Consider the following 120,008-nt stretch of genomic DNA (forward strand, 5'->3'; position numbering starts at 1 on the left):
TATTATTATCAAATTTTTTTCGGAAATGGGTCTTCTTTTATTTGGCTGATTTCTCGAGTTCCCCTCTTTTCCAGTTAACCCACATGGAAACAGGCGAACCTGATTTCTAGGGTTTTGCTGTGCCAAATTTGGAAAGAAAAAGAAGAAAAAAAAATAGTCAGTCTGCCTCTCTTCTCCTTTTGCTTCTTCCGAGTTCTTGCTAGTTGCTGGTATTGGTATCATCGGTAGCCGGTTTATTATTCTCTTTTATTACTCTATCTGTGAAATAAAAGAGTTGTGGTTTTCTTTCTCTATTTCCAGGAGCTGTGTGGTTCCTGAAATGGCGCGGGAGAAGATCAAAATAAAGAAGATCGACAACGTCACAGCGAGGCAGGTGACCTTCTCAAAGAGGAGGAGAGGGTTGTTCAAGAAAGCCCAAGAACTCTCCATTCTCTGCGACGCTGAAGTTGGTGTCATCATATTTTCTGCTACTGGAAAACTCTTTGAGTACGCCAGCTCTAGGTACCTTCCCCTCCCCCACAAAGGAAAAAACTATAATGTTTTCAATTAATTCTCCTCCTCTTTAGATGGATTGTTAGATCAAGATCTTGACATGCACGTTCCTCATGCATTACCCTCTCTCTCTCTCTCTCTGTTTTTAGACGTTTTAGATAGATGGTAGCGTTTTATGGTAATATTGGTTACATTAATTTATTGCTTTGGGAGTTCCTCCCTTTCCCTCCTCGAAGTTGGAAGGAGCTAATGAGATCCCGAGAAAAAGATCTTTGACTAATTAATGAAACAGGTTTTTGGGGAGCACCCGTATGATATGAAAGAGGGGACTGCAGTACACAAGTTACTATAAGTTATAACCACCACCATTTTTCTTTCCTTTTATCATTTTTTTTTGTAGTTTTTGTTCTTGTAACTTGATGGATCGGAACTTAAGAAGCTAGAACTAAAACACACCAATCAAGTTTCATGGTTTGTTGGGGTTGTTATCATAGATTTTCCGATCCGTTTTCTTTGTCCTTGAAGTCCTAACATATAATATTTCCTCGAAAACTATGTATTCATGGCATATGATTATAATATTTTATTTATAAGATCTTGAAATTCGAGATTAATGTCTTTCTTTTATCTTTGGTGGTTGTCTTCCGGAAGAAGGAAAACAAAATAAAACCATAAAGAACAAAAAATAAAGAAAATAAGAGGAAGAAGAAGATGCCAGTTTTGAACATTTGCTGAGAGTCTGAGTAGTGGGTGCCTCATTTGACAAATCCTCTTCTAATAATCATCCAGCGGTTTTCTTCTGCTAGTCTGCTTTGCCTTCTTCTTGCAGTTTGGTGACCCCTCTCTCTCTCTCTCTCTCTCTCTCTCTCTCTCTCTCTATATATATATATATATATATATATATATATATATATATATATATATATATATATATATATATCTTGATTACTGGTAGATTCACCATCTTTATCTTGCTGTATCAATGGAGAAGCAGAAAATCAAAGGATGAGCAAGGAATGAGTTTCCATGGTGCATGTGTGAGGCAGCTGTTTACATATTGCAACTGTGGCAATAGCCAGCTTTATTCTTCTTGCTAAATCTACTTTTTTTGCTACGTAATGCTGCGTTTGTCTGTGCCTTGGAATGAGCCATGGAACTAGGCCGTACAGTAAACACTGGCCTCATCTGTGAGCTCCATGGACCGTATGCTGTGCGGTTCGGAAGCTATGATTCTTCATACTGTTTTGTGCTTAATTCGTTCCCCGTCTTGGTTGCAAGCTAGGGTTAGGCAGGCTATCGTTTAATAAAAAACTAGGGTTTCTCAAGAGCCGTACCATCTCATTTTATCAAATACAGCTATACATTAAAGGTCAAAATAAAGACGGGAAACTTAGAATTTCTTTGAAAATCTGTGGTACGAAGATATTATGTGCTGCTCTTTGATTTTGTTTCCTTGTGTGAAATATCGTGCATCTCCAAATGCATAGTAAATGATCATGTGTGTACAAGATATTAGACATACACAGTATTTTTAGAGAATCCTTGTGTTGGGTACGGTGAAAGTGTGTAACAAGGCAATAAACATGGTCTGGCGTTAATTCGGATTAACCAAGTCCAATAATATGTGACTATTTCCATGGCTGAAAACGTCTTATATCTTCAGTTTTTGGTCCATTTTCAGAGAAGATTGTGACGGCAGTTTTTCCATATTGACCCAGATGATAATGTCATATGTGGGCAAATTTAGTTACTGCGCTTAATATGTAGAAAATTCTAGAGCATTCATGGGGGGTCAAAATAACTGCTGTTACAATAAAATGTATAAGAAATTGGCCTACTTTTAGCATTCTTCTCTGTATTCTATTTTAGTCGGTATACTGACGCTATCTGGTAAAGAAAACATGCAGAATCATGTGTGCCGTCATGCATCAGAATGTCTAAACAAACACCAGCCTAGGAATCAATGCAGTGTTGTATTTGGATATCAACACTTACTAAATACTTTGTTAAAGTGATTTTCTTCATCATAATCTGTATATACGGTTAGCAATGTCATTTTGTGTATGCAGTACCGGTTGATGAGATATCATATTCCTTTTCATTGGGCTCTCAATAACCATCCTTGTTGTAACAGATTTTCCCTGTTTGTCCTTTGGTTGGATTACTACTTTCCAATTAAACCGATGATATAAAACAAGAATTATTAGACAGATGTTTTTGGTTCTGTTTGTAATGGCGCAGACCAGGGATAGATCATTGTAATTGTCTTTATTGTTCTTGTTTTCCACTTTATCCCATCAAGTTTGCTAAATAGCTGTGACATTTATCATGTCTTTGATTTTTGTGTGGAACTTTTCAATCTTGCATATAGTTCCCAAACATGAACAGTTACAGTTCTTGTCTTGCCGATTCCTCCCGTAGGAATGACAAGCCAACATGTTTATACTATGTGCTTGTTTCTGGGACTTTTCCCGACCATCAGCTGAGGTGCAGGGGGAGACAGGCCAAACCAGAATAGCAGGTTACTGTTCATCGACCAAACAGTGTGGGGGAATTCAGTGGAGGCTGGACAGCGATGTGAATCAGCTTTGAGGGACCTTGGTGAACGTCTGCAAAGATGGGACTCTATTGCCAAGGCGGGGGAGCTTCCTAGCCTGCGCGAGAGTCTTGAAGGACTGTATCGTAACGAACACACTAGAACCTCTTGAGGTAAATGCTTTTGTTAGAGCAGTTCCAACGAATGTTCTTGCAAACTACGGTGTGGGGATCTCGTTATCCTTCCCATTCTTTTTCATCCTACATCCACATTTGGAAGGGGCGAGGAGAAGAGAGGCAATAGGGAGGAAGGCATAGATACTTTGCAATGGTGGTGGATGGAGAGAGGTCTGATCTCGCAATTTCCATCATGCATACAAGATTTTGCAGAAGATGGAAGAGCCAAAGAAGCGAAATGGTGATTGGGTCTGTGAACGGTGTAGGTTCTTCAACTTTCGGCAGCGATTGCACACTACAAGAAATCTATGGATTAGCAACGACATCAATCTGTTGCTAATTCGTCGCTAAACAGTTTAGTGATGGATTAGCGACAGATAACTTCCATCGCAAAATTCTAGTCGTTAATTAGCGATGGGAACTATTTGTCGCAAGTTTCGTTCCTAATTTGCGATGAATTAGCGAATGTCATGATTCGTCGCAAGGCCGTCGTTAATATGCGGAGATTTGGTTTGGCGACGGAATTAGCGACAGATCAAAATCCGTTGCAAAACATTGGCTGATTCACTTTTGTGATGGATAAATATTTGTTCCTAATATGTTGCTAAATTAGACATCGATACTAAATAGCGATGGATAATATCCGTCGGTAATCCGTCGCAAACAATAAAAATTTGAAAAAAAAAATTGTTTAAAACATAAATATCGAGAAAAAAATTCTACAATTTATATTTCTTGTACAATTTATATTTCTTGTGTATAAAAAACAAAGTACATATAAAAAGAAACCAAAACAATTTATCGATCCACTATAATCCTCGCCAAATTCTAATTATTTACAAGTGAACATTTACAAAGATTGTCTTCTGAAACAACAAGTTACAAAAAATTCACCACATGAATCTAATCATCACCAAGATTCTCGACGTCATCTTCTTCATTGTCTCGATCTGCCTTTTCAGCTCCTCTACGCTGATTATCTCCAGCATCCTACAAGAGAAAAGAAAGGTTAGTATTGATAAACAAAATATAATAAAATAAATTATATGCAATTCACCTAAGTTAAGGCAATCAAAGTAACATGAGTGAATTACACGTAATTTAGCTAGCAATAAAATGAAGGATATTAACAGAATTCAGATGTGTTCTATATGATTCAATCATGCATATACTAGCTTGAAATCTAACGACATGAAACAAATCACATGAAACTTTCATACCTGAGAGGCACCTGCAAACGAAGTTTCCCTGTCTCGAGAAAAGCTGCACAATTCATTACGGACAACGTTGTAAATAGTCACGCATTGTGTCCTTAACAAATTGGCAAGCACCATCCCAAGAATTAGGCAGATCAGTCGGATGCAGTCGGATGCTTGGAGCTGATGCTGACGGGAGAAGTTTGAGAGCGAGCCATGACTGGAGGAGGCAACGACTGCTGAGGTGTTCATATTACTATTAAACCTGAACACACGACCCTTTTTTAGTTCACTTGTTGCAGTCACCCATGCTGCAGGATCCCATGCTGCAGCAGGATCAAAAGGCGGATATTGAGTGGAGTATCGCCATATCGCTCTACCATCTATTGCTTGTATGACTCCTGCAAAGTAATGATTACAATGTGGATTAATAATTAAGAATGATAATGTTTATAATAACTTGTATATTATAATGTTTATTAATACAGTAAATACATATCATTGTCGTTCTCGCCTTCTCTGATACGAACTCTCTTGTGGTTTTACGTTTACGTGTTTCAACAAGCACATCCTTGTATGACACAATGCCTCCTTTTTCTGCTTCCTGCGAAGTTAAATGATAAAAAATTTATTTAACAGGTATGCAACAATACTTATACAATTGAAAATAACTTCATGCAAGACATTCAAACATTGTAATACATTCAAATCATTCAAGTATACATTCAAATCATAACTCTATACCTATCGAAGATACATAATCAAATCAAAATTAACTTCATGCAATACATTCAAACATTGCAATACATGCATATCATTCTAGTCATTGCAATACATTTCAATACATTCAAATCATAACTCTATACCTATCGAAGATACATAATCAAATCGAAATTAACTTCATGCAATACATTTAAATATTACAATCCATTCAAATCAGTCAAATCATTGCAATACATTTCAATACATTTACATCAAATAGAGGTATGAATTACAAGATGTATTTCACTAGCTCGAGAATTTTATCTCATCACTTGTTTTACTTTCATATTTTTTCTTCTCTTTATCTTTTTCTTTTTCGTTGGGTGCCCATCCACTTAGTATATCATTTGGATCACATTCTTCAATGCATGTGCCATCGAAAAAAGATTTTGATGCTTCGTACACAAGCTTGGAGGAAGGTTGTAAGGGGTTACAAATACTGGCCAACACGAGTATGGAGTTGATCTACCCCCAAATGGATTAAATTCATCTGTACATAAACCGAGCCTAACATTTCTCACTTTCATTGCGAATGTCTGATGAGTACGATTAAAGTGCTTTCAAGCTTTCACGTCAACAAGATGCGTGATTTTGTCTTCATCATGTCAAACTTTATTTGCATGTCATCTCATGTGTTTAGGTGTCTTCGAAGACATATACAATTGTTACACTCTAGGGGTGAGAGGGAAGTAGCGGCGCAACTTGTATGACATTTTTTTTGACCTCGTGCTACCATTGCCTCTTGTCTTTGGCTTGAACCGAGGATGCCCACATGATGGGCATGATCTGCTATTTTCCTAATATTTGAAATACAATATGCAGTGATTTAGACAAGCATCTATCTTTTGATACCCCATACCTAGGGCGTTTATCATAACCTACGCACGATAGAAATTTTGTGGCAATTTCTCATCTTTGGGCAACATACTCTTCATAATGGAGCATTAACGGTCAAAACATGTTTGACTCAAATTAAACTTAGACTTCAGATTCATTAGTTGAAGAATTGCAGACAAGATAGTGTGACTCTCACACTCATCCCAAAGTGGCTCATCATCATCTATAAGTAAATTATAAAATCTACTAGCTGTATCGTTTGGTGCTTCTTCCCCTACACAGTTGGTACATCACTATGACACCTAGCAGAACCCAGTTCTGGTCCTGTAACATTAAATATCAAATCTATATATGGATTATCGTGCATCACATCCACCCGTGCATCAAAATTGTTCATAAATTATTCACCATGAAATGTCCAATTCTGATAATTACTCACCAAACCCTTCCTATATAGGTGATGTCTAACTCCATATCGATTGTTCTTACACATCGTGAAGGGGCATGTAATCCGACCTGTGAGATCCACTGTATTGACACTTGCCATTGCAAATTCAATAAAACTGTCAACACCATTCATATATTTAAGCGATACCTCGTTATCAACTATCCTATCGTACATCCATTCACAGTTTGCAGTCATTTTGTCGTGAAGTTACGGATATTATCCTAACTTGTTAAAAGAGAATCATCAGAATGCTATGACGAAGAAAATATCAAATTTATCATGCATTCGTTGTAGATGTAATGATTTGATATATATATATATAATATCATACAATCACAAGAACTATGATGCATGCATTGATAACTTAATATTTTCATGTGCAAAACCATTCATTTCAAGCATGTTTGAATCATTGATAAATTATCATTCATTTTCAAGTGCAAACTTAATCATAATACGATACATTCATTTGAAGCATGTTTTCACGATACAATTTTATATGGAAGTCATAATCAAATTGAAAGTAACTTCATGATCAAACATGCACCTGCAGCAAACACACTCTAATATCCTGCTAACTACTACCATGACTAGCATGAAATCCGAACTTCAAAAATAAGAACACTTTTATTTTCATTCTTGCTCAGCATGACCTTCGAATTCCTTCAAAGCAGTCTTAGATATCCACAACTAAGTGAGTGCGTGAACAGAAAAGTGTTGCATTCAAAAAATTAAATAACCTGTGATGCACATGCATCACTTACTGACCACGGGTATTTACCCGATTTTCATTGCTTTTGTCACTTACTTACTACGGGTCGCGGGACACAAGTGAGATCCATTGAGAAATCTGCAAGAGACACTGTGTTAAAATGAAGTTTATTACCCCATAACTAGGAGGGTGATGCCCCTTGTCGGAAATGAGCCCGGACAGGGAGACACAACCCTTTGGTGAAAGTGAGACAACCCCTGTCGGCAGTAAGGTCAAGGCAGGGAGGTCTCGCCCCCTCTCGTATCAATCATGAGGCAGGGGGCCTCGCCCCCTGCAGAGGCAAAAAAGACAAGGGGCAATGGGGCTTCGCCCCCTGTCGAAATTATCAAGGACGAGGGGCGAAGACACCCCCTGCCAGGGAAAACAAAAGGGTAGGGGGATTCTCCCCCTGCCGATCATTCTTTGGCAGTGGACAGGGGGGGGGGCCCTGTCGGGAAAGTCAAGAGGACAGAGGGGCCCCTGTCGGCATTCGAAAGGATAGGGGCGATGCCCCTTGTCATGTCGAAGAAAAAGAGGACAGGGCCAGAGCCCTTTGTCCAGTCGAAGAGATCAAGGGCAAGGGGAGGGCCTGACAGAGGCGATTGGGGCCTTTGCCAGCCCCCGCCGACTACACAGGGGTGGGGAGGGCTCGACAGAGGCTGTCGGGCCTCTGTTGGCCCTCCGGCAACCATAGGGGGAAGGGGGCAGCTACACCATAGGGTAAAGGGGGAGGGTTACCTGCGGACGGGGCTCGCCGGAAAACCCAGAGGGGGAGCAACGAGAAAGAGAGAACGGGAAGGGAAATAGAGAGGAGGTCGCCAGGAGGTCAATGGGCGTCGGGGGGGCGACGGGAGGTCGCCGGTCGGGCAGGCGAGTGATGGGAGGTCGACGGGCGGCAGGCGGGCGACAGGAGGCAGACAAGCGGCAGGCGACCGATAAAACAGAAAGGGAAAAGGGGCTCGCATTAGGGATTTACGGGAAATTTAGCGACGAATTCGTGACAGGAAAATTTTATCGCAAACGCCGTCGCAAATGTGCGACGGAGTAGTGACAAATTTTTTTTTGCTGCTGAGCCGTCGCGAAGTTGCGACGGAGTTTGAGATGGAATTGTTCTGTTGCGAATCCATCGCTAATTAATGACGGATTCCCGACGAAATTGTTTTTGTTGTTAATTCCGCAAATAATTCGAATGTTAGCTACAGATAGTTTTTTATAGCTAATCTGTCGCAAGGAAAAAATCTATCGTAATTTTCCGTCGCTAATTAGAGTTTTTCTTGAAGCGGTAGTGTGGCCAGTTCAATCACCCATGGATCGACCTGGGTCTGATCCAGGTTGAAGATGGGAGTTTTGTTAGTGTGATGCAGGGGCAGCCATGTGATTGTGCTGGTTCGCCTTTTTATGATGAGGTTACGCTCTTGAAAGTCCTTAAAAAGTTGAAAAACGTAAGGTGTGTGGTGCCCCCAAAACGCTATGTACTGTCAGATATCTAACGTCTAGCCACATCGATCTAGCATGATGCAGCTTGAGAACGGGGAGAAAAGAGAGCACAAGGGAATCTCTTACATTTGTTTTTACTGAAAATATTGTCATGAAATTTTAGAGGGTTTGGGAGTGCATACAAGCAAAGGTTTCTTGCAAATTTAGGTAAGCAGCAAAAACTAGATGTGCTTTGTAACTCCTAGTAAAAAATGGAGGCAATGGTGATGGGTTTATAAATCAATTATGGTAGGGATCTTCCTTTGAATGTATTTCCTCTATCGGTAGGTCTGGTGTTGCTTTAATGGTGTGGAAGGATTATCTGAAATGCATGATTATTCATAAGAGGAGGTTCTCTATTTCATTGTTTTTCAAACTTTCAAACTCCAAGGGCAAATTCTCTCTCATCCAATCATAAGTGATGTTTATAGGACAAACTCAAAGGGTTGGGGGGCATGAACTTTGAAAATTGGTGTGTGGGAGGAGACTTAAATTGTCTTCTATATACATTTGGATCTAATAAAGAGAAGCAATATACTAGAAATACGAAGAAATTTGTAGATTTTTTTGAAAAATGGGACAATGAATTTACACATTTTGGTCCGTTTCTTTACCTGGTCGAGTAAGAGGATGAGCCCTTTTTTTAGGAAGCTCGACATGTTCATTGTCAAGTGAGAATAGTGAGAGGGCCTATATGATAGAAGAACAACAATAAAGCCCATTACCATTTCTAACCATGCCCCAATCATGCTCGAATGGGAGAACCGATGGCCCTTCAATCACAAGTTCAAATTGAAGCCATGGTGCCCAAGAGACCAACAACTTGTCAAAAATATAAGTCATTGGTGGGTTCAACCCCAAGTGGCCCCATGGGAAGCCCTTAGATTTGTGAAAAGAATGGATTATGTTAGGTGACACCTCATTGGGTGGTATAGGATTGAATGGGTAGTGTGCTTCCAATAAATTAAGTCATGGAAAGAATAGCTCAAAGCATTGCAAAAAGATATGGTAGTTGTGGAGCTTGGAGCCTTGAACCTGTCGGGGAAGAAGAAAGGCAAGCTAGACAAACAAGCCTAATCAATAATATTTCTAAATAGAGAACAAGTCATGAAATAAATTGGAAGCAAAGTTTCAAGGTTCACTGGTTGAAAAGTGGGGACAAAAACCTTAGGTTCTTTCACTTGTATGCTTTCTCGTGAAAGCGCAAAAATTTTCATCCATCCATGTCAATAAGGGAGTTCCCTTACGAGAGTGAGGACATAATTGGGTAGGTCACAACATATTTTCAGGAAAATTTCACATCCGTGTTAGTACCACATTTCTTTGACATGAGTGAGGATGATCTAATTTTTTTTATGGGAGTGCACATGCCTCATTAAATGGTCAGTTTATGGTGGATGAGATTAATCAAGCAATCTAGGAACTACAGAGTAATAAATCACCAGTGGTAGATGGGTTTCCGATTGAGTTCCTTAAAGTGACTTAGTCAACATGTAGTGCTAGTTTTTTGGCCGTCTTTGATGAGTTTTACAGTAATGCATGCTTATCGGGTAGATGGGGGAGTCCTACCTGGCAATGTTGTATGATTCTATATCGTACAATATGTATTGTAACTATGGGCTAACTTAATATGAGATATGAGTGTGTATTGTATCTGTATTGTTTGTGTCATACGGCAACCCTATAGTGTATCGTTTTGTATGATACATAGTGTATTGTATGATACGTGTCTGACACACTTTAAAAGGGTCAAAACTCGACTTTTTTAATTTTGAGTTTTAAAGACCTCCCTAAGGCCGATTCTTTCATTTGTGTAGAGGCCTTTAGAGGAGAACCCACATATCCTAAGAGGCATGAGAGCTAATTGGGTGCCGATTTTTGCTCAAGGAAGACGACTTTTGTGGATTTCTCACATAAGAGTGCATTTTCATTAATTTTCACTCAAAGGAGTTGGATAAGGTAACAAATCCATATTTTTTGCTTTCTGTTGATTTTTTTTTTTGGGGGGGGGGGGGGGGGGGACATTGCATCAGATGATCCGGGATGATGCAACACTCAAGTAGTGAAGTAGTTAGTGAAAACCAATTGAAAATTGAGTGCAACTATTGCCATTGTATTGTTTCGGGTGGTATCTCTCGGTTGAAGCATCATTTAGCCGTGACATGGCACAATGTTGTCTCCTGCATGTCAAGGGATACATCACATATAAGTGTTCGTAAACTTGGATTTTGTTTTTGTTTATGTAATATGAAAGTCTTGTGATATGTTCTTAATTGCAAGATATTTAATATTTTGCATTGTTCTTGTGAGATATGCATGAAATATTATCTATATTAATTGATGTTTGATGATGTCTTATGCATCTCTTAGGTATAAATGCTTCATATGTGATTTTATGGTTGTATTTTGTACAATTCAAAATTGTTTCACGTGTTATAATTTTTTAGAAATTTTGCTAGTTTTTTTTATTTTTCTCAGTTTTTATTTTTGGAAATTTTAAGAGTTTTTTTTACCAAAAACTATAACTTTTTATGATACATTTCTAACTTTGGTCCGGATTGATACGGGTAATGATAAGCTATTTACAACCTTGCTACCTAGTGCTGGTGCCTAAAGGGCATGGTTTAAATGACAGACAAGTTTAGACCTATATCACTTCTAGGTACCCCTCTAAAGGTCATCACAGGAGTACTGGCTACAGGTGATTCACCAAGTGATAGGCTGCTCGCAATTTGCATTTGTCCCTAAATCAAGGATTCATGAAGGATGTCTACTTTCCCACAAGGTTGTGCACTCAATGATTATGTCAAAAATAAAATGGTTCCTATTAAGATTGAACCTACAAAAGATTTCAATACTGTAAGTTGGAGTTTTCTTTCACATATCATGAGAAGAATGGGAATAGGTGAGAGGTGGTATCGGTGAATAACTTCAATATGAGATTCCTCAATCTCAGTTTGCATTAGTGATAGTCAAGGAACTTTTTTCAAGCTTGGCTTGCCTAAACACAAGCACAAGCTCCTTTCATTGGTAAATGAGCTGAACCCAGACATGCCCTATTCGGTTTGTTCAGCTCGTTTACCGGCCCTAATCGGTGTACATTCAGCCTTTTGTTTTTTGCATGTGCTTCCATTTGATCGCCATAAAGATAATTTCAAATTGCTGTAGAACATGATGTGATTTGTGTTGACGGCCGCAATGAATATTGAGAAATAAGAAGGTTTAACTTTTAATTCTTTTTTTCCTTTTTTCTGGTTTATAAATATGATCTTCAAAAGCTTTAATCGTTGGCATGTTTGGTTCCTGAAGCACTGAAGAGATCGCTGAGAGGTATAAGATGCATTCAAAGACCCTTCAAAAAGTGGAAAGCCGGCCTTCTCTAGAGTTGAATGTAAGATTTTGTGTTTTTTATCACCAGACTGCGCCTATCTTTTGATTATTAACTTATCTCCTTATTTTGATATCATGGTCAATTAAATTTGTTTCCTGTCTAATGCTAATAAATTGATGCTTCTGTGTTCATGGGAGGACATTCTTGAGGTTCTTTTTTTTTTTGCGTCCAGGATTCTTTGCCACATTGGACAATTATTGAAATTCTATTTTATTTACATTGCGAGTAAACCTTTGTTTTTAATGAACAGAATATGCCTGCACTATAGATAAACTAATGTGCACCTTTTATAATATGTGAATTTGCGTCCAGGATTCTTTGCACTGGTAGACTGTTATTAGAACTCATTTCCCTTTTGTTTATCTTGCAAGAAAACTTTTATTGTTTAATGACATAAATATGCCTGCTATATACCTAAAATAAATGTATACCTTTTATATTATTTGAATTTATGTCAGCATACTATCCTTGTCATGATCCATTTGACTGCCACACATACATTTTGGGTTATTTAAACGTGCGTTCCTTTAGAGGGCTGTAATGGTGCTGTCTTATCACCTTACTTTTGTCATTCTAAGAGGCTATTTCATTTTGCAAGATGATGGCAATTATTAGAGTGCCTGTGATCTATCTTCTTAAGGTTATTCCTATCTTTATTCAACAGAAAAACTGGAACAACAGATTTTCAAATATTTGCAGCTGCACTGATCCCACTCTCTTCATGAGTTTGGCGAGAGATGAACTCATGAATATGGAGCCATATCTACTTTTCGATTTGCGTTTCTGATATTTGGTATCATGGTATGATACGTGGCTGAAATATTGGCTGATTGACCATGTTATTGCTATTGTTTTTTACTAAAGGAAAATTGTTTCATTCCTTTGAAGAGTGAAACATAATAGAGATACCGAAGCAAGCGATGAGGTATCACCTGCTGAAAAAGAAGACAATACATGAAAACCTATGTCATATAGGTACGGGTGCAGATACGGGTGGGGGCAGCACTTTAAAAAAACTTGGGTGCAGGGAGGGTATACATATATTTTAGCAGTTTTAAGGTAATACTAATTAAATGAAAAAAAGTATCATATCATCAATTCATCATGCATAAATTCATGTAATAAATCAAATTAACAAATAACAGTCTACATTTGTTATTCCTCATCAATAAAAAATAATACTACAAATAAATCAATCAATAGAAAACACCACCACAAATAAATCAACCTAAATATGTTATAGCTAGGCTTGAATTCACCCGAGCACAACTCAGTTGGCCTGGCTTCAGCAGAACTGAACTCAGCCTTATTGGGTTCGGTTCTGTTGAACCCAAGTAGAATCGAACTCAGAGCAACTGGGTTCGGCTCTGATCTGGCCTGGGTTCAGCCCTTGCTCCAACGAGGGGAAGAGGAGGAGAAGGAAGAAGAGCAAAGAGAAGAGGAGGTTGCAGAGGGAAGAGAAGGAAGAAGAAGAAAGAGAAAAGGAGAAGGAAGAAGAAGACAAAAGAGAAGAGTAGGCTGAGAAAGAAGAGGAGAAACAGAGAGAGAGAGAGAGAGATGTACCTGGCTTCACCTCTGCTGCCGAAAGAGGAGGAAGAGAGAAGTCGGGGAGGAGGGGGTGGGTGGCGCGATTGTACCCTAAAGCCCCCCAACCCCCCAAACCCATTTTAAAAAAAATAGGACCAAAATAGACTCGATCAACATTGATCAGGTTTATTTTGGTCAAATATAACCCTGGGTGCAGGTTGACCGCATCCAAGGTCATTTAACCGCACCAAGTGCGATATATTTTTATTACTGCACCCGCCTCGCGTCCCATCAACCCGGGTGTGGCGACCCTTATAAAGAGTCCCTGGGACAGACGAAAACTAAAACAGTAAAACCAAAACCAAAACAGAGCAGCAAGGAGGAAAGCCCTATACAGTACTATTGGTGATAATGATAAGTTATTTTTTCAAAGCTCTGGTTTTCTAATGTATGTTTCAAATTCTAAAGAACGGTCAATACTCGAACACTCTACCATGTAAAATATAAAAGGTGTTTGTGGTATATCAATAATTCTGAATTTCCAACTACACAGAGAAATACTAGGGCTTTCTGTAGGAGTTGGTCATTGATGTAGGAATTTAAGAAAGTTGTTTAGTTGGGAACCGAGGAATTCGATTAGGTAATAATTAGAAAACAAGATAGTTACAACATTTAGGAATCATAATTCTTATAGAAAGGGAACTGTAAATGACCTATTTTAATTTAATTGGGAATTATAAATGGACTCATTTTTTAATTTTCAAAATGTGAAAAGGTGTAGTCTACTTTTCCTAAATATGGGTTTTTTAGGTAATTCAGTAAAGGAATAGGTCCAAGAAAAAGTATTCAAGATTTGTTTCATTATGGGAAGAACATATACACTGTCATTACTGATTTGCATAGAATTCACAGGTTAGAGGCGAACAACAGGGGGTTCTCATATAATATGACAATTTTGACTGTTTATTTCTACAACAACAAAACAACAACAACAACTACGCCTTCATCCCAAAACAATTGGGGTCAGCGATATGAACCAAAAAAGAAATTCATTTTGGGTCTTCCACATGAATCCTTTTCCTCCAATTATTTCTATCCAATGCCATGTCCTCGGTGAGGTTCAAAGCATTCATATCCTTTCCTATCATCTCCATCCAAGTCTTCCTAGGCCTACCCCGACCTCTTTTAACTAATATATTTTCCCATTTCTCCAACCTTCTAACTGGAGCATCATTAGGCCTTCGCCGAATATGTCCAAACCACCAAAAAAGAAATTCATTTTGACTGTTTATTTCTACATTCTAAAAAAAAAACGTAATGCACATATGAAATATGTGGAGCACATCTTGCTTCTTACTACATATGGACCTAAAAAGTCGTTTTTTACTTCTGCTTCTCACATTACTTCTCCACTATGCCTCTTTCTTTGCTAACCTTCAAACACACACAAGCGAAAACACTCGCACACATAATTCTTTCAAGATGTGACTATAAACATAATCTTCGTATTGTTAGTGAAGAATGTTCTCTAAATTAATGAGATTTTTATGTGTGGATTTCTTACTTAGTATTCTTCGGCATTAAAAAATGCGTCCATTTTATTGACATTGGCGAATTTTTAATTGTTGTTTGAGGATGTTATGGTTGATATTCAAAACTATATGCTGGTGGGATTAGGCAATACTTAAAAGCGAAGATTAATGACGTTACAGATTGAATCAAGAAGATATGAGAAACAAAGAAGCATGGTGATTCATAGATAGTGTAATTAAATGCAGTTTCATGTTCGCAAGGCATAATGAGAATAAGCAATATTTGTAGTAGAGTAGCATTCACCAGCAGCTTCTCTGCATGTCTTAATCTCTTTTACTTTATTTTATTGCTTCAACTATTGCAAGTCTAAGTTGCTGTTTAGTTCACCTCCAAGAACCCTTAGCTGAGATGCCTCGCCTTACAATTCAGTCATAAATTTGATCTCCCATGCAACGTTGTAAAAAAGCTTCTCTGCATGTCTTAATCTCTTTTACTTTATTTTATTGCTTCAACTATTGCAAGTCTAAGTTGCTGTTTAGTTCACCTCCAAGAACCCTTAGCTGAGATGCCTCGCCTTACAATTCAGTCATAAATTTGATCTCCCATGCAACGTTGTAAAAAATGTATTGGAAGGCCTATCAAAAGGTTTTTAAGATGTAGTTGTATCAGGTCATATCATATCTTAAAACATGGCACCAAAAGAATATGAGAAATTCGAAAAAATAAATAAAAATACTACAATTAATCATAAAATCCAACAAAAAAGAAAATAAATGTAGTCACTAAAACCATTAGAACATCAATTAATCCCACAAGGACTATTAAAACATATTAATTAACAAGTAACAACAAAGCAAGATTGTTACTCCATAGCTGCTTCAAATGCTCAAGAATAAGTCTCTAACTCTGAAAATATCACTAAAAATCTAGTTACTTATCAATCAAATAATAAAGAAAAAAATCATTCTATTCTACCTTGGTTTATCAATGATAATGAGAACAGCAATAAAGGAAATCATCCTCTTGTCTAATTCGTTGCTTCTCTCTAGCTCAAGGTCGGCATAATCATTCTCTTCCTCTTAGAGCTCAGCTTGCAAATCAGTTTCCAGCTAACTTTCAGTGAGTGTCATTGTTCTTGACAACCCACTCTTCTTGCAACTAATTTTCCAATGTATCAACAACCAATGTTAATCAGGTTATAACGGCTCCTAAGGTATCTCTTGATTCTTTTAGTTTTTGTCTGCAAAATGCAACTAATATATGTATCTTATGTTCATATTTTGATATTACAAAATTGGGTTCTTATGATAGTAAGATCTAACCTTTGTGTGCCTCATAGTATACGTGACAGACAAGATCACATGAATGGGAGTGTTCCAACCTGTTTCTTTTTTCAGAGTTTGTGTGCTTAAAAAGGCTCCATTTTCTCTTGCACCCACTAGCATTACATGTTTGGTTATAAAAAGGGGTCATAAGTTTATAATTTATCAGTAAAAATTCATTACATAAAAAAATATAATTGAATATAATAGGATGTTATTTCAAATGCATACCTAGTTGCAATGCGCTATGCAATTGAATTGCTCTTTTTTTCTTTTAAAATTATTCTTGTTTTGGTTATAAAGGACCTGCACATGAATGGCATTTTGCACATCTTAATATGGATTTAGATCATGAATGTTTCTCATTTCTCTATCTTTCCCATACGTGGGGTTGTAGAGTTCAAGTAATAGCCTGTATCATGAATATCTTGATGAAGTTCACTAGCCCATCTCTTGTTAATAGTTTTCCAAAGTGGCTCGTAATATCACTTCTTTTCCTTGAAATTATTTAGATTCTGTTCTTTTGTCTAATCTATTTCATATAAGTAGGCCATAATCAGCCTCTTATCACTCTTTACTTGTCTCAATACTTTCACAATTGGCAAAATTATCTTTAGAAACATATTACATTCCTAGCAAAACTCAAAAGGTTACTTTACTATCTCAGTCCCAATTTTTTTTCTTGTGTGCTGACAAGTAGTCCACAAATCTGAAGCGAACATCTGCTTCAATGCATCTTAATGCAATACATGGCTGCACATTTTTAATACTAAAAAAAAACATATCTTTGCACTTTTAGAGCATTTGTAGGAAACCTATTGATGTAAGATATATAAACTCAAAGTTATTAGTCAACCTCCTCATCAAATCTAGTATTTATTAACGATTGTGTATAAATTTTGTCAATTCCTTAAATGTCTCAGTAACATAAGAAATTCCATCTATTTTTCTATTGTCTTTCAGCATGAGATCAATACAGTACAATGCATATGAGCACCAATCAGAATTGTTATACTAATGTATCATTTTTTAATACCCTTGAAATTTGTTGCATTATTGGTAATGAACTAACATTCTAAGGTCCAACCTCTTTTATCATTGTGAAAATATCTTTGGCAACTCATCTGTTGTATTCGATCTATCTAATACAAAAATTGACTTCAAAAACGTCACCCTTTATGACGAGATGAAAAGGTTTATGAAATTCTGCATCCATTGTTATGTCTGTTTGCTTGAAAGTTATAGCAGAACATATATAAGGTTCATCTTAGGCGAAAAACGTTGCCAATCCTTCATTCTAGACTCGTAAATCCTCTTTTTTAAGGTTGATTCTCTCATTATCATTGCTACCAGTGACCCTCTCTCAAACACTCCCAGTTGGCTCAGTGCCCCCATATTTTCAGGTGGCACATATCTCATGGCTGCAACATATTTCAGCTTTCAATTTTTAATGCTTCTTTTTTGTTTTCTATTTTCTTCCTCTAAGTGTTATGTGACAGTTAATTTGTTTAATTTCCGCGTTATAGCTTTTGGGACTTTAGCATTTTGCCTTGTACCCACTAAGTAATGCTTCGTTCAAAAGAATTCCCTGTGCAACTCCCTCCCACAATATATGCATCGATTGACCAATTGATTATTCTCATGTATTGAGATACAATGCTCTCAGGCTAGGCCTCTTGAAGAAGTCATTTTCTGAAAACAAGAAATTGTGCAAAAACCATTCAAAGTACATTAAAAGCAATGTCCTTGCAGCAAAGCACCTCTCCAGGAGTGGATGAAGTTTGATCACTTCATAAAACCCACTTTTAGGGTTTGGATTTTGGATATCTTTTGCACAAGAATACTTTCCCTGATGTGGATAAGGGTAGGACTCTTACAAAAACACTAATTCGTGATTTTCAGTAAATATACAAACTTCTAGGCTGCTTTGATCCAAAAGTAAAAGAGATGGAGCGTTATGGAGGTTGTGTTAAGATGGTGGCTGAACACTACTTTTTAAGCCATGGCAGTTACTCATGATATGGCTTGTACCATAGCATACAGTACAATATATCGTACAATGCAGGTTTATATAGTTTAATAATTGTTTCTTCTGATACGAGGGGCAATATGAGTTGTTCTATGGATTGATATTGTGATACAGTATACCGGAAAAGATATTTATATTTACAACATTGCCTTTGTGGTTTGTCTTTGAATGTTTACACTCAATAAGAACATATGACCTCTGAGCATATTGATTTAGAATGTGGAGATACGGTTATGAATACATAGTTAAATTAGCCATAGGAAAGCTGTTCGAGTCCCTTGATCACTTTGTTCCTCATGCTCATGGTGGACATAACTGATAGTTCTAAAATTACGAGAACAACGTTGGTTAAACAGGAAGCTGATTTCCATGTTGGCTTAGAATGATCGCAGAAGCCTGATGTTTCAAAACTTGTTTCTATAATCTTGTCAGGTGCATGGGCTTTGTAACTTGTGTACTTATTCTCTCACAGTTCTCTTCTTTTCTTTCTCCAATTCTTGTTTCATGTTATACAGTCATGCTTTAGTTGCTTCTGTTGTTTATGTAAATATTTTATTTACGTAGTTCATTTTTATTTGCGCCCTGAGGCAGTTGTTTTCTTGTGCTTTGCTATGTATAACAAACACGGCATCCTCCTGGCTGCCAACTGACAGTTTTAGTTATGCTTCAAAGAGTTTGTCTGAAGAAAGATGAGCATGATTTTCCAACGTAGCATCCTAAGGGACTACTAAATGGTTCATAAACAATTGTACGTTGCGCCTGTAGGCAAAAAGGTTCTGGTTGCTATTTCTTAGCCCCAAAAACATGTGCCAAACCACCACTAGTTTTTTTATTCCTGTGGCTGTTGTATGCAAGATAGACATATGTGGCGGTTATGAAGATAACAGACAAAAAAGAATATAATAAATATAGCTTACCAAATAAATACTCTCATTAATTATACACAGATTATGACATTGTTATCTTATCACTGCTCTTCCTTTTGTTGCCATATTGTGAACATTGGTGATCCTTGGTCACCATGTTCTCTTGCTGTTTGCTGCTATTAATGTAATATCGTTTCTGTCAAAAAAGACATTGTTATCTTATTTGCATCTATATTGTGATCTTTCATTTTTTTGTGTATAGTGCATGCTGCTATCTTTTTAAATTATTTTCTGGTATTACAAGTGCTGAAAACTTATTGTTTCTCTCATTGGGTCCTTCAATGCGCCCATAATCTTCTGAGAGCAGTTTGTCCCACCTAGCTCCCTCTTTTTAATGAGATGAAATAGATTGATATTGCCGAAGGCTTGAGACAAAGGTGCATTAGGTATTTTCCTAGCAATTAGGTGAATTCTTTTGTGTAGCCTTGTTTCTTTAACTAAAAACCACAGAGACACATAACACTGCCCGGACCAATTTGCATGCATGACATTTGATAGAGATTGATGCATATTTGCACGTCAATGCGTTTACTAAATAATTTAATGGAGCATAGTTGCGCGTCAATGCTTTTACTAAATAAGTTAATGGTGAATAAGGTTAGATGGTTTCATCAATTTGTTGAACTTTTTGTTGATCATGACATAAACTGCTTCTAAAGCTTGGTGTAAACAAGGGAATTTTATTGGCAAGATCAACATAAGCATTGCTTTCACCGTGATTATCATGTTTGTTGTATTTATGGACTTAAAAAGATACCGCCAACAGAGTTTTCATGTTGTTTTAGTTAGAGAACAACCTTTCCAGGATAAGCAAGCAAGTGTCTGAAACAAGCCATCTATTAAGGTATGCTTACCACTTTAAAATAAAAGAAAGCCTGGGTGAAGAATGAAAATCTGTGGAAGGCACCGTTGGAATTGATATCTTGTGCATTCTGTGTTTCAGGCAAATGAGAGGAGAAGAACTTCAAGGGTTAAATCTGGATGAGTTAGTGCAACTAGAGAAAGCCCTTGAAAATGGATTGAGCCGCGTGTTGTCACAAAAGGTTCGAGACCTTATATTACTGCATCAAAGCTTATATGTTTTTATTGGAAATTTTCTCTTATTAAAGGTACAATCCATGTGTTATAGGGTGAGCGACTGATGAAAGAGATTGATGACCTTCAAAAAAAGGTAAGCACTGAACTTTTCGTGAAATCCTACTTCGATCTTTATTTCTTGGAAAGTGGTTATGTAAGCATTGCTACTAACTTTAAATGGCTATTGTTCTTTTATCCTTTTTGTTTTACCTCCAAGAAGCACAATAATTTTTTTCTGGAATATAAAAGGGCTGTACTACCCAAAAGTACATCTATGAAAATGCATGCGTAGAAAGTTATAGGTGGAAAGTAATTTGTGAAGTGGCGAGTCTCATTTTTAAATAGAAGGCTGGTATGCTTTCACGTGATTATGAAGAGCTTAAGCTCACATAATGAAGAGCTTAAGCTCACATAATGACATGAAATGGTGGTTGCAGTTTAATAAAAGATCACAGCAATTAGCGCTCTTCCTAGATTTACCAAGAAGAAAATCGTTTGCTCAATGTTGATTCATGTTCTGTATTTTGGTCTGGTCTATTGCTATTTGTTTTTACGTGTTCACATTGCGTTTATGGTTTTTCAAGTACGATACAACTTCAGTGTTGAGGCTTGAAAAGTTTCCTTAAATTACACAACTCTCTGGAAGTGTTATTTATTCTAATAACACGATCCCTTTAACCCAGTTCTACTCATCCCCTATCGTCATTGATACAGGTTGTTTGGATCAAATCTGACCTCATAGACGGATTCAGCATGGTCGATTTAATAGCAAGCAACCTTTAAATTGTTTTTTCTCAACGAAAAAATATGATTTTTTTCAAATCACAAGATTTTTATGTTTTTCAGCTGTTGGCTTTTGGATCATGAAAAAATGCTGTATACAAGTTGCATTCCAGCTATTCAAATGTTGATCTTCAGTAAATGTATGATGTAGGATCATATCTATGGAGCCTGGTTTAATCAAAATAACTAGCATCAATTAGATCCCTAGGAGGGTTACGATGATAGGGATGACTGGATCCCAATTGCAATCCCTTCACTGTAAACCTTATGTCAAGGGCAGAATGAATTGTTATTTCAAGTAGAGTAGTTCTTTTTGCATTTTTTAATGTATTGGGCTTATAAATCTGACTAGATTGAGATATTGCAAGGTCGTGTGAACATGCTCAGAACTAGACTTCTTGATGCACATGCCTTCGTAAGGCCAACTTTCACTGTTGGCTCTTCTATTGGCATAAACAATGTTCCTGACCATTTGCTACTTGCCTCACAAGCCGTTTTCTTCACAACCCCCCCCCCCCCCCCCCCCGGGTGAAGTCATCTCTGACCTTGCAGTGCCTGAGCTTAATGCGTGCGAACCATTATCTGAGTGTGAAGATCTACTGTTCTTAGGCTTAATTTTGACAGCACAGTGATGCAGAGTTGCATGACCTGTTCATGCAATTGATGAGCTCATACTGATGATGGAATTCTCTGAGTGCTAAATTATCAACATCTAAGTCACACACACTTATCAACATCTAAGTCACACACTCGGCTATAAGGTCAATGCACCCGCGTCGACACTCCCCGACACTGGTGTGGCTTCGGACACGGGTCGGACTCGGTCAACGCATCGGGGCCGAGTCCATCCACATTTTGGATTTGGTCAACTTTGACCGAGTCTATTTTTGTCTATTTTTTAGGGCAAAAGACTATAAAAACTAAAAAAATTTGATCTTTATATATATATATATATATATATATACATATATAGTGGTGTCCCCTAATGGGCACAACTTTGACCGAGTCTTATTATTGTTATTATATATATATATATATATATATATATATATATATATATATATATATATATATATTTAAAAATATATATACATATATATAACGGTGTCCCTGTGTCCAAAATTTTTGAAATTACTCCGCACCCGTGTCTCACTCATGTGAGAGAGATCAACATGCAACAAGAATTAATACTGTTGAAGACGCCCTATATGAGGAATCATCTTTAGATTCTAGGGTTGGCAGAAATTCAATATCTTCTACTGTTATTGACTCTAATCAACAAAGATGCATCGTCAGCCTTTCTTCTGTCCATGTTCTTCACCAAAGGAAATGAGGCTTTTCTTGAGACAATTGTTGCTTGTATAGCTGTTGAAATGCCTTTCCCCTAATCTGCAGCTTCTTTGCATCCCTGGGGCATCAAGCTTCAGCAGGTTCTACTTCGCTCCTCGTGTCACTTTTACCCTGTGACGCCATCTTTTCGTTGAATCTAGCAATAGGTAGACTGTTTGTTGGTATTTCTCTTATTTGCATTCAACTATGAAGGCGTCCTTGTCAAACAGAACCATACTCTAACTCTTGACCTTGTTGTATTTCTCCAATCTTTTGATCTCAAACTTCATATGCACATTTAGCTTTTCTATCATAAGATACATCTCAAGATGAACTGTCAGTAAATGCAGGTGCATAATAAAGTGCTTAGATGTGCTTAGTAGAACAGACACTCTAAGAAAGCATATGAATGAATCTGCTTGAGCGAGTAGGAATTGAATATTCCACTTTAAGAGAGTCCCTTGTTCGCCCCACGAATCTTTTCACCCTGCAGTGTATTACATTAAGTTTCACAAGGGTTAGGAATACCTGGGAACTGATCAACAACAATTTCTTGGGAGTAGCTGGAGGCTGATTCACAACTTACAAGGTGCCTGTATAATTTGTTCAACCTATGGCTCTCATCCCTTGTTCAATAAATTGATTAGGATCTCATTTCAGTCAAGTAACCACTTGATCATCGTTTGGAAACCGCAACATTGCCGCTCAATCTTCTTCAAGTCCATGTGCATCTTTCTCTGATTAAGATTTCTTTTCTGGTGTGCGTCATACATGGTCAACGGTCACTTGTAACATGTTTACTTGTGCCCATGACCATGCGATTAGATGCTGTATTGGTCGGTAATTGCAACGTTTCCATTACATCCAATTTCTCAATGAAGGAAAACCCCCCAGGATAGCTACATGCAACAAATGCCAATAGTGATTTTAATTGAACAACAATAACAAGTTGTAGAGATCTTATCAGAAGCAACCGGTAGCAGCAGTTGCGAGTTAATTTATGGCACTATGAAAAAGGATTCTACACAGTTATGATTATTGAACATATCCTGGTCTCATACTTGAACCTGAAATTCAACAAGCAGCTTTCTATACAACTGCAGAGGATACCATGACAAAAAGGACAGATCCCAGGAAACAAGCTAGATATTGTCTTCTGCTGTCGGGGCAAAATGATCTTCAGAGAGAACATTGTCAGAATCGACACACAACAAGCTGCATTTGGCCATCTCCGCAATCTGCTAGTCAACCAACAACCAGAAGGGTGTAACGGGAACTCTCTCTCTCTCTCTCTCTCTCTCTCTGGGGCTCATTAGATGGAGTGTCTGATATAATGTGAAAAGGGCATTTTCAGTAGTGAGGGGTGATTCCATGGATTGGTTAACCTCAATGGTTGCAATTTATTGGTCAATTTTATATCTGTACGTTTTGGATGTTTGAAAAGATTATTTGTGTCACCGTCAACAGAAGTTCAGTTGGGAGGGTGTTGGCCTTCTCTCTGAGTGAATTATGATTTTGCTCTTACAAAAATACATAGGACTTCCAGACGTATTTGACAGTTCTCTCCCTAGGTTCGCAGACGGCAGAAGAAATTTTATTGAAAAATTGTGGAGACGCATATGTATATTCTCACTGGATCCCTTGAACATTACCTCTTGCAATGAAAGTACTAAACAAGACCATTTATTAACATAAAGAGGCGTTATCACTATATTCGTGGTGATGTACCATGTACTTCTGTTGGATGTGTTTCCTTCTGTTTGATTCGAGAGGATCGGTTTTGTAGGTGTGCATATACACATCATGCTTTATATTTTATATTCAAAGGTGCGTCTTTGTGGGGTCTGTGATTTGTTGTGATTGGTTACAAATTCTAAGCTTGAGAGAAATCTCGTTGTGATTTCTAAATGTGGTTTGAAACAGGGAGCTCAGCTAATGGAAGAGAACACCCGTCTCCGGCAACGAGTGAGATTTACTCTGAACCTTTGAGAGAGAGATTTCGTCTTACCTCTTGATTGATTGATGGGTTCTTTCTGTTTTTTTTGCAGATTGCGGGGATGACCAACAACGGCAGAGACGTTGGCGAATCCGACAACGTTTTCTCTGAGGATCGTCTTTCCTCCGAGTCCATCACCAACCTTTCTTCCATCCCCCCTCCTCCTCAGGACTACGACAGCTCCGACACCTCCCTCAAGTTGGGGTTAGTCTCTCTGTCTCTCTCCATAAATTCAACACCCCTCAGAAATGGTGTGCTGTAAGTTTTTTTGCCTTGTCCATTACCCTTTGCGGTTGCCAAAAAACCAAACTTTTGCTTTACTATACGTTGATGTGACATGGTTTGACTATGTTCACTTGTTGACATTAGTTATTCTTGAAAGTTGATATGGTAATAGTTTGATATAGTAATTGCGAAATTATGATGGAGGGTAATTTCACATGGAATTCAGATTTTATTAGGTTCATTTTCTCATAAATCACTTAAGAATCTGAGACCGCCTTGCGTGTTCAGTAACTTTTGCATTTCAGCAATTCCCTGAATGTGTGTAAATTGCAGAATACTGGCTAGTGTTGATTGATACTGTCCGTACTATCTAGTGGAAAAATCCGGAGTGAGCTTTATTTGTTATATCTAACCACATAGACGTATTGTACATGGTTCTTTTTTTGCTAATTGCATTTTGAATCGAGTTGTTTGTATTGAAAGGTTTTCTTTTAAATGTACCATGGAGGCTCTGTGTGCAGGTCCAAAATATTTTACAAGATGTTAACACAGCACCTCTCTCATTAAATACATTACAAAGAACAAATATATAAGGTCCGAATGATGAAACTTAATTGTCCAATCATCATTGGTTATAGCCTTCCTGCAACCAAATAAAGGGTGCAACATCTATAACCAATGATGATCAATTGTCGATTGTTATCACGTAGATTTTGGACCTTTTTTTGGTTGGAACTATATATATATATATATATATATATATATATATATATATATATATATATATATATATATATATATATATATATATAGAGAGAGAGAGAGAGAGAGAGAGAGAGAGAGAGAGAGAGAGAGAGAGAGAGAGAGATTGTAATAGGTGCAAGCTGAATACAATCTATCCGACTACATGGATGTGTTCAACATGGTTTATTTTACTAGAGATGAACAAAAAAAATTAATACATTTTGAAACAATGTTTTTTAATTCTAACATTTATTTATTTATCTCAAATTATTGACTTTTTTGTTTTCTTGGATTCCAGGTTACCGTTTTCAAGTTAATGAGCTGGGAAAATTCCGAACTTTCGTTTATGTAAAATCCCTGGGGCCAACAGACTTCAGTACAACTTCAAACTCGATGCTTTGTTGAGTATTATCCTGTATGAAATAAAACGCAAGAGTTATGACCCATATATCATGTGCTCGTTCTGGCTCACTGTCAGTCTTATTTTTTTATCACCGGGATTGGATGTGTCTGGGATACCAACATTTCAGATCCACGACAGCTAAATACATGAGGATTAGAATAGAAATCTGATCCAATACTGCCAAAAATTGTAAGATCTCCATCCTAAATCCGACCCCGTTAGGTTTTGATGAAGATTCTGAGCAAATAACCCATCGGTCAAGTTTGTAGTGGTCCGTAATCCACCTCTTGTAGTGACATGCATTTTGTAACATATACTAGGTCTCCAACATCGGACTTGGTCAGTGCAAACCAATTCCAAATCTGGGTCTCACGAGACCCGATCCAATTAGTTGTTGATGTAGTGGTTTTTACTTTGTGGTGGTTCGCCCATCTCTTGTGATCGCTGCATGGCATGTTTGGAAACTAGCCGGTTGGATTTTGTTTAGTGGTTGGTAGGTATTATTGAGTCTGATGCGATTTGATTTGGATGAAAAGGTTAAACCTGAATATGGATCGGACAAGCTTAAATGATTAACTTGGATATAGGATTTTCATTTTTTGAGATTTAGATATCCCTCAAATTTGGATTGGGATAAAGCGCAATAAGAATGAAAAAAAAGGGTTCTGTATCAAGCTGGAAGGCCCTGGTTCGAATCCCTCTGCTAGATGGGGCTTAAGAGAAATCTGGTAGGGGTCTGCCTAACCCTAGCTTGCCTTTCAAAAAAAAAAATTGAAAAAAAGGCTCTCGTGAGGAGCTACATCTTTTAGTTACCTTATTGTGCAAAAAAAAATTGAGCATTTTAGAGACTTGCACTTGTTTTCAGCTGTCACAAAGATACACGGACATGAGGACACGTGACACGGGTTTGACTTGCAAGTTTAAAAGTTTTTTCGAAAAATAGGGCATGAGGGCATAGAATATTTTAATTTTTTAATACTATACAGCATAAAAATAGTGTTTTTTGTGGTGGTATATAGATTGGTTTATCTTGAGGAAGTTCATAGGTTCACAGTTTGAAGTACCCGATCTCAACTTTAAGTAGGATAACCTCACGAGACTACAATTGCATCATGACTAGGGGTGGCAATGGTGTCGGGTTGGCGGGTCGACCCGACGGGTTGGCGGGTCAGCATACCTCAACCCGAACCTGACCTGTTTATTAAACGGGTCGGCTGTGGCAAACACAAACCCGGCCCGTTTAATAAACGGGTAACCCGACACGACCCGCCAACCCATTTAATAAATGGGTTGGGTCGGGTAAACGGGTTCTCAGGTTGGCGGGTTGACCCGTCCGCCTAACCTGTTTATTAAACGGGTCAGCCGGGTTGGCGGGTTGGCATACCCCCAACCCAAACCCGACCCGTTTAATAAACGGGTTAGGCGGGTCAACCCGTTTATTAAACGGGTTGGCTTAAGCCCAACCCGAACCCACCTAAGAGACGGGTTGTGTCAGGTTTTGCCACCCCTAATCATGACTAGTTAGGCTTACAGGGGCTGCTGAAGAGAAGTTGAGGCCCTAGGCATATTTTATTGGAGGCTCATATTTCTCCATTTTTTTTTATTTGAGGTCCTCATCATATACTCTTACACTTGCTTTCTTCTTTATGAAAAGTGGAAAAAGATACCCATGATTTACCCTGGAAATGTTACTCCTCGTATTGTTAGTATTTGATTAAACAAGCTGGAGATTTGGCTTTCTATACGAGTATATGTTCATACCATAGTTACCAAAAGCACCTCCAAAGGGGGGAAGCGTGCTTCTGAAGTGGGAATCGTGGGGACAAACTTAGTTTTCATTTAGGGAACCGTGCTTGTCCACTTGCTTCCCTCTCTTATCCTTTTCATTTCTCCTTAGCTTCTCCCTCATTTTCCTCTTCTTTTTTGTTTTTACATATTTTTTATTATTATTTGTTTCACTTCTTCCTTGTTTCTCCTTCTCTGTCTCGTTTCCTTCACATTTTATTTTTTTGCTTTTCACACGCTTCCTAAACAAATTCTGCTCCATGCTTCATACTACTTTTAAACAGACAGACGTGTTCACTAGTATGTCCTAAATGTTTTTTGTGGGATACATATTTTTCATTTTTTATTTTACTAATTTATTATTTTGCTTTTTCTTAAATGTTTCTCATGCATTTTCCAGTTCATTTCCCGGTTCGTTTCTCAATATGATTGCACAAATATTTGTGCATTAAGCACCTGATCACCCTCCATCTTGGGGACAGGGCCTGTCAGGTGTGTGACCCAAGACCTGATGGAGGGTGGTGAGGTGCAAAAACCTCATTTCCCCTGTCTGTTCTCCTTTATGGCAACCTTGATAAAGACACATTACATGAATCCAATGTCATACGGACGAAGGTAATCAGTCTTTTTATCTGTTCACTATGCATCTACAGTAAGTGAACCTAAACCGGCATGGTGGGGGCCTTGCTTTTTAGCCTACCCTGAATCCACTCAGTTGATATTGGACATGACTGTTAAGATGGATACGACAGAAATCTGGTCCAAATCCAATCGGATACGATCTGTTTGCCCAATCCATTGAGCTGATTGGCTGCCCAACTACACCAGAGATTATTGGAATCTGACTCCAAACCCACTTTGGTGTCTCAAACATGCCCAGAGAGAGAGAGAGCATTGGAGGATCACAATGCCCCTTAGCATTTACTTTTCCTTGCTGAGCAAGATAATTGGTCATGAGTGACCAAAGATAGTAAACTACAAGTTTTTTCTCTCTCACATATCATGCAAGTTGGAGATGACCACCAAACTGGAAAGGTCGTCTTTTAGATAACAAGCTAACAACTATCTAATTTTACGGATCAAAACTTCAAAAACAGAAAGTTGGTTCCACTACAACGACAAACAACAACAACTACGCCTTCATCCTAAAACAATTGGGGTCGGCGATATGAACCAACAAATAAAATCATTTTGGGTCTTCCACATGAATCCTTCTCCTCCAATCATTTTTATTCAATGCCATGTCCTCGGTGAGGTTCAAAGCATTCATATCCTTTTCTATCATCTCCATCCAAGTCTTCCTAGGCCTACCCGACCTCTTTTAACTAATATATTTTCTCATTTCTCCATCCTTCTAACTGGAGCATCATTAGGGCTTCGCCGAATATGTCCAAACCACCGTAAATGATTCTCTCTCATCTTATTTTCAATGGGTGCAACACCTACCTTCTTACGTATCTCCTCGTTCCAAATCCTATCTTTTATTGTATTTGCACACATCCATTTAAGCATACGCATCTCAGCTACACTCATTTTTTGAATATATCTTTTAGCAGCTCAACATTCTGTACCATATAGTAAAGCAGGCCTAATAGTCGTCCTATAAAACTTTTCCTTCAATCGCAATGGCATTCTACGATCGCACAACACTCCAGTTGCACTTTTCCATTTCATCCACCCAACCTTTATCCTATGATTTACATTTCCATCAATTTCTCCATACTTTTGAATGATAGATCCCAAATATTTGAAACAGTCATCCACCGGTATTTCTTGCTCACCAAGCTTCACTACACTCCCATCATTACTTCGTTGCGTACTAAACCGCCATTTCATATATTTTGTCTTACTTTTACTCAACTTAAAACCTCTTGCTTCCAATGTCTGTCTCCATAATTCTAACTTAACATTGACCCCAGTTTTAGACTCATCAATCAAAACAATATCATCATCAAACAACATACACCACGACACATTTTTTAAAAAATATAATTTGAAATATTTTTTAAAAATAATTAAAAATAAGCCAAATCAGCTTTGATTTCGTATCGATTTCTGGCTGATACAACACAAATCAGATATGACAACTTTGCTTGAACCTGATGACAATTAGTAAGAAACAAATTGTGGTTATTGCATGACAGCATGGAGAGCCTCATCAGCCCCCAGTAATATTTCTACTATTTAAAGAACTGGCTGCACTGGTGGTGTAGCAATAGTTTTTCCTTAGGTGCACTAGTGCAAAGAGTGCCCGAACCCGATTTAAACTGGCTCCTCACATATATACCTAAGTTGGCATACAGAACAAAGAGTGCTCTAGTTGTGGAAGGGCAAAAACGTAAGCTCCGTGTATTAAACCAAGATAGGTAAGAAGTTATTACAAGTGAGTACCAGCTGCCTCATTGTCAGTAATTACAATTGAAAATGATTGATCTTAATCTACATAAACAAGACTGTTTTTTTTTTTTTTATTTCATTATGATAGATGCATCTTTCGGATCATGTCAAAAAGTTCTGTGTTATCATGAAAAGTTTCCACACTATATCATTTAGTAGTGACAAGTAATTGCTTAAAATTAGTGGTCAATTTCAAAATTGTTATGGGGAATAAATATGTGATGAATTTTGTAAAAATCTATATATAATCATAGGCAATTACTTACTATCTCAGACATATCAGTCCGTTTAATGTTAAAACCGTTGGGTTAAAGTTTGTTACTATTCTCACAGAAGATGTCAAATCTCTCCAATAAGCAATCATGTTTTCTGAAATGTATAGTTACCTTTTTTTAAGGCCAAGAAAATTTCTCTCATTTTTTTGAGAGTAATGAAAATTTTTAGTGAGAAATAAATATCAGAATAGACGATGAGAGTTCGTCGATCTTTGAGATAAAGGACTGATTAACAGAAGGTATCCAAAACATACATCAAAGCATTAGTTCAGATTTGATCTCCTGAGATTGAAAGGGGCCCAACCCATTCTTACCAATCCAAGATAAATCGAGATTGGGCAAGACCAGCTTCGTCGAGAGAAGAAGACATCTGCTTTTATAGCCAAGGTAATAGACACATGATTAACTCGCTTTCCCCGAAACGATATGTTATTTCTCTCCTCCCAGATACACTACCAAGCCCAAATGATCTACCATTTTCAGATTCTCCTTCACTTAGGAGAGTGCATAAAAGAATGTTGCTCTAAAGATTTAAGTCCCTAAAACAAGAAGGTTGTGCAACTAACTAAAGTTTAAAAATGGCAGAAACCATCCCATAAAAATCTCTTCAAAATGTGCATAAATCGTGCCTCTAACATTCATTGACATATAGGACATCAAATGATTCATAGGTAAGCAGTTAGTGGTTTTACCCGGCTTAGCCAAAAATGGACCTGCCCTAGAATCAACCCTTGCTTGAACCTTATTTATGAGAGAAGTCCACGTCTTGATTGGCTCGAGTTGATGATTCTTAGATCCAAATAATAGATGGGTAACGACGGCGTCCAAACATAATTTCAGCGAAGGCCTCCAGATTAGGGATGGCAGTGGACCGGGAGAAAACGGGCCCCGCCCCGCCTTGCCCCGTTTGGACCAGGGATGAAGGGCATGAAACAGGGATGGAGGCGGGGGTGAAGGTTAAATCCATCCCCGTGCGGGGATGGAGGCAAGGATGGACTTATGCTTTCTCCCGCCTCGCCCGTCCCGATTCCCGCCCCACCCCATCCCATCCCATCCCATCCCCAATCCTTCTAAGGGATGACAATAGACCGAGGGAAAATGGGGGCCCGCCCCACCCCACCCCATTCCATCCCATCCCATCCCATCCCATCCCCAATCCTTATAAGGGATGACAATAGACCGAGGGGAAATGGGGCCCGACCCGCCTCCACCCGTTTGGACTGAGGATGGAGGACATGAAACGGGGATGAAGGCGAGGGTAGAGGTTAAAATCCATCCCTGTGCGGGGTTGGAGGCGGGGATGGAGGTTTGGATTTTGAGACGGGGCGGGGGTGAAGACCTTGTCCCCCGCCCCCTGCCTCGGTCCACTGTCATCCCTACTCTTGATGTGCATCTATATTAACGAGTACCAATTTATGCTTTTCCTCATTAATTGATAAACCGGAGATTACTTGGAAGACTTTAAGGAATAGCCAAATACGAGCTATTTTAGATGGATTAACCTTCCCAAAAATTAAGATATCATCAGCAAATTGAATCATATTGAAATCACGCAAACCCTACAAAATGAATAAAGTTATGTGCCAAGAAAGTTTCACACTTGGTAAACTAAAATCATCATAATATTCTTTGTTATTTAAAAAAACTATATTTAAATTTTTTATTTTCATTTAAAAAACCTAAACTATTTTTGCAATCGCACGTTTCCACAATACTACTACTACTTTTGAAATGAGTTTTGATAATTTTCATCAGTTTTAAGGCTGCTAAAAACTATCTTCAAAGTTTCAATGTACTCTTGTAAAAGATGGCATGCATGTAATATCATATGCTTTTCCATGGGTTTTAAATTCTAAAATTTTAAAATTTTGATTAAGTACTTTATTGAATATGATAAATATTATAAAAAATATCCTTTAAAATAGGTGACATTAGCTGGGTCTAAGCATGGTTCAGGGCTCACTGACAAGACACAAACGAGATGATTAATAATTATAAAATTTTTCATTTTTAACTTTTAAATTCGAGCAAAATTTAAGTAAAATTGAGAGGCAAAAATCAAGTAAGTATATCGTTACATGCGTCTCATAATTATGAGAATATTGTTATTTCGCTTTTGTGAAATTGGGTTACGGTTGACCCGAAAATCATGTTTTTCAAAAATGACTAGCCTCTATTTTTTGTTAATTTTAGGATTTAGATCAAATCAAATCTGATCTATTTGAGCCACATTGATATAGATCTAGATCCAGTCCAAAACCCATATTAATTAAGATATGGTTTATGTTGGAATCCACATGAATTTTGAATATGGGTTTGAATTGTGAATCTGGATTTGGATCCAAAATCCAAATTTAATCAATTCAAAGTTTTAAAATCAATTTAAAGGTTAAGTTAAGAGAAAATCCTACTACGAGAGAACTTCTAGTGGTGGGAGCGATACTCTATGAAATATTTTTTAAAATTTAATTATTTAATTATTTAATATTAAATAATTAATAAAAAGTATAATTTATTATTTTTAATAAATTTATTTATTTAAATAAAACAACATTTTACATGAAGAATAACTCTACTTAGATAGGTGTTCTAGAGGGAGCGTCACCCTCTAGATAAGTTGGGGTCGTTACAATGCCAGAGAAAGCAAGTGTCACAAGTGCATTCAAATCGCAGACCCGACCAACTATGAACACATCAGGCGTGAAAAGATCTTAATCAAAACAGGTTAAGTTTACAAACCGGGTCAGGTATACCCGGATCCACTCACACCCAAATCCAACTAAGGGCACTATGGTAACTCAACAAAGTGTCCACAGACAAAATGTCATCTTTCCTATGACCTTGTAGGGACGGTTTGGTAAGAATATGAAACGTACTGTGGCTAACGTACACCTTGTCCTCAATCCCCAATCCATGTCGGGGATTTTTAATGAGTTCCCTCTCAACCATCAAAAAAAGGTTGGACCCTGACATTGTGGTTTGCCCTGCTCCGGTTCCCACTGCACTGCACTACTGTGCTGCCCACATTAGTTTCTTCCAATTTTTCTATTTTAGTTCTTTTAATACTATATTTATTGGTTTATCATTTTGTTAGATGATCTTCTTAGTTCTTATTACAGTTAATTATAGTAACAAATAGACTACAAAATCATTAATTAATAAATTAACTCCTCCCTCTGTGCCAGTGACACTAATAAAATTTTGAATCCCTGCGAAGGGAGAGTGGTGGCGAGGCAGTTTTTAAGAGAGAAGGAGAGACGAAGAGTCTAGAACAGTTTTTGGGAGAGAGAGAGAGATGGTGAAGCCGAGGTGCTTCCTGGACATTTTCATCGGGGGGGAGGTCGAAGGGAGGATCGTGGTGGAGTTGTATAGCGACGTGGTGCCGAAGACGGCGGAGAATTTCAGGGCGCTCTGTACAGGGGAGAAGGGTGTCGGCCCCGACACCGGCGTCCCTTTGCATTTTAAGGTCTTGTTCTTCTTCTCGACCATCTTCTTCTTTTGTTTTGCTCGTTTGATTTTCTTTCTTCTGCCTAAGTTTACGAGATGGTTGGTGGCCGTAATCGAATGGTGGTCGCGCGCAGAATTGGTGGAGGTTGCTTGGTTCTCACGTTCGGGTTCTTTTTCTTGGTTGTTCTTGATGCTTGCGCATCGTTTCTGCTAGTCTTATCGAATTCATTTCATCTTCTTGATTAGTTATGATGAGAGAGAGAGAGCATTGAAACCCTCCCATAGTAACCATCTTCGTTTTAATATCCTTAATGTTCTAAGGCATTCAATCTCTGTTACCTTTGCATTTTAAGGTCTTCTTCTTCTCGATCATCTTCTTTTGTTTTGCTCGTTTGATTTTCTTTCTTCTGCCGAAGTTTACGAGATAGTTGGTGGCGTTTTTCCTTGTTGGTGGCCGTAATCCAATGGTGGTCGCTCTCAGAATTGGTGGAGGTTGCTTGGTTCTCACTTTCGGGTTCTTTTTCTTGGTTGTTCTTGATGCTTGCGCATCGTTTCTGCTAGTCTTATCGCATTCCTTTCATCTTCTTGATTAGTTGTAATGAGAGAGAGAGACAGCATTGAAACCCTCCCATAGTAACCATCTTCGTTTTAACATCCTTAATGTTCTGAGGCATTCAATCTCTGTTACCCATCCTATTATATGAAATCTTCTATTTTTCGATTTATTGTTTGTTTTGTTTTTATCTTTTTCCTTTTCTTTTTATTACTATTCATTCTTAATCAATTTCTTTTTCGCGATTCTTTTGTTGTATTTTTTATCTTGGTTTTTTCGTTTGTTGTATTGTTTATTTTGTTTTCTTTTTGATTGGGCTAGGGTCAATACTTTACCACCATCTTCATTTTCTGATGCCTATGATATCGGATGGTCCCATCTTTTTATATCAGATGAATAACTTTTTTGTTGAATCTTTTTACGCTATTTAGACGGTTTCTTGTGCTTTGTTTGACGAATTTAACCTAAGATTGGATAATTGTCGATTCAGGGGAACCGTTTCCATCGGATTATCAAGGGGTTCATGTTTGAAGGTGGTGATATATCGGCGGAAAATGGTACTGGGGGTGAATCCATATACGGATTGAAGTTTGATGATGAAAATTTCGAGTTAAAACATGAGAGGAAAGGAATCCTTTCAATGGCTAATTCGGGTCCAAATACCAATGGCTCTCAATTTTTCATCACAACCACCAGAACATCTCATCTTGATGGGAAGCATGTCGTGTTTGGCAAAGTGGTTAAAGGTATGGGTGTGGTTAGGTCGATTGAGCACACTCCTACAGGCGAGCATGACCGCCCAGATGTAGATGTTGAGATTATTGATTGTGGGGAGATTCTTGAAGGACAGGATGATGGTATCGCCAATTTCTTCAAGGATGGTGACATGCATCCTGAGTGGCCAGCGGACCTTGATGAGAAGCCAGCGGAGATTGCTTGGTGGGTGGCTGCTGTTGAATCAGCTAAGGCTTTTGGAAATGAGCATTACAAGGTGAAGTTAACCAAGTGTGGAACTGTGCAGTTGTGGTTTCATACTAGTTAACTGTTTTCTTTAACATGGTGTCTAATGCAACTTCTCTACATTTGATTTAGCTTTCTTCTATTTGTTTTACTGATTAAAGCCTTACTGCAACAGAATCAGGACTATAAAATGGCTCTTAGAAAGTACAGGAAGGCTTTGCGGTACCTGGATGTATGCTGGGAACAAGGAGACATTGATGAATGTTTGTAATCTTCTCATTTACTGTGTTTTCTGTTCATTCCAATTCAGTCTCCCTTGTCATGTAGATATTTCTTAATCAAATCGTGCTATATAAAAATTTGCAGGTAAGAGCTCAAACTTGAGGAAGATGAAGTCACAAATCTTTACCAATAGCTCTGTAAGTTGCATTGTTGAAGTAGTGCTTTTGAAGTTTGATCAGTCTTCTTTGTGCGGAAGTGTCTTTGTTGCTAGTAGCATTTATTCCATTTTTATTTTCATGCTACTAGTTGATTAATTGGCTGCAGCAGGGCCCATAACTTATGCATGTTTGAGGTTTTCCTGCAGCAAACTGTTGCCATCTAGTTTGTTATTTGTGGTCACTGGTCAATGATGTTTCACTATATGATAGGTGGCCATGATGTAATGAAGCATTCCAAATGTTTTTTTGACTGTCCTTGCACATCTGTACACAGCATGAATATGAGTGGATATGTTCACCTTTCTAATGCAAGAAGTGAGAATTATATGTGACAGGAGTGTTCAAAATTCTTCTGTCTACTAAAAAAACATGAAACCGTTAAACAAAAGCTATTTCAATTGATGTCGTAACGGTGTCTAAGAGTGGCGACATAATGGTGTCTAAGAGTGGGGGATTCTTCTCTCATCTAGGATGTCACCTATCCCCTACTTTGTGGCCATCATGTAGGTTGCCTAGTCGTGTTTTTAACTCCATACATCATCTTCCAGCTTGCGGTCATCACCTCTATACTGAGCAGTAACCTTACAGTATTTCCAAGAGCCCTGTGCCATATAATCCTAAAAACTTTCTACTTTCTAGTCAGCTTCTTCTTTTGCTATTCTTATACAAATGCATTTCTTTGTGCCAATGTTGTTGAAAGCGCGCCTCGCCTCAAGGCGAGGTACCTTGAGCCTTGAGGTGCACTTAAAAGGTTCAAAGCCCCGAGGCGCACACCTCGGGGCTATGAGGCACATGGCTCATGTCGAGGCACGCCTCGGGCTGAGGTGTGCGCCTCATCTTTTTGGGTCAAATGGAGGTCAAAGGCCCCATTTGACCCTAAATGAGGGGAGCCTCAAGTACTTAGGTCACTCCCTTCTTTCCTTCTTGTCTCTCGCTCTCCCTCTCTAACTGTCTCTCGTCTCTCTGCCTCTCCCTCTCGTTCTCTCTCGTCTCTCTGCCTCTCCCTCTCACTGTCTCTCCTGCTCTCTCTCTCCCTCTCGGTGTCTCTCTCGCTCCTCTAGGTGTCTCTCTTCGTCTCTCCCTCTCGTCTCACTCTTCCTCTCTCCCTCTGTCTCTCCTCTCACTGTCTCTCTCTGTCTCTCTCTCTGCTGAAAGAAAAAAGAAAAAGAATGCCGACATGTACTCTCTCTCTCTCTCTTGATGTTAACCATTCTTTTTATAGCCTCATTATGTGTTAAATGTAGAGTTGGTTCTAGTTTTTTTTTTGCCACTTTTTTTTTTATGTTAGCCATTCTTTTTTTTTTTTCGGTTTCTGCCAACACAAGGAGTGTTGTTCTTATTCTCTGTACTCTCTTCTGTTTGGATAAGATTGCATTTTTTTTGTCCCTACATGCACATTTATATGAAGGCAATAATTTGTGAAGAGGAGTTTCCTGATTACGAGCATCATACTAGTGACAATATATGTCTCATGTTAAAGCGATTTTTATATTTATACCCTAGTCAACAAGGTTTTTCTCAATTTGTTTTAGAAAATTGTTTTCTCGTAAAGGTCTCAAGAAAATAATGAAAGTTATAAAATTTGAAAAAGAATACAAATACAAATAATAATAAAAATAAGAAATAATAGATTTTATACTATTTTTCTTGCAAAAATATTAAGTAAAACATTTTTCAAAATATAAAAAAACAAAAACAGAAAACAACTACTTAAAATATACAAAAAAGATGTTCATATTCTCTTCAATCTTTTTGTAGCATGGTTTAGGTTCTAGGTTCTGTTTAGTATTAAGACCGAAAATTTTATCCTGTTTCTTTTTTATCAGCTAGAATTTTAATTGCAATGCCATGCTACATGCTCATGGCCTTTTCAAGTTCAAAGTGTTACACAGATGTGATCTGATCACTTGTCTTAGTAATATATGTTGATTCTTATTGAGTATGAATATGAATTCATTGTATTATATAAAGCATTGATTCAATTCTTTTTAATTTTAATTTATTTTTTGTTATCTACATCCTTATTTGTGATTTTATATGTAATTGTAATTGATTGCTTGTTTTCATAACTCTTTGTTTATGCTTTATATGTAAATTGTAATTGATTCTTTGTTTCTAGAACTCTTTGAGTTTTTATAGTCTTTTCATATATGCATTTTTGCATTTGAACAATGGGAAGAGATGTAGAATGTGACCGTGGAACTAAAGTTCAAAATCTCACTAAAGATCCTAAACTCGTAGGACATGTAATTCACAATTACTGTAAAAAAGATATTACAAGTTGCATTTCAAGGCTGAAACATCACTTAGCTGACACAAGACATAGGGTAAGCGTATGCCAATATGCTCCACCTGAAGTAAAAAGGTTTTCTCAAAATCATCCAAGGGATCATAAGGAAAGAAAACAAGAGGAGGAACAAAGCAAGTTAGAAATTGGGATGAGTATTATTTTTGGTTCAACATCATCAACGATCAATAATGTGAATGCTAGTGGATCAAGTAGTATGACAAAAATAAGCACAGTTGGTCCCATGGACCAATTTGTAAACAAAAAAGCAAGACAAACTACAATTAATAATGCATTCAAAAGGGATGAGAGAAAATATGTATGTCGTGCCATTGAGAAATTTTTTATACCAATGCCCTATCATTTAATTTTTGCAACAGTCCATATTTTGGTATAATGTTAAAAGTTATTGCAAATTATGGGCAAGGGTTCAAACCACCTTCTTACCACGAGATCAGAATGTGGATTTTGAAGGATGAGACAAACTCTACTCATGAAATGTTAAAAGAGTTTAAAAAAGAATAACCCAAAGTTGGTTATAACATTATGCCAGATGGTTGGACAAATGAAAAATGAAGAAATTTAATTAATCTTCTTGTGAACAACTCATCAAGGACAATATTTTTGAAGTCTGTTGACATCAGTGATATGAAAAAAACTACTGAAAATTTGTGTAAGTTGTTTGAAGTTGTTAAAAAAGTTTACGAACAAAATGTGGTGCAATTTATTACAGGTAATGCACCAAATTATGTGGCAATTGAGAATATGTAAACAACAGGTAAAACATTTTTTTATACACCATGTGTGGCGCATTGCTTGGATATGATGTTAGAAGATATTGAAAATATATTAATTTTTAAAGATACAATAGAAAAGATAAAGAAAATTACAAGATATATCTATGTTAAGTTGTATGTATATATATATAAATATATATGTATTTCTAATGCTGTAATAGGTAGATACCTATTAGTAGGGGTGGCAATCGGGTCGGGTTGGCGGGTTGGCGTGTCAGCATACCTCAACCCGAACCCGACCCGTTTATTAAACGGGTCGGCTGTGGCAAACACGAACCCGACCCGTTTAATAAACGGGTAACCCGACACGACCCGCCAACCCATTTAATAAATGGGTTGGGTCGGGTAAACGGGTTTTCAGGTTCTCGGGTCAGGTTGGCGGGTTGACGGATCGGGTTGGCAGGTAGGCGGGTTGGCGGGTCGGGTTGACGGGTTGGTGGGTCGGGTTGACGGGTCGGGTTGGCGGGTTGACGGGTCGGGTTGGCGGGTTGGCGGGTTGACCCACCCGCCTAACCCGTTTATTAAACGGGTCAGCCGGGTTGGCGGGTTGGCATACCCCCAACCCGAACCCGACCTGTTTAATAAACGGGTTGCGCGGGTCGACCCGTTTATTAAACGGGTTGGCTTAAGCCCAACCCGAACCCGCCTAAGAGGCGGGTTGGCGGGTCGTGTCAGAAATTGCCACCCCTACCTATTAGGGGTATTTTGGTCATTTCAATCATTGTAATAGGTTGTGCCCTTTAGGAACACGTTAGTACTCTTACTTTATTTTGTTATTTTTGTTCTTTGTTTTTATAGGGACTATTTGGTCAAAGACTAAATATAGATGTTGGATTCTTTTTGGACTAGTCAACATAGAATTGACTAGTCAATAGAGCTGTTGGAATGTCCAATAGCTCTATTTGGGCTACTTCTTGTGTATAAATAGGAGTGAACCCCTCTCTTGTTCTTTAATGCTTCTCTTTCATGCTCAATAATATCAATATTTTTTATATTGTGTTCTTATCTTCAGTTCTTTAATGTCTTGAATGCACTTAGTGCTTGTATTGTGCCTTTGATCTCTTGTATTGTCCCTTAGTTGGACTTATGTATGTGCATGTGCACCTTAGAGACCATCATTTTGTATTTTCGCATATCTTATTGTTAAGAATAGTCCACCACTTAAAGTTTTAGTTATTCTTAAAGTTGTTTCTAGGTATTTTATATATAATAAGGGACCCATATGTAATTTTATCCTTGTTGGCTAATCTCTATTTAACTAGAGGAGATTAGACCTAATTAAGCTTTTGACGTTTTTCCCTCTCTCTCTCTCTTTCTTTCTCTCTCTGCCTCGGTTTCTATGTATTTCATTATTCTACATGGTATCAGAGCAATCGACGTTGGGAGCGTGATCTCGTGTTCTGCGCCAAAGCTCGAGTGAAGGATAGTAGATTGCGTGAAGAAAAAAAAGGTGTGATCGATCTCCTTTTGAAGAATAAGTGATACCGATCTGATAACAGAGCTGAGGTCTGACAAATGTCATGACTCAGATCTGTAATCTCATCTAAAGGTCACGGTGGATCTATATATCCATGTCGATCGGATCGAGTAGCGACAGGTATGGGTGCTGTGCAAAAGTCGTGAAACTGATTTTTTTTCGTTAGTTTAGATCTGATAACAGATCTGAGTGGGGTGAAGAATAACTATGTTGTTCAATCGTGGATCTGTCTGTCGAGATTTTTTTTTTTGAAGTAGTTTTTTTTTTGGAAAGTTCGGATCTGATCACAGATCTTGTGTTACCGTGAATCCTGCATCGTGTGGAGCAGTTGGTCTGAGATTTGTTCATATCAGATCATTGATTAAATTTCTTTTGTGTCTCGGACCTAGATCGATGTCGTGGAGTTTTTTTTTGTGAAACAAGATTTTCTTTTGGATCTGTTCTGGTTAGTTCATGTCTGATCTCAGATCTGGTGTCGTGATTCTGCACCGTCTCTGGTGTTGTCGTAAGTTCTACATCGTGTGGAGCAGACCGTATGGTCTCGAAGCATTTAGATTTGAATTTTTAGTGGATTGGAGAGTAAATCTGAACGATTTTTTTTTTGGAATCTACCATATTTACAAACTGTGATAAATTCTGTTTCACGTAGTTGTTTATTGCAGCAGTGTTTTTGGCAGTATCACTTGAGTTAGCGTCATTCATTATGGGTGAAGTTCTGAAATCCGATTCCAAGAATGAGACTATTGGAGAATATAAAGCCTTTGCAAATCCTTTCTCTTATGGTTCTTCTGTGAAATTAAATGAAACGAACTATGCCAGGTGGTCTAGAACGTTTATGATGTCGGTATATGGACATCGTAGAAAACATATTTTGTTGGAACCTGAACCAAATGATAAAGTAGGAAAATATATTACTTGGGACGAAGATAATGACATTGTTATGTCATGGATCATGAATAGCATCGAACCTCATATTGCAGATGGTCTAATTTATTATACCACAGCTAAACAAATGTGGAACAATCTTCGAGATACGTACTCTCAAGAGACTAATGTGAGTCGTATTCTCCAAGTTGAACATGAGATATATAATTTGCAGCAGGGTGATCAGACTTTGGCACAGTACTATGCCTCCGTTAAAGCTGCTTTTGAAAAACTTAATGCTCATAGGCCACTGTGTTGTTCAAAGCAAAAAGATCATCAAGAATAGACTATGGTTGCTCGGTTCCTCACAGACTTATCTTCAGACTTCTCAGTTGCTAAAGTTCAAATGTTGACCGGGTCTGATGTTCCTACCCTTGCTGATGCATACAATCGTTTGAGTAGACTTGCCATCTCTCTTTCACAATCTCAACCTATATCTCAGACATCTGCTCTAGCTGTTCCATCTAGTTATAGACGAGGAAATCCTCTGAATATTAGAGGACGAGGTCGTGGAAGAGGTATAGGAGGTAGAGGTAAACTCCAATGTACTTTTTGCGAAAAATCAAGACATTTAGAAGATCGTTGTTGGGATAAACATGGACGGCCTGCCTTTCCTACATCAAAGCCTAATGGTCCAAAAGCTAATGTTACAAAACTAGAGGTAGCGAATGACACCACTTCTCCAAGTGATTGTATCACCCTTAGTCGTGTAGAATATGATGAACTGGTCGCTCATCGTCCTTCAAGCTCCTCTTCTCCTCTAGCTGGTGTGGCCTACTCAACAGGAGACCATCTTCATCCCCATGATAGTAAGTGGATCATTGACTCTGGTGCATCTAGACATCTATGTGGAAACTCTAAAAAATTTTCAGATCTAAAAGGATATTACTGCACATCGGGGGGTCTCATTAGCAGATGGGAGTTCCTCTCCGGTTATTGGTCAGGGAAATGTTTCTATATCCTCTTCCTTGCAGTTGAAAAATTTCCTTCATGCTCCTTCATTTCCTCAAAGTTTACTCTCAGTGAGTTGTCTTACAAAAGAGCTAAACTGTAGAGTGATATTTGATCTTGTGTATTGTCATTTTCAGGATTTGCTGACGGGGAAGAAGATTGGTGGAGGCTATGAAGAAAATGGAGTCTACTATCTACATCACCCAGTGGAAAACATTTATGCCGCAGTCGATTATTCCTCCAGTCCTGTTCAGTGGCATCGTCGTCTCAGACATCCTTCATTGTTAAAGCTTCGTCGTGTCTTTCCTCAAATTCTGTCTACTACATCATTTCAGTGTGAAGCATGCCAGTATGGCAAGCATTATCGGAGTTCGTTTCCTTCTAGTCAGAGTCAGTCCAGTCATAAGGTCTTTGAACTTCTTCATGCGGATGTATGGGGTCCTAGTAAGATTCCTATCAGGACCCAGTGTCGATATTATGATTTTTCTAAGTTGTCTTGGGTGTTCTTCTTAATAAAAGAAAGATCTGAAGTTCCGAGTTGTTAGAAAGTGGCTTTGAATACATTAGGTTAAATAATGAACCCATACACATACACATGCACATGAAGAGCGAATAAACCCATTAAAGGGAACAACACAAACACATAATGTGCTAACACATAAACCCACACAAGGGGCAAAAATATGACATAAAATCATAAGTTGAATATTATTGAAGAAGAGGAAGAAGAGGGTAAAAACCCCTTACAATGGAGCAAGAGCTCCTCCAAATCTAAGGAAATACAAAGGGGAAATCCCCTATTTATAAGCACAAAAAGGAGCCACCTTGGGGGCTCCCAAAGGAGACGTTGGAGAGCCCCCAACGGTCACATTTGTGACCATTGGGGGCTCCCAACGTCTCTATTGGGAGACCCCCAATGGTTTATAAAAAATAAAAATAAAAAAATAAAAACAGAAAATTTAAAGGGAAAATTACAATGCATATTCCAATTGGAATATGCGTAAAATGTCAAATTACAAGAATACCCTTGAGGGTATTTTAGGAAGATAATATATATATATATATAGAGATACATATACATATATATATGTATGCGTATCTTTATATATATATATAAATATATATAGGTACATTTAAGGATTATATTTCAAAATATATGTGTACGACTATGTCACATGGGTGCGGGTGCGGGTGCGGGTGCGACACGGGTGCAGCGCAATTCCAAAAAATTTGGACACGGGGACTCGGCTATATATATATATATATATTAAAAAATATATATTATAAATATATATATTTTAAATATTATAATTATATATATAACAATAAATTAACACATAAAGATTGTAAATTTTAAAGCAAAAAAAAAGCAATTCTTAACAACACAAACTTACCAAAATATAACACATAAAGAAGCTTGTGAGTGTGATAAACAACAAAACTTATCATAAATCTGCCTCATCGTCTGAATTAGAAGGAAGAACAGGATCGAGGTAGTCCATGTTGAGAGTATGTAAATTATGTTCTCCCTCCAAGTCAAAATCTTCTGGATTTACATCCCAATTCTTGGATGGTCCACAACTGCATCAAAAAATTACTATATTAGTATCTAACTTAAAACTTTGAATACAAATATGAAATATTTAAATACAAACTTTGAATACAAAGAAAAAAAAGTACCTATACTCTTCTTTGGTGCGGCGAGAAATTAATTGTAGATTTGAGTGAACATATACCAAATCCTCTGCTCTTTTACTAGTGAGTTTGTTTCTTTTAATGTTGTGAATTTGAGCATATGTACTCCAATTTCTTTCACAACAAGATGATGTAGCAGGTTGGGATAACAACTTCATTGCAAGACGTTGCAGATTTGGTGTCTCTGATCCATATGTTGCCCACCAATTAAGGGGATCTTCCTCGTCCCTTGCCACAAGTGCTGCTAAAGAATCAAATCTTCCAGTAGAAAACTTGCCAAACTCACTATTTACAACCTTAAACATGTGAGGATCATTAAAAACTCTTCCCAAATATATCATTCTATTTCTTGATATCTCAGGATCTTCATTTGGAGAAACACGACCAACACCTGCTGTCAACCATTTTTTTGCATAGTATTTTGGATTGAGAGAGTGTGCCATGCAATGCAAGGGTGTATTGCTTTTATCCCATCTTCTCACTAAAACTGAATGTACATGATTGTAAAATTCTGAATCATCAAGTGCAATATCTTTCTTCTCATGTTTAAAAATGATACTTTGAACTTTTTCAATCATATTGTCCCACATTTCATAAATTCTATGAAGCATGGGTACATCTCTGTCAACTTCTCTCAGCATTTCCCAAATAGGCTCTGTAAATTCAACAAAATATGTAATTTTATCCCACCAAAAATCATCACAGATGCATTTTTTGATAGCTTGAGCCTTGACATCATCTTCAGTACGATAAAAATCCCAATCTTGATCAGCCACCATCATCATCAATGCATTCTTGAGTTGCTTAATTCTTTTTATCATAACAATTAGAGAAGCAAAACGAGTTTCAGCAACTTTCAGTAACTTGAGATCAGAATGCCTATTAAATATAGAAAGGGCATGATGATGGTTTACAACAAAATTTCTAATATTTCGAACATCATGCTCTATTTCCTCAATCCATAAGCACATTTCATGTGCATGTGCATCATCTTTTGATGGATTGCATATACTCTTAAGTGCCAAATTTAAACTGTGTGCTGCACAAGGAGTCCAAAAAATATGTGAATATGTATCTTCACTTGCCAAATTCATTCCTGCACGACTGCAAACTGGAGCATTGTCAGTAATGATTTGCACCACACTTTCTTCACCCACTTCTTTTATCACTTCAACAAATAATCTCTTTAAATATTCAACATCTTTATACTCTCCAGATGCATCAACAGTCTTCAAAAAGATTGGCCCATTTAGTGAATAAGCAATGAAGTTTATCAGTGGTCGCCTTTGTATATCAGTCCACCCATCAGAAACAATCGACACTCCATGTCGTTTCCATGCAAATTTTTGGGTCTCTAGCAAGTCTTCAATTCTATTTTTTTCCTCTGCAAGAAGGACTGTTCTTAGTTTTTCTGAACTAGGAGGCACGTAACCACTCAAATTGCAATTAGCCAAAGATGTAATCATATCTTTCCAATATGAACTTCTAGCTACATTAAAAGGAATTGAGCTTGAGTAAAAGAATCGACCAATCTTTTTATCAATTTCTGCTCTTGCCATGTTTTTGAATGACGCTTGTATTGTTTTATTGCTTTCCATCTTTCTTTTCTTTAAAAGATCTTCTTGTGTATCACTAGCAGTAGGAAAAGACAAATTAATCGAATCGCTTTTCATCTCTGCAATTTTCTTCTTTTCAGCTTCCTCTTGTTCTTTTTTTAATTGCTTTAACATGTCTTTGTCAACCCCAGAACATGCCCTAATTCCTTGACCACGAATATGCAAAAGATGTGCTTTCACACGCGTATAAGAACCTGTGAAAACAGTCTTACATAGATTACAATGAAACTGCACATTCCCACCACCACCACTACTAGCTTTTATCCCTTTTGTCACAAGTCTCCAAAGTGGTTGAGAAACATCTAATTCAGGGTTAGAACTTGAACCAAATGTATTGACACTACCGCTAGAACTCGCCATTATATCTGAAAAGTGAAAACTGAAAAGAAAATAATTAAATAAGTAAATAAAATAAAGTTAATAAAACAGGGAATATTGGAGGGGCCGAGCCCCTCTTCTGCGAGCAGAGGGTGCAGGGAGGGGGGGCGAGCCCCTCCTCTGCGAGCAGAGGGTGCAGGGAGGGGCCGAGCCCCTCCACTGCGAGCAGAGGGTGCAGGGAGGGGGGCCGAGCCCCTCTTCTGCGTGCAAAGGGTGCAGGGAGGGGGGCCGAGCCCCTCCTCTGCGAGCAGATGGTGCAGGGAGGGGCCGAGCCCCTCCCCTGCGAGCAGAGGGTGCAGGGAGGGGCCGAGCCCCTTCCCTGCGAGCAGAGGGTGCAGGGAGGGGCCGAGCCCCTCCCCTGCGAGCCGAGGGTGCAGGGAGGGGGGCCGAGCCCCTCCCCTGCGAGCAGATGGTGCAGGGAGGGGAGCCGAGCCCCTCCTCTGCGAGCAGATGGTGCAGGGAGGGGCCGAGCCCCTCCCCTGCGAGCAGAGGGTGCAGGGAGGGGCCGAGCCCCTCCCCTGCGAGCAGAGGATGCAGGGAGGGGGGCCGAGCCCCTCCCCTGCGAATCGAGGGTGCAGGGAGGGGGGCCGAGCCCCTCCCCTGCGAGCAGAGGCTGCAGGGAGGGGCCGAGCCCCTCCCCTGCGAGCCGAGGGTGCAGGGAGGGGGGCCGAGCCCCTCCCCTGCGAGCAGATGGTGCAGGGAGGGGGGCCGAGCCCCTCCTCTGCGAGCAGATGGTGCAGGGAGGGGCCGAGCCCCTCCCCTGCGAATCGAGGGTGCAGGGAGGGGGGCCGAGCCCCTCCCCTGCGAATCGAGGGTGCAGGGAGGGAGGCCGAGCCCCTCCCCTGCGAGCAGAGGGTGCAGGGAGGGGCCGAGCCCCTCCCCTGCGAGCCGAGGGTGCAGGGAGGGGGGCCGAGCCCCTCCCCTGCGAGCAGATGGTGCAGGGAGGGGGGCCGAGCCCCTCCTCTGCGAGCAGATGGTGCAGGGAGGGGCCGAGCCCCTCCCCTGCGAGCAGAGGGTGCAGGGAGGGGGGCCGAGCCCCTCCCCTGCGAATCGAGGATGCAGGGAGGGGGGCCGAGCCCCTCCCCTGCGAGCAGAGGGTGCAGGGAGGGGCCGAGCCCCTCCCCTGCGAGCAGAGGGTGCAGGAAGGGGGGCCGAGCCCCTCCTCTGCGAGCAGAGGGTGCAGGGAGGGAGGCTACGAGCAGGGTCGACATACCTGACGGAGGAGGAACCGGTGGCTGCCTGTCGCCGGAGTTCGGATCGCCGGCGTGGTTGCAGGAGAAAGCTGCAGGGGCTGAGGGGGAGAGGCAAAATCGAGAGGGTAAGCCCCTCTCCCTGTCGATAAACCCCTTTTAGGGTTCGGCTGCCAAAAAAAAATTGGATCTGGGTCGGGTTTGGACCCGACCCGACCCGGATCCAAAACAAAATTGAAAACTCGAACTGGACAATTTTGGACTCGGTCAAAGTTGACCGAGTCCAAAATGTGGTCGGACTCGGCCCGGACTCGTTGACCGAGTCCGACTCGGAGTTGACCGAGTCCGGGCCGAGTCCAAAGCCGCACCCGAGTCCGCACCCGAGTCCGGGCCGAGTCCAAAGCCGCACCCGAGTCCGCACCCGAGTCCGTGCGTGTCGACGCGGGTGCGGCAACCCTTTAGCCGAGTCCGTGTGACATAGGTGTACGAGTACACATATTTTAACACCCCCCCTCAATCTTTGCGGGGAAACGAAAAGATTGAAAAAAGGGGAAGACTCCAAGAGGCTTCGACAAAGATGTAATTGAAACTTGAAAATGCCTTCCTCCAATTGTCTTCTAAAGGGAACACATTTCCCGAACCATCCAGGGTACTTCTCTTTGTCCTATCTCCAAAATCCTGTGGAATAACAACAAAGAACAAGTAAAAAATATCTTTGCACTTTACTGAAATGGAACATTCCTAACAAGGTGCAAAATTTATGCATAATAGGATAATTACTCTAGAAAAGAAAACCAAAAATTAAAAAGAAACAAATATCATGTTAAAGAGTGAGCGAAAACGAATTGCAAGAATGCATAATGCATTCATAAGGGCCAACATTGGACACACACAACCCCATAATGGGGAATAACGAAAAAGTCTACTAAGGGACACCACAATAAGCCTACGAAGAGGCATAAGCTATATATGCTTTATTGAATGAGGGCCCAAAAGGCCATAACGAGCATATGCATATACTATCAAAATGAATTAACGCTTAAGAAATCATCAATGAACATGCTTCAAACATACTTTAGTCAAAATGAACACAAGAGTCCAAAAAGTTTTAAATGAACATGGATACTAATGTACAAAGGCATGTCGAATATTTTCTTCAATAAGAGAGGCTTTATAAAGGTATATTTAACATCCATAGATCAACAATAGAGTTTTTCATATCTTTAGGAAGAAGATCTATGTCAAACAAATGTCATAAATATGAAGCATGATTTGACTAAATATGTTAAAGCATCCACCCAAGATTCAAAAAAGAATATCATTTGAGACAAAAGACTTATTTTGCATATCAAATACAAAAGTCATCGAAGAACTGTAAGCACTTAATATATAGATTAAATCCTAAAATATCAATTTTAAAAACATATCATAGATATGATTCACTTGTATAAAAAAACACAATAAATTTTATAATTTTCAAAAATAGTTTATCCACTACAAGCAACTACCTCATTAGTCCTCAAAAACCCGTAAATCAAGTGTATAAGCTACTAGATCAAGAATATAAATATAATGCCATTAAAGGCCAAATGACACACAGTAAGGTGTGTAAAAATACCTCTTGTCTACATATAATAATACTTGAAATGAGTGCATCAACGACAAGAACAAGAGAATACACGCCAACATGGACAAAAAGCATCTCTTGTCTACGTAAAAATACACTCAAGATCAAGTATGTTCAGCTACTAGAACAAGAGTATTAAGCCAACCATGGGCTAAAAACACAATACATCTCTTGTCTACATAAAATGACACTTGAATTGAGTGAAACAAGTCAACCATGGGCATATAACTCAGCGATTAGAACAAGGACACAAATGCCAACATGGACTAAAGATCACACACCATGGTGTGAATCAACGTGCCTTGTTTACATATGATAACATTCAAGACAAGTGTGTTTAGCTACTAGAACAAGAGAAACAAAGCCACCAAAGGGCTATCAACACACAAAGGTGTAATAAAATTCTTGTCTACATATGATGACACTTAGATAAGAGTTATAAAAGAAGAAGACTTTTGAGGTAATAAAACTTGTAATGACAAACATATATATAAATCAAACCTTGAATCAATAGAACAATATTCTTCGAAAAGAATACCCATAAAAATAACATTTTGGAATAAACTATGTAAAAGTATCTTCAACCAGATACAACAACAGATAAAACAATATTCTTGAAAATAAATGTGTGAACATACGCACACCAAGAACATATGGAACACTTGTGCACAAAAGCACGAAATCACAAATGTGCAAATGCACTCATAATTTTTCATAAACAATAAAAGGTTGGGCAATAATTCCTAAAACCTTGATTTTAATATACCTTAAAACATTTTAAGGTTTCAAACATCATATATCCATCACATTTATATATAAATAAGAGCATCCATAAGATCAATGGCCAACATCAAACTCGTGACACACTCATATACCAAATCATTCTAGAGTCCCAAGGTGCCCATAACTCACCTCAACCACCATCTATAATATGGTAAGTGGACAATCTAAAATGACATAACAACGACTGACACACTCATAATTAGAGATCATATACCAAATCATTCTAGAGTCCCAAGGTGCCCATAACTCACCTCAACCACCATCTATAATATGGCAAGTGGACAATCTAAAATGACATAACACAAGGTGCCCATAACTCACATCAAAAATCTCTAATATAACAATAGGGCCATAAAAGAATTGATGCATCATATAACTTGTGATGGATAAGATAAGTACCATAAAAAAAAACTTTTTCAAAGAACATAATGACATAAAGAAATCATCTTGGGATAATTAAGAGAAGAAAATCAAGCTTTTAACAAAGAAATCACAAGAACCGTAATGGTTCACAAGGAGAGCTTTAACACAATACCCAAGAAAAGATATTCAAAAATACTTGAAAATTTATAGAATTGGGATTAAATCCCATACAACAAGTTTCAATATTCTTTGATTGAGATATGCGGAAACGTACAAAGTGCTATAAGCACTTACAATGTTTTATAATGATTCAACAAAAGAATCAATATCTAAATTCATTACACTTTCACCAAAAGAAATGTGCACAAAAGCTCCACAATGTAAAAATGTCTACGAAGAGACAATACGTATATGAGTACAAATACTTAAAAAAAGATGTGCACGAAGGCACTCTCACAACACTTGAGCAAAGAATACGCAAAAAGCGTAATAATATCAAACATGCATGTATTTAATAAAAGATGCAAATGCTTGAGACTCTCAAGCTTCAATTATGCAATTTTATGCTTGATAAATGCAATTTAAAAGAAGACCATATTATGGCCAATGTAGGCATCCTTAGAGATACAATCAAGAGGTTTTGAAATCTTATGTGAAAAATACAAACCAACAAGTTTGTAAAGTTGCATCAATAAATTTAATGAAATCTTTTATACCAAAAAGATGTAATAGATACACTATGCATTCTATATAGTGTGAGAAATTCTTTTAAAAGATCTTTTACAACGGTTCGAACAACCTATTTATCACAAACAATTTTTCAAAAAACCTTTAAATAAACCAAAATCATTGAAACATCTTTAGGAGTTCTCATAAATAATTATCATTAACGAGAACTACTTAGGATTCATAACGAGGATTTAGATGTGAGAGATTCTTATATAAGAATTATATCAAGATTTTTCCAAAAAATGCACTAAAATCCATAAACAAGAGAGGAACTCAAAACAAATTAGACTTTATATGAGATTAAAGAGTTTTTAAACAAAGATCATTAATCTAGCAAGAAATCGTATTTAAAAAGTTAACTTATAGGTTAATCACGAAATTCTTATGAAAAATCATAAATCTCACATAATTGAAAAACAATTTTGCAAAACATAAATTACTATTATATGTGATGAGAAATCGATAACTATATAACCAAGAATTATATATTTGAGCAATAAACAAATTTACCAAATTTAAAAGTAGATATTTTAAAATATACGAACACGCGAAATGTGAAAGGAAATGATTCAACTATCAAAAACACTGAATGTGCAAGAAAAATAGTTTCATAATGCATAATATGTTAAGAAAAGAGATACATACCGAAAGCTTATAAAAAAAAGAGAGTAACAACGAATACTTCACCATTTCTTGAGCACCACGCTTTCCGTTGCGCCAAGAGACAACCCAATCGTAACCGGGCTCTGATACCATGTTAGAAAGTGTCTTTGAATACATTAGGTTCAATAATGAACCCATACACATGCACATGAAGAGCGAATAAACCCATTAAAGGGAACAACACAAGCACATAATGTGCTAACACATAAACCCACACAAGGGGCAAAAATATGACATAAAGTCATAAGTTGAATATTATTGAAGAAGAGGAAGAAGAGGGTAAAAACCCCTTACAATGGAGCAAGAGCTCCTCCAAATCTAAGGAAATACAAAGGGGAAATCCCCTATTTATAAGCACAAAAAGGAGCCAGCTTGGGGGCTCCCAAAGGAGACCGTTGGGGGCTCCCAACGTCTCTATTGGGAGACCCCCAATGGTTTATAAAAAAAAATAAAATAAATAAAAACAGAAAATTTAAAGGAAAAATTACAATGATATTCCAATTGGAATATGCGTAAAATGTCAAATTACAAGAATACCCTTGAAGGTATTTTAGGAAGATAAAATATATATATTTATATATATAGGTACATTTAAGGATTATATTTCAAAATATATGTGTACGAGTACACATATTTTAACACCGAGTATCCTCAAATCTTTAGTTATTGAAATAAAAACTTAGTTTGAATATGCTGTCAAGATTATCCGCACTCATAATGCCATTGAGTTTAAAACCAAAGCATTGTTGCAATTTCATCGACACCATGGCATTCAACCTCAAACCACTTGTGCCTATACTTCCCAACAAAATGGGGTGGCTGAGCGAAAACACATGCACCTCCTTGATGTAGCACGTACCCTTATGATTCAATCCAATGTTCTTGCTTCATATTGGGGTGATGCGGTTATCACAACTTGTTATTTGATCAACCGCATGCCTTCATCATCCGTGGAAGACCAAATTCTTTTGCACATCTTGTATCCTAATATACCACTTTTCTCTTTCTCACCTAAGGTATTTGGGTGCGTTTGCTTTGTGCGCAGACTTGGACCTGACCGTGATAAATTAGCTGCTCAAGCCACTAAGTGTATGTTTATCGGCTATCCAAAAAATAAAAAGGGGTATCAATGTTATGATTCGATTTTCCGTCAGGAGTATGTTAGTGCGGATGTATCTTTCTTCGAGTCTATTCCATATTATTCCAGTGCTGGTGCTCAGATGCAAGTTGATCAAGATGACTCCTTTCCTCTTCCTGTTCCTCCTTTTCCTTTGGAATCCGTGCCCCAATTACCACGTCCACCTTTACCTACCTCACGATTTCATAATCCTCCATTGGTATATGTGCATAGAGCTCCACCTCCTCCAGTGCCTCCATCTTCTTCTTCTCCTGAAGTAAGTGCTCCTGATAGCAGTGACCACATGGTCTGAATTAATATTAATTAAAAGTACAATTAGATTGCAGCTTGTATTTTTTGGTAAAAATTGATCTTCTTACCTCTTATTAATTGTTTTACACCCACGAAAGTCTGGAGTTAAAGCTTGAGAAAGTTGGTCAGGACTTGGTCTTATGACTATCTTTCTCGAGTTTCAGGGGAGTACCATTCTCAAGTGAGAATCACAATCACAATTTGCGCTTTCTCATTTTTTGAAAAACTTGAAAAAGTGGTGGGATTGTGATTTGCATTCAGAGGATCTTGGGACAATCTGATTTTCACAGTGCATTGCAAATTGCCCTCAATCATGGTCATATTCATCAAGATCTTTATTAGAATTAGAGTTCATTGACACCATTTGAACTTAGTTTGCTTGAAGCTATTCTTATCCATATTACCAGATTCTAATGCAGTGGTGCCCACAAATCACCTTCCTCGTGAGAACAGATCAAAATTTTGGACCTTGAATCCACAAATCTCTTGAATACTAAAACCATTAACAGGACGAGTGGATGCCAAAAGATGCCTAGATTTTTTCTAGATTTCATAAAAATTCTCAATTCTAGGGATGTCAACAGGTCAGGTGTAACCCAACATTTCACCTGAATCCAAATCCAATTAGTCGGATTAGTAGCAAAAGGTTATACTCAGACATATGGTGTTGATTTCTTTGAGACATTTTCTCCCGTTGCACGGATGGGTACCATTCGTCTTGTTCTCTCTGTAGCTGTTCACCATGGATGGAGTCTGTGTCAACTAGATCTGAAAAATGCATTCCTACATGGGGATCTGTCTGAGATAATATACATGCAACAACCTCCTGCGTTCGAGGTTGAGGGAGAGTGTCAGAAGGTGTGCAGATTAAGAAAGGCGATATATGGTCTCAAGCAAAGTCCACGTGCATGGTTTCAAAAGTTGTTTGAGGTGATGTCAAAGTTTGGTTTTAATAGGTCAGCGTCAGGCCACACATTATTTATTAAGAAAACTAACTCAGGTCTAGTCGTTATGGTGGTATATGTGGATGACATCATCCTTATAGGAGATAACATGAAAGATATTGCAACTACAAACACTCATCTTCAAAAACATTTTGTTACAAAAGACCTTGGTCCACTTAGATACTTTCTGGGCATAGAAGTGGCTAGGAGCAGTGAGGGCGTGGTTTTGTCTCAACGGAAGTATGTTCTTGATTTATTAAAAGAGACAGGAATGTTGGGAGCTAAACCAACAAATATTCCCATGGATCACAAAGTTCATTTGTTGGAAGAGGGGTCAAAACTTGTTGATAGCAGGAGATATCGCTCACTGGTAGGGAAGTTACTATATGTGACAGTGACTAGACCTGATATTGCTTTGGCTGTAAGCAAGGTTAGCCAATTCATGGACACACCGACTGAGGTACACTGAAATGCTGCAATGATGATACTTAGATACCTAAAATCTTCCCCTGGAAAAGGGTTATTATTCAAGAAAGGGAGTACCCTGGAGATAGTTGCTTATTCTGATGCTGATTACGCTGGGTCTATAGAGGATAGGAAATTTACCATAGGATTCTGTGTATTTGTGGGAGGTAATTTAATTTCTTGGAGAAGCAAGAAGCAAACCGTGGTTGCTAGGTTGAGTGCCGAATCAGAATATAGGGCTATGGCCCAAACAATAGCTGAATTGATGTGGGTTCGAACTCTGCTGAGTGATCTTCAAGTGAAGGTTTCATCTCCTATGGTGATGATGTGTGTTAACAAGGCGGCTACATATATAACAAATAATCTTGTATTTCATGAGAGGACAAAACATATTGAAGTTGACTGTCACTATAAAAGAGATATGGTTCAAGCTGGACATATCTCTACCAAGCATGTGAACTCTGAGGACCAAGTTGCAGATATTTTTACAAAGCCTCTTGCCAGACCCAGTTTCTCAAAATGTTGTGGCAAGCTAAGTATGATTGATATCTATGCTCCAGCTTGAGGGGGAGTGTTAAGAATAGTCGACCACTTAAAGTTTTAGTTATTCTTAAAGTTGTTTCTAGGTATTTTATATATAATAAGGGACCCATATGTAATTTTATCCTTGTTGGCTAATCTCTATTTAACTAGAGAAGATTAAACCTAATTAAGCTTTTGAAGTTTTTCCCTCTCTCTCTCTCTCTTTCTTTCTCTCTCTCTCTCTCCCTCTTCATTTCTCTCTTTGCCTCGGTTTCTGCGTATTTCATTATTCTACACTTATTACATGGTACCAAAGCCAAAAAATCTTTGGTATTTTGCCTCTTTTGGGTTTTGGGATTCTTGGTTCGTGTTTCGTGAAGGATTCATGATCGATGTGTGGCTTGGGTTCATGAAAAATCTTGACCCAGTTTGTATCCTATATCTTTAAGTGTTTCTTGTATTATATATCTCATGCATTATGCATGAGAAAACTCTTTTTATTTTTGAAAAATTATTTGTTATTTTTTATTAAAAACTAAAACTTTTAAATATTTCTTTTTAAAATTATCGTTGGATTTATTTTTTATAAGGTTTATAATATTTGTTTGATCTTGTGAAATGATATATGTGTATGCTTTTATGAGATCTAGTTTGTGAAAGAAAACAAAGGTACTCCGAAGATGTTCACCAAATCAACAAAGTGAACACTCAAAGAGTTCCACCAAAGCACCAAAAGAGTATACACAAGCCACAAAATGGGCTCACACAAAACACCCACTAAAGGATTAAGCACAAGGAATAAAAAATATTATTTTATTCATCAACAGATACACAAGAAGCATATCATTACAAGGGAAATCATCCCCTATTTATAATACACAAGAGGGAGTCTCTAAGGAGACGCTGAAGCAAGTCCAACAACTCCATTTGGAGCCGTTGGGCCTGTCCCAACATCTATTTTGACTAGTCAACATTGTGTTGACTAGTCCAAAAGAAACTAGAAAAAAAGAAAAAGAAAATCCTAGTTCTAATCTACTTACATTGTAATATATATATATATATATATATATATACATTTTTAACAGTTTGAATCTTTTTTTTTTCAAAACTTGCTTTGTTTGATATATACGTATATAATATAGTATTCTTGAGCATGTATTGTTGGCATTTATATGCTTTATTTGAACAATTCATGATTATAAATATCAAATCATGTTCGTATTTATCATTGAACTTTGTTTTGTTTCTTTTTTGAAAAATTGTCATATATTCTAAAATAATTTGAAATGGTGTTGTGTGTCTTTTACAAGTATGATCTTATGAAATTGTGATTGACTGGAGTTTAATTTTTCTCTCTTTACTCTTGGTGTAGGCTTATGTGAAACTTAAAGTAGCTTTTGAAGTATTAAAAATTATTATGTAGCCTATGAATTAAATAATTTTTATATTGATATTTGATCCTTGTTCACTTGTAATTGCCTTACGTGATGAATGCGATTGTCTATTCATGTATAAGGTATTAAGCATGATTTCTTATGGGAGTCATTCACTTTAATAAATGTCTCTTGTTGGTCTTTTTGTGGTCCTTATGATTGTGTTTTTTCTTAGTCCATTGGCTCTTTAATGAACATTATCTTACATGTTTTGCATGAAATTTAAATATTAGTTTTTTTTATTGTATACTTGGTTTTTAATAAAATATTAAGTTGAGCATTATGAGAAACTTCTTTGTGTTTTTCCTTTGTGGGTGTTATAAGTGTTTTCTTTATGGTTTACTTTAGTACTTGTCCATTAATTAATAGACGTGCTTGTCCACTTAGATCTTTGGTGGACATGTGTGTCTTTGATTAAAGACTCTTGATTTATTGCATATGCATGAGTTTTTAATCTCTTTATGAGTATCCACAATTAGTTGTACTTGTGTATGCATTTGGTTTTCTATATGGTTCTTTGAGAATCTCTATATATGTTTTGACCCTCTTTAATGTTATATGCCATTGTTGTCTCATAGAATCTAGATTGAGCTATCTCTCTCTATAGCTTGCTTGTATTGACTATGCATATGATTGCATTATATTCATTCTAAGTTTTCATCTACCATTATTGGATTTGATTTGAAACTGTCTTTTCAAATCGGTTCTTATATATGAATTCACTTATTTGAAAATTGATTTTTATGAGTATTTATTGCCTTTTTATGGCATTTGGATTATCCATCAATGATATTTATATAATGCATCATTTGTTTTTGTTCTTGTTGTTATTGGGTCAGGGTTAGCCATTTCGGTGAGTTATGTGTGCACTTCATGTCATCTTATTAATCTAGATTCTCAAGTTTATGAATGACATGTTGTCATTTGCCTTGAGTCTGATTTATGTTTGATTGACCTTTGAACTCATTCTTATTGGAAATCCAAGTTAGTCATTGGGGTGAGTTGTGTGTGTACCTCATGTCATCTTGTCGGTATAGCCATGTGTCTAATTGGTAGATGATTGACCTCGGTTTCTATGAGTGTGTTTTACCACTCATTTGCTTGTGTGACCATTATTACAATATTGAATGCTTGATATTTTGTTTTTCTTGTGATGATAGTTTTTTAAAACCATGGTGTTTCAAAAGATTGATATTTTTATTCTTCTTGTTGACATTAGTTTGTTTTTCATTACAAGCTCTCTTACCTCTTGTGTTCCGTCCTGATTGTGCCTCGTATCTAAGTGTCATTATATGTAAACGAGATATTTATTCATACTTTTGTGTGCTTGTTTTGCTGATAAGTGGCATTGAGATTATACTCTTGTTCTAGTAGTTGATACAGTTATTTTGAGTGTCATTATATGTAGACAAGAGATGTTTATTCACACTTTTGTGTGTTTGTTTTGCCCATAAGTGACATTGGGATTGTACTCTTGTTTCAGTCATTGGTACACTTGTTTTATGTGTCATTTTATGTAGACAAGAGATATTGTTCTTCAATATGGTGAGTTATGTGCACCTAATGTACTCTTGATCTAGTCGCTGATACACTTGTTTTAAGTGTCATTATATATAAACAAAAGATGTTGGTTATTCACATTTTTTTGTGTTTGTATCATGCTCTTGTTCTAATAGCTGATACACTTGAATATTGAGGTTAAATATCTTATTTAAGTGTCATTTTATATAGACAAGAGATGTTGTTTTGTTAATGTGGTGAGTTATGTGCACCCACTAGTTATTCACACTTTTTGTGTGTTTGTTAAGCCCATAAGTGGCATTGTGATTGTGCTCTTGTTCTAGTAGTTGAATTTTGAAGTTTGGAGGTCTAGTAAGGTAATTGCTTGTGGTGGTCGAACTATTGTTGAGATTTGCAAATATCATTTATTGTGTTATGTGAGATTTTTAAATCTCTCTATAAAATTTCTAAACTTTTACTTGTTTTTTTTTTTATGAAAAAATGTTTATTGATAAAATTTCATGCATTTCATTGATGACATATATATATATGTTTTAATGATTGTTATTTGGTTCATTGTACTTAAACTCATTCTAGGTTGTGTGAGTGAATTCTGATGGGTTGTGATTTATGAGATTGCTCTCATTCATTATTATGTGCATTAAAAATATTACCTATTTATATGTTTCGTATTGATTATCTTGTTCACATTGTTCTATGCTTAAATTTAATTAACTCCTCTTTTCTTGATGGTTTTTTTTAAAGTGTTATACTTTATATGCATGTTGTTTTTAGTATAAATTAATAATTTATTTTATTTAAAGTATTTGTTAAAAAATTTGAGATATTATTAATACATGATTGTTTATCTCTTCTTGATAATTTATATGTTCTTTAGTCATTAAATTATCTTATGATCAATATTTATGTTTTCTTAAAAAACATGTTATTTTGGGTTTATGATTGTCTAAACTTGATTTCATATTTTTTTGTTTGTTTAAGGTATGCTCTTCTTATCTTTCTTAATGATTGTTTAAACATTATTGCTACTTTGTTTGAAAAAATCTACTTAAGTGTTATTCTTGTTCAAAATATATATATTTGTTTTGAAACTTCATAACTATTTGGTTAGAATATCTTCTTTTGTATAGTTGGGACCTTTGTTTTGTTCTCTCTACAGGTTCTTAAAGATACGATGGATTAAAAAATGACTATCTTCGATGCATCATGAAGATGGAGATAGCCGATGAACTAAGTAACAGGGACTCGTCAAAGCAGGTGCCGCACCCGCGTCGACGCGACGCGATGCGGGTGCGGCACCGGGTGCGGTCAACACGACCATGGGTGCGATCAACTCACCCAGGGTCATTTTCGTCCACATTTCAGACGTTAAAAAAAAACCCGATGAAAAGGAGTGATTAGGGCAAATTTTTTTTTTGCCCAAATCACTCCTCTCCTCTCCTCTCCCGCGCAGCTCAGCTCGAGCCCTCTCCTCCCGACGCCCCGAAGCCACCTCCTAAGCTCCTCCTCTCCCTCGTCGCAGGTACGTCCCTCTCACTCTTTGCTTGTGTCGGCAGGGGAGGGGCCGAGCCCCCCCACCTGCGCCCTCTCTTTCTCTTGTTGGGTCGGCAGGGGAGGGGCCAAGCCCCCCCTGCTCCCTCTGATTTCGGCAGGGGAGGTGTGGAGCCCCCCCTTCTCCCTCTGATTTCGGCAGGGGAGGGGCTGAGCCCCCCCTCTCGCTCTCTTGTTGGGTCGGCAGGGGAGTGGTCGAGCCCCCCCCCGCTCCCTTTGTTTTCGGCAGGGGAGGGGCCGAGCCCCCCCCCTTTCGCTCTCTTGTTGGGTCGGCAGGGGAGGGGCTGAGCCCCCCCTGCTCCCTCTGTTTTCGGCAAGGGAGGGGCCGAGGCCCCCCTCTCGCTCTCTTGTTGGGTCGGCAGGGGAGGGGCTGAGCCCCCCCTGCTCCCTTTGTTTTGGGCAGGGGAGGGGCTGAGCCCTTCCCTATTTTCGGCAGGGAAGGGGCCGAGCCCCCCCCCCCCCTCCCCTCCCCCCCCCCCCCCCTCGCTCTCTTGTTGGGTCGGCAGGGGAGGGGCTGAGCCCCCCTCCCCCCCTGCTCCCTCTGTTTTCGGCAGGGGAGGGGCTGAGTCCCTCCCTGTTTTTGGCAGGGGAGGGGCAGATCCCCCTTCATTGGTGATTTTATATCAAGATAATGTCAGTCTGTATAATTAATTTAAAATTTTGAATGTATTTTTTTTGTGTTTTCAGGATAAAAATGACGGATAAAGGGAAATGACTTGCATCATCCTCATCCCAACATGTGAGTTCTGCTGCTAGTTTTGCTGATAGTTGCAGTGTGATTGATGATGTGGGGCCACTATGGATACATGTAGATAAACTTGCAAAAACTGGAGAAGGAGGTGGTGGAAACAAGAGATTTCGATGATAGCTCTGCAAAAGAGATTTTGTTGGGTCTTGCACAAGAGTGAATGCTCATTTGTTGAAGATACCAAGACATGGCATTTCAACTTGCAGAAAAGTTGATGAGGCAATGCGAAGACAATACAAGAAAATACAAGAAGAATATGAGAAGAGAAAGGCAATGGCCGATTCTTGTGCAGTTAGTGTGCCATTTGCAAGCCACCAAGAAGATGCTGAAAAAAGAAGAAGAAAAGTCAATGTAGGAGGTAGAAGAACGATACAAGCATCATTCAATACATATGGAAGAGAAGAATTAGATAGAAAAGTTGAAAGATATTTTTATTCTGGTTCACTCCGATTTAATGCGGCTAGAAATCCTTATTGGAAGAATTTAGTAACATCCTTGGCAAATTGTAATTTGAGTGGTTATGTGCCTCTAAGTTCAGAAAAAATACGAACCACACTTCTTGCAGAAGAGAGGGCAAATGTGGAGGTTGCTGGAGATTAAAAAATATTCATGGGAGAAAAATGAAGTTTCTATTGTGTCTGATGGATGGACAAATATTCAAAGACGTCCATTAATCAATTTCATTGCTTGTTCGCTTAGTGACCCAATATTCTTGAAAGCAGTTGATGCATCTGGTGAATATAAAAATGCAGAGTATTTGAAGGAATTGTTTATAGAAGTGATAAAAGAAGTGGGTGATCAGAAAGTGGTACAAATCATTACAGACAACGCTCCAGTTTGTAAAAGTACAACGTTGAGTTTGGAGAGTGAGTACCCTCATATTTTTTGGACTCCCTGTATAGCACACAACTTAAATCTAGCCCTAAAGAGCATCTGCAACCCCAAAGAAGAAGAAAATTCACAAGCATATGCTTTATGTTCATGGATTGAAGATTTAGAAAGAAATGTCAAAAGCATTAGGAATTTTGTTGTTAACCACCATCGTGCTAATGTTATATTTAATAGGCATTCTGACTTGAAATTATTGAAGGTCGTTGAAACACATTTTGCATCCATCATTGTGATGGTGAAGATGATTGAAAGAGCGAAAAATGCTTTGATTAACATGGTGACTGCTGAAAATTGGACATTCTATCGTGCTGATGATGATATCAAGGCTCAAGAAATTAAAAAATTCATTCTTGATGAAGAGTTTTGGGACAGAGTGGTATACTTTCTTCAATTTACGCAACCTATTTGGGAAATGTTAAGAGAAGTTGATAAGGATGAGCCCATACTTCACAAAGTTTATGAAATGTGGGATAATATGATTGAAAAAATACAAGCTACAGTTTTCAAGCATGAAGAAAAAAATCCTGCATTGGATGATTCAGATTTTTTTAATCATATTCATTCAATTTTAGTCAGAAGATGGGATAAGAGCAACACTCCTTTGCATTGCATGACACATTCTTTTAATCCAAAATATTATGCAAATAAGTGGTGGGCTGGTGGTATTGGTCGTGTCCCTCCAAATTTAGACCCAGAGCTATCAAGACATAGAAATATGTGTATGACAAAACTTTTTCCAGAAGCATATCTTCTACATCAAGTCACACAAGAGTTTGAAAAAATTTTATCTTCGAGATTATATGGACCAACATTATTCGCGAGAGAAGAAGATAATATAGATCCTATCACATGGTGGTCAACATTTGGATCAGAAACACCTCTTCTTCAACGTCTTGCATTAAGATTGCTATCACAGCCTGCTAGTTCATCTTGTTGTGAAAGAAATTAGAGCACATATTCTCAAATCCACAACATGAAGAAAAACAAACTCACCAGCAAGCGTGCAGAGGATTTAGTATATGTTTATTCAAATCTTCGATTACTTTCGCGAACCAATGATGAATACAGTTACTAATTTGCTCTCTTAGTTATTTGATTATTTTTTAGTTTTTTATTTAAATATACTTGTATTGTATTTAACATTTTCAAATTGGGTTTGTAATACAAACAAGGAACATCCAAATTTTGGGATGTAAACCCAGAAGAGTATGACTTCGAGGGAGAGCATGATTTCAACATAACAAACATGGATTTAGCTGAGCCCAATATTCCTTCTAATGATGCATTTGATGATGAAGAAGAAAATTATTAACATCCATTACTTCATCAGGATATACTTTGGTATGTAATTTAGTTCTTTTATGCTTTACTTATTTGATTGATATTTAGGTTGATTTATGTAATTGCTTTACTTATTCGATTGATAATTTGATATTTAGGTTGATATACTGCATGCATGATGAATGATATTATGACAATGTTGACTGTTAAATGTTAAACTGTTAAAACTTCAAAATTATATATATATATATATATATATTTTTTTTTTTTACATTTTTGCCCCTGCCGCACCCCCGCACCCAGGTTTTTTGGAAGTTCCGCATCCCCGCACCCGCACCTGCACCCGCACCCATGTGACATAGCCGATGAAGACATTTGGGGATGATCACCAATGAAGATGTTTGAAGATTTGTATTTGCAAAATTCTCTGATATGTCACAAAGATTTTCATTGATGACACTTGAAGACTTGGATTCTTCCCATTGATTCTTTTTTGTATTTCCAAACTTTCGGTATATCACACCGTAAGTTTGAGGGGGTGTTAAGTTGTATGTGTATATATATATTTCTATATATCTATATATATATGCTTTGTATGTATTCATATATATATATGCATATATATATATATATATTTATTTATATTGATGTAATAGGTAAATACCCATTAGGAGTATTTTGGTTATTTAAGTTATTCTAATAGGTTGTGTCCATTAGTACTCTTTATTTTTTCTTTTTTGTTCTTGTTTGTTTTTATTAGTGGATTCAAATGAGCCTGCTACAAGATTTTTTTACGAGGTAATGGATAAACCAAAGGAGGAAATTGCTTCGAATCTTGATAATGTTGAAAGAAAATATAAACCTATTTGGGACATCATTGATAGACGATGAGACTTATAACTTCATAAGCCTTTTCATGCAACTGCCTATTATTTAAATCCATAATTTCATTATATTGGCAACTTCAACACAGATAGAGAAGTTATGAGTGATTTTTATGATTGTGTTGAAAAATTGATTTATGATGCAAATGTTTGGTTGAAAATTACAATACAAATCGTTGCATTTAAAAAGACATAGGGGTTGTTTAGTATAAAGGCAACCGTTACAACAAGAAAACTAAAAAGTCCTAGTAAGTTTGTAATTATATTGTTTTTTTAATTATAAAATTCTTAATATTTTTATCATTTTTTTATTATTTTATTCGAATGCAACTGATTGGCAAAGTTCATTTGGGCAGGAAAATCCTGAAATGATGAATTTTGTGGTTCGAATTATAAGTTTGATCTATAGTGCATCGGGCTGTGAGAGAAATTAGAGTACCTTCTCATTGATATGTGACTTTGTATTTTGTTTTTGAAATACATTTTTATAGGTTCAATTATTTTATAATTGATTATCAATGATTTGTAATTCTAGGTGCATTCAAAACAAAGAAATAGACTTAAACAAGAGAAGATGAATGTACTGATTTTTGTCATGTACAATATGAAGTTGAGAGAGGAAAAGATTCGGTATTATATGTCTAGATCATTAGACTCTGATGAGTGGATTGTGGAGAAAAAAGATTCGGTATTACCTAGTGATCTTAATTGATTAAAGGATTCATGGTTGGACTCGAAATTCAATATAAACGCTATTGAGCATGTGCCTATTGAAGAAGTCACTTCACATGATTCATAAAGTGGTTCTAGAGAGCTCTAGGTAATGCTATATTTTTTTACCTTTCAATGAATATAAATGTATTTTTTTAATTATATACAAAAAGTATTTAATATATGATTTTTATTAAAGAAAAAAGAAAAGAAAAAGAAGTGATTGAAGATGTGGATGAAGAAAATGTAGATGATGAAGAGACAGAATGAAGATGAAACAAAACCTATTTATATGGATTCCTCTGATGATGACATTGAATGCTTGGATATTGATGATGATGAGACACAAGAAGTGCCTATGCCCTAATTCATATCATAGGACTATAGACATTTATATGTTTTTTGGGTCCTTCATTTGTACTTGTGAATGTTGTAACACCCATTTTGGAGAGTTTTGGACAAATATATTTTGGTTGTTAATGCTAATATGCATTTTCTAATGATGACAAGATAGTGAGAAATTTGATTGTTAGAGATTTTGTTACTTAATTTTTATTGAATACTCATATTTTATTTCTTAGATATTTACATAGATCAAGTTGTTGCATCAATGTTAATTGTACATGTTAATTTTATATTTTTCGGTATTTATTTTTGATTTTCTATTTCTTATTGGTTGTTGTTTCATCAATAAAGCATTTTTTATTTATTTATATCTTTAGATATTTTTTATTTTTTTTTTAAGTTTTCAATACTTTTTTGAGGCTTACACTTCAGTTTTTGGTGGAGCGCCTTGCTACACATTGCTTTGTGCAGTTGTGCAAAACTTTGACATGGAAATATTCACGTAAAACTGCCTCATATTCCCAAACAATGAATGATAAAGCTTTGCTTGTTTTTAATAAATTATTACAATGCAATACCTTTAAAGTTTATCATTAGTGGTTTCCACTGTAAAATAAGTTTATACATTTATCTGCTTTACTTTAAACCTCGGCGTTCTGCTTGTTCCTTTCATGCTCATGAATTAATTTTACATGATCATTGATCTATCCTAAAAATCAATTTTGAATTCTATTTGTCCACACTGCTTGATGGAAACATGGCATAAACTTCATTGCAGGCTTGCAAGTTGAAACTGGGGGATCTAAACGGTGCTTTACTGGATGCTGATTTTGCAATGCGTAATGGAGAAGACAACGTGAAAGCCCTTTTTCGCCAGGGTCAGGTTAGTCTGTTATACTTTTAAAATGCACTAGCTCTATTGCCTGGACGTGGATACCACTTTTGTTAAAATAGCATATATATATAATCTGTTTTTGAAGTCGGTTATTTTTTTTCTTGTAATAAGCACTGTTCATTAGGAACAGTTTTTCATTTCTTATTTTTATATTTTTGTCATTAATTAAGTAAGCAGGGGCTCTATGGTCTTTGAACCTTAGAGTCATTGGGGGCTCAGCTCCCAATGGTCTCTCTCTTGTGTTTGTGTATAACTAGGGGGGTTTGTCTCCCTTGAATTGTTAATGCTTTTGCTAAGCATTTGTTCAATAAAGACATTTTTTATATTTTGTTGTAGCCATTGTTGGCTCTTGTATTGTTCTATGGTGGACTTGTGCATGTGCACTTTGTGTTTGTGATCTTGTAAGCTCTTAGTGACTCTTGTTTTGTATTTTCGCATATTTCATTACATGGTACCAAAGTCATAGTGCTCTTGGACTTTTGAAGTGTGACCATCACGTGATCGTGTTCGTAGGAAAATGCTCGTATGATCATGGTGATTATGGTGCCCAAGAGAACCTGTTTGTTTTCTAGATCTCTCTCTCTCTCTCTCCTAATCTTTCTCATGGAGTACGATTCCAAGATTGATCTATCTTTCAAATTAAATTGATCAAACTACATGATGTGGGCCTCGGTATGAATCTTAAATCTTTATATATGTGATTCTTTTTAGTTGTCTATCTTTAAAAGATATTTATAATATATATTTTTTCAAAATTTGTTTGAAATATTATGGTTATTTCTTGGGCATGTAAAATGTGTTTAAAAAGAAACAATTGGAATTAGAGTTTGTGAATATTTTTTAATGAAGTATTGTTTTATTGGTTCTTGTGTATTCTTGAATTGCCCTTGTGTTTGTGTTTTGACATTAACTCATAGGTAGTCTATTCTTGAGCTCTTTGTGGTAAGTTCTCAATTTTATTACTTTTTTTAATACAAAAATATATATTTTTATGCTCTCGTGTATACCCCTTAGTGGATTTATTTTGAGTATTTTAACACCTCTATGATTATTGGTGACTTTACGCACGTATCAAAACATGTTCTTTGAATTCTATGCATGTTTTTATGTGCCATTAATTATTGTGTAGCATGAATATTTGACTTTAAAATATTATTTTGTTTATGTTCTTGCGACCCCTTTGTGGGTTTGTGAGCGAATCTAATAGTGGGTTCCTTGTTGATGTTTGTCCACTTTTATATCAATTTGGTGGACTTTGTTGGTGACATTTGAAGGCTTCCATTGTCACGAACCAATATGATTCTATAGTGAGTCACTTATGGGATAAAAACACAACTTGATAAATGACCACTTATGGATCCAACACAAAGAAGATATAAAAAGAAGCCTCTTAAGGGCTGAGAACACACATAAAAGCATGCACTTTATTAGGGAATAACCCCTAGAAAAAAGTATACAATGAGAGAGGGGTCTCACCCTTTATATACAAAAAAGGAGGCCCTAGAGAGTCATTGGGACCTACCTAATGGCTAGAAATAGGATCCAATGACTCCTAGAAAGATTCTCAAAAAGCCTTTTAGGGTTGAGAATATTTACAATATAAAATATAAAAGAATAAAAGAATAAATAAAATAAAATAAAATAATACACTTATTGAGAATTATATGTGAAAAGACAAAAATGCCTTTGAGATGCATATGTACAAGAATATATATATGTTTACATTAACACTCCTCATACTTACGATGGGATCACCAAAAGTTTGTCCAACAAGAAATAAAACCTTGGGGAAGGCAAGGCTTTTGTGAAGAAGTTTGCGAGCTGATATTCTAGGGTCGCATATGGCAACAAAATAGTCTTCACCCAAAATTCTTTTCTAACATAATGACAGTCTATCTCAATATGTTTAGTGCATTAATAAAAAACATGATTTTCAACAATATAGATGGCACTCTTATTGTCACAACATAGCCGTGATGACTTTATCACAATTACAGAAGCTGAGTATTGAGTGATGGCAACTACTACATCTGAAATTATATGGTTGAGGTGTCTAGGGTCGCATATGGCAACAAAATAGTCTTCACCAAAAAATCTTTTCTAACATAATGACAGTCTATCTCAATATGTTTAGTGCATTAATAAAAAGTATGATTTTCAGCAATATAGATGGCACTCTTATTGTCACAACATAGCCGTGATGACTTTATCACCATTACTCCCATATCTTTGAGAAGACACCTCAACCATATAATTTCAGATGTAGTAGTTGCCATCACTCAATACTCAGCTTCTATAGAGGATAAAGATACTTTTTGTTGCTTTTTACACTTTCAAGATACCAAATAATCTCCTACAAAAATATAAAACCCAGTAGTTGAGCGCCTGTCATTAGGGTCTCCCCCAAATCAGATTCAGAGTATGCAATTAAATCAAAAGGAGAAAAGGAAGATAGAAATGATCTTTTAGAAGTACAATTTTTCAAATATCTAACAATACGCATAATGACACTTATATGCACAGTGGTAGGAGAATGTTGAAATTAACTGGCCGTGTGAACTGCATGTGATATGACTGGTATGGTAATAGTCAAATATGTCAATGCCCCAATCATTTGTCGATATGGAGTGGGATCATCTAGTGGGGTTCCATTGTCTATTTTCATCACTGAGTTTATTACTTCAGGTGTATTCACTCTTTTGTTATAAGTGATTCCAGACCTGTCAATAATTTTAGCTGCAAATTTAGATTGAGATAGCAAGTACCCTTTAAGAGAATATGCAACCTCAATCCATAAGAAAAATTTGAGAGAACTAAGGTTAGCCAGGCAAAGGATTTACCAATCAAGTGCTCTATAATGAAGCTCAAATGATTCATATGGTACAAACCTATCTGGAGCTCTATATGGTCTCTTCGAGTGCCTAATGGTTGAGGTTTCTTGTCCTTGTATGTTTGAATATTTTTCTAAGGCACTTAGTGTAATGAAATAGCATAAATGCAAATAAACGTCACTTATGGACTTACAAGAACACAACCAATCAAGGAAGAACACTTGATTGGTAAGCCAAACTACCCACACAAGGGTCAAAGTATACTTGTATTGCATGAAAATGCTCTTAAAAACATAGGGAATAAATGGGCTTTAAAGCCCTATTTATAATACAAGGAGGCTACAAGGGAGCACCCCAAACTAGTTGTGACCGTTGGGAGCTGCCCAATCACATCTTATCAAAAATAAAAAAGGTAAAACTAAAAGAAATACAAAAATACACAGTCAGCTCCTAATGGGCTGACACCTATTACAAGTGAAATGATCGGAATACCCCTAATGGGTATTCTAGTTTGCATATATATATATATATATATATATATATATATATATATCTGTATATACATACAAGTATATATATCTTAACACTCCCCTCAAACTCATGGTGTAACAACCGAGAGTTTGCCAAGTGAAACCTAGGTGAAATGAGCGCTTTAGTGAAGAAATCTGCTAGTTGCTACTCAGATTGAACGTAAGGCAACATGATGGTCTTCTTCAGAAATTCTTCACGAACATAGTGACAATCCATTTCAATGTGTTTGGTCCTATCATGGAATGTATGATTGCTTGCAATATATACGATGCTCTTGTTGTCACAACATAATCTTGAGGGTTCTGCAATGTGAACTCACAAATTCTCTAATAATTGTCTCAACCATACTAACTCAGATGTAGTTGTTGTCATGGCACAATACTCTACTTCAGTAGAAGAGAGGGACACCTTTTGCTGCTTCTTGCATTGCTAGGGGTAGCAATCGGGTCGGGTTGGCGGGTTGGCGTGTCAGCATACCTCAACCCGAACCCGACCCGTTTATTAAACGGGTCAGCTGTGGCAAACACGAACCCAACCCGTTTAATAAACGGGTAACCCGACACGACCCGCCAACCCATTTAATAAATGGGTTGGGTCGGATAAATGGGTTTTCAGGTTCGCGGGTCAGGTTGGCGGGTCGGTTTGGCGGGTTGACGGGTCGGGTTGGCAGACGGGTTGGCGGGTTGGCAGGTCGGGTTGGCGGGTTGACCCACCCGGCTAACCCGTTTATTAAACGGGTCAGCCGGGTTGGCATACCCCCAACCCGAACCCGACCTGTTTAATAAACGGGTTACGCGGGTCGACCCGTTTATTAAACGGGTTGGCTTAAGCCCAACCCGAACCCGCCTAAGAGGCGGGTTGGCGGGTCGTGTCAGAAATTGCCACCCCTATGCATCGCCATGAAATTAGAGAATCACCTACAAAAACACAGGAATCAGTGGTTGGGCGTCTATCATTCACATCCCCCTTAGTCAGAATCCGATTATGCAATAACTTCCTATGAGAAAGAGGATTAAAGAAATAATCTATAATTAATAGAATTTTTAATATACCTAATAATTTTCATTACAGCACTCATGTACTGTAGTGGGAACATGCTGAAATTGACTAACAGAATGAATAACATGAGAAATATCAGGACGAGTAATAGAGAAATAAGACAAAGCTCCAATCATTTGTCTATATGGAGTTGAATCCTTCAGAGGTTCTCCATCATCTTTCTTTATTTTCGCATTTATGACCTTTGGAGTATCAACTCATTTTTTATCTGAGAGTCCTAACCGTTCTATGATCTCTGCTGCAAAATTAGTCTGCAACAAAAAATAATCACGAGGTGAGTAAACCACTTCTATTCCAAGAAAATATCATAAAAAACCAAGATCTGTCATATCAAAGTTGTCTTTGAGCACATCTTTGATATGATTAACTCACTGCTTGTCACCTAATGTGATAATCATATCATCAACGTAAAAAAGTAATATTACCATTCCTACATTAGAAGACTTAACAACCAATGCAGTGTCAGCATAACAAGATTTAAAGTGAAGTTGTGTCATCACACTACTGAACCTATTATATCAAGCCTTGGAGCTTGTTTTAAACCTTACATTGTTTTTCGTAACCGAAGGATTTTTCCATGTGCTAGACTTAAACCTGATGGAGGATCCATGTAAACTTACTCATTGAGATTATCGTTCAAAAAAGTATTTTTTTGCATCAATTTGAAAGATTGACCATTTTTTAATTGATGCTATAGAAATAAGGGTTCTATATGGGTCATTCGAGCGACTGGAGCAAATGTCTCGTCATAGTCTATCCCATATTCTTGACTGTATCTCTTGGCTACTAGCCTAGCTTTATATCTTTCTAATATCCCATCCCATTTAGTTTTTATCTTGTAGACCTATCTACATCCTATAGTTTTCCTTCTTTTAGGTAATGTTTGAATTTCTCAAGTTTTTGTCTTTTCTAAAGTTTATAATTCATCATTCATCGCCTTAATCCATTCATGATTTTTAGTATCATGGTAAGATATTGGTTCTATATATGATGAGTGTATAGCCATTAGACACGATCTATACCTAGGTTCAAAAGAATCATGGGATACAAATCTACTTGGAGCCTTTGAAATTCTCATGCTCTTTTAATACTAGGAGAATCTATATCTTGATTTTGGTAATATCTTTCTAAAGCACATGGTGGATGGTTTTCGGTACGTCAAGTATAGGTTTAAATTTCATTATGAGATAGGTCTATACTATCAAGACCCTCATTCACATTCTCATGTGCATCATGAGTGCCCTCGTTGTTACTCTCATGCACATCATGAATGTTTTCACATCTTTCATGTTCATTGACAAGGTCGAAAAAAAATGAAGTCACAATTCTCTTGGATTTTCTCTTTACAACAACAACAACAACAACAACTACTACGCCTTCATCCCAAAACAATTGGGGTCAGCGATATGAACCAAAAAAGAAATTCATTTTGGGTCTTCCACATGAATCCTTTTCCTCCAATCATTTCTATCCAATGCCATGTCCTTGGATTTTCTCTTTACCAAACCTATTTTCGTTTTCAAGAAAAGTAACATTTCTTGAAACATATAATTTATTCTTTTAGTGTCAACTTCTATATCCCTTTTGATTTTCGGCATAACCTAAAAAAACATAAGGAATTGCTTTTGGAGAAAGTTTGTCGTTTTTTTTGGTAAGGACAAAATATTTACAACCAAAGACTTTCAACCTTTTATAATCGGGAGATGTTTTAAATAATTTTTCAATAAGAGAAATATTTTCAATGTTTTTTGAAGGCATTCTATTTATCAAATAAACCGTTGTAAGAGCGGCTCCGACCCAAAACATTTTTAAAACATTTCTTGATATAAGAAGTGTTCTAGTGGTCTTAACAATATGTCTATGCTTCCTTTTGACTAGTCCATTTTGTTGAGGAGTATAAGGACAAGATTTTTTATGGATAATCCCATGCAAGTCAAGATAAATTTTAAACTCTTTTGACACAAATTCTCTCCCGGAATCGGTTCTAAAGATTTGAATATTGGTTCTAAATTGAGTCTATGTATAACAATGAAATTTTTTAAAATAATCAAATACTTCGGATTTGTGTTTAAGAAAAAATATCCAAGAGTATCTACTATAATCATCCACAAACACAATGTAATAAGATATTCTTCCTTTGGAAACAACCAGAGCCAATCCCCATACATCCGAATGTATCAACTCAAATGGATTTTTAGATATAAAATGTCTTGATCCAATTGGTAAAGATTTCATTTTACCATGGATGCAATCTTCACAAACAAAATCTCTTTCTTTATAACTTGTAAGAAAAAGAAACAAGCGTCATTTGGACATACTAGGATGTCCTAGTCTTTTGTATCAATTTTCTATATCTTTCTTTTCCATAAAATTACAAAAGGTATGTTTTGATAATTCAAGATTGTCCATAGCACAGAGATCTCATTTTCTATGGCCTCGCCCAATCGGCTTCCCAAACTAGAGATCCTTTATTAAACAATTATTAGATGAAAACAAAACTTTATATCCATGATCTGCAATTTGAGAAACGGATAAAAGGTTTAAATTCAATTTTGGTACTACTCTAATATTTGGTATAAAGAAGGTTTGTTGTTTTTGAAAAACCCAAAAACTTTTAATTTTTAAGAAAGTTCCATCGGTATTTGAAACATAAGAGTTATTTGGGTTAGTATGACATTCGGATAATATAGACTCATTTGGAGTCATATGGAAGGAGGCACTGTAGTCAAGGATCCAAAAAGTCTTACCAGGGTCACCACCTGTGGATACGACCGCTCCTGAGAAGGAAGAAGCTTAATTTTTGAACATTGGTTGTAGTGTTTCCATCAGTTGTGCCAAAGATAATGAGCCGATGCATTTGGAGTCATCTATGCCATTTTTTCAATTGATGATCCCACCGAAGCAACCCTTTTATATCTCTTTGATCTTCTTTTCTTTTTTGGGGGCAAAAAGGCTAGATATGTCCCGGTTCATAGCAATAATAACATATGGTTTTGCCGTCCTTGTATTCGTGATCACTTCTTTTATCACTTTGACTTCTTCCATAGTCATTGGAATTTCTTCCATTCTCATTTTTTACAAAGTGAGGAGGTTTATAACTCCTAGTGTGATTTCTGGGCTTTGACATAGTAAGCACGAATTCTTCATCCTTTCAGGTGTGTGGTTTTTTCAGCCTATTTTCTTCCGTAGTTAACTCTTCAAAAGTTTCAACTATGGTAGGTGCACCTCCTCTGTGAAGGAGGGCCGACCTGGTTCCTTCAAATCCGGGCATTAATAAATTGGTAGAAGTGCTTCGTTCTAATTTATTTTTCACGGAGTTCTACATCTTGAGGGCTATGTCATTTTTGGCTCTAGAAGAGCCAATTCATCCCAAAGAAGAGAGAGGGCATTATAATATTTCTTAATGTTCATCTCTCCTTAGGTCATAGTTCTTGCTTTATTTTGCACATTGCATATGTGAGCAATATCCGTAAGAGTATACATATCTTTAAGATATTTTCATGCATCACTAGCCAAGTCAAATTTCGCTAAACTAGAGCACTTTGATGCCAACACTATTGATGAGCCATCCAATTATCTTGGAATGACCCATCCTCCACTATTTCCATTTTTCCTCATATTCGGTGATGGCCTTAGACATCTCTTCTCCTTAAAGATCCACTTCCTTTCCATTTTCAATTTTGGTAAGTATAAGTTTGGGCTCTCTTTCAGTACCATCAACCAAACCTCATAGACCTTTTTCCCATATTTTGTGTTTCACTATGGATGCCCACATCACATGGTTAGTATCATTGAGTCTCATGGGAACGAAGACGATCACTTCTCTTTCATTCTCCATGTTTTACAATAATGAGAGAGAGAGAGAAAGATAGTGAAAGAAATATAATACAAGATTTGTTGAGGAGCTCTTCGATAGTGCGCTTCCCGATGCAACGATCCTACGAATGAATAACACCTCAAAGGATGTCAGATTGAGATTCATTGCAAGTTATCTTTTCAATGTCTTCATTTTGTGTATTATTATTTTCAGGACAATTTTCTAAAAAATTGTATTCATTCTCATTTTTTGATGTGTTAGTATCAAATCCTTCTCTTGTTCTAAAAAGGTAACATTTCTAGAAATATATAGTTTATTATTTTTGAGATCATAATACCTAAACCCCTTTTGACTTTCTCCATAACATAAAAACACACATGGGATGACTTTATAAGAGAGTTTATCATTTTTATGGGTGAGTACAAAACATCTACACCCAAAGATTCTTAGCCTAAGATAATCAGCGAGACTTTATAAATCTTTTTATATGGTGAAAGATTTTGAATTTTTGAGGATTGCAATTTATATATAAGATATACAAGAGTAACGACTGCCTTAGCCTAAGAATATTTTGGAACACCCTTAGATATGAGTAAGGTTTTAATGGTTTCTATTATGTGCTGATGTTTTCTTACAGCTAAATCATTTTTTTGTAGTGTATTAGCACAAGACCTTTGATGAAGTATTTAATTTTCTATTAGATATGTTTTAAAATCATTGGACATATACTCACCCCTTGAGTCAGAATGAAAAATAGATATATTGGTCTTCAAAAGATTTGTCACTAATGAAATTTTTTAAAATTCTCAAGTACTTCATATTTATGTTTGAAAAAGTATATCCATGTAAAGCGAGAGTAGTCATTTACAAAGATAATATAATAAGTATATCCTCTCTTGGAGGCAATAGGTGCCGGACCCCAAACATCAAAGTGAACCAATTCAAGAGTTTTAGAAGCAAAAAAAAATCTCTATTTATATGGAATTGATTTCATTCTAGCAAGAATACAATCAGTACATGTCCTAAGTAAGGACATTGGATAATTACAAAATGTCCTAAGGACATTGGATAATTTATACATAACAACAATACCTAGTCTTTGGTGCCAAAAAACTTTATCTAATTTTTTAACATTAAGGCAAAAAGATTTGATGGAAATTTTTAACTGATCTATGCAATACAAATCTCCTTCTATATGCCTTTCTCCAATCTGCTTCCTGGATTGAAAATCCTGTATTAAGCATTGGTTAGAAGTGAAGGAAACTGTACATCCATGATCAATGATTTGAGAAATAGAAAGCAAATTTAAATTCAGTTCTGGAACAATCCTTATTTTTGCAATACTAAAATTGGGAGATTTTCAAAGTTTCTAATTCCATCAATATCAAGAGATGTTACATCGACAGTAAATACATTTCTTCTATTAGTAGTGTTATTACAATTAGAAGGTATAGATCCATCATAAGTCATATGAAATGAATCACGTGAATCTAAGAGTCAAGGAGCCATACCTGAAGGGGAAGAGGTGGAGACGGTGGCACCGGTCACAGATTGTCCTTTGAGAAGAGGTTGCAATGCTTCCACGAGCTTGGAAAGAGACATGTTTGAAATAGATTTACTTGAAAATTCTTTATCAGCTTGTGAAGGTCCAACTGAAGCAACCTTTCTTTCATCTTTTGCCTTAAATTCAGGACAATATGGTTTGATATGTCTCGGTTCTCCGTAATTATGACAAACAATAATACTTTTATTTTCATCCCCTTTCCCTTCGTACATATGATTCTTCCCATAGTTATTATTTTGTATAAAAGTGTGGTGGTTTGTATGTATGGGTGTTGGCTCCCATATTTGAAACGGTCAATACATTGTCTTTGACTTCTCTTGATTCGTTTTGAGACCTCAATCTAGTCTCTTCTATGCATACTTGAGCCAAAACTTCTTGGATAATAGGAAACTCATCTTGTCTACTATGAATAATGTTACTATAATAAAGTATGCGGAAATATAACCCAAGAATTCAAAAGCATTTACAAAGTCCAATAATGGACAAGCACGATGACACAAGAGAAATATAAGAAGTTTACAATGGGACAATACAAAAGCCTTAAAAAGTCAATACAAACAAGTAAAGAATAAAATCTTTATTAAAGAGAGCTTGAGAACACTTACATGTGAAGGGGGAACACTCTTTTATATATATATATATATATATATATATATATATATATATACAAGAAAGGTGGGGATAAGCCATTGGGGGCCTCAACGACTCCAAATGTGGGGCTCAATGCTCAAAAGAAAGAGCAAAAAAGAATAAAAAGAAAAAAAGAAAAAAAGAAATAAGTTGTTTCTAATAAATAACTTATTATACAAGTAAAAAGACTAAAATGATCATATCGGGGCAATACAAAGGAATTGCATATATATATATATACATTTTTAACACTCCCTCTCAAATTTGACAGAGAAAGTTATACCGAAAGTTTGGAAATACTAAAAGAATCAAAGGAAGGAATTCAAGTCTTTAAGAGTCTTCAAGGGAGCATATTAGAGAATTTTGCAAATATAAGTCTTCAAATGTCTTTATTGGTGATCATCCACAAGCACCTTCATTGGTTATCTCCATGATGTATCGAAGGTATTATTTTCTCAATCCATCACATCTTTAAAAACCTGTATAGAAAGAACAAACCAAAAGGCTCCATGTACACAACAAAAATATCTTAGCCCAATAGTCATAAAGTTTTAAAATCAGTATATTTTAAAACAAGAATAGAATTTTTCAAACAAAATAGTAATAATTTTCGAATCATTAGATATCATTAAGAAAGACAAGAAGAGTATCCCTCAAAGATGATTTTTTATGAAATTGAATCATACTCATAAAATCAGCTTATTTTTCAAGAAACCATAACATTGATCATAAGAAAATTTGATCATTAAAGGACATATGATTCATCAAGAAGAGATAAACAATTATGCATAAATAATTACCTGAGCATTTCAACCATGCATATAATAAAAAGAGCTAATTAAATTCATGCATACAATTATGTGAACTAAGCTAATACACATATATGCATCATGCAATTAAAGCTTATTTAATGCACATGAAACAACAATGAAAAGATAACTATTTTTATCAATAAAATGCACATAACATGCATGAATTTAATATAAAGAATCAAGTACCTTCAGTTATGAACCAACGTCCCATCATAACAATACACAAGTGTTTATTTAAGGGACATACTCACAAAACCCACAAAGGGACACACAAGAAGGCTCACAATATAAAGAATAAGATTATCATGAGTATGCAAAAATGCGGATTCGCCCTCTCGCTCTCTCTATCTCTCTAGGGTTTCCCAATCCCCCAAGGATGTGAAAAATCAAAGACCGGTGGAAGGTTGAATTTGGCCAGCTTGGAGTTTTTGTCTATAGACATCTTCTATAAAAACAAGTAGTAAAAGTTTAGAAATTTCAAAGAGAGTTTTTTAAAAAACTCACATAACAAAGAGAATGATATTTGCAAATTAACACCAATTTGTGAAAAATATAAAGAATTTAAATTCTCACAAATATCAAGAAGGGATATTTTGCAAACATCAACAATAGTTTGACCACTACAAACAATCACCTCACTAAGTCTAAGTCTCCAAACCTCAAAAATCAAATGTATAAGCGACTAAAACAAGAGCATAGACACAATGCCACTAAAGAGCCAAAGACACACACGAAGGTGTGTATAAACATCTCTTGTCTGCATATAATGACACTTAAAAGTTAAAACTAGTGTATCAGCGACTAGAACAAGAGCATAATGCCAACAATGGGCTAAAATCACACACGAAGGTGTGAATAAACAACTCTTGTCTATATATAATGATACTAAAAATCAAGTGTATCACCTATTAGATCAAGAGTATAATGCCAAGAATGGGCTAAAAACACACACAAAGGTGTGAATAAACATCTTTTGTCTACATATAATGACACTCAAAAAACAAGTGTATCAGCTACTAGATCAAGATTATAATTTTAATGTCAATAAAGGGCTAAAAACACACATGAAGGTGTAGACAACCATTTCTTGTCTACATATAATGATACTTAGATAAGAGGCATAAAAATGAGAAGACACTCGAGGTAAGAAGGCTTGTAATGAAAACACACTAATGCAATTAATAAAAATATCAATTTTAACCATATTTCGAAACACCATGGTTTAAAAAATAGATAGCCATCACAGATACATATAATTACAAGCATCCATAATAAAGACAATGACAAAAAACAAATGAGTGATTCAACACACTCACAATCAGAGATCACATAACTGTTAGAGTCAAACTATAAGTTGACAATCTAAAATGACATAAAACGAGGTGCACACAACTCACCCCAACAAACATCTCTGATTTAACAATAACAAGGCCAAGAAAATTGATGCATTATATAAAAGTTTACGATAGACAACACAAATACCATAAGAAGGTAATAAGTACTTACTGAAATCATTTTCCAAACAAATGAGTTCAAATATAAGTACCGATTTGAAAACACAGTTTTAAATCAAATCCAATAATGGTAGATGAAAAACTTGGACGAAATATAGTGAAATCATATGCGCATGTAATTATAAGCATTGTTAATATAAGCAAACTATATAGAGAGGTAGCTCAATCTAGATTACAAGTCTACTATGAGACAATCAATGCCATTAAAGAGGACCAAAGCATATATAGAGATTTTTAAAGAACCATACCAAAAACCAAGTGCATACATTCTCACAAAGAGATAAAAAAGAACTCATGTATATGCAATAATCTAAAGCCATATATCTTATACAAAAGACATGCATATGAACAAATTTAAGCATATATGCAAGTGATAGATTTAAAGCACTAAGGGCATAATATAAAAATTTATATTTTATAAATAACAAGTATACAATAAGTCAAGAGTTTTTAAACACGAACACACATGTCCACCAAGGATCTAAGTGGACAAACACGTCCATCAATAATAGACAAGTACTAAAGTGAACCATGAGAGAAACACATATAGTTCTTACAAAAGGGATTTTCTCATGATTCTTAACTTAACATTCTATTAAAAACCAAGTATGCAACACAATATTTAAATCACATGCAAAGCATGTAAAATAATTTCTTGAGATCAACAACATAATCATAAGTTCCACAAAAACGATCAACAATATAAACACCTAATATGTAATGCCCCAAAATTTCAACTTGTGATTTCGAAAACATTGACGAAAAACCTTTCAAAGATTAAAGTTTTTACTTTTAAAAATGGGCAAGGGAAACAATTTAGAAAGGAGCACAAGTTAACAAATTCTGGGCACGTTAGCAGTAAAATCATCATCATCCATAAAACCGTTACTCAGAGTAAGTGCAAAACAAGACCATAACTTATTAATAAAATTTTCAGTTTATTACAAAATGATAAGCATTCCTTCCCACAATCAAAAAATCTAAAGAAAACTCAAAACTCAGAGCCAAGACGCCAGCAGAAAGAAGGAAAAATCTTAAGCCATGTTGCATCGCGCCATCGGCCGCCTGTAAGGTCCTACTCGTCACCTGCCCATGAAATGAGCCAGTTTCATAACAAACCAGTATGTGCACGAATAAACAATGTAGAATAAAATAAAGTAGGACATTCATGAAATAAGCAACTTATTTCATTGAAAACAATAAGTACAATATGTAATCTATTCTAGCAGGTGCAACATATGCAAAGATCTACTGTCTTGAAAGAGATATTCTTCACAAGATATAAACAACATTGTAAGTAGTATGAATCTTAATCATCTACAACTATTGTGAACGAGATACTCTTTACAAGATATAAACAACATTGTAAGTAGTATGAATCTCAATCATCTACAGCTATTGTGAACGAGATATTCTTTAAGTTCTGATATTAACTGGCCTGTGGGTACGCACAGATGCGAAACGTAGAAACAACCGAGACCGATTCGGGGGTTTATTATGTCAAGTGTTTTTCATTAACCCGGATGACTTACTAAGTCTACTCCTAAGGGGACGGTCAACGACCAATAAAGTAAATCCCCAAAGGCATTCATGGCCCATGGATGCATCCAACTTCTGCAGAAGTACCTGAGAGTTACCACCTAGAATAATTTATGGTAATCTCAAATCCTCTAACTCCGATGATTGGGGAAGCTGAGTCTTTTGCTCGTGGGGGTGGTTGTTAACAACCTATCAATCCGAGTTTTTGTATCATCCATCATCTCCCTTGATGAACCGTGAAGGTCAAATGGGCACGACGAGGGTTTCTTAATCGTCGTCCCATTCTACATGCGCTGGTCTGCTAGACCAACTCGAGCATCTTGCCTGTGAAGGCGAGTTGTCACCATTTATGTGATCTCAGCATTGTGCCATATGCACGCTTTGAGGTTGCCACAACCTCATCATCCAAACATTGTAACACCAATATGATGTACTTATCCAAAAGTACGGCCGTACCTGCCTAAGTGTACGACTATGATGAGAGAGAAACAATTAATATGTTGCAATTCATTTAGTTTGAACTTGACATGCATTGCTCGTTGAACATTTGGCCTATGGAGGCGAACATCATTATTTTCACTTATTTCAACAGCGTGCTCATTGCACACTTCTAGGTACTCAATGACCTCTCATACTACTTATCGTAATGTATATACCGTACCTAACTCAAGGTACAACTACGATAGCAGGTTATGGGTTTCCCGAAGGATAACCTCACAAGTGTTTCGTATAACTTAAAAGCAGTAATATACTTGGCATGCTCAAACACTACGAAACAAGAAATCTTAAACGGTCTTGAGATCGCCATGGATCCAATCATTCCTTCCATGTAACAGACTCGGGGTACAATTAGTTGCATCTAGCAACGCATAAATAGATCACAAACTTTATGAGCAGAATTTTGTTCTCGAGAAGTCAAGCTTGCACATGGAAGCACCTGCTCTCGAGCTTTTAGTGCTTGTACACAATTTCACACCTTTCTAAAAGGCGCGAAATATGGTACACGCACCTGCACACCCTACGAGGCTTGCCTGAGGGCGACAACAAGATACAACAGGTAATAACAAACAAAGCATCTACAGTGCAATCACAACAACGAGCAAGTACAAAAACGTAGTAATAGGAATAACTGTAGAAATGAGCTTACCCATATAGAATACAACAAACATATAATTTAGAACAGTAAGAACGAGGAAATACCAAATAGGCAATCATAAGTTATATTGTTCTATATGTACGCATGTATAAAATATCAATTATTCTATCTCAGAATTCTTATACTTTATTTAATTCATCCAAAATCCTTGTGTGACTTTCCCCTACCCCGGGATGTTGTATGGCTGTGTGCACCTACGAGTGTAGGTGATACGGGGCTCGGGCCGCGGAGCACGAACGAGACCTGTTGCGTAAATCTGCAGAAGTGTGAAAACTTAGAAGGTTGCAGCTATACTAAAGAACAGAAAGGGACAAGGGTACAACTCTTGTCCGCCCATCAAATACTAGCGAAGGGACAGGGGCACAACCCCTGCCCACCATTCTACTGGTTTCCCTAAGAACTGCCTTGTCGATGGAGAGCCTGAGCGGTAGGGGTCGAGGTCCCTGTTATACATAATCTGACGACTGGCAGCGGCCAAGGCCCCTGCTTACCAAAAAAATATCAAACAAAACATCAAATGGTAGGGGCCTCGCCCCTGCTTGACGAACCTCAAATGGCAGGGGCTGAGGCAGGAGCCCTTGCCTGACGGGACTAAACGAACGGCGGGGGCCAAAGCCCCTGCCTGACAACCTGGCGAACAGCAGGGGCCGAGGCCCCTGCCTGCCTGAGTTGAACGAACAACAGGGGCCAAGGCCCCTGCCTGACATGCTTCGAATGGCAGGGGCCTCGGCCCCTGCTTGACTGGCTTCAAATGGCAGGGGCCTCAGCCCCTGCTTGACAATATAGCGAACGACAAGGGTTGAGGCCCCTACCTAACAGTCTTCGGATGGCAGGGGTCCAGGACCTTGCCTGCCTAAACAAAGCGAACGGCAGGGGCCAAGGCCCCTGCTGATGGACATCGAATGGCAGGGGGGCCCTGCCTAACGGAAACCGTGAAGAAGAGGGAGGGAGAGCATGGCAGCCTCCTGACAGTGCAAAGAACAGAGGGGGAAGGCGCGGCAGGGAGCCGCCAACCTCCTGTCGGCCTTCCGGCAAAGCCATGAAGAGGGGGAAGGTGCGACAGGGGCCATCGGTCCCCTGCCGACCTTCTGGTAGGCACAGAGGGAGCAGGAGGGCACGACAGGGGTTGTCAGCCTCCTGCCGGCCCTCTGGCAACATAGGAGATCGAAGGAGGTGGAAAAGGGCGGCAGGGGCCACCAGCCACCTGCTGACGCCCTAGCAGGTCACAGAGGAGGGGGCAAGGGCGGCAGGGGCCGCCGGCCACCTGTCGGACCCCCTCCCACACACAAAGAGCGGGAGGAAGGCGCGATAGGGGGACTGCCTACCTCTCGTCGGCCCTCTGATAACCAAAAAGAGAGGGAGGGTGCGGCAGGGGCCATCGGCCCCCTGCTGGCCCTCCGGCAAACCACAAGAGAGAGAGGGAGAGCGCGGCAGGGGGGCCCGTTGGCCTCCTGTCGGCCCTCCGACGGACACAGAGGAGAAAGAAGACAGGGGGAGAAGAAGAAGGGGGGAGGCGCGTCAGGGGGGCCGACGACCTCCTGCCGACCTTCCGGCAAACAAAAGGAGAAGAGGGGAGGGGAGGCTGAAGAGAAGGGCATACCTGGGAGGTGGCCGGCCACAACGGCGTCGGGGGTTGCGAGAAGGGGGCACCGGCGCGAGGAGAGCAAGGAAGAGGAGGAGAGGAGGAAAGAGGCACGATGCTGAGAGCCCACCCTCCCCTCCTGCGATGCTCTTAAAGAGCTCAGGGGCAAAAATCGGGGAAACCTTAAGGGTTTCCCTTATCCGGTCGAGGGGGGGGGGGGGGGGGGACGACACGGGCGGGGTGCGGCACACAAGGGAGAGGGTTTTTTAAAACCCTCACCCTTGCGTCGGGTTTTACAACCCTAACGGGTTTTCGGATCTGGGTCGGATCCGAATCCGACTCAGGTCCAAAATGAATAAAATTTTTTGTAGGTTTTTACATAATATCATAACTATTGTCCCAACAGGACATTTACATAAAGGACATTTATTAAAGTAAATGACTTTCTACATGAAATTCTGCTCAATACCTTATGCACAAACAATCTTATTCATCATGTAAGACAATTATAAGTGGATAAGGATCAAATAATAAGAAAAATTATTTGATAAGCTAGATCATAATTTTTAACATTTCATATGTTACTTTTAATATATCAAGAATAAAGAGAAATATTAAACACAAGTCCAAGCAAAATTTCATAAAATTATACTTGTGAAATACACACAACATCATTATTTTGAAATATCAAATTCTTTTAAAATCTATAACAATTTATCAAAAAGAACAAAATCATGTTCAACAATACGAACATGATTTGACATTTATAATCATGATTTGTTCAAATAAAACATCTAAATGCCAACAATACATGCTCAAACATACATGATTATATACATATATATATATCAAAGCAAGTTTTGAAAAAATTTAAGACTCAAACATGATTTCAAAACATAATATATCTAGTTTGCTAAAAAAATAACCAAATAAGTTTTAATAAGAAAACAAGTCCAACGATGATTAAAAAAAACATTTAAAGTTTTTTTTTGTTTTAAAAATAACAAAAAAAATATAATTATATATATAATGATAAAGAAAATAAGTGTTTTCTCATGCATAATGCATGAACTAAATAACACAAGAAATACTTAAAAACTATAAGATACATACCAAGTAAATATTTTTCTTGAATCCAAGCCACACAACGATCATGAATCCTTCACGAAGCACGAACTCGAACCAAAGAATCTCAAGACCCAAAAGAGGCAAAAATGCCAAGAAGAGTAACCTAGCTCTCTGATACCATGTAATAAAGTATGCAGAAATATAACCCAAGAATGCAAAAGCATTTACAAAGTCCAATAATGAACAAGCATGATGGCACAAGAGAAATATAAGTAATAAGTCCACAATGGGACAATACAAAAGCCTTAAAAAGGCAACACAAGCAAGTAAAGAATAAATTTTTTATTAAAGAGAGCTTGAGAACACTTACAAGTGAAGGGGGAACACTCCTTAATATATACAAGAAAGAGGAGGAGGAGCTATTGGGCACTCCCCACTCTTGGAGTTGTTGGGGAGCTCCCAACGGTCATAATATGGGGCTCCAACGACTCCAAATGTGGGGCCCCAATGCTCAAAAGAAAGAGCAAAAAATAAAAAAAAAATAAAAAATAAAAAAAGAAATAAGTTGTTTCTAATAAAAAACTTATTATACAAGTAAAAAGACTAAAACGCCTCTATCGGGCAATACAAAGGAATTACATATTATAAATAAATAAATAAATATATATATATATATATATATATATATTTTAACAATTACTCCTCATTTGCTTAAACTCGGGTCTCAATCCCTTTATAAATTGAAAAAATTGCTCGTTATTTATTTGTTTCTTTCTAAGTTGAGCATCATTGGGAGTCTCCCAAATGGGTTCCAATTTGGCCACTTAATCCCATAGTTTCTTTAGAGAGCCAAAGTAGCCTTTAACACTCTTTTTGCCTTGTTTACAATTATGTATTTTATCTTGAAGTTTCCTTCTAAAGACAATATCACATTGAGTATATGTTTTCTTGATAAAGAGCCATGCTTTATTGGCTCTCTCAAATTCCAAAATAGTCTCACAAGTGTCTTCATTTGTACTTCCCATGAATAGTTAAAGAACTTTGGCATTAATTTTTTTCCATTCTTTCAAGGCTTTCTTATAACTCACAAGCGACTTCTCTTTTTCATCTCCTTTAAGCACTTCTTTAATGGTTCCATCTTTCTCTTTTATGGATTTTGTGAGTAATTTGAGGTTCAATTGTGGAACCATCAACAAACTTCTACAAACCTTTTCCAACAAGAATCCTTTCAATGGCGGTAGCTCATATTTTATAATTTTTTCCATCAAATTTAATTGGAATTACGGTCACAACTTCTTTGTAGGCCATGGAACCAAAAAATATAAGATAAGAGAATAGAATAGAGAGAAGGAATATGTACTTGGAACAATTTTCAGCTTCCTTTGAAGAACCAATACTTCTATGTATTCACAAGATGATAAATCTTCAAGAGTGGTTGGCATGCTTCTCAAGGCAAGATCTGATGGTTGCAGCACTCAAATATGCTTGAGGAGTCAAATATCACCAAGGAATCGAACTTCGCTCTGATACCATGTCACAAACCAATATGATTCTATAGTGAGCCACTTATGGGCTGAAGCACAACTTGATAAATGGCCACTTATGGGTCCAACACAAAGAAGATATAAAAAGAAGCCTCTTAAGGGCTGAGAACACACATAAAAGAATGCACTTTATTAGGGAATAACCCTTGAGAAAAAAGGATACAATGAGAGAGGGATCTCATCCCTTTATATACAAAAAATGAGGCTTTAGAGAGCCGTTGGGACCTACCTAGTGGTTACAAATAGGATCCGACTCCTAGAAAGATTCTCAAAAAGCCCTTTAGGGCTGAGAATATTTACAATGAAAAATATAAAAGAATAAAAAAAAGAAATAAAATAATACACTTATTGAGAATTACATGTAAAAAGACAAAAATTCCCCCGTGATGAATATGTACAAAAATACATATATATATATATATGTTTACATTAACATCCATATCTTCACTTGTCATTTATAAAAAAAATTTATGTTCTTTGGTGTGTGCTCTTACTGGCCTTTGTGATCATCCCTTGGTTGATAGTTATTCCTTATGTCATATGCTACCTCTCATATATATCTTACATTGGATTAATCTATCACTTGCATATATGCTTAAATGTGTTTCTATGCATATCTTATGTGATCCTTCATAACTTTTGTATAGGATATGTGGCTTTAAAGTTATTAGATTATTGCATATACATGAAATTTGATCTCTTTGTGAGTATCCATAATTAGTTGTACTTGGGTATGCTCTAGGTTTTCTATATGGTTCTTTGAGATTATATATGTTTCGGCCCTTTTAATGTTGTATGCCATTGTTGTCTCATAATAAACTTGTAATCTAGATTGAGCTATCTCTCTATATAGCTTGCTTATATTGGTCATGTTGATTCTTCATTGTTATTGATGTAACCTTGATTGCTTTTGCTTATACAAGGTTTATGAAAAATTATCAATTGACATCTTGTTTTTATATGATTGCACTATATTCCATCTACTTTTATTGGTTTTGATTTGAAACTTTGTTTTTCAAATTGGTTCTTATATATGAACTCACTTATTTAAAAATTGATTTGCGTATGCTTATATTGCCTTCTTATCGCATTTGTTTTGTCCATCACAGAATTTTATATGATGCATCATTTCTTTTTGGCCTTGTTGATGTTGGGTCGGAGTTAGCCGTTGAGGTAAGTTATGTGTGCACCTCAAGTCATCTTATTAGTCTAAATTATCAAAGTTTATGAGTATCATGTTGACACTTGTCTTGGGTCTGATTGATAGTTAATTGGCCTATGGATCCATGTTTCTTTTGTTGAATCTGATATGTTTGTTGGGGTGAGTTGTATATACCTTTTTTTTGTCAGTTTATATTATCGGCTTATAGTTTGGCTCTAACTGACGGTTGTCTGATCTCTGGTTCTGTGAGTGTGTTGTATTATTCATTTGTATATTTGCCATTGTTATTATGATGGATGCTTATAATTATGTTTATCTATGATGGCTATCTATTTTTTAAACCATTGTGTTTCAAAAGTTTGTAAAATTTAATATCTCTGCCTTGATTTGTAAATAATTTTTTTTGTCTTCTTGATGACATTAGTTTGATTTCATTACAAGCTTTCTTTACCTCGTTGGTTTCTCCATTCATATCTCTTATTTGGGTGTTATTTTTTATTGGATTAGAGATTTTTATTTATCAGTTTTACAACCATTGTTGTCATGAATTATGTGTTAGGGATGTACACCTCTTGTGGTTGTAGCTGGTATGTATTGTCAGATAGCCAGTATCGTTGATGCATGGTCACTGATATGGTTATTTCTGACACTTGTGTTTGATCTCTTGTCCTATGCATTGATACACTTGATTTGTGAGGTCTTTGGGGTTGGAGGTCAAAGAGGTGCTTGCTTGTGGTGAGCAAATTGGTGTTGAGATTTGCTAATATCATTCCTTTTGTTATATGAGAATTTTTAAATCTCTCCATAAAATTTCTAAACTTTTTTTACTAGTTTGCCCTTGTATGGCAAATGTTTATTCATTAAAATATTTTCATGCATTGTTATTGAATATTCTTTAATTGCATGTAATATATATATATATATATATATATATATATATATATATATGTTGAAGATATTTAGACTTGTTTCATGTTGGTTGTCTTGCGTGATTTGCATGAATTTAATTAATTCCTTGCTTATTATAAACTCCTTTGAGTGTTGTGGTAAACAAAAAACAATTACTTGTGGTAAACAAACTATTGTTGCAAAGTATCATTTCTTTTGATTTGTTGTATGTGGGTTTTTGAATTTTCTCATTATTTCCGCTGTGCATTTATATGAAAAAGCTTACTTTTCTTTTAAACAATCCTTTCCCTAAACATTTTATTTTGGTGGATTTAATTCCAGGGTGAGTTGTTTAATTGTTCTCTTTAAATCTTGTTCTTCACAGTTAAAGATTCAAATTCATGAGTTAAATATAAGTACATGTTATATATGTGTGTTTTTTCATCATGGATGCATAAGTTTGATCTTCTCTTGTGGGCTGTGTTTTGAAGTTTAAAACGTTTTGTATGCATAATTGTTGAATTTACTTGGTATAATAGATGATTTATTTTCTTAAAACCTTCAGATGGTATGCATGCATGATTTTCTAAGTACATATGTTTTTTTGAATTTTTGTGGATAAAGTCTCTAATTAGGATTTATGTTTTCTTTTAATATATATTGTTTTTGTGACTATCTTTGAGGTTTGTTCCTCTTATCTATGTTTTGATTATTTTTCAAAATTGTTGATTATGCTTTTGAATTTTTTTGACTCCCTATTAATTTTTTTATATATTGTTTTTTTGGTGTGATTGACCACCCTCTCTTTATAATATATGACTAGTATATCTATAGTTATTTTTTAAGTCTCCTTTTATGTTTTATGATATATATCCTTGTGCATAGTTGGGATGTTTTGTTAGCTCTATCTATAGGTTCTCAAGCATTAAAGATCCTAGAGACACTTTTGTAATGAAGTGCCAAATGAGTGAGGCGATATCTCCAAGAGCAAGCACGAGAGCACGCACATACACAAGAAGCCACTAATGGGCAAGATGCAATAAACCACAAAAGTGGTAAAACACAAAATAAGGTGTAAAAATATATTCCACTCGCATGAGGCTCCACAAGAAGCATAAAGAATACATGGGGCCAAGCTCCTTATTTATACACACTAAGGGAGCCAAGGAGGGGCTCCCATAGAGTCACTGGACCCCTCTCAACCAATAAAGAAAGAAAAGAAAAAGAAAAGGAAAAAAGAAAAGAGGAAAAAAACATATCTTTTAGGATATGCGTGTGCAATGTGAAAAGACTAATTTGCCCCTATTGGGTATTACAAAAGAAATATATATATTTATATATGTAGATAGACACATAGACATATATATGTAATATATATATGTGTGTGTCATAATCTATATATATATATATATATATTACATATTTTAACACCTCCCTTCAAACACATGGTGAGATCACCGAGAGTTTGCTAAGGAGAAAGTAAAAACGAGGCGATGGCAAAGCTTTGGTGAAGAAGTCTGCCAACTGGTACTCGGTAGGAACATATGGCAGTTGAATGGTGCCCCGTAAGAACTCATCACGAACATAATGACAGTCCATCTCGATGTGCTTTGTTCGTTCATGAAAGGTGTGATTGCTGGCAATGTAGATAGAACTCTTGTCGTCGCAGCACAACTTCGAAGGAGTTGAGAATGAGACGCCCATATCTTTAAGCAAACTTCTTAACCATACAATCTCAGTGGTGGTAGTGGTCATCTCACGATACTCTGCTTCTGTAGAAGAGAGAAAAACTTTCTGTTGCTTCTTACACTTCCATAAAATAAGTGATTCTCCAAGAAACACACAATAACCTATGGTGCAAATACGATCATCAGGGTTACCCCCCAATCAGAGTCAGTATAAGCAAGTAAAGTAAGAGGTGAAGAAGATGGTAAAAATAATCATTTAGTTATGGTGCTTTTCAAATATCTTATAATCCTCATGACTGCGGCCATATGAATGATAGAAGGAGCAGTCTGAAATTGGCTTGCACTATGAACCGCATGAGAAATATCAGGCCTGGTGATAGATAAATATGTTAGTGACCCAATCAACTGACGATAAGGCGTGGGATCTGCTAAAGGAGTGCCATCTCTTATCTTGGCGTTGATCACTTCTGGAGTCTCCACCTTCTTGTCATCTGTCATCCCAGACCGGGCAATAATGTTGGCAACAAGCTTCATCTGAGAGAGAACATACCCCTTGGGGGAGTATGCAACTTCAAATCCTAAAAAATACCTTAGGAAACTAAGGTCAGACATATCAAAATTTTCTTTGAGAATATTTTTAATAAGGTCAATACCCTTTTTATCATTACATGTGATAATCATGTCATCAACATATAGCAACAAAATTGTTATGTACTCATTAAAAGTTTTAACAAACAAAGCAGTATCAGTAAACATGAGGAAAAACCATTATCGAGAACTACTTTGCTAAAAAGATCATACCAAGCTTTTGGTGCTTGTTTAAGACCATAGAGAGCTTTATTTAACTTTAGAATATTTTCTTTACAATTTCAAGATCTGGTGGATGATCCATAAGAACTTCATATAGAGTTCCATTTAAAAACGCATTTTTAACATCAAGTTGATATATCGGCCATTGCTTAATAGAAGCTAAGGCAATTAATGTTCGCACACTAGTCATTCTAGCTATTGGAGCAAAGGTTTTTTCATAATCAATTCTATATTCTTGGGCGTAGCATTTTGCAATCAAACGAGCTTTGTATCTTTCTAGAGATCCATCACATTTGGTTTTGACTTTATATACCCATCTACACCCAATTGTTTTTTTTCCTAATGGTTGACGAATAATGGTCCAAGTTTGGGCTTTGTTAAGAGCCTCTAATTCAATTTTCATTGCTTCAATCCAATGTGGATGATCTTTAGCTTCTTTAAATGAAGTAGGCTCATGATACAAATGTATCAACATGAGACAAGTCCTATAATTAGGTGAAAAAGATTCATAATACACAAATTTTTGTGGTGACCTACTTCAATAGGTTCTTCTAAAGAGAAGTCTTGAGAATATCTTTCAAGGGCAGGTTGATGTTCATTTCCTAACCGCCGGGTATATACATTTATATCATTAAGGTTCTCATTTTGAGAAACATTACCATGTTGTAGTATATCATTATGATGTAAAATGCCGTCACAAGTATTATCGCAAATAATTGCATCTGAGGACTCAATTCTAGGAGCTAAGTCAAATAGGAAGGAATAATCAATGTCTTCTCTAGATGTGTGGATATCAAAACCATTTTGTTCTTCAGGAAAGTTTACATTTCTTGACACATAGAGTTTATTGTTTCGAATATCATAGCATCTATAGCCTTTTTTATTTTCACCATAGCCAATGAACACACATTCAAGAGCTTTGGGTGATAATTTATCTTGTCCTTGAACAAGCATAAAGCATTTACATCCAAAGATCCTTAGTCTATTAAAATCTGGAGTAATTTTAAATAATTTTTCAAAAGGTGATACATTTTTTAAAGAAGAAGAGGGCATACGATTGATAAGATATGTTGCAGTAAGAAGAGCTTCGGCCCAAAAGTTTTTAGGAACATTTTTAGAGACAAGAAGTGTTCTTGTGATTTCAATTAAATGTCTATGTTTCCTTTCCGCAAGACCATTTTTTTGCGGAGTTTTAGGACAAGATCGTTGGTGCAAAATTTCATTTATTTTGATACTCTAAATGACCTTCTAGTTTGTATTTCTATATGGTTTTCATCATCAATATATTTTTCAGAAGCACATGGATGTTTGGAATCACTATGCTTGGAATATTGAATATATCTTTGATCCTTATGAGGTTGTTCTTCTCTAACCTCATTATCAAGAGATTGTTCTTCACTTAACTATATCATTTCTAATTTTCATTCAGATCAACATACAATCATCATACTTTGGAATTAAATCCAACAAGAAAGAATACTCCGTTATTTTATTGGATTTTTCAATTTCAAAAAAACTTTTTCTTTCTAAGGAAAACACATTCTTTGAAACATATAACTTTTTATTTCTAAAAACAAAACATATATAACCTTTTTTATTATTTACATACCCCAAAAAAATACAAGGAATAGCACAAGGAGAAAGTTTAGCATTTTTTACGGTAAAAACAAAACATTTACACCAAAAAACTCTCAATCTAGAGTAATCATGGATTAGTTTAAATCAGAGTTACCGAAAATGCCTAGGTAAGTGGGGAAGCACGCTTCCCCGAAGCGCATTTCGGAAGTGCGAAACGTTGCGCTTTCAAAATGCGTTGGGAAGCGCAATTTTTTTGGAAGCTCACTTCCCCATTTTTATTTTTTATTTCTTTCTCTTTTTTCGTTTCCCCCTTGCTTCCGGTTCGCTTCCTAGGTCGCTTTCGGTTCGCTTCCTAGGTCGTTTCCGAGACGATTCCTGATTCGCTCCTAAGTCGTCCCACACTTTCCGCTTCCTAAAATTTTGAAAGTGCCTCGCTTCTCGTATCGCTTCCCGCTCCCGCTTCCTCGACTGACAATCATGGTTTAAATAGTTTTTCAATTGGTGACACATTTTTTGAAGAAGAGGATGGTATTTTATTAATGAGATAAACTGCAGTCAATGTGTCTTCAACCAAAATTCTTTAGGTACTTGGTTTTTATAATAAGCAAAGTTCTTGTTGTTTCTATAATATGCTTATGTTTTCTTTCAGCTAAACCATTTTGTTGTGGAGTGTAAGGACAAAATTTTTAATGTATAATACCATTTAAATTTAGGTAGTCTTTAAATAAAAATTTTCTCCCTAAATCAATGCAAAAGATAGAAATGTCATTTTTGAATTTATTTTTAACCAAATTGTGTAATATTTGAAAATATAGAAAAACTTCAGATTTGTGTTTAAGGAAATGGATCCAAGTATGTCTCGTAAAGTCATCCAAAAAAATTACATAATACATAAAACACCCTCTGATATAACGAGTGTTGGGCCCCAAACATCCGAATGTATTAACTCAAGTGGTCGAGAAGAAACAAAGGTTCTTCCTTGAAATGGTAATCTTTTCATTTTGCCAAGAATACAATTTTTACATTTGAAATTTTCAAAATTATAAAAGTTTTTCATCTTTGAAAAATATTAAATCTTGGATACATTAAGGTGGCCAAGCCTTTTATGCCATAAATCCAAATCTAATTTTTGAACATTACAATAAAATGTATTCTTGGGTATTTTCAAAAAATTCATGTAGTACACGCTTCCTTCTCTATAGCCTTCTCCAAGCAGCTTTCCTTACTAGCGGTCTTGCACTAGACAACCACAAGAAGAGAAAGAAACATTACACCATGGTCAGATAATTGAGAAACAAACAAAAGATTTAAATTTAATTTAGGAATATATCTAATTTTTGGAATATAAAATTCATGTAGTACACGCTTCCTTCTCTATAGCCTTCTCCAAGCAGCTTTCCTTACTAGCGGTCTTGCACTAGACAACCACAAGAAGAGAAAGAAACATTACACCATGGTCAGATAATTGAGAAACAAACAAAAGATTTAAATTTAATTTAGGAATATATCTAATTTTTGGAATATAAAACATTTTTGAATTTGAGAAATGTTTTTAAATTTTTTTATTTCTTTTATCTCAAGAGATGTCCAATCAGTAGTAAATACATTTGATCCACTTAAGTTATGATATTCGGTTAACACATCACCATTTGGCCTCATATGAAAAGAGGCACCTAAGTCAAGAAGCCAAAGAGATTTACCAGGATCGGAGATTCCGAAGGAAAAAACCGTGGCTTCAGTTGATGAGGATCTTTTGAGTAGAGGTTGAAAAGCTTTCAGTAATTGTATCAAGGACATGTTATCAATGGATGAATCTTGTTTTACATCACTTGACTCTTGTGGAGATCCAATAGAGGCAACTTTCTTCTCATAAGGTCTTTTTAACTTAGGACAATAAGTTTTTACGTATCTCGGTTCTCGACAATAATAGCAAATGACTTTCTTCCTTTCATACTCATTGCCTTATTTTTCATAGTGTTCGTCATTTGACCTTCCATAGTGTAGTGGTTTGTAGGTACGAACAAAGTTTTCCATCTTAGATACGGTTAGAATCGAGTCATCATCACTCTTAGAAGACTTCTTTTTAAGCCTATTTTCTTCCATAGGTCTTCAATTGTATCTTCATTAGAGGGAACTTTCCTTCTATAAAGAAGAGCTGATTTAGTAGATTTAAATTTCGGTCTTAGACCATTGATAAATTAATATAAATGCTCTGCATCAATTTATTTTTGGTGGAGTTATATATCTTTGAGACAATGCCATCTAGAATCAAGAAGAGCCAACTCATTCCAAAGATTAGATAACTCACTGAAGTATTCTCTAATACTTCTTTCTCCTTGAGTTATAGTGTGAATTTTGTCTTGCAAATTGTACGCATGTGCAATATCTTTAAGAGAATATATTCTCTTAAGGTAGTCTTGTGTATTATTTGCATGTTAAAATTTGGCAAGACTAGAGCACTTCTTGATATCGACATTACTAATGGGCCAAGACATAATCTTGGCATGCCCCCATTTTCTACTCTTTCCATTTTTTCTTATAGGTGACCATAACATTGATCTTTTCAACCTCCATAAAGGGTACTTTTTTTCACTTTCTATCTTAGTAAGAATTAGTTTGGATTCCAAATCAGACTCGTTCACTAATCTCCACAACCTTTTTCCCCATATGAGGTGTTTCATGATTGAATCTCAGGTTGCATCATTTGTATCATTGAGCTTGATGGGTTTAATGGTCATGTTCTCATTGTCATCTATTTTTGTAAGGGCTAAAGAGGATAAAAAAAGACAGAGAGGAGGGAGAAAAGGAAGACAGAGGAAAAAAAAGAGAAAAATAAAAAGATCACGAGCGCTCTCCCACCAAGCGAGTACCACCAATAAACAAGCACGAACATTCCTCCACAAAGTGATCACCACCAATCTTTTTCTTGAAACACAATCACGTTTTCACAAGCACTTGAATAAATTTGCAAAAAGAGGCTTCAACTCTTTCAAATTTTGAATAGCATGCTTCCCAATGCACTGAAAGCACCAAAGATAAAATCAGCTTGATCATCAAGCTCTGATACCATGTAAGGAAATGAGTTCCTCCAAAAGATGTTCACCAAATCATCTAAAGTGGACACTCAAAAGAGTTCCATCAAAACACCAAAAAAGAGCACTCAAAAGCCACAAATGGGCTCACACACAAAACCCACCAAAGGTAGCTAGCACAAGGCTTATTGATAGTGAACCATGCAAGAAGCTTGGTTTATGAGAGGGTTGCACCCTTATTTATACACAGGAAAAGGGGTCTCCATAGAGACGTTGGGAGTGCCCCAATGACTCTAAAATAGAGTCGTTGGGCCTCCCCAAAAAAACTAAAAACTAAACTAATCCTAGTTACACACACACACACACACACACACATATATATATACACACATTTTTAACAGAACAATCCACAGTTGCATACTACCTCGTCCAAAATTGAATAAATGAAATAGGTTTCTTTAAAAAAAATAAAAGAAAATAGATGTTCCTGTGCTATGTAACTATAAAGAGAAAAAGGGGATCAGATAGACTGCATCTATGTATCTTGCTCCACAGCCGAGCAAATTGCTTTTCCTCTGGATAAGCTTTGCCCATTTAACTATATTCAAACAATTAAGAGACTCAAGCAGGAGTACTCTCTCCCTCTCTCACACAGACACACACACAACACATCCACACAAAAAGGTGAACTTGCTCACTTGCTTTGACAGGTGGATCTACCAATTGCTAAAGTCATGCTGTATAGGATCTTCATAGTGCATATGTGGGTAGTTCAACTAAAGTCATGTTGCATTCTAGGCCCTATATCACCTACTTAAGGGATTTTCTTTGGTCAAAATGTTGTATCTTGAACCCATGCTGGTCTGTTCTACATTATATCAATGTAAGACACCCTCCTATTCTCTAGAACCTCAAGCTCAGTTTTATCTTTTGTGATAAAACTCCAGCATCTCTTACCACCATCTTTTGTTTCCCTTTACAACCATGCTTGTAACCTCGAAGGAGATTTAATGGATAAATACTAAATGCTCCATTATGCATAATTGGTTGTAGCCAGTGATTCCTACAATTCTTTTCCAGTATTGTATATTTGTAATACAAGTCTATATTTTTTGCTATGGTACTGTTTCACAGGCATTCATGGCTCTCAATGATGTTGATGCTGCTGCTGAAAGCTTTAAAAAGGCTTTAGAGTTGGAACCAAATGATGGTTGGTGTACTTCCTAACTATTTAGGAATGTAGTGTCTATTTATGTAGGGACTTGGATTCTAGATCTTATGGTGTGTATTTCTGTCCGGTATTCTGTAGGAGGAATAAAGAAAGAGCTTGCTGCTGCAAGGAAAAAGGTTTGTAAAATGAATCCTGACTAGTAATTATAGGTGTTTGATAGTGGGACGTCTCTTGATGCTAAGAATGTGTTGCAGATTGCTGATAGAAGAGATCAAGAGCGGAAAGCTTATTCCAAGATGTTTCAATAAGCATGTAAGCTTTATGTGGAGGTGTCCCTCTTGCTGGTTGAGATTTTATGAATTTTGTTGTGTGCTAATGCTCAATACAGTATTTTGTAGAGGCTGGCTCTGATTTCTACCTTTGCAGTTGAATTATTTTTGGGAGGAAATAGGCCAACATTACCTCCAAACAACCTCTGATATGTTTTTCTTCCATACAATCTCTTGTCAACATACATGAACTCTAGATAGGTGGGTGAACGTTCTGTTGCTTGTTTCCCTTGCTATGGTGATTTTTCTGAGTCATAATTCTTCAACTTTCAGGACTTTTCACTAAGGGCCAAGGATAGTTCTGGATCCCTTGATGACTTGCATATGCAGAACACCAATTTTGTTGTGGGCAGTTTGCTAAAGTTAGAGGGGGATATGATGGACTCATGATTTTTTGTTTCCAACTGACATGTAGCATAATAAATACTCTCTATCCTGTCTATTCTCTCGTTCTTGTGAATTTTAATGAATGAATCATGTTTCATGTTACTAAAATTGTTAACCCCCCTGAATTCCTCTTGAATCCCTTCACTGCAACTTTGGTGGAATGCTGCTGGCATTCAAGTCTTAATCTGCTTAATCGAACCCAGTACATGTTCTTAGCATGGCCTGTTTGTTAGGAAATACATTTGGATCGAGTCGTGTTGATCGTAGAATTTTGGTACATTGAAGCCCACTGATTTTTTAAGTTCTTGGAAAACCTGCATGCACATCATGCTTAAATGATCTAAAACATTTTTTTACTAAATAAGTTGTTCTGATCATACACAGGCTTGATTCACAAAGCATTCAATGAAAAGAAAGATAGAAAATCAATGGGCTACTAGATGGCATGTTACTGTCTATAATAGTGGCACACACTATACATGCATACACATATATGAATGTTGGGCTTGAGCGGAAAACCTTTATTTTAGAAATGTTTTTAAAGTTTTTGAAAATTGTGTAAATGCTTTTTTGAAATAGAGGAAAACGGTGAGATTTGAACCCATGCCACTTACAAAGATGACCAATGACTTATCCCTTAGGGTAAGATCCGTCTTTGTGTTAGCATTATTAACAAAATATATATATAAATCTATGTTTTTTTATAATTATGTGAGCCAAGCTTATTCGTCGTGGATTGTCTGTTCAAGCTTGGCTTGTTTACATACCCTTGTTCAAGTTCAGCCCATTTATTTTTTTGAACGAGTTCGAGCCGAGCTTAAATGGGTCAACCCTGAGTTATCTCGTCTCATTGTGCATCCCTACCTGATCCTATCCCGTAGTTGGGTGGGTCTCTCATCCGATTGGTTTGCAAGGAACGACTCATGTAATACCTTCAGCACACAAATGAATGAGGGGCCCTTATCCCCAGCTATCATCTTATCGAAAATAATAATAATTTTGCAAATTGGTCTCTGCCATATAGCTGATTTGCAAAAAATAGTCCTTGCCTTGTGACATTTTGCAAATCAGTCTCTCCCTTCTCATTAACCCTTGTAAACCAGCCTTGAGGTTAACAGCTATTGGTTTTCTTGATGGTAACTGTTAAAGGGCAGACAAATTTCAAAATGTGAGTAAGGTAGAGACTAATTTGCAAAAAGTTAATAGACTAACAACTATTTGATGAAGGGCATTATGGTGACAAGTTAACCAGGAACCCGATCCAGCGTTTTGGGCAGAACACATATGTAAGTGTTCTGCCCAATTAGGGTGAGCCACGTAGTAGCTGCCCCCCTATAAAAATGGATAGCCTCCCTATTAAAGGCGGACCCAGTGTACTGACCCCTTCTTAAAAGGGCCGAACACTTTATAAGTGTTCGGTGAAAACACAGGGCCATACCTCAAATAACCATGGTCGGTGTTTGACCCTGGCCAAACTAACAGCTGTTGACAGAAGGACCAGTTTGTAACGACGGTGAGAAAGATGAGCTCTGATTTGCAAAATGGTATAAATGTGGGACTATTTTGCAAATTGGCTATAAGGTGGAAACCAATTTGCAGTCCTATGGGCTTGGTAATGGTTTACCGGGGTACCAAACCCTATAGGGTCCGGGTATGGTGATAAATAAGAAGACTTGATTAAGACCGGGGTCTGGACTTGAAGGTTTGATTAATACATGGAACTGGGTATAGTTTGTGAAATTTTATATCAGACCCTGGCCTGACCTAAGTTTCGATTAAGACCCATAATTTTCAATGTAAAAATAATAAAAAATATTGTGTTACTGGGTATGGACTGGGTCTAGTTCATGTAGTTCTTATCGAGTCCGGGTATGGTTTCTTATCGAGTCTGATTAGACTCAGCTTCAGACCCGATATCATACCCAAAAATTGGGGCCAGGTCTGGTTTCACCTGAATCCGAACCAAACCCGACCTGTTGACACCCCCTACTTCTAGGACTCCATGCAGCCCACTGAAAAAGCCTTCTAACTAGAATAGACAGACTAATCATCTCTCTCTCTCTCTCTCACACACACACACACACACATGCACGAATTATCAATGATAAGATATTGATCAAAATATAAGCTAACACTACCTACCCATGCTACCAGTGATCACATTCGGACAATTGGATTTTTATCTAAGCTATGGCTCAAAATGCAGTAGCAGAAATAGTAAACAGGCCAAGATGAAAGAGATGAAGTATCAAAATATGTCTTCAATATAGACAACAAAATGAAAGGACCATTGTGCTATCATATGATCTAGTTTTATGAAGCATACAGCTGATCTAGTTCATCTTCTGCATTTGAAAACATAGGAAATTCAGATTTTCACTATAGGGAAAAAAATCATGTAAGAAAGTTCCATTTTCCTTGAATGGAACAACTCAGCATTAATTTCATGGAATTAATTAGTCTGATCTTTCTCTTTTTCATTAAAGAAGGGTGGTGGAGATAGCTCATAAGTTTTCATTTGGGGGGATAATTTGCAAGTATCCAACAGATTACTAGAAAAATGAATACAGCAGACTTATCTTTTAGTTTGCTTTCTCTCCTTTTTCTGATGATTATCTTTTCTACATGCTTTTATTGATGATGAACCTCCTTTTTATGGAAGCTACAAAACAAAAGTTCAATCTTTGGTATTAGTCAAAAAGACGAAGGATCAGGTCAGATGCAGTGGATGCCGTTCATCTTAAAAATGAACGACAACCCTGAAACAGTGAATATGGCTCATTGTGAGCCGTTCATTTTAAACCATTCAGATGCCGTTCATCCGGAACACCAACGGCATCCGGAAAAAAACGTGAGACCCATCCAAGTGATGGGCGTCTCATCCGTATAAGTTTGGATGCCGTTCATCTTGAGATCAACGGCATCACACTGACATGATCCCATCTCAACTAAATTTTTTCGTTCAGTTCACACTTGGGAGGAAAAGACACGTACCACTCATTGTACATGTTCATCATGATTTCTTCATCATGGTCATCATCATTGACAATGACCATATTTCAACATCACCACCACCACACCATGAGTGGCCATCACTATCATCATTGGAAAGACGGGCATTCATGGTCCCTTTGGTTTTTCTTTTTTGAAAGGCGCTGAGGTTAATCAGACCCCCACCAGTTATTCAACTGTACCATTGGGTTTTGAACCTGCAACGTCTCACCACAAGGAGAAGTGCACTGACAACTCCTACCAAACACTCGGAGCCCCCCGTTGGTTTCCATGGTCCTTTTGATGCTAATAGCAAAGTCAGGCATCCAGGTCCACAGAAGGCTTGATTCATGGAGGGCGGATCCGGTGCAATCGCATTGCAGAATTTGAGTGCACCCTTGAGCCTGACTACAGGGGTACAAACTGCTAGTCATGGGGCTCAACAGAAGATGGGAGCAGATCAGGTGCAGCGGTACACTTTAGTGTGCAATGTGATTGATTGCACGTGATCTGCCGTCTGATTGATGCCCCCTGCAAGCCTAACAATTTTTTTTTCAATAAGAGGAAAAGTCACCGCTTTAGTGTTGGACGTTTCGATATAAGCCTAGAGGTACCACGTTAACTGTGGCCCTGTTTTGGTATCCGCTGCCTATAACTCCATTAGTATTCTCTCCCCGCCCACAGGCAATAAGTTTCCTGTTGGCTTCAGCCTTGTGGTAAAGGATGCACACCTCGTGTATTGAACTCGCGATGTCCTTCAAATTGAATGCCTTAATCCAGCCTGCTAGCCAGGTGTGCGGAGCCCTTGTGGACGTAAGCCTTAACAATTTGCAGCAATGATTTAACCAGACCATGTTGGGACCTGCAAAACCTTGGTCCCAACATGGTCATGAACGCCATACCATATCCTGGCTCACAACTCACAAGTAGGCCATCCATGCATTCTCTAATCACCCCCAATTATTGTGGTCGTCACCCTCCCCAGATCAACTTGCCCCCACGTTCACACAACCAAATCTAGTTGATTAAGAGGAAAGACACTGAGTTTGGGTCCTTTTTTTTTTTTTTTTCATAAAAAGGCTTCATTGCATGTGCACACACACATTCAAGTCCCACATTTGCGTGCCATGAGTCAAACCTTTTTAGCCCATTACTAATCATGAAGTTTCCTTTTTAATTTTCACCAAATTTTGTAGTCCAATTTATCAACCAAGTTTTCCTTTCACTAGCCGATTGGTACTAACATTCACAATTGGTTCTAAACACCAAGCAGGCCTCAAGGAGGGGTTGGAGTAGTGGGGTGTGGGGCTTTGGCTGCTAGACAGGCAGTCAAGGTCCGATTCCCATGGGCATCACTCCTCTGCGCAAGCCAACGCATATCATAGGCCTTGGGGCAGGGGTTCTAGCTTTGAAGTTTTATGCTGTCAGCACGACGACCGTAGGTATGGCAGGCTGAGCCAGAGTGACTAGGTATTCATGTCGAGTGTGGTTTCTTCAGGTTATAAATCCAAAAAAGAAGAATCCCAAGGTGATGAATATTTTTCTATCCTTCTCGACCTTTTTTCTAGACCACGAATTCAGTTATGAACATGAAATATTGTTCAATTTTAATGATGCAGTTGAAAACGTCTAATTGGCACGCGATTTCGATCGACCCTTGGCTTGATAGCTTCTTCTTTTGACAACCATGGGATTTGAACCCAAGATCCCATGAAAAAGATGCTTGATTCAACCATACATATCCAATTACTCTATTGTTCATGTACCCTTATATAATATTCTTAATGAAAAGCGACACAAGAATAGCATGATCTATGTCCTTTTAGCAGTGTATGTATGACTAGGGATGTAAACAGTTCTGCTTTTGATTGGATGTGGCCAATACTATGTTCGATTAATCAGATGTTGGCTAAATAGATTTGAATTTGGACTCAGATTCAGACTTTGAAAAGCTCATACCAAATTCATTTTTTTTACATGTAAACAGATTCAGATATTTATCGAATTCGGTCTCAAAAAATCAAAACTGTATCTGAATTCCGTTATAACTGGATATGGTTTTGGCTTACCAAATGCTTAACTAAACAGAATTGAATTTGGTCAGATCTCGGATAAAATCCGATCCATTGGCATCCCTACATGTGACATAACATGCACCCATCACGTTCGAACAATATCATTAATTCCTAAGTTTAAATTAAGCCTTTGCATTATTCGTAACTGGTATTAAAAAATATTATCCATTATCTTATGGAGTATATACAAGAGCATTTCATTAGCTCTTAAGAGGGCAATATAAAGATTTAAAGAGGGTCAAACTTAGTATGAGTCAATATCTTAAATAGATATAAGACCGATTCTTCCTTTACATACACATATTCACTTTATTAATCATTCATTCTAAAGTGAAAAACAATAAAAAATCATAAATAGTTCAAAAGAGTTTGCTACGACATTGATTTTGACAAGCCACTGTACTCAGCAGGAGATTTAGGGAGAGACTTTTATCTGTACAGTCAATTATCTTGAAAGTAGTAGATTATAGAAAAAATATCTTCGAAGTAGTGGATTATAAAAAATCATAGGCATTTGGAATCTAGCAGTCTATGGTAGTTGGAGAAGGAAGTATGTAATCCACAAATTTTGTGGATTTGGTACTTCCCACCTGTTTGTTTGGGAGCCAGGTACCTTGTTTCCAAACTTAGAGAAATATAAGGTGATTCGTGTGATGATAGTGTGCTTTATTTAGTGTGAAAAAAAAAAAATACAGCTACCAACTACCATAGTTGAAGATAGCATGGATACCCTCACGTTGAAGAGATTGAACTGTTGGTTCTGTTGATAGATTTTGGGATTTTGCAAGATTCTGGGCCTATCCCATATGTGCTGAGAGTCTTACATGTAGTTTTGTAAATACAAAAACTATTGCAGTACTATGACCATCGGGAGAAGAACTGGGGTGGGAGTCGTCGACTACCACCTTACTTACCTCATGATAGAGGTAGTCGATTTGTGGAATTGGCGTCGGTAAATGCCTTTCCAGTTACCTTTTTCCTGCTTTTCCCTCCATCCCAAACGCTTTTTGGGAGTTGAGTATTCCACAATTCTGCTCTACGGTGTGCTTCCAAACAGGGCCTAAGTGTCAAGGGGGTCTATTAGCCCACACGGGTTTCGCTCGTCTGGTAAGGGCGACTTGCGAATGTGAGCAAGTTGACGGGACGCCACAACTTCGAAACCCATGTGTAGCGTCCCTTGCTGGTAGGTCAAAATTGAGAGTACTGCCCGATAGTCAGGGGGACCTCAAAGGTTTTACCAACCAAAGGCTGGCCAATGTGCGGTCGGTGATGGGAGGTTTTTCCCTTGGATTATCCAAAAAAAGTAATGGGGTTCATTAGGACCGTTTGTGTGTTACAGGAATTGTTTTCCTTTTTTGAAAGCAATGGAAAGGAAGATTTATTAATAAAGAAAGGAAGGGACAGAGAGAGATGGAGAAGAAAAAACCAGGTCAGGAATTGCTAGGACAATTTGCTAGCAGTAGCAAATAATGATGTGCATCTGATAGTAACCATCCAACCGAATCAGGGTTGGCTGGCCTCTTTGATATTTGAGGCCACCCTCAAATGAAAAAAAATATATAATGCTTATATTTCACATGCTGAGGGCCTCCAATGAGTGCCTCATGCTGAAAAAAAAATATGAAGAAATATGGGCCTCCAATAAAATATGCCTACGGCCTCAGCTTCTCTTGAGCCGCCCCTAACCGAATTCATCTTTGTCTGTCCACATTCTCACCAGTTCATATATATATATGATCGTTGTGGTTCATATGCATTCTTTTGGATGGCTGGCAACTTTCATTCTTTTCAAGTGCGTGCTCAATGAACCATGTCCCTGTATTTGTCATGAAGTCCTATTGGCTCTAGAGGTGTCAATGGGCGGGGTTTGGTTCGGACCCAGGTAAAATCAGACTTGGATTAAATTTTTGGGTATGGTATCAGGTCCGAACTCGAGTCTAATCAGGTCTACTGTAAGAAAAACTATACCCGATAAAAACTACATGAACCAGACCCGAACTATACTCAGTAAAATAATACTTTTTTATTATTTTTACATTGAAAAATTAGGAGTCTTAATTGGAACTCGGGTCGGGCCCGGATCTGGTATAAAATTTCACAAACTATGCCTGGGAGCATGTATTAATCGAACCTTCAAGTCCAGACCCGGCTCTTCTTATTTGTCACTATACCTGGACCCTATAAGGTCTGGGTCGGGTCCGGGGTAGACCGGACCCGTTGGTGCCTCTAATTAATTGGCTCTGCCACAATTGCAAAAGACGGAAGAATATGGTTATTATTATTATTTTTTCTTTTTGATAGGCAAGCAGCAGACCCCTACCAGTTATACAACTATACCATTGGGTTTTGAACCTCCAACGTCCCAACACACCAGACAACAGGAGTCCCCAAGAAGGTGATTATAGATAAAAAATGAGTTGTTCATATCCAATTATGAAACTTTAGCGGTTCATTATTAAATTTTTTTTATGGGGTACACTAGTATGGCAATGAATTGACATGACCAAGTTTGTGAATTACATTAATGTTTCAACTTAGACAAACTTCATAAATTCTATTATTTATGCTATGACAAGTTAATGAATTCCTGTAGCCCTGACAGTGATGCTCACCTGGCTAACTGGAGAAGGGATGCAAGGATCGATTAAGTGCCTTCCTACATGACAACATGACTGAGTGGGCCTGCATTCTGTTGCTGTGGGGTTCATGGAATGCTGGCATGTCAGGCACTTGAGCACGCCCTGGATATCATTCATGGCTACTGGTGTTGGCTGGGGCACATGGTCCGGAGATATCCCCACATCAGGGCGAGCCCTGAGGATGCTATGAACCAATGTTATCAGTATCGGTGGGTTATTGGCCTGTATCGGCTATTTTTTAAATAAATAAAAAATACTAAATTTTGATTTTATTATTTTTTATATTATTTTGATTGTTTTAACACATGCCACGATTGTCACATGATACTTTTTTATTATTTTCTGACTGATACAGAACGATTCACTTGAGTATCAGTATCGGCCGGTACAGCTGAATAGGTAGCCCAACAATTCAGGGTCGAGACTGATACTGACAACATTACTAGGAACGCTAAACCTAAGGATGGTAAATGAACCAAGCAGCTCGTGACTTGGCTCCGTTCGGTTGTCACAAACTTGTTTGTGATCGGCTTCATTTAGCTTAAATGAATTTAGCACAAAAACAAAGTGTTTTGTTCGGCTCGACCCGGTGAGTTTGTGTGTGTGTATATATATATATATATATATATATATATATATATATATATATATATATATATATATATATATATATATATATATATATATATATATATATATAAATAACATGATTTTTTTTACACGAGCCAGCTCATGTTGGTTTTGGGACGAGCCAAGCTTGAGCTCGGCTTGGCTAAACAGGAGCCCGAGCCGAGTCATGAGCTTGATTTACTATTAAATGAGCCGAGCCCTGAACATGTGCTGTTCAGTTCGTTTGGCCCGTTTATGAGCCCTAACTAGACCTGAGGGGTTTTATTGGTGGAGCCACAACCATACTGTTTAGCAGCCCATGAAAACCGGGTTTTCCCTTGGCCTAGCCCAAAAATGTTCAAGAATAAAGCAAATTCATTGAACAATCACATCTTGCTACTTTAAAGGTATTATTGGTTTTTTTGTTGCGTGAAGCATAACCAAGTTTAGATAGATTCCAAGAACTGTCATGTTAAATATGTGAGATAAATTCACTTGATTATTTTTGTAAATTAAAATAAAAACGAATTTCTTTCTTTCTGTCTGGGAGTACACAAGTTTGGTGTATGTAGACATTTGCATACTGGCAGATATTTGATGATAGATAAGAAGTTACTCCATTATCAATTATGGGGTTGGTCTATAGAAAAGCATAAAGCAGGTGATGGAGATGATGCTGAAGGTCGAGTAGTAATCAGGGAAGCACATGCTAAGCCATAAAGCACAAAGGGTCATTGATCTTCTTCCACAGACTCAGTGGTCCATGCTTACCCCTTTTTCTACATCACACTTGGACACATCAACTTTCCCTTTCCCAACTTGCATCTTGGGTGCTTTATCTTCCATTCTCCTCACTTCAAATTAAGATTCCCATCCCCCCCTTAGACACCGACACCCACACCCACATCCCATATTCCTTTGTTCATAAACCTTGTTAGTGCTCCACTAGCACTACCATTCTCAACATCATAATTCATATCCCAGTATCCCATATATCTCAATTCACCCCTCCCTCTTACATGCTAATCAATGGAAATTCCGGTCACGTCACCACAAACGAGGTCTTTGCTCCATGCCTCTGCCAAGAAGAGATCAAGAACAAGCCAGTTTTTTCGATTGTTCAACTTCAAATTGTTCCCTATGCTCACCACTGGGTGTAAGATGGTAGCATTACTTGGCCGGCCTCGTAGTAGCCTAATATACGGCAATTTTGCAATCGCGACCTTGTTTGGCTGTAGGAGAGGTAAGGTGAGCTTGGCCTTGCAGGAAGATCCAACATGTGTGCCTATGTTCATATTAGAGCTACCAATGCTCACTAGTACATTGCTTAAGGAGATGGCAACCGGCCTAGTAAGAATTGCACTAGAGAGTGAGACTAGGACATACAAGAAGAGGCTGTTGGATGAGATGGTGTGGGCTGTGTACTGCAACGGACGAAAGACAGGGTACTGCATCAGGAGGAGGCACATCTCAGAGGAGGAGCTCAATGTCATGCAGATGTTGCGTGGCGTGTCGATGGGGGCCGGAGTTTTGCCGTGCCAACAGCCAGAGAATGAGGTTGCAGATGGAGAACTTACATACATGAGGGCACGCTTTGAGAGGGTGATTGGCTCAAAGGACTCGGAGGCATTCTACATGATTAATCCGGATGGGAACGTCGGTCCGGAGTTGAGCATCTTCTTTGTTAGGATGTGAAAAGAGAACATGCTATTCTTTGCTGGTGTCTGAAACTTGATATTGTTTGTAGATATTTGAATTGCTTAACTTTGAATTGAATCAAAACCAAAGTGTTGAAACATTCTATATTATCCTTGTTGCTCTTGCATAAGCTATGTGGTAATTGTTATTGAATGGTTAATAGATTTGTAATAAGTGATCGACTGATTGGTGGTCAACTTTCTACTCTTAATTAAAGATTGTACAATGATTTTGTTATAACTATTGCATTTTCCTACCAAGACAGACACCACTGTTTTGTACCCGTAAGAGGGTTTTTCTAAGCCAAGAAATTCAATGACCCACTTGTGCCCATTTTGCAACTCAGTGGTATTTATCTCTTCCACTTTAATCCAGCAATTTGGTAGGGTTAATATTTGGTGCTATTCAAGGCTAGAAAAGCAATCGACTATAAATCACCTTTTTCACATTTTTTACGGTCCTTTTTTTTTTTTTGCAGATTGTACCTTATGGATACAATTTACAAGGTTTGTTTAGTAGGAAATGAATTTTGAATCATGTGATTGCAATATGCATGTTTTAAATGCTTAAAAAATCACCGGCCTATAATACACTAAAATTTTATCACTCAAAAAATCATATTTTTATATCAAAATATTACGATCAAAGGTTTCATCCTTACCAAACGAACTATATTGAATGCATCTATGTGGTTAGATTGAGTTGTGCCTTCAATAGCATCAAATATTAACAGGAACTATAATATCCCAAATATAAGATTGAAGAATTATTGTTGTTCTGGAAATGAGTTGTTGGCTTCTCATGCGAAGGATAGAAGACCACATGCTTGGCCTTTTTATTTAGTGGACGCATCAACTTTTAAGTTCTCCAACTCGACCTGTACCGGGCTTGGGATTCAGGGAGGGCTTAAGTGCCCCGACTATGTGACACAGCCAATCACATAACAGCATTACATGAGGCCCACAGCAGCAGATTGTATGTCGCACATTGAATGTTATGTGATTTGCTGCGAGGCACTCAGGCGCTCCCTGGATCCCCTCTCAGCCATGAGCATAGCAGAGAGTTTAATGATTTGGAAAATTTTCATTGATATACGAAGTTGGCATTCTAGTTGATCCTGAGAAAAAAAATTTACTTAAGAAGATGGTTGTGTAACTTGGTGGGTGTCCAGCCTGATCACTGACAAGACCTCAGCAAACGCAGAGGTCCACTTTCTTCTTTTCACAGTAGCAGGTCTGATCATGGCAACCTGATGGTGACATTCTAAATTCTACCAATACAACTAGAATTATCATTATCCCGTTTTACTCCAACTTACATATTTCGATCTAAAGCTAAACTCTCGGCCTATCATGAACAGATCAAAAGGATATAGCATGAAATCATAAATTTTTGACATATTATATGGAATAGAAGCCCATCACAAGCTTTTCTGCTCATTTGAAATGTCCATGTGTTTTGCTCGTGTAGAGAGAGAGAGATCTTTACTTAAAAAGTAACAATGAACCATGGAACCTTCATCCTTTCCACGGTTTCTAAACGAGTAACATGCAACTTAATTGTACATGGAGATACGGAATTTAAGAAAATAATAGAAGCATAGAAGGTATCATCATCATGGTGATCAAGCACCATCCCATCCATATGGTATCGCTTTTGCTAGTCCCAACTCATTTTGAGGTAGTCCACTACTCTCCTGCAGATTTTGATCGATCAATAAGCTTGTCTAGATCCTTCAAACTGATCATAGAGGCTATGCAAATTATTAGTCCAATCATATTATAAAATGTATGATCAATTATGTCATCCGGTCCAATCACATTATAAAATTATAACCGCCCCGGGTTGCTCAAGTGGCAGTGGGTCTAGAGAGAAGGCGTTGAGTCCTTCGTTCTAGGTTCTACTCTCATTAGGTGTGCGGGTGCCTTTATTGGGTGGGCTCCTTAAGGACTTGGGTGTTGGTGACGCACCCGGGGTTTACCTCGCAGTTTAAAATTAAATGAATCATGGAGAAGAAAGTATCATTTAAAAAATTGCAAAAGACAAGAAGTATGATAGATTGAGAAAAATATTTGTCATAAGGCAAAGTATGTTGCCTATGACAACACGTATACTGTGTTTGAAAAATGACCGCATTGTATAAAAAAATGACATGTTTTAAAAAATGCTCCATAATTTATCAAATTCGTTGAATGAAAATTTTTGCAGGTTCTCAATTTTATCTTGATGATTTTACCTGTTGCATGTGCAAATTTTTTATTTTCATACGTCATGACGCTAAAATAATACACCCATGAAACTCATCAACAAAATTGCAGTTTGGGTTGGATTATTCCCAAAAAGATTGCAAATTTCCAAAAATTGTGGACGAGTATCACATGAAGTATTGCAAAATTTTAAAATATTTGCTAAAGTTTAATATTACAAAATTTCTTATTCGCATCACACATGTATTGAGAAATTCTTTTTTCTTGCAAAATTTTGTCTCATATAAATATGCGTTTAGTTTTTTTTCATTTGTATCTGGAAAGAGTGGTAACCCCAATTGTAATATCGTGTATTTTCACACTTAGTTAAATTTGAGATTTTCAAAAAATTGGCTAAGTATAGAAGAAAAATCATTTGAACCTCGATATTAGATCGATTCTTTTGAGTCTGAGCTTGGCCCAGGTCTTATTAACTAGGTCTAAATGAGTCATTTAAAATGTAGGAAAAAGTTTTATTTTCAACCTTCAAATTTAAGCGAAATTCAAGTTATTTTTGGGCAAAATTTAGAAGCGAAGTTTGAGTTATATATTGTTGGATGCATCTTAAAATTCTGAGTGCAACAATATTTTATTTTTCTTGATTCGGGCTATGGTTGGCCCAAAATCACATTTTTTAAAAAATTAAGCAGTTTGTCGGTTCGAATATGCACTTGGATCAGATCGGATCTGATGGATTTGATCCAAATTAATATGGATTTGGTCTCTATCCAAGACTCATGTTAATTTGGATTTAATCCAGATCATTATCCAATTTTATTTTTGATATGGATTTAAATTTTGGATCTGGATCCAAATCCATGCCGAAAGATTTTTCCAACTTTAAGTTCATTAGAAACTTTTAAATTAAAGTTAATTAATGTTAAGAAGCCTACCAAGTTAATTTGATAATTTTTGAAAGCTTCTGAAAATTTATTTATTATTTAATATTAAATAAATAAATAAATAATATAATTCTAAAAATTTAATTTGACAATTGTTTAGGACTCTAAGTAGAACCCTTAAACCCATATAAAATCACTTTAGAAGTGTTCTAGTTCAATAATATAATTTTTAGAAGCTTTTAGGTATTTATTTATTATTAATTAATTAATTAATTTTAATTAATTCTGAGATTTATTTTTAGAGAGTTTAGGACTTTTTATAGAGCCCTTGTTCATGCCTTAGAAGCTTTAAGAAAGACTTTTAAAAATACTTAACTTTGAAAAGTCAACACTTGAAGAGTTTCAAAAAATTCGGGAAAGTGGGTGAGAGAGAAGAGAGTTCCAACTGGGGTTGCACTCTCTTCTCCAGCCCATCTAGAGCTCTATAAATAGATAAAAAAAAAGAGAGATAAGAAGAAAGAAAGAGAAAGAAAAATGAGAAAGAGAGGAAGAAAGAAAAAAAGAGAGAAAGAGGGAAAAGGAGAGGAAGAAGAAGAGGGTTTCTTTCTTCTATTATCCATGTTTTTCACCATTGATTTTGTTCTTTTTCTTGATTCATGCTAAGGTACTGGTTCCTCTTTTGTTTTGAATGAGAAAAAGACCATGGATCGGTATTCCATTAAATATTTTTGATAAAAATCCATGAGAAAGAGTAATCTTGATTATTTACTCTAAAATTCATGGTTGAAATCAATGTATTTTTCTCTTTTTGAAGGTTATTGTGGAATAAAATATATGTGGATGTATTTTTATATTAAAACAAAATTTTTACCATGATATGACAGTATGTTTAAAGGTATATTTCATGACAATGGGTTGTGTAGAGGGGTTATGAAAGAGCTGATCGTAAAATCAAGATGTGAATACATATGTTTAAGTTATTTTTCATATGTGCTCACCAAAAATAAAAATCGTGGCATGCATGTTTGTTGTTGTGGTACTAAAAGATATGTAATGTATGACCATGTTGTGTGTTATGGACCTGAGTAAACTTGATCAAGGTATTTATACTTAAAAAAGAAAATTTTCATCTACAAGCATGTTGAGTGTGGCCATGCGTATGAAATAGATTTATAAGGCTGAAGTAGGCATGTCAAATTGAATATGTATATATGGACGTTTGCCATATATCACAGCAATATATATATATATATATAGGAAGTGCATGGACTGGGTCGGCTAGGCCTGGTTGGAATCCCAGCCGACTAGGTCGGCTGGGTGTGAACCTTTAAAAAAAAACAATTTTCTTTTGACTGTTTGGGCTACAGCCGACCTGCAGTCGACTGAGCCATGAGTAGTCAGCCCTAGCCGACTGGGTCGGCTGGGCTGAGAAACTGACCCAGCCGACTGGGTGGGTTTGATTGTGTGCCAGACCCAGCCGATCGGGTCGGCTAGGTCATAAGTGTAACAATTTTTTTTTTACATATGGTTGTCATCTACAGGTGGGTACCTTGTGAATGTTATTGATGCCCATATGACATGTTTCATTAAATCTGAAAATGACATGTTAAGTTTGCATGTAAATTTCCAAGCTGGTTATGTGCATTAGACATGACTGTAAGTATATAGAAGAATAAAAGTTTTGGATGCTTGCACCTTAGTACCTCATGCTTAATTAAAGTGTTAATGCAAGACAGTTTTCATGTGCATATGCATACATGAGATAGACAGGTTTTGCACGTACATAATGGCATGCATATTCATATGTTTCAAGTAAGGCGGATTCATGAGTCAAAGCCTGCATTTGACACGCACACATGCATTAAAAGGAATCATGCTTGGATATGAATATGGGTATTGAATAAAAAGCATATATGTCGCATGAGTACATGAATATGTGCACATGAATAGTGTGGACATGTGCATATGACTGTTGTAGTCCTTGCTCATTATTAAATTGGCATGTGGATGCGCATTGGAGAGCATGTGACTCCATTGCATATATGGCATGTCGTTATGGTTTTTGTGTATGATGCATCAATGATCTAAATGAATCATCGTGGGCCTGTGAGCCTCGAACTTTGGTTTGCTCATTCTTTATTTATTTTAAATACATTGCAAAAATTATATTAATGTTGTTGCACTATATTGCATTGCTCTATACTTTTCTGTGGGAAATGGTCCCGTGATAGTTCTCGTAGAGGAATATAAGAGCTTGTGCTTTTGCTTTTGCGTGCTGAATTACAAACTAAATAATTGCTTTTAATAACAAGACAAATAAAAAAAGAACAGTGTAATATACATTCTGAGTTCTCCCATCGTTAGAATGAGAATCTTAGAGTTTCAGTTTTGGGGGACCATGATGATACAAAAACCTTGTGTGCATTATTGATTACCCCTGAATCTGATATTAAGGTTATTTTCCATGGCCACGGTTTTAGAGAGAATTCGCCACTTTGCCTGGAGGTGGTGTGTAGATACAATTGTTGTTTTGGTATACCAAGGAAGTGACACTATTAGATGTGTAGGTCCTTAGTGTCCTGACATTAGGTGTGAAAGTCTAATATTCCGAAGGTGATTCGGTTAAGGGCTAAGTTTGAAACCCAATAATAAAATACAACTTGTGTGCTAAGTTACACTAGAAACCCTACTTGACCTCGAGAAATTTTACCTGTTTGGTGTATGACAACGATAATTAAAAAGAGAAACTTAAATTGTGTGCATTTAATAGGGACATGCATATGAAAAGAATATTCTAATAAAAGATAATAATTTATTCATGCATTGCACTAAAGTCATACATATTTCTGTTATGCATTAGATCATGCATATTTACGTGTTTCCTAAATTGTTACATGTTAGTGAATGCATGATGTTGTTCCCTAATGCATGTTAAATGGTTGTATTGCTAAATTTATGATCCCTGTTATTTATTAAATAATCCATCATGCTTAATAATTGTTTTCAATTGAATGAATGGTTAATTGAATTATGAATTTGTCATAATTGCATTTTTTAAAAATATTGCATGTATCTTATCTGTGTTCTTTATACTTATTTGTTTCATTAGAGAGATTCGTACGCAGAATTCTTTGGATTCTAACACCCTACTTTTGTTGTTTTTTACAGCCTCAGGTGATAAGTGAAGTGACTCACTTCTGGGAGAGCTATGAGTGTTACACGTTTGCTAGACAACTTCACAGATAGACAATGTGGATCTGCTTTCCTTTTTTTTTTTTTACATTAAATTGTTTATGCACTCTGATTTTTCTTATGCAATTATCTCGAGACATTTCTTACTTATTAAATAAAATTTGGCATGTTATGGTGTGGATTATGATAAATGTAAGATCCCTGATGCTTTATTTGGTTATCCAATTGTGAGTGGAACTGTAAGATCCCTGGGTCTTTAGGAAGATTTTCGTAATAGTTTAAAAAAAATCTGTGTTTTATGGAGTATGAGTTGGGGTAGTTACACCAATCCTCCTCCCTCTAAAACCTCTAACCCTTTTGGTGATTCCTGTAAAATTTGTTCACTCCACCCCGTATAAGGTTGAGGTATCATTATCTTCCACTTCTTCGGTTAGCTATTAAGGTGAGTTTCATACAATGTATCTATTATTTTATTGTTTTTCTTTTTCTTTACAATATAGTTTTTTCTTCTTTTTATTTGGTTGTTATTGTGAACTTATTAAGTATGTTTCGCTGTTGTGGATGTTATCCTATGTAAACATGTAATATTTGTCACCAGATTTACCATTTAAGGTTTACAATCTTTAGGCATTTTCACATATAGTTACTTGTTTTTGTCTGTTGCTTGTTAATATTTGATGATTTTGTCAATATTAGCATATAGAAATGGAGGTTATATATATCACCTGCAAAAGTCGGCACCAATATGCATCAATAGTTTGCCTTTAAGTAGTATGTTGCCACATGAAAAGAGGTGCAGTGAAGATATTGGCATGTTAATTTCTCATCTGAATAATCTTTACTGAGGTTTTACCATGAAACTTTTCCATGAATGACATTTTTTTTGTGTATTATTCTGGAGTGTATGTTTCGTCGCCATTTGTTTTACTATTAAATTTATAGATCTTCATGGAAAGGTTGAACTTTTTATCTACCAAATGCACTTATTGAATTTTATTTTTCAGATATTAGTTACCTTAGCAAACTTTTGTTGTTACTTAATGTTTTTTCAATTAAATGTTTCATTTTTCTATTGTCTGCAAAGTATAATGCATATTATTTAAATCGTATATAGCTCACGATGTTTAAATACAGAGCAAGAAAAAGAGTCAACGATCAGTCACCCGACACAATTCTAATGGTTGAGAAGAGGTTGTTTTGACGAAGCCAAAATATAGTGAAGTGCTACTATTTTATAGTGAAGAAACTTTGTTAGTCAGTGAAGTAACTTTGTTAGTCAGTGAAGTAAGTATATTATAAGTTTTTTTAGGTGTTTGTTTGTTCTGATCGTATGAGGATTCTTTTAAAAATAACATGAGTGCATTTACGTATTCGATGCAACACCTTCAAAGATTCATACTTTGACTTGGTAGTTTTCACAGCCAGAAAATGATAGAAAGATGTGATCTGTCGAAGACTATTTACATGACCCCGTACTTCATTGTGAGTCTATAAAGCAATGTTTCGCTTCTTTTCTTTCTTCTCATAAAAACTAATCGGTAAACATTGAAATTCACAGCAAATGCTTGAAACTTTCCTATATTGAGACAAAGTATGTGCATACTTGGAGTACGACTGTGTGTCATATATATTCTATAAATATGAATATGACAAGGTATATGCTTTCATAAAATAAAATTTGAACTGCACAACTACCTTAAAATTGATTATGTTGTAGATCTTGAAAGCTGAAGCAATTATCACTAGGTTCTTTGGGATATAAATATAAAAGCAACAGAGTTAAGGTTGTACAATTCGATGGAGACTATATAACATGCTTATAGAAACATTGTATATATGATACATAATGTTATTACCTATTCAATATTGTGCTTCTTTTATTCAAGTACTCATTTAATTTAATATTGTATTGCATATTCATTTTTTTACAGGATGGATTGGTTATGATATTTACATAGAATGGTCAACTATTGTTGTGCAAGACATTCCTAAGCAATCAAACTGACAATTACTTTTATACATATTTTTCACTTGGTATATGAATGTTACAAGTATGATTATGAGATATATGTCCTTTTGTATATGCAATACTTAGGATTAGGCGAACTATTAAATTTTACACAGATATACCATGTTACTTATTATATTTTATGTTGTTTTGTTTTTTGTGATATTTGTCATACTATATTGAGTGACTTTTTTTAGGCTAATGTAATTGCAGTGAGGCATCAATTGATAAAGGTCTATAAACGTGAAAGAAATATTCTATGTGAAGAGTGAAAGAAAAAGAGGGTTGAGCTTGTGGTAATGAAAGTTGATGAAGAGTCGAAGTTAGAGGATGCCCATATGCTTGAGGATATAGAGACGACATCGGACGATGAGGTGTTGGATGACGATGAGAGATTACAGGAGCTCTGAGCAATCATGGGTATTGTTTGTTGATGGTTATGTATATAATAAGGGCTTTGTGGATGACTATACGGATTTTAGACTATGAATGTGGACATGGCATTAGGTATTGAATATGGATGTGAAAAATTGCATAGATATAATAAGGACCATACCAAAGTTAAATCATCTGAGAATATTACTACACATAAAGAGAGAGAGAGCGAGAGGAGAGAGAGAGAGTTTTACCAAAATTAACAAAGTTAAAATTTTAATATATTTTTAGATCATATGATCACTCTCTTAATTGGATTGAAGGTTTTTTGTTTTTTTAATGGGTTGTTGATCTAGTATGGTACAAAAAACTAAACTTTATCAATAAGCAACAAATAATTGTTTTACCATTTTGCAAGTTAAATTATATGAGTAGGCAACACAATTTGTTTTTATTGTTTTGCAACCTTTTTGTTACATAAACGAAAAACAAAAATAAAGCAAATCATAAAGAAGCAGAGAAGAAAAATGCACCAAAGTTACGTGATTCAACATAAAACCTATAGGCAAATGAGAAATAAAAAATTCACTAACAAAAGTGGGAAATACAATGGCAATATAGGAACTCCTAATGCCTAAAAAAAAACACTCAAACCCCTCTCTCTCTCTCTTAAAGAGGTGGTTCTTCAATAAAAAATAGAAACCCTAAAATCACACATGAAGAAAATAACAAAAATAGATCAGGTCCATATTGTAGGGGCACCCTACATGATCATTTGAGGTTTGTGATGGACTCTAAGCTAAGACCTATCGACTCAAGCTTTCCACTACCACCACAGACCTCATAGAAAATTTTCATTGTACGATTTTCAAAATATTTTGCCATGAGTCGTATTAAATCAGAATTCAATGTTGGAACTTAAACCCAATTTAAAAGAATATTTTATAATTTGGCTTAAAAAGGGGTATGTGAGTCATTACGAAGAAAGTGAGAGATTTTCTTTTAAAGTAATGTCTTTTAAAAGAAGAATTTCATATGGGACTCTAGGGGGTGTTTGCATGTCACGAAAACTAGGGTTTTCCCCCAAAAATGCATCAATGGGCATGCATTTTTGCAAGCTCCACTGTGACCAAAAAAACTGGGCATTCCTTTTCCTCGCAGAAAAAGATCCCAAAATCCATGAGAACTCCCCACTTTCAGCGAAAAGGGTTCTCGTGGGAGGGTGGGCCGATTCCTTTTTTGCATAAAGAGGGTGCCATGTGACACACAAACGCCCCCTAGAGGTATGAAAAGAGGGTGCATAAGAGACAAAAAGAAGAGAGAAGATGGGGAAATCAATGGTGGATGCCCTACCTTGGTAATTTGAAGAGGAAATAAGAGTCGATTGTCTAAACATGTAGAAGATTGAGAAAATGCCATTGCAACGGTTAAAGAAAGAGTTTCTCATGAGATAACTTGTATTTTGGTTCTCTTTAGGTATTTGATATTTGTAATGTGTTTATGTGTTAATAAACTATGTTTATTTATTTTTTATGCTAAAGTTGAGAAATAGAAGAAGTTATTTGAGTTTACGTTTTAAGATTTGAGCTCTCTTGTGCATCTTCATTCTTCTTGTGTTTCTCTTTTGGGCCCACATTCAAGACATCCATAGGAGTTTTGCTATACTTTTAAACATTAATATGCTCATGATTGCCTGAAAATTTGTTTATTTTGTAAAGCTTTACATTGTGTGCATTTCAAAGAACTTAGATTATTAATATGTGCTCTTTAGAATTCTAGCTCAGGCAAGAGGGGGACATTCCGAAACACTACTTTGTGAAAATTTGATAGGGAAAGGCAGTGCTTACTAGTTATACCAAGCTTAGGACATTAGGTTTTGGATTGGTCATTTTCCAAAATTTTGGTGTCAGTTCGTAAACGAGAGTGGATCAGGTCAGTGGCACCTTTGATGGTGTCTCTGATAACGTTCATCTAGGCAATGAACGGTATCAACGACACTAGTGTTTTGCTTTATTTTCAATTGCCTATTGTGTACATTCTGAATGTCGTTCATCTAGAGCACCAATGACTCTGAAATTTTTTTGAGAGTCATCTAGGAAACAAACAATCAATCCATGGTGTTTAGGATGTCATTCATCTCTGATGAAGCTGAAAGACTCCCTAGGATAGCACTGAGGTGTGAAGTAGTTGAGGGAGAGAGAACAAAGAGGGATATATTGGAATACGACCTTCTTTAGGGAGATTCTTTTCTCTTTATTTTTTTTGTATATTCTATTGAACAAGTGCCTCTTCTTAATAAAGGAGAGTTGTTGGAGACGTGCCTCCCTTGGGTAGCCATTTCCGAACAATATCGGGATACTACCGACTTTCCCTCCTTAGAGGGAGTAGTAACCGTTTTGCACATTTTGCATGTCTATCTAGATAGTCCCATTACTGGGCAATTCATGCATTGGAGAGAGAGTGATCCCACATCTCTCCTCAATGCATGAATCCATGCATGAACATGGCCAGTCACGGTCATGTGTGACAAACATCTCCCACTTGGCCATGTGAATAACATCAAGATGCAGGATTTTACCTCCCACTATTGGAGTATTTCACTTGCATCAAGTCATAGAATGAGTTATTTTCTTTGTTACTCATCCAACTATGTCTCTTAATTCCATACAGGATACATGTTTTGAGAACACCGCCTTTGATATGCCTTTATTAAGGGATCAACAATCATATCAGATATAGGTAAGTGACTGAATGTAATTTTATTTTTTCAATCATGTCATGAATATAATGATATTTTACCATTATATGTTTACTTTTAGAACTATCCGCTCCACACTTTATAAGAGAGATGACAACCTGATTATCACAATAAAGTTATACTGACATGTTGGTTATATCCTGCTTTAAATTATTAATGAAGTGGCTTATCCAAACGACAAATATACTTTGCTTCTTGAGTATGTTGAGTTACGCAACCATGTTTCTTGCATGACCAAGAAATTGTTCCTTATCCAAGAAGAAAAACATATCTGAAAGTGGATTTACTATCATCTCTGCTACCAGCAAAGTCAACATCAGAATATCCATTCAGTTCTAAGGCATCATCTTGAAAACACAATTTCAAGTTTATAATCCCTTTTAAATATCAAAATATTCTTTTCACTGCTTGCTTGTAAGGCCAACCAGGATTACTTTGGTAGTAACTAACAAGGTCAACAACAAAGCTGATATCAAGCTTCGTGCATAGCATAACATGTATCAAGCTTCCAATAGCTTGTGCATAAGGGACATTCAGTCTTTCTTGTCCTTCACCTAGACTATCATTCTTATTTAATTTGACACATTTTATCACAAGTGTTCTAACATTCTTGTAATTACTCATAATAAATTTCTTGAGTATATGATTAATATACCTTTTTTTACTCGAGCTTAAAAGTTTATAATTTATATCTCGAGTGATTTTAATTCCAAGAACATAGGATGTTTTTTCCATGTCTTTTATCTTGAATTAAAAATTTAACCATGACTTGGTTTTAACAATCATATCATTGTCGTTTCTAGTCAAAAGAATGTCATCCACATACAGTGAGAGAATAGAAAATTTACTCACTTTTTCAAACATAAACACAATAGTCAAATCTATTTGCCACAAATCTCAATGAAGTAATTGTCTTATGAAACTTTAAGTACCACTGACGTGGTGATTGCTTGAGTTCGTATAGAGATTTTTTCAACTTATATATTTTATCTTTTTGGCCATTAACAACATAGCCTTCAAACAGTTCCATAAAAATGGTTTCTTAAGCTCATCATTTAGGAATGCAGTTTTAACATCCATTTGATATAAATCTAGATCGTAATGAGCTACAATAGTGATGATTATCCTTATTGAGGCAAATTTTGTAATTGGTGAATATGCATCAATATAGTCTAACCCTTCTTTCTGAGAAAAAACTTTAACTACCAATCTAGCTTTAAATTTATCAATACTACCATCGGATTTAAATTTCTTCTTTAAAATCCATTTGCATTCAATGACTTTCCTTTTCTTAGGTAAATCAGTCAATTCTCAGACTTGGTTTTTCTTAATTGACTCAATTTTCTCATCCATGGCTTTTACCAAGTCTGTTGACTGAAGTAATTTTATTGCCTCATTATATGACATGTTATCTTCCATGTCATCAATGTCTAAGGCATAACACAATTACTCCGACAAGTAGACATAATAGTCATCCAAGTATGACTAAAGAGTTCTAGACCTTTTTTGGTCAACCTGAGTCTGATGAGAAGTAGACACAACACTAGCAATTGGTTCATTATTACCTAACTGTTCTTGTAAATCATCAGAGCCATCGTAGAAATCAAGTGGATTGTCTCTATTTATTCAGGAATAACTCATTCTATATTTTGATCTTTCAAGAATACAATATCTCTAATTTCAATTAAACCCTTATTAGGATGGTAAAATCTATAACCTTTAGATTCTTTGGGATATCTAATAAAGATACACATTTTGGATCTGCTATCAATTTTATCTCTTGATCACTCTATAACCTTTATATGAGCTACTGAACTTCATCTACGAAGGTGACTTAGGTTAGGTTTTCTTGCAGTCCATACATGTAGATACTATAACCTTACACAGAACCCTATTTAGAATATTTGTTGTAGTATGTATCGCTTCTTCCCAAAATACTGAGTAACGAAGCATTAGATAACATGCATCTAACCATATCAACAAGAGTCCTATTATATTTTTCAGTCACACCATTTTGTTGAAGTGTTCCTAGAGTTGTAGTTTGAGATCTCATCTTGTGAGCCTTACAATATTCAAAAAATTCATTTGAGGTATATTCTCTTCCTCGATCTAAAACTTTAATTTTTCTGCTAATTAGGTTTCAACTTCTTGATGATATTCATTAAAATTTTCTAATGCTTCATACTTATATGCTATAAGATATATATAACTATATCTTGAATAATCATCAATAAAATATATGAAATATTGCATTTCTTTATGTTTTTGGGTCTTGAAGGAGCCACAAATATCTGAATGAATAATTTTTATCGATTCAGTTTCTCTAATTATATTATTTTGAAATGGTTTTCTTATTATTTTTTCATAAATACATAATTTACATATGTGAAAAGATGTTTCTTCAAAGTTAAACATTAGATTTAATTTAACAAGTTTTTTTATTTTTTTTAAATTAATATATCCTACTCTTTCGTGCCATACATTCATATTCAGATTAAATACATTACTAATATACACAAAAATAGATGAAATTTTATTCATCTTAAAATCTAAAATTTTAAACAGCCAATGTTCTTTGTCGAAAACCCCATCAAACACAACCCGATCGTGTTTGCCCATAGTGACCTTTTCAGGTAAAAACCTAACTTCAATCCCCTTATTGACCAGTGCTGAAACAAACACTAGGTTTTGTCGCATGGGTGGTACAAACAAAATATTTGCTAACAAAACATTGTTTCTTTGGGTTTCAATATGGTAAGTCCTAACACCCATAACATCAGAGTAGGTGTTGTTCCTCATATACACCTGATGTTCCCTGAGTTTATACTCAACTATGTCTACCATTCCTTCCTTGCTCTTGGCTATATGTCGTGTCGTTTCAGAATCCACCTACCATCCAGAAAGTGCCTGGTTTGTATATGAGCATTCTGATATCACACAGATTATATCACGCCTCTCTTTTTGCCT

General features: G+C 36.7%; 2 protein-coding genes and 1 pseudogene across 4 annotated transcripts; all 3 read left to right on the forward strand.

Annotated features, from left to right (window-relative positions):
- Positions 1-26: 26 nt before the first annotated feature.
- Positions 27-26,004, forward strand: LOC149816176 (MADS-box protein SVP-like). Its single transcript, XM_089987371.1, has 9 exons — positions 27-156; positions 301-501; positions 11,984-12,065; positions 20,188-20,246; positions 20,346-20,445; positions 20,532-20,573; positions 24,515-24,556; positions 24,640-24,791; positions 25,855-26,004. The coding sequence occupies exons 2-9, from the start codon at positions 320-322 to the stop codon at positions 25,871-25,873; spliced, it is 678 nt and encodes a 225-aa protein (XP_089843497.1). The 5' UTR covers positions 27-156; positions 301-319; the 3' UTR covers positions 25,874-26,004.
- A 7,590-nt stretch (positions 26,005-33,594) lies between these two features.
- On the forward strand, positions 33,595-96,024 carry LOC149816177 (peptidyl-prolyl cis-trans isomerase CYP40-like). Of its 2 annotated transcripts, none has more exons than XM_089988163.1 (10): positions 33,595-33,882; positions 34,907-35,407; positions 35,552-35,639; positions 35,743-35,795; positions 64,800-64,904; positions 94,856-94,931; positions 95,031-95,068; positions 95,147-95,204; positions 95,281-95,422; positions 95,495-96,024. In XM_089988163.1, exons 1-8 carry the CDS (start codon positions 33,712-33,714, stop codon positions 95,198-95,200), a joined length of 1,086 nt encoding a protein of 361 aa, XP_089844289.1. In that variant the 5' UTR covers positions 33,595-33,711; the 3' UTR covers positions 95,201-95,204; positions 95,281-95,422; positions 95,495-96,024. The 2 variants fall into 2 exon arrangements, with proteins under 2 accessions (XP_089844289.1, XP_089844290.1); XM_089988164.1 differs by having other exon boundaries at positions 95,319-95,422.
- An 8,820-nt stretch (positions 96,025-104,844) lies between these two features.
- On the forward strand, positions 104,845-105,831 carry LOC149816178 (protein MIZU-KUSSEI 1 pseudogene; annotated as a pseudogene). The gene has a single exon (XR_016427630.1). The product of XR_016427630.1 is annotated as a protein MIZU-KUSSEI 1 pseudogene (transcript).
- The last annotated feature ends 14,177 nt before the right edge of the window (positions 105,832-120,008 follow it).

This window comes from Nuphar pumila, chromosome 14 (genome assembly GCF_984573655.1).
Source record: "Nuphar pumila chromosome 14, dmNupPumi1.hap1.1, whole genome shotgun sequence".
NCBI classification, from domain to species: domain Eukaryota; kingdom Viridiplantae; phylum Streptophyta; class Magnoliopsida; order Nymphaeales; family Nymphaeaceae; genus Nuphar; species Nuphar pumila.

Excerpts from the sequence above, each read along its gene's own strand:
- LOC149816176 (XM_089987371.1), top strand. The coding sequence starts at position 320 with ATGGCGCGGGAGAAGATCAAAATAAAGAAGATCGACAACGTCACAGCG. Across the intron at positions 20,574-24,514 it reads TTGATGACCTTCAAAAAAAG|GGAGCTCAGCTAATGGAAGA; the intron begins GTAAGCACTGAA and ends GGTTTGAAACAG. Across the intron at positions 24,557-24,639 it reads ACACCCGTCTCCGGCAACGA|ATTGCGGGGATGACCAACAA; the intron begins GTGAGATTTACT and ends TTTTTTTTGCAG.
- LOC149816177 (XM_089988163.1), top strand. The coding sequence starts at position 33,712 with ATGGTGAAGCCGAGGTGCTTCCTGGACATTTTCATCGGGGGGGAGGTC. Across the intron at positions 33,883-34,906 it reads GCGTCCCTTTGCATTTTAAG|GGGAACCGTTTCCATCGGAT; the intron begins GTCTTGTTCTTC and ends TTGTCGATTCAG. Across the intron at positions 95,069-95,146 it reads TTGCTGCTGCAAGGAAAAAG|ATTGCTGATAGAAGAGATCA; the intron begins GTTTGTAAAATG and ends AATGTGTTGCAG.